This window comes from Erpetoichthys calabaricus, chromosome 8, assembly GCF_900747795.2.
Source record: "Erpetoichthys calabaricus chromosome 8, fErpCal1.3, whole genome shotgun sequence".
NCBI classification, from domain to species: Eukaryota; Metazoa; Chordata; class Cladistia; order Polypteriformes; family Polypteridae; genus Erpetoichthys; species Erpetoichthys calabaricus.
Genome location: NC_041401.2, coordinates 151,401,094 through 151,545,272, shown reverse-complemented (window position 1 = coordinate 151,545,272; position 144,179 = coordinate 151,401,094). Strand labels below are relative to the sequence as shown.

The window sequence follows — 144,179 nt, the reverse complement described above, 5'->3', positions numbered from 1 at the left end:
ACATGTATTTTTAATATTATGAAAAAATCTTTATTGACAGAATGTCTTCAAATATATCATTTCCAGGTCTATACTGAAGCGGTCAGAAACAGAACTAAATGTATTTAATAATAATAGACTGATTTTGAATTTAACTTTTTTTGCTAATAGGTTGCTAATGCTAAGACCAGTTGCTCTTACTTGTCCTGAACACCCTTGAGAGGCTGGTCCTAAAATAGCCACGTTTCAGAACATCTGGATCCTCTGCAGTTTGCTTCTCACAAACAGATAGGTGTGAAGGATGATCTGATCTATATTCTCCATAGTGCCTACTCCCACTTGGACATAGTTGGCACTCCAGTCAGGGTAATGTTCTTTGTTTTTTCCTATTGCCTTTAACACTATTCTGCCTAATCAACTGGGGTAAAAACTCATGGCTTTGAAACTTGATGCCCCCCATCCTCCAGGATTGTGAACTGCCTGACTAAAAGACAGCAGTTTGTGAGGCTGATGGGTTGTGTGTTAGAAATGGCAGTGTGTAATACTGGAGTACCTCAGAGAACTGTCCTGTCGCCTTTGCTATTTACCCTCTACACAGCATACTTCCAGTACAATACCAGCCCTTGCCATCTACAGAAATTTGTGGTTCGAAAACACAGTGGCACTGTACAAGAAGGACCAGAGCAGACTGGACTTCCTGAAGACACTCAGGTCTTCTGATGCATGCAGCAAGCTGCTGTAAATGTTCTATCGGTTCACAGTAGCAAGTGTGTTGTTCTGTTCAGCAGTCTCCTGAGGAAGCAACTTGAGCTCCAAAGATGCACAATGTCTGAACAAACTTATCAGGAAAGCCTGCTCCATCACAGGGTGAACCCTGCACACACTGGAAGCTGTTGTGGAAAAGAGGATGGTGGCAAAACTGGATACCATCATGAAAATTCCCTCCATCCCCTCTAGGAGGTTCTCTCTTGGAGCACTTCCAGCCACAGGCTTATTCCACCATGATGTGCTAAGAAGCACCTCTGGGGATCTTTTCTGCCCACTGCTCTCAGGCAATTTCATGCTTCCCCCTGAAGATACTCTTACATTTATTTTGAAATTTGTGTTTATTTAAAGTATTTATCTATTGATTGATCGATTAATTGGCTGTATTTTTGTCCTGTGAGTCTGTATACTTGTTTTTTTGTGTTTCTACTGTTGTTTGCATCTAATCTAATGACAATGCCATGTTCTCTGAGAAAGGAAATGCTGTAAACACATCACCTTGCTAGATGTAGGTTCAGCTTTTACTGATATCGATTATCTTCTATTCAGACATGAATATTGTCAGCTGGTGTTCTTACATGGTTTAGTTCATGTGTACACGCTGCTGCACTGCATGCACAATATGGAGTACACTTGCCAATTACAGATATATCACTGCTCTTTCTTTTTTTCTATTTCTGTCTCTCCTCCTCCTCCTCAACTCAGCAGTATAAAGGATGGGAGACCATTTTAAAAGTTGTGTTGGGAGCAGAAACATATTTAAGGTTCTTCTTCAGGGTTGGTGCTGTTTGGGCTACACAAAAGGTCAGATATTGGGTATGTATCTGGTTTTAGACTTAACCCACTCAGCTTCTGCGATGACAGTGTGATGATCACGCTCCTCACAATGTCATATAATGTTGGTAATCCCTCACTATGGTCTGATGTTAGGAATAATGATCTTCAAAGATGGACGCCTGGAAAAAAGCACCTCTGTATACGTTGCTTTTAGAAGACCATAATATTAATTTTTCCTTATCAAAACTAATTATATTCCTGTGCTTCTGTTTATTTCTGAGAGTTAAAACATTAATTGAATGTAATGTGCTAAAGGAAATTATACTTTTTCAGTTAAATTGTATTAGTAAAAGTTAAGAAAAGACAGGTAAAATGTTTTACTTTTTATTTACAGAAAAAATATTAAAATTAGGAGATAATTCAATAAAAGTATGGCAACACTGGCAATATTTACTATTTTGACTATACCTTTAGTTGTCACAATTCCGCATCATGTTAGACTGACTTGCACTAGTTTAGTAATGATACAAAATTCAAGTGTTTTCCTAATATAAAGGATGACAAAACATTAATTTGACCCAAGAGGTTTAGCCATTGTAATGTTTTGGTATGATTCTGTGTGATTTAAAAAATTCCTGTGCACTTGTTTCAACTTCTTATTGTTAAAAGCTGTTTTCCTAATTATTTATTTACTTATTTATTGAATAAAATAGCTATTTTGCTTTAAAAAATGATTTTCATATTAGAAAAATCAAAAGCAAACAACTTGTTAAGGTAAAAAATTACTATTTAGTTAATGCTAGTGCAGAATCAATTAAAAAAAATATAACTGACAGCTAAAAATGTGTTTTGTGAAAAATGTTCCATAATTGAGAAAAATGATTTTCATTTTTGAATTCAGCGCCCCAGAATCAAGAGCGGCGTTTGGGCGTGGCAAGTGGGCCGATCGCCCCAGGCCCTGTACCTAAGGGGGCCCTTCTTTTGAGGTCCACGTGTCCCGTTTGAGCAGATTCATCAAGTTATATTCTCCAGTATATATATATTTGAAATGCTTCTAAGAGGAACCCTTTTAAAATCCCTCTTCAAGGTGAAATTCCGTGCATGTATGTCTTTGAAAACATTCCATAGTCCACCTTCATTGCGCGAAAAGGGTTGCCAGTAAAATCCCTTCCTAAAATAGCTATAGGCCACTAGTCATTGGGTTGACTTCTCCTATCTACAGAAAAGGACATTGCATCCAAATTAGACTACGAAGATATCATCAACGACTTTTCCAATCAGAAGGCAAGAAAAGTGGATTTTTGTTTCTGAACCTGGAAACCTGTAAGAGATTTCATGATGATACCTCTACATTAATTTCACACTTCCTGTCAAAACACTGAAACTGACATTTTATTTGTAGGCCATAAACATGTCTGAATACTAATGCACAAAAACATGTATTACTAATGATAATTCGGCTGACATGACATCAACATGAGTGTTGTCTATAACATCCTGCATATCAGACTCAGAGTTTACTTAAAATTTGGGTACTTTTCTAGAAGAGGCCCTGCTAATCTCTGCATGACACTGCATTGTATTTCACACTTTCGTCGTATTGTCATGAATTACGAATTGCACTTTCTTAATAGATTATATTGTTATATTTTGATAAAATCCGTGTCTTATCTTGCAAAAATTTAGCTGAATACTATAATGAGAAAATCTGGTGTATCTTAGCATTATTTTTATTAAATTTGCACGCAAGTTTATACAGTCCACACATACCAGTAATAGCGTTTGACATAACCACCGCCACGTGAGGCTGGGCAGCCCTAGACCCCGCATACCCCTAAGGCTGCCTCTGCCCAAAATATATAAAAATCACATAAAATAATGATAATAATTTTTCAGTATGTTCCTGTATAATAATTGAAAAACAACAAAAATAACAATAAAACAGAAAATAAACATAAGCTGAGGAGGAAACCCTGGCTGTAAAATAAAACTCTGAATGGATATACAATACAATACAATACAATTTATTTTGTATAGCCCAAAATCACACAAGAAGTGCGGCAATGGGCTTTATCAGTATTCTCTAAGAAGACAAGGAAAAACTCCCAAAAAAAACCCTTGTAGGGAAAAAATAGACAAAACCTTGGGAAAGGCAGAGAGACCCCTTTCCAGGTAGGTTGAGTGTGCAGTGGGTGTCAAAAAAAAGGGGGTCAATACAATACAACACACAGAACAGAATACAAATAATCCTCAATAAAATATAATAGTACAATAGAAATATTACAAGTATGGAGCAGAATTCAACAGTAGATGATATCACATAATACGATTTGGATTTGTTCAGAGTCCTGGAGACCTCAGCCATCAAGCTGCATCCCCTTATTGGCCATTCCACTGCTGAGTCAGCACCGGGCCAGCCAATCCAATGAAAGGACCCCTCTACCCGACGATTCTTGCAATCCTCCATCAGAGATGACTTTACCTTAGGCAGGCAAAACAACTTAGCAGGTGGGCCGTGGCACCATGTGCCACATTTGAGTACTGAGAAGACCAACAGAATAGGTGAGGGTAAGTAACAAACTATCATATTACTTCATATTATAACTATCATATTACTTATATGTCATCATACATGATGGAGCCCGTGTTAGACCTATATCCTGTTCTACCTGTATCACTGAAGTATGACTGCACCACTGTGCACTGTAGAATATTAATACATTTAGTGATAAAATGAGACCCTCATGGTAGACCGCCACACCTAGTTTACCTTCAAGCAGGCCCAAAAGGAAATAAAAAAGTTTCTTTATTAGGAAATAATCAGATTGTGCTTTTATGCTGCTATGACTCAGGCACAAGCTGTAAATTAGCATTGTGTCCTTTATCAGACAAAGACCTGCATTAAAAAAAAATTAAATGACAGCAAATTTGTAACAAGAAAAGGAAGTAGAGGTGCGCTAATTCTGTTTACTGTGTGAAATGTACATTTTTATTACATTTCTTAAACCTAAACACTATTGACTGTTTTATTTTTTCTATAGCAGTGAAGTGTTCAAAAAAAGCCAAAAGAAGGAATTCACCATGGACTAAGAAATTCACTGAAAGAAAAAGAAGCAGCGGCAGTAGTTCACAGCACTAGGTTTGAGAAGCATGATGGGTTCCTCCCTTAAACCCTGTATTATGAGGTTATACGCTGGGTCCCTGCAACTTGGGGTTTGATAAGTGGGCTTAGCAAATGGTGAATAGTGTTTTACTGTTTACATCTTGCCTGAAGATGGGGCCTGAGTTGCCTCGAAAGCTTGCATATTGTAATCTTTTTAGTTAGCCAATAAAAGGTGTCATTTTGCTTGGCTTTTCTCTACATTCATATTGGCTAACACGGTCCAACACCCTAGTACTACTGTTTACATTAAAATGTAATCTAGTGGCCATCATTTTTACATTATTATCCATCTATCAGACCACTTTCAATATCATTTAGTGCAATTACAGTGATCTGCAAAGCAAAAAAAAAATTTTGCTTCTTTATAGATATGTTCAATCCAATTCAGTTTTTAAGAGATAAAGGTTTAAAATGAAAAAAGTATAAATTACACATGTGTTTTAATTGTTTTAAATACAGTTATCACTTACAAGAAGTAGTCTGTGGATAGTTTTTTCCTCTTATAATCCTCTCAAAGTGATTCATGTTGGAAAGATCAAAAGATGTCTGCTAACATAAACTTACTCTCCCCATTAGAGTCATCACTCCCATGTTCTCTTTTATCTTTTACCATTTGTTTACCTGTTACCTAGCCAAGGTAATGGATAGACCTTGCATCTTTCAACTACTTTCTCTCTTCTGGAAAATAAAGACATCTTTCTAACCTTCTTTTAAAAGATAAAAGAGAGAAAAAATACTGATTGAGGGCAAAATGTGTAGCAAATACTTGATTTTAATTTTTTTTACATAGTCAGCACTGTGAGGGTTCAGCAGCTTACCTGGGATCTACACTAACTGCACAGGAAGGTAGCAGAATTTGTCTAGAAAAGGATTCAAGAGATGAACTCTGAACAATAAAGTATCTATCTATCTATCTATCTATCTATCTATCTATCTATCTATCTATCTATCTATCTATCTATCTATCTATCTATCTATCTATCTATCTATCTATCTATCTATCTATCTATCAAAGGACCAAGCAGTGAGTCGTAGATGGAAACTCAGTGTTATCAGTATGGAATGGCCCATTCAGTATTTGCATATAAATTTCACTTTTAGCGATACCACATGAAATCACTCAACAGAAAATTTTACAATATAAGCAATTGTACTGTACAAAATATTAATACAAGTACATTAACTTATATATTTATTATATACATAAATAAATGTAGATTAAAATGAACTGCAAGCTGTCAGCTATCTTCACTTAAAAATTTCTTTGAATGTGTGTGTGTTTGTGCAAATATGTGTGCACACTTCTGTGTTCCACTGTGTATGCATACATGTACAGTATATTTAAATAAATTATGTATCTCAAAAAACTACTTGTACAAAAATGTAACAAATCCATAGTCCTAGTCCCATACATAAATGGAGCAGACTGCTAAAATCCCAATTAAATTAATTCTTTTAGCAGTTATTGTTGTCAAGTCAGGTCAGGTTGGGGAGCATGCACTAGCGCAGCACATTGCCAGACCCACCACACATTGAAACATCTCGGGATCCCGGTTGGCAACCCTTCCAGGTAGACAAGAGGTCCAGTCCCACCCCCCGTAATGACCATCTATCTGCCACAACCAGGTGTTATGTGGTTGTCCACTTGGCCTGGTCCAGCCACTCGGGTCCTCAACAGTGAGAATCTTGTGAGCTGGATCACCCTCGGGTAATCATGCCACATGGCCATAGTGCTGTAACTGACGTCCCCTCTCAATACAGGTAATGTGCCTCATTCGGGATTTCATTAGCATCCCCTCGTTCGACACAAAGTCAAAAGAGTCTTTGCCTCAGGTCACTGGATAGCGTCCATGTCTCATAACCATATATCAAAACAGGAAGCACCAGGATTCTAAAGACTTAGTCCTTCATCCTTTTGCAAAGATATTGTGAGCACCACACACCCCATTCCAGTGACACAACACAGCAACACAGCTATTGTTGTACCAGACTAAAAATAAGAAGCTTAGAGCTTGTAATAAAGCAAACATGATGCAACTTGGTTGAAGAAGATATGTCAGTTTTCTTGGAATATCATTGTGTATACTGTAAATACTCTCGTTTAAATTCTCCTGCAGATAAGTCAAGACTTGATTTTACCATATTATTTCTGGTATTTTATAATGTCGGTTGTATAAATTGAATGCAGAAAACTCACACTATTGGACCAAGAAATTATGATATGCTAACGCCCACCTGAGAGAGTAACCACGGAATTGCCTTTTTTTATGTATTGTGCCTACGTGACCACACTGTAATACCCGAACTACTCCGAAGCGATGTTTGCACTGTTTAGTGTTTTTTGTATCTCACACCCTCATATAGCTTTATCGTAAGAGCTGTGGTAAGCAGCCCGGACACAGACAGGCGGACATCGTTAGTTCACCCACAACACTATGTGCTATGTGAAGCATTCCGGGTGTCCCTGGTCGTCTTCCCCCCAGCATTTCCGGGTGTGGCGGAAGTGCTGAGGACCAGGGCTCTCCAGGCATTGGGGCGCTCCCTGGCGGTGACCACAGGTCCCTATAGGGTTGAGCTTCCAAGCTCAGTTCCCATGGTCCCGAAAGCAACCAGGGTAGTCGCCCCCTCGTGGTCTGGAGAAGGCACAAGCCCTCCTTCGGTCCTCCCTGGCGTCCCGGCTGGGTACCACCCCCAGCCGCTTGCCACAGAGCATCCCTTATCTATGATGGAGTGTTCGATCAGAAGAAAATATGAAGCTGGTTTTAAATTGAAAGTCATTGAAGTGGTGAAAGAAATTGATAACTGCACTGCTGCAACAAAATTCGATTTATCTGAGAAACTGATGCGAGATTGGCGGAATCAAGAAGAGAGAGAGAGGTTAGGAGCACGCGTTGATACAGTGCATTGCTGCACCCACCACACGACAAACCAACTCAGGATCCAGGACCTGAGTGAAGCCATGCAATGGGTGACACCTCAGCACCACACTAGTTCAGATGGAGTGGAACAGTGTGAGTTTTTTTTTTTGGTGGCTGGAGTGCCAATTCTGCCACCAACCCTCAAGTTTTTCCCTGCAGGGTGGAGGGCCTACATGCAGGGATGGATGCAGATTAACGTCATACCCAGAATGGAGCAATTGCAGGTTAAGGGCCTTGCTGAAGGGCCCAACAGAGCAGAGTCCCTTTTTGGCATTTACAGGATTCGAACTGAGCAAGTGCAGATCCCTAGCCTCAGAGCCACCACTCAGCCCAAGAGAAGCAAGAAGATGTTAAAAAAATGTGTCGCATTTTTGAATGGGCATATAAGTCAGGGTATGATTTTATGATCGATTTTTCGGGTTTCAAGACCCAACTTATACGCGAGCATATATGGTAGGTCTTGGCATTCATGGCAACTGCCTGTTCTAAAATGTTCTATCTTTGCTGGGAAGTAATCATCCAGGAGCTCTACACTACACAAAAATACACATACTTTTCTGAAGGAAATTGCAATTTTAAGATATGGAAATCAATTTTGATTTTCCACAGACACACACACATACAGGCACCATACTAAAATCAACTTTTCTCAATATTTGAACATCATAGAATCAGAATCTGAACTTAACTCATCAGCAAATTTCTGACCCCGTCACCAAATTTCCATTTAATGGAAGTAAAAACAAATAACTAGTGTTCAACATAAGTGAAAAAGTGAGGGGGCAGAAATTTAAAAACCAATTAACGTACAAAGAACCAGAGTCAAAATGTTATTCTTAAATTGTAGTCAAAGAGTAGGGATGATATTATAATGTTCGTTAATGAGAAATATTTCTAAACAACAAAGCAATTAAAAGCAAATGTTACCTGGGATCACTTCTGGATAAGGCAGGAGTCCTATACAAAAGGGCTCAGCAGTTCCTGCAGCACCTGTTGGCGGCACCCACAGAACCCAACAGAGCTGAACCGACAAATATTACTTCCCAGACAGCCCTGTGGGAATCTGAGGTGCAGTTGCACCCCCAGGGGTCTGCCCAATAGCAGCAATGAATAAGTCCCTTTTAAATTGTGCCATAAAAACAAATGGTGTCTTCAGGTGCCCAATAAATAGAAGAATCCAATAAATATTTTTTAAATTATTCAGGTTGAGAGGTAAACACTTTTCTTCTCTTTCATTCTCTCTGTACTTGTCAGGACATCAAAAATTTCAACCACACAGCTGATGGCATTCCAGTCCACCACACAGACCTGAACTGTCACTTCCATCGGTAACCCACAGTTCCAGGTAAACTTGTTGTTCTCTGGATGCCACCAAACCTTGATCCTCCTGCCTACTGAAAGCTCCTGTGGTGTTCTCTCTAAAACGTCTACTCTGCTGCTCAGCAAATGTTACTGCTGCTGCAATACAGAACCTTCATGCAGCCCTCGGTCCTGCACTCAAGGTCCCTGTCTGTGTCAGAAACACAAGGCCCTTCAATTACATGAATGCTGCCCCTCTGAGTGCATACCTTGCACTTTGTGGAGTGTGCGCCCTTTAACTTTCCTGATTTTTTTTTGGTTTGGGTGCCTTGTGCCACCCCTGGAAAAGTGGTTATGGTTGACTGCCCATGTCGCCCATACCTAAATCCACTGCCTTCGGCACTTTTTCCCCAGCTATAAATATAAGCTCAGATACTCTAAGCAGGGAGCTTGTGGGCATAACACATCTCCAGTTGATAAAGCAAGGAAAAGAATCAACTGAAGGAGAGCAACCTCAAGTTAATGCCTCACTACTCGATTTACTTAAAGAAAAAGGTGTTTTTTCCATTTTTTCCCATCTGGCTTTTATTATAATTCCAGCTAAAAATCACGATCAGTATCAGGACTACAGCAGCAATAAAGGCATAATTCCCAGGGAGCTGGCCTCTCACTGCTCTGAGAACAGGATGTAAAAGGCTCAACATGAGCTGCCCAGAGCTGTAATACTCAGTAGTCATGTTTGAGTGTTTATTTTAAATTATTTTAGCAAGATAAGCTTTTATTTTTGGGGCAATAAAAGAATAGTTAATGCTAAATTCTGAATGATGTTGCATACAAGGTATTTTATATAAATACAGCTCGGATAGCTTGCCAATGTAAATGCCTTGTAATTTTTTCATGGCTTTCACATGCACTACTGAGACATGAAGAATGTGTATGTATTGAAAAGAAGAGGTTTACTGTAGTTATATTTTAACACAGTCTGTTTATTATACAAGTCAAAAATGACGCTAAAACAAAAACACAGAGTGAAAATGAATCTATCCATTCTATTTTAAGAATGAGATGGCAGTTACTTCAGAGACTTCACATATTCAGAGAACATTTATTTTCCAAACACTCTAAAATACGGGGCTGTGCTTATTCAATTTTGTACTTATTATATTCTTGCCCCAAAATGTACTAAATACAAAATGAGTCCTGCACCTCTGAACAGGAGCCTCACACTTCCCTATCTGCAGGCTTCAAACTCAGAAAAATATCCGCTACCTCCCAAATCTTGCCAAAGGATTCATTAAAGCCTAGTTTCCTCAAACCATCAGACAAAAAAATGAAAAGTCCAACGCAATCCTTAATAATTCTTTTGATAAACAGTAGGGTGACTGGAGTTCCAAAGAAAAATTGGGGTGCGACCCCATTTAATGCAACTGTTGGAAAAAACCAAACACAAATAAGTGGTTGGTGGTACATAAGAATTCAGGCTTTGAGAATACCTTCTTAACCAGTCAGGCTCGGTAGAAAAAGGAGCTCAGTCATGGGGAGTTTAGTCAGGCGGAGGCTTCTGCCTGAAGTGAGATGGCCTTTTCTGAGAGCGTCTCAGTTTTATAGCATCTCAGTGTACATAGTCAGGGCCTCTGGGATGTTAGGGGTGGTTTCTCTGTGCTGCAGTGACAAAAAGAGATGACATGGTTAGCTAGCAACTGCACCCCCTCTTCTCCTGGGGTGGTATTACACACCTTAATAGAGTCTGGACAGTGATCCTTAGATGCCCATGAGTGATATTCTTAACTAAAATTCAAAAAGGAAAGAAGGAAACTGCAAAACACCTCTGATCCCAAAATTTTGCAATTTTAATACTAAGAAAGATAAGGAAGGAATACAAAACAAAATGAGCACAATGATGTGCCTAAAAAGGTAGTTCAGAGCAAATAAAATGGTTCTGTTTGCCAAATTTGTAATCCACAAAGCTAGAGCGGAAGATCAAGAAAACCAGAAAAATCCCAAAAAAAAAAAAACTTGTTACAAGCTGTTCACTTTAAAATATTTTTCTCTTAACTCTTTCAAGGCTGATGTCGACTTTTGTCCAAATTCAGGGGTAGAGGACAATAATCAGCTGTAAACTCGCCCCTTACATTTTAGTTCGACTTTCTTTGCTAGAAGGACAGTTACATAGCTTTGTTGATTTGACCTCGATTCCCTATGCGTGTGTGAGTAGTGAAGAGCAAGCAACCTCTACAATGGCATCGACATCTGGCGAGAGACCAAAGCGAATGTGCAAAGCAAAATACTCCACGGATGTTTTATGTAATTTCTTTGAATAGTCTGATGCAAGTGGTCTGGAGAACGAGGTACCAGCATCGTCTGATCGGTCCCCGGCTGATGGTGGTGCTGAACACTTTTGTGTAGCTGATGTGCCTACGGCAGCGTTCGCCTGGGAGGACCACCACTTATGATGACAAGAGGTACAAACCAGATTGCGTCACACTGCCACCATGGCCACCCACCTGCTGTGCGAAGACAGCCAGGCAGCCAGCCCACCGTGCATTCCTGCTGACCATTGAGGCGCTACTGCCGCCAGAGATGCCAAACATGCGCCAACAGCAGCCACAGCACATAGCAACAGACGTTTTATGTTGATCTATGTGGGAAACGATTGCTTTGTGTGCTTTTCAGAAAACTTAGTTCTTTGGAAAAAATATTCAGCCCTCAAAGAGTTAAAATACATTTTTATAAGCAAACATATACAGTTGTGCTTAAAAGTTTGTGAACCCTTTAGAATTTTCTATATTTCTGCATAAATATGACCTAAAACATCATCAGATTTTCACTCAAGTCCTAAAAGTAGATAAAGAGAACCCAGTTAAACATATGAAACAAAAATATTATACTTGGTCATTTATTTATTGAGGAAAATGATCGAATATTACATATTTGTGAGTGGCAAAAGTATGTGAACCTCTAGGATTAGCAGTTAGTTTGAAGGTGAAATTCGAGTCTGGTGTTTTCAATCAATGGGGATGACAATCAGGTGTGAGTGGGCACCCTGTGTTATTTAAAGAACAGGGATCTATCAAAGTCTGCTCTTCACAACACATGTTTGTGGAAGTGTATCATGGCACGAATAAAGGAGATTTCTGAGGACCTCAGAAAAAGAGTTGTTGATGCTCATCAGGCTGGAAAAGGTTACAAAACCATCTCTAAAGAGTGTGAACTCCACCAATCCACAGTCAGACAGATTGTGTACAAATGGAGGAAATTCAAGACCATTGTTACCCTCCCCAAGAGTGGTCGACCAACAAAGATCACTCCAAGAGCAAGGCGTGTAATAGTCGGCGAGGTCACAAAGGACCCCAGGGTAACTTCTAAGCAACTGAAGGCCTCTCTCACATTGGCTAATGTTCATGTTCATGAGTCCACCATCAGGAGAACACTGAACAACAATGGTGTGCATGGCAGGGTTGCAAGGAGAAAGCCACTGCTCTCCAAAAAAAACATTGCTGTTCGTTTGCAGTTTGCTAAAGATCACGTGGACAATCCAGAAGGCTACTGGAAGAATGTTTTGTGGACGGATGAGACCAAAATAGAACTTTTTGGTTTAAATGAAAAGCGTTACGTTTGGAGAAAGGAAAACACTGCATTCCAGCATAAGAACCTTATCCCATCTGTGAAACATGGTGGTGGTAGTATCATGGTTTGGACCTGTTTTGCTGCATCTGGGCCAGGACGGCTTGCCTTCATTGATGGAACGATGAATTTTGAATTATATCAGAGAATTCTAAAGGAAAATGTCAGGGCATCTGTCCATGAGCTGAATCTCAAGAGAAGGTGGGTCGTGCAGCAAGACAACGATCCTAAGCACACAAGTCATTCTACCAAAGAATGGTTAAAGAAGAATAAAGTTAATGTTTTGGAATGGCCAAGTCAAAGTCCTGACCTTAATCTAATCGAAATGTTGTGGAAGAACCTGAAGTGAGCAGTTAATGTGAGGAAACCCACCAACATCCCAGAGTTGAAGCTGTTCTGTACGGAAGAATTGGCGAAAATTCCTCCAAGCTGGTGTGCAGGACTGATCAACAGTTACCGGAAACGTTTAGTTGCAGTTATTGCTGCAAAGGGGGGTCACACCAGATACTGAAAGCAAAGGTTCACATACTTTTGCCAATCAGAAATATGTAATATTCAATCATTTTCCCTAATAAATAAATGACCAAGTACAATATTTTTGTCTCATTTGTTTAACTGGTTTCTCTTTATCTACTTTTAGGACTTGAGTGAAAATCTGATGATGTTTTAGGTCATATTTATGCAGAAATATAGAAAATTCTAAAGGGTTCACAAACTTTCAAGCACTACTGTAAGTGGAAAATAGGTTTCCATTACTCTGGTTACATTTCTAAATGTTTACTTTGAGTATACTAGGGGACTCCGCCTCCTGCTTGCTTTGCTTGCCGGATATACAATTTAAAGAGATTGTTATTTTCATGGGAATTGTTACATGCATTATTTTCACTTTTACCTTAAAACTTTTGTAAAAACAATACTTGTCCTTTTTTTCCTGTCCCGGGCGTGGTTAAATCTCTTACTCGCAGGACGTATAATGCTGCTCGTGTTGTGAAGGGGGGGGGGGGGGGTGGCTGAACACATGCTAAGGAGATGCTGTCGGATCATCTGCAGTCTTTCTGCTGTTGTCGCGCTGCCTGTCGATCATTTAAAAGCCTGTGCAGCAGCTGTCCTTTTGCCACTTCGCGTCTCTGCCACTCACTTTGTGAAGGGGGGGGGGGGGGCGGGGTTTTAGGGTGGCTGAACGCATGCAAGGACAAGTGGTCGGATCATCTGGTGGTTTCTGCTGCTGGTGAGCTGCGTGTTTTGCTTGTTGCTTGTCGTTGTTTTAAGAGCTGGGAACAAGTTAATATGTCTCTCGCGGAACTTCAAATTGACTCCCTCCCAAAGATTTTTTTTATAATAGCGATAATACCAGTTACGACGCAGTGAATACACTTAACTTGAGCATTCCTAGTTTTCAGACTCTTTCTCTGTACATTTAGTATTCGTTTGCTCAGAGGCTGATGCGCTTGCTGCTTCCTGAGCAGCTCTTCTTTTCTCCACCCTAGTGGTCTGCTTTTTCTCTTCGTTCATCTGCATCTTTTCGCGTTAAAACTGATTAAGTCAGTGTTTGTGTTGCAATTACTTAGTACATTTTCCTTAATTTTTCACTTAAGCTGGCACTTAAATCTTCAATCTGCCTCAAGAATGATTTAAGATATGAAGAGGTAGGGGTAGTGATGGCGAAGGTGGTAGAAATGAGAATGGCGCCCGTACACATGCGCCACATGCTGCTGAGAGGTGATTCTACAATGAAATAAAATGAAAATAAAAAGAGGAATAACCTTGTTGGTCAATCATCACCCTGAAAGCCGATAGTAGATGTCACGTAGTATACTGTATGTGTGTCATATTTCAGGTCAATAGGTCAAACAGTTTGCAAGCTACAGGTGATTTAAAATCCTGGACAAACAAACAGACAGCCACGGTAGCGTATTATATAAAAAGATTTCAAAACATAGTTATTATTTATTTGTTACTGAATTCTTGTTTCCAAGACATTATTACAATTTATCGAAGTTTGTGGTTCTTGGTTAGCATTTAGGCTTTGGTGCAAAAGTAGTGTCTTCTTGGTTCTTGTTTCTGGTTTTAGCTTTGTTTAATCTCTTGATCCAATTGCAGCCTTCGAGCACAATACTGCTAAGACGATGAATATGATATCAGACTCAATACTGTTCTGTAGATTCTAAGCACTGTCATAGATGGCCGGGGCCCTTGCCCGGCCGGGACACCTCTGCTATGGAAGCACCGGGGGAGCCAGTGTGGACAGAACACTACCTCCCCTGAAACACTAGATGGCTGCCCCCCTGGATGGCAGCCACACCTCAGACTCCTACAGGGCTTCATGGGATACAGCCCTGTGGGGATCCGGGGGCACCGGCAGGGGTTGCTGCAACGGTTCCTTAGCCTGTGTCGCCGGTTCTTCCGCCACACCCAGAAGTGCCGCCAGAAGTAGGGCAATGAGCACCTGCAGTACTTCTGGGTGCCTTATATAAGGGTCCAGTGGACAGTACTCGGTGAGCCAGAGTCGGGTGGAAGGTGGACGAAGCCTGCCGAGGAGGAGTGGAGGAGTAAAAGAGAAGAAGAATTATTGTGTATTGTGTGATTTTGTGTTTGTGGAACCAAGTTGTGCCTGTGGGAAACAGGGAAGGCATTTACCACCTGGTGAAGAAAATAAAAGCATCTTTTGTTTTATAAGTGTGCCTCTAGTGTCTGTCAGTGATGGGTTGGGTGTCTGACACACCCCTAGAGTTGTTACAGCACTCATCCTGAAACCTTGTCTGGTCCAGCAGATTGACATGGTTTGACCCTCTGCAACGTGTGCCGTACATCATACATGCTCAGTTTGAAGTTGGGAGAGTTGGCATCCTCTGTGGCTATATTCTTTCCAGGTGGAGTGGGGTTGCTAGATTCAAAGTGGGCAAAAAATGTGTTGAGATCATTGATCAATGGGACATAAGTATAGAGACAGTTCTGCCTTTGTGGTCAGTAATAGCCCTAATGCTTTTCCACATGCCCCTGGCATCCATGCTGTAAAAATGATTTCCTGATGATGTCTTTGGCCTGTTTTATACCTTTTTTCAGGTTTGACCTGGCAACACTGTAGGCTATGGGATCCCCAGATTTAAACGTCTGGTTACGTGCTTTTAAAAGATGTTTCACCTTTTTGTTCATCCATGGTTTCATATTTGGAAAAACTTTTATCCTCTTCTTTATAGCGACATGAAAGAATATCACATATGTTTTAGCATAACAGTTCAATAATATAAAATGCAGCATAAGTTTTATTATGAGTATCATTTGGTAAAAAAATAATAATTTTTGGAAAATGAAAATATTTGGGCGGCACGGTGGCGCAGTGGGTAGCGCTGCTGCCTCGCAGTTGGGAGACCTGGGGACCCGGGTTCGCTTCCCGGGCCCTCCCTGCGTGGAGTTTGCATGTTCTCCCCGTGTCTGCGTGGGTTTCCTCCCACAGTCCAAAGACATGCTGGTTAGGTGGATTGGCGATTCTAAATTGGCCCTAGTGTGTGCTTGGTGTGTGGGTGTGTTTGTGTGTGTCCTGCGGTCGGTTGGCACCCTGCCCAGGATTGGTTCCTGCCTTGTGCCCTGTGTTGGCTTGGATTGGCTCCAGCAGACCCCCGTGACCCTGTGTTCGGATTCAGCGGGTTGGAAAATGGATGGATGGATGGATGGATGAAAATATTTGTTTAAAAGCTTACATGGTAAATTATATTAGACACAGCTTAAACTACACACCAGAGGGCAGTAAAGTACAAATAAAAGTAAAGAAGATGAAGCCCCTAAATGTACTGTATTTGTGGAGGTACGCTAACATGTCTAAATACCTCAGCAAGCTGCTCAGCACAGTTTCTAAGCACCCATCCTGAAACTCCGTCCGGTCCAGCAGGTTTACATGCCCAGAGAGAGAAAAAGAGGATGACATATATGTTGAACAGAATGAAGAGTAAATCTCATATAGTTTAAATAAAGTGTTTAAATTATCATATTGTTCAATTATGTAATAGTACTGTTTATGTAATGTAAATAAAGCACAGGACAAATCAAAAAGAGTTGGGGATCCACGCAATATATTGTGCAAAACGATGAGTAGTCTTATTGACTGGTATGGAGTTCCAGAAGCTGGGACTGACTGAAAGGGAAAACAGCAGGCATTTATAGTGGAGGAAGAGGAAGGCCGTGCTTGCAGGAGGGGAGTGGCATGAGGTCATCTGTGGGTGCCGGTAGTGATGTCATCAGCGGGGGCCAGAACTGAAGTCAGGAACAGGCAGAAGTGACTGATTTAGGTGGACTTTTCTTCAGAGGTTCTGTAGGAAAAGGAGAAGAGGCATTAATACTCAGTGCCAAACCCTGGTCTTACATGTCAGTGCCCTGATTTGAACCCTTCGACTGCCTCCCAAGCGCATGTGTGTGACATCAAATAAATGAGAGTACTTGTGTTTCTTGTATCTGATAACTAGTTTGATGGATACACCAGGTACATTAAGTAGCATGAGTTTGAAAATTATTAGTTTAGGATACAGAAAACAAAACATGGGGAAGATGGAATGGACAACCATGTACATTAGATTCTATCTGATGGTCTAGAATGTTCTTCAAGAACTGTGGAATATTTTCTGATGCAGGGTGTATTTAAGTAGTTTCTATCACACCCTCAGGTGTATGTATTAGATAAAAGCCAACTGTTAAGAGTGTGCTAATCATAAAAGAATTAACAAACAATGCAAAATGACATGGAGAATGAAGTCACAATGATTAACACTGAAGATACATTCTGTCGCTTCTGATGTTAAGCTGAAGGTGTTTGACTAGCAAATGTATCACTTAAACAGTCAATTTAATATTTTTAATTAAAATTGTCATAACTGAGTACTTATCCGTGAGTCTATTTTAATAAGTTCAATTTAATAGTGCTTATAATGGCAAAAACTAACTGTGACAACAGTACTCTTTTTAGGTTGTCACACACATGCGTTTAGGACACAGCTAAAGGGCCTGGGGAACTGTAATACTACACCCGACCAGGGGGTGGCAGAGTGTGCTGACTGCCTCTCTCAGTTTCTTGCAGACCATTCCCAGGAAATCTCATCAGGTTCCAGCGCCTCTGATGACATCACTTCCGGCTCCGGCGCCTCTGATGATGTCACTTCCGGCTCCGGCCTAGATGACATCATTTCCTTCCCCAGCCCTTACCTCCAAATAGTCAGTTTTGTTTTGGGCTCTGTCTTGTGAACAAATATTACTAAACTTTTGCATCTGGGAAATAATATACGGGTGGCTACCCCAAACCTTTATGATGTCTGAACTCTCATTACTATCACATTGGTGTAGCCGGCAGGATGGTGGTTCCCGAAAGAAAACAGGACAGGACCAAAGAATTAATCAGGTGAGAAAGTACTGGGGCCGAGTTTCCTGGTGGGGAGTTCGTTCGGGGGTCAGGAGTAACTTGGTGCAGGGCCCGCTTCCTAAATACGAAACCGGGCTAGTATTTTCTCAGAGGAAGAATATGGATGAGATTTACAGACATGCGCTGGTTCCTATGGAGGAAACGAAGGGGGCTCATTATGTTCTCTCAGAGGAGAGAGCTGAGCCGCCCTTTGGGGTTAAGATCCCAGATAAAAATGGGCTTTCCTCAGGCCAGCAGGCAAGAATATTAAAAAACTGGGAGTTGGATCCAGAGCGATCTACCCGGGAGCAGGCAGAAGCTCTCTGAGAGCAAACATCCCATTGGCTAAGGCCGCTTGAACTAACACCTTTTCAAATAGTGCAAATAGTGCAGGTTGCCTGTTTTTTACTGTTTAAAGGACTCCCCAAAAATGTTGCCCAGCCGGCCTGGGGAGAATTCCACAGCATGGAGGAGCTTATAAAGCTCCTGGAAAAATCTAAATCGGCCTCACAATCTGAGGGAACAGAACGATCCTCTAGTGGATTCCGTGGGGATTACGTCACACAAACTAGGTCTCTTTCATATAAACCGGAGCCTGTTCCAAAGTTCCCAGACCTTGGCGTGGATAAACTGCCGGGGGATGAGGAGGGATGCAGGTGGACAGGGAGAGGCGGTTTATGTGCACTTGTCAACCCCCTAATGCTAACACATACGGGAGTAATAATAGTTAATGGATATAAAGTAGAAGCACTCCTTGATACCAGTAGTAACATTTCCATTGTTGCTCGCCGATATGTACTACCGCGACAGTGGATAAAAACAACGACCAGTATTACAAGTGTACATGGGGAAACCCATAAATATAAAACCGCTCAATGTTTCATTAGCTATGGAGGATCGCTGAAAAAAATTACCTTGGGGGTCCTCCGGCATCCACCTTTCACTGTGATTCTTGGGTGGGACTGATCGGATAACAAAAGCGGTGTACCAATTACTACTCCCAAAAAAACCTTGGGCCTAGCTATAGACAGGGATGACTTGACTCCAGCTGTCTCCACGCCGTGTAAACAGCTGGCAGAGAGAGATATGGAAGGCCAAGAGACAGACGGGGAGATTCCTGGGCCGTTTCAGGTAGACACGTCATCAACCCATGCCCCTTGAGGTCAGACCGGACCCTCTGTCTGAAATACACTTTCCGTTCAGAGAAACGCCGGCTTCTTTCATAAGGGAGCAGTGGAATGATAACTCCCTGAAACATGCTAAAAATGCAGCAGTACTTGTCAATGCCCAACACACTCATCAACCCATGCCACAGGGTCCTCACTTTGTGGTAGAAAAAGACCTATTATATCGAATAGCTGAGCATGAGGGGGAGGTGAGAAAGCTGTTGTTAATACCATGAACTTACCGGCGGTAAGTCTGTGAATTAGCACATGCCCACCTCCTAGGAGGCCATATGGGCAAGGAAAATAAATTAGAGCAGATTAAGCTCCGCTTTTTTTGGCCGGGAATTAATGAGGAGGTTCGCCGTTTTTGTGTCTCTTGTCCAGACTGTCAATTACGGCAAATTCCTAGGAGGGACCGTGCTCCTCTCGTTCCCCTTCCCTTAATTGATGTTCCCTTTGAAAGAATTGGGGTTGACATTGTAGGAGAGCCCGAGGACATAAATATATATTAGTCCTCGTTGATTATGCTACTCGATATCCTGAGGCTGTTCCCCTGTGCTCAGCCACGCCGAAAATAATTGCACGGGAACTTGTAGGGGTCTTTGCGTGTGGTGGTATTCCTAAAGAGGTCCTTATGGATCAAGGGACGCCATTCACCTCAGAGACGTTCAGGGAAGTTGCCAAGTTACTTAAAATAAAGCACTTAAAGGCTGCGGTGTATCATTACTATCACAACAACAACATTTATTTATATAGCACATTTTCATACAAATAATGTAGCTCAAAGTGCTTTACATGATGAAGAAAAGAGAAAAAAAAAGACAAAGTAAGAATTAAAATAAGACAACACGATGGCCAGGGAGGACAGAAAAAACAAAAAAAACTCCAGACGGCTGGAGAAAAAAAATAAAATCTGCAGGGGTACCAGACCATGAGACCGCCCAGCCCCCTCTGGGCATTCTACCTAACATAAATGAACAGTCCTCTTTGTATTTAGGGTTCTCATGGAAGGACTTGATGATGATGGTCATGTAGACTTCTGGCTTTTAATCCATCAATGTAGGAACATCATGGTGCTTTGATTAGGTGGTGGTGGCACAGGTTGCCACCACAAAAAAACGGAAAAAGAAACAGAAGAGAGAGTTGGGGTTAGTACGGATTCTAGAGCCACCATGAATAGTTATGATAATTAATTGAATATACAGAGCATCAGGATTAAACTAAAATGAAGTTATGAGAAAGCCATGTTAAAGTAATGTGTTTTCAGCAGTTTTTTAAAGTGCTCCACTGTATTAGCCTCGTGAATTCCTACTGGCAGGCTATTCCAGATTTTAGGTGCATAACAGCAGAAGGCCGCCTCACCACTTTTTTTAAGTTTAGCTCTTGGAATTCTAAGCAGACACTCATTTGAGGATCTAAGGTTATGATTTGGAATATGAGGTGTCAGACATTCCGATATATAAGATGAAGCGAGATTATTTAAGGCTTTGTAAACAATAAGCAGTATTTTAAAGTCAATTCTGAATGACACTGGTAACCAATGTAGTGACATCAAAACTAGAGAAATGTGCTCGGATTTTCTTTTCCTAGTTAGGATTCTAGCAGCTGCATTCTGCACTAGTTGTAAACGATTTATGTCTTTTTTGGGTAGTCCTGAGAGGAGTGCGTTACAGTACTCTAGTCGACTGAAAACAAAAGCGTGAACTAATTTCTCAGCATCTTTCAATGATATAAGAGGTCTAACTTTTGCTATGTTTCTTAAGTGAAAAAATGCTGTCCTAGTGATCTGATTAATATGCGATTTAAAATTCAGGTTACAATCAACAGTTACCCCTAAATTCTTTATCTCCGTCTTGACATTTTTAATCCTAATGCATCAAGTTTATTTCTAATAACCTCATTATATCCATTATTGCCAATCACTAAAATTTCTATTTTCTCTTTATTTAGCTTGAGAAAATTGCTATTCATCCATTTAGAAGCACAAGTAAGACATTGTGTTAGTGAAACAACAGAGTCGGGGTCATCAGGTGTTATTGATAAATACAGCTGTGTGTCATCAGCATAGCTGTGGTAGCTCATGTTATGCCCCGAGATAATCTCACCTAACGGAAGCATGTACAGTAGATTGAGAAGAGCAGCGGACCCAGGATAGAGCCTTGAGGAACACCATATAGAATATCATGTGTCTTTGAGTTGTAATTACCACAACTAAAAAGAATTTTCTCCCTGCCAGGTAGGATTCAAACCAATTTAAGACGCTGCCAGAGAGCCCCACTCATTGACTAAGGCAATTTCTAAGAATATTGTGATCAATGGTGTCAAATGCAGCACTCAGATCTAAGAGGATGAGAACAGATAAATGGCCTCTGTCTGCATTTACCCGCAAGTCATTTACTACTTTAACGAGTGCAGTTACTGTACTGTGATTTGTTCTAAAACCCGACTGAAACTTATCAAGAATAGCATTTTTATTAAGGTGGTCATTTAGCTGCATAATGACTGCCTTCTCTAAAATTTTACTTAAGAAAGGTAGGATAGAGATGGGTCTAAAATTTTCAAAAGCAGAGGGGTCGAGATTATTTTTCTTCAGTAGGGGTTTAACTACAGCAGTCTTAAGACAGTCTGGGAAGATCCCCGTATCTAATGATGAGTTTACTATGTCAAGAATACTATCAATTAGCACGCCCGATACTTCTTTGAAAAAACTTGTTGGTATTGACGCAGGTGGAGGGTCTCAGTTGAGAAATTATTTTATGTAAAAGATTAAAAACTATACCTTCAAATGTCTGGACAAAACAGAAATAGAACAACTGCAAAATTGTTAACTTTTGCCCTGTAAGATTTCACTTTTTCTCCTTTTTCTATCTGTGTTAACCTTGTCATTCTACCTTTTAGCTTGATATTTGAACGTACAGTATTTCTTGCATAAGTTTTGTCATGAAATACTTGTAGTTGGTCATGGCAATGCATATAAGACAATTCAGATGTGCATTACCCAGTCTTTTGGAAAATGTTAATGCACATATATGTGTATTCACTGAAAAGGACACCATTTTCTGCACACACTTCTTCATAGCAGGGTATTCTGTGTCAGAGACCATCTTCCAGAAATGTTGCACCCCTGCATTAAGCTCTTCTTTGACAATCACATGGGTCTGCAGTTCAGTTATTTCACATTCAACTGCAGCAGCAACAGGAAAGAGGCACATGATGACTGGGGTCAGAAATGATACTGACATTATCGTTGGGATCTCAGTGAAGTCAAAAAATGCTTTGTAGACATACACCTCATTGAATCTTCATTCAAACTCCTGCCAGTGTTCTGTAGGAACTTCTATGAAGACACTGTACTGTAGTTGAAATATTGCATTAGTTCTGGATTGTGTCTGGTAACTGTTCTCAGTTGTGGAAAATGAAGGAATTGCTGGTCTGGGGTGAAGAGAGTATAGATTTTATATTGGAAGGTTGTGACAACATGTAGCATGCTCCCTGCAAGCAGGGCCATTGACACCATTAAAGTGAATTAAGCCTAGGGCCCAGATTGTAAGGGTGGGGAAAACTGAGCTACACGGATTAGCTATCGAACAGTCAGTTGGCACACTAATAAGCTTAGCCTAAGACACAAAATAACCTAGAACCGGCACTGCCTGCAAGTATAATGCAGAAAAAACAAAATCAACCAAAAAAACTGCTGCTTATATAACAAGTAAAATAAAATGGAGATTTTAATGTTAAATATATAAAAATACTAGGGGGCTCTGCCCCCTGCTCACTTGGCTCACCAACCCCCGTGCAAGCGCTATGTGCTAACCACTTCGCAGCTCTGCCCCTCACGTATGGGGAAGTGGATGTACAATTTAAAACGGATTGTTATTTTCACGGGAATTGTTACATATGCATAATAGAACTAACTATTTTACATTACAGCAAGTAATTAACCATAGTAAAAAATAGTGAAACGTAATAAATTCAAAGAAAATTATGTTTCATGTTGCGTTAGAAGTAGTCATTGTGTTATACGTTTTCGTTCTGTTTGGCTTTGAAATTAACATGAAAATACTTTTTAAACTTACACTTTTACTGTAAAACTTCAATAAAAATAATTTTTTGAATGAACTTTTCGTCAATATCACATTGAATTTTGATTCCATGTTTGGACTCACATCGTGACAACACAACATATAACATCCTGTGAGTGAATATTGTTTCTCTCTCTAATAAATAAACCAACTTTTTTGAATGTTTGTCCCTGCGATTTGTTAATTGTCATAGCAAAAGCTATTCTAACAGGAAACTGTAAATGTTTTAATACAAATGGAAATCAAGATCTCCTTTGGTGTCTAATGTTATCTGCGGAAGATGTACTACATTACCTTTCTTGTCGCCTGTTAAAATTTTACATGTCAGAATTGTTTGACCATTTTTGAATACAACTAATCTTGTCCTATTGCATAGCCCATCACTCATACATAAATTACACAATAACATTTCGATACATCCTTCTTTCAACAGTAATTTGGCCGGTGGAAGACCGGACAGCATTAATGGTTGTAGATACTGTATTCTTCGGGATATTGTAAGTTGATGTTTTCATCTTCCTCACCATCACCACCAACTGTTTCAGCATAGTCTCTTGAAACACATTTAACCAATTTGCAATGTAACTGATTGCCAATTTTTTTCACTTCATTGTTTCTCGGTGCTAGGATTGCCTGTGTACTCATTTCTTCTGTTGATAACCCTTCGGGATGAAATTCTTCAATAAGATATGGACATAATAAGTCTTCTTTTTTGGGGAACTTAAAGAGAGGAAAACGTAAAAATTTATAAGAGCTGAGAGTGCAGGAACTGTGTTTTACAAAAACATTCACACGAATGAGAGGTTGAGAGGAGGGCGAGACTTGAAACAATCTCTTAGCAAATGTTTTGTCTCATCTCAAGATTTTCTTTTATAATAGAGAGATATGTACATGTATGTAAAAACACAGAAAACATATAGTCTTGGGGAACATCCCTATAGGGATGTGTAGGTTCCACCAGACAGAGCTAAAAGAAAGTCACAGACATGGAAGAAAGTTCTGCCTGACCTGGAAGTGCTTCCAGGCTGTAGTTATTTGACACTGGAAATACTCCCAGGTCTGGCATAAAAGAAGACTCCCAGCCATATCCAGGTGAGCTGAGTCAGAAGAAGGTGGATAAAGCTCGCCTGGATGACAGTTATTGCGGGGAAAAGTCTGTTTAAAGAGGATTTAAAGCTGTATAAGATATTGGATTTAATAAAACATCGCGTTTATTGAAACCTTTGACTATATGTCTGCATTTGTGTTATGGTTTGAAGAGCTGCAGTGCCCTCTAGTGGCCACACCATTTAAGATATTCTCACATCTGGTTTGGCCTTGCATTTGGCAGCAAACATAACATTTCTTCTCAAAAAGAGTCATCTTGGGGGAAGAGGGTCCAGGTGCATAGTTGAGAATGTCACTAATTTCCATTCTGTCATCCACGACTGGGCTGGAATATGGAGCGGCCGACAGATCTCTCATCTACTTAGTGATGTCTTTACCAATTTCTTCAATCCTCCCTATTATAGTGGTGTCCTAAAATTGCAGTGGTTTTATTTGTTTTAGAAAGGCATCTCTGTTACTGAAATCAGCATACATAATTTCAGGAGATTGCAAAAACAACTCACTATATCTGCATCTGTATAAATGCTTTCTTGTGTTGGTCTCATCCATTATGGGAGATGGACGTCTGAAGCAGAACTCTGTTAGCGGCGGCTTTAATTTTTCTTTTATTTTTTTTAATATCCCGAGGTATCCTGTATTTACCCAACTCGAGGAGGTTCTATTACAGTATATGCAGGCATATATAAACATGAGCGGTAAGAAAGGGGATCAGAAAGAAACGGAAAAGAAACCCGGAGATACACCCAAGCCTAGACAGGCATCAAGTCCAAGTTCAACCTCAAGGTATGGCCTTACAGTGACTGACCCGGAGCAGACGAACAAAAGCACGGATATCCTGGGACCACGGTCCACTGCATTGTCTCCAGTTAAGAGTGAAAGTGGGAGTGAATGTGCAACTGATGTAGGTCACGATAGCTCACGGATTCCAGAAGGTCACTTGAAACTGGAAATGGCCTTGCCTTCCGCGTTATCATCTACTCCTCGCGAGCCGGAAGCATCGGCTGAAAAGAGGCTTCACCTGCGGAGCACAAAGGCCGAAACGGTCTGTCTGAACAGAAGGAGATAAAGAAAGATATAAAGAAAGAAATAAATGGTATACTCAAGACAAGCAAGAAGACAAACGAGAAGCTGCGGGTGGAGCTTTAGGAGCTGCGGCAGGATAATAAAGACTCGGAGAAACATGTATATAATCACTTTGAGGCAGTCTTTAAAGGTATGCTGGAAAAAATTGAGGAGCACATTCAGGATAATGCATCAAAGTTAAGGAAAAACTGAGAGCACTTGATGATCAGTTGAAAGACATTAAGCAAACATTTACGACTCGAATTGAAACAGCTGAACATTTGGCATCCACCGCCAATGGAAAAGCAACGGCTGCGAATTCCGAATGCAAAAAACTCAGAGACAGACTTGCGGCTCTGGAAGATGGATGCAGAAGGAATAATATTAGAATTGAAGGTCTCCCTGAGAATCGTGAAAGTCCAAACCCCATGAAATTCGTAGCTGAACTATTTTCAAAAATAATTGGAGACGACTTTAAATCAGACACCGAGATAGCAGCAGCTTACCGCATACAGGGATCAAATACCTCTAAACCTAGGACTTTCTTGTGCTTTGCCAGTTTCACACATGGCCTTGTCACAATAACCAGACATAAGAGTCGTGAAAGGTTTGGGGCAGCCACCCGTGTAATTTGGTTTCCTGACTGCAAAGTTGCGTTCAATAGATATAGCACTGATGTGCACAAAACCAAGTCCAAAACAGAACTGAGGGAACAGGGAAAAGGTGGAGACTTTTAAAGGGGAAGACAGGAAGTGAAGTCAAAGGGGTCGGGCTTATGAAGGTCTTCTGTCATTGGTGCAAGCCCGGATGTGACATCACAGGGGCCGGAACCGGCAAGGTCTCCTTCCATTGGCTTGGTCCCGGAAGTGACGTCAAGAGGACCAGGTGGGATCTCCCATGAATGGTCTGCAGGCAAAGGAGAAAAAGAGTCAGTGCACTCTACCACATCCTGGTATGTCTCGGAACTGCCCTTACTCAAGCCCTTTAGCTGCCTCCCATGCGCACATGTGTGACAAGGCCCCCCCACAGCCCAGACCCGTCGGGTCGGGCGACCCTGACCGAGAGGTTGTGAACCCAAGAAAGGGCATCAGCGTTGGTGTGAAGAGTGCCCCGACGATGAATGAGCGAAAACTTGTACGGCTGGAGGTCAAGAATCCACCTGGTGACCCGCGGATTCGATTCCTTGTGCAGGGCCATCCACTGTAAAGGGGCATGGTCCATGACAAGGGTGAATTCCCGGCCCAGCAGGTAGTACCTCAGCTGAGTAATCGCCCATTTAATCGCCAAAGCCTCTCTCTCGACTGCCGCATACCTGGTCTCCTGGTCCAACAGTTTCCGGCTCAGGAACATAATGGGGTGTTCCATACCATTGACGTTTTGGCTCAGCAGGCCTGTGTCCGAAGCGTCCGTCTGGAGGATGAAAGGTAAGGAAAAGTTAGGAGCTTTCAAAATAGGTGCAGACGTAAGGGCCTGTTTCAAGTCACTAAATGCAGCCCCCGTCTTTTCAGTCCAAACCACAATGTTTGGGGCCCTCTTCTTTGTCAAATCAGTCAAGGGCGCCACTCTCTCTGAGAACCGGGGCACAAACCGGCAGTAGTACCCCGCTAACCCAAGAAAGGCTTGGACCTGCTGCTTGGTTCGCAGACGGGGTCATTTCAAAATGGCATCTACTTTGGAGCACTGTGGCTTCAAGGTACCCCGACCCACCAGGTAGCCAAAATACTTGGCTTCGCTCAATCCAAAGAAACATTTCTTGGGATTAATCTGAAGCCGGGCCTCACCAAGTGTCCACAATACCGCTTTTACCTGCTGTAGGTGTTCCAACCATGTGCTGGAATAGATGACCACGTCATCCAGGTAGGCAGCACTGTATGAGTTATGAGGCCTGAGCACTTTGTCCACCAGACGCTGGGAGGTAGCTGGAGCCCTGTGTAACCCAAATGGAAGGACACGATACTGCCAGTGTCCGCTAGGGGTGCCAAACGCGGTTTTAACCTTCACGGAGTCCATTAAAGGAACATGCCAGTACCCCTTTGTCATGTCCAGTGTGGTCAAATACTGAGCCTGTCCAAGCCTCTTGAGGAGGTCGTCCACTCGTGGCATTGGATAAGCATCAAATTGGGAGACTTGATTAAGCCGATGGAAGTCATTGCAAAACCTCCAACTCCAGTGAGGCTTAGCGACCAACACAATTGGGCTGGACCAGGGACTATGACTCTCCTCAATTACACCTAGTTCCAGCATGTGTTTGATCTCAAGCTCCACTTCAGCCCTTTTTGCCTCGGGAAGACGATACGGGTGTTCTCGGACTATAACCCTGGGATCTGTTATAATGTCATGCTCAACCAGAGAGGTCCGTCTGGGGTTTTTACTCACTACTTCCCGGACAGACAGGATAACTGTTTCCAGCTCCCGCCATTGTCTGGGACTTAAATCCGCACCAAAGTTAAGGCTAGCCGTGTGAGCAAAGAGTGAGCAGGGCTGACCGGAGGAAAGATCGGGATCCCTGTCCTTCCACGGTTTCAACAGGTTTACATGATAAACCCTCTCCCTCGGCCGACGATTGGGTTAACTCACCAAATAGTCGACGAGTCCTTTCCTCTCCTTAACTTCATATGGGCCTTGCCAATGGGCAAGCAACTTAGAGTGGGAAGTAGGTACTAGGACCATGACAAGATCTCCCGGGCGGAACTCCCGGAGAGCGGTGCCATGGTTGTAATAACGGACCTGTGCTGCTTGAGCCTCTTCCATGTGACTTTTAAGGAGGGGCCGAATCTTACAAAATCTATCGTGTAATTGTGCGATATATTCCAATATATTTATAGAGGGAAGAGCCTCTTCTTCCCATCCTTCTTTTAAGATATCTAATATGCCCCGGGATTGTCGCCCATACAGTAATTCAAAAGGGGAGAACCCCGTGGAGGCTTGTGGGACTTCCAGATAGGCTAAAAGGACAAGGGGGAGGAGCTGATCCCAGTTCCTTCCATCTTCGCTAACCACCTTACGCATTTGTTTGAGAGTCTGATTTAACCTCTCCACCAAACCATCGTTTTGAGGGTGATACACCGCAGTCTTTAAATGCTTTATTTTCAGTAACTTGGCAGTCTCCTTGAACGTCTCCGAGGTAAAAGGCGTCCCCTGGTCCGTCAAGACTTCCTTGGGGATGCCCACACGCGCAAAGATCCCTAGTAATTCCTGTAGCATTATACACAAGGATCCAAATGTACTTGTGTCCTCGGGCTGAAGGCTCTAGAGGGCCGACTAAATCAACCCCAATTCTTTGGAAGGGAACATCAATCAGGGGAATAGGAACGAGAGGAACACGGTCCCTCCTAAGAATTTGTCGCAATTGACACTCCGGGCAGGAAGTGCAAAAGCGACGAACCTCCTCATTGATTCCCAGTCAGTAGAAGCGGAGCTTGATCCGCTCCAGTGTTTTCTCGGTGCCCAAATGGCCACCTAGGAGGTGGGTGTGTGCTAACTCACAGACCTGCCGCTGGAAGGTCCGCGGGATTAGCAGTAGCCTTCTCTCCTGCCCGTCATGCTCAGCTACGCAATAGAGAAGATCATTTTCCAACACAAAGTGAGGACTCTGTGGCATCGACTGGCTAGTACGCTGGCCATTGACTAGGACCACTGCATTTTTTACAAACTTCAGGGAATCGTCACTCCACTGCTCCCTTTTAAATGAAGCCAGTGACTCTCTAAATTGAAACCGCAAAAGGGAGAGAGGGTCGGCGTCGACCTCAAGGGGCGTGGTTGCCTCCCGTTCCGCCGCGGCGCTGATGGATGACGTGTTGGCACGCCACGGTCCGGGAGTTGCCACATCACTCAGGACGGCCGCTTCGTCTCTCTCTGCCAGCTGATTACACGGTGTGGAAGCAGCTTGAGACGGCTCATCCCCGTCCATAACTAGGCCCAAGTTAACCCCAGGAGTGGTATGTGTCTCACCGCTTTTAATATTAGACCAGTCCTGCCCTAGTATCACTGGGGTATGGAGGATCTGGGAGGACCGCCACGGTTAATTTCTGAATCGATCCTCTGTAACTGATGACACAAGCGGCGGACCTGTACCAGCGGATTTCTCTGTGGATACAGGTTATACTGGTCTTAAATTTTACCCACTGTTGCGGTAGCACAAATCGGCGGGCAACAATGGAAATGTTGCTGCCGCAATTGAACAAAGCAGTAGTTTTGTGCCCGTTTACGATCACCATGCCTGTGTGTGGGACTGCCAACGGGTTAGTCAGAGCACACCAACCCCTCCTCCCCCTCCACCTGCATATCTCGTTGCTACCAAGCGGTTTCCTCGCCCACGACTCCGGGGACGTCGGCACAAGCTTTGGAATTTATCTGGGGTTTACTCTATTATGTGGGAGGGCTTGTTTTCCTGTGGCCGTAGCCACTGCCCTACTTTTGCCCATAAGGACCAGGCTTGTTGAGGGGTCGGCTGCTCTGGGTCGAACCTCCAGTTTCTCACTCTATTCACCTGCCAGTCTGGGGCACCCCTAGGTGGAAATTGGGGCTCTGGCTTCACAGGGAGGCGGGCACTCTCCTCCGAGAGAGCATAACAAGCCCCTTTTGCCTCCCCCTTCCGGAGCAGCCCAAGTCTGTGAGCCCCTCCTTCACACTCCCTGGCCTGCCTAGGTTGCCTAGTGAAGCATGCCGGGTGCAGAGCTCATACCGGGTCATTCCGAACCACGGGACACCCTCCCCTCCTGAAAACTCGGCTCCGGTACACTCCCACCTGGGTGTATTGCAGGTCCTGTCCCCGTCTCTTCTGGGACTTCTCCATCCTGCCGACTACGCCAATGTCACAATAATCAGACATAAGAGTCGTGAAAAGGTTTGGGGCAGCCACCCGTATAATTTGGTCTCCTGGCTGCAAAGCTGCATTCAATAGATATAGCACTGATGTGCACAAAACCAAGTCCAAAACAGAACTGTGGGAACAGAGAAAAGGTGGAGACTTTTAAAGGGGAAGACAGGAAGTGAAGTCAAAGGGGTCAGGCTCATGAAGGTCTTCTGTCATAGGTGCAAGCCCGGACGTGACATCACAGGGGCCGGAGCCGGCAAGGTCTCCTTCCATTGGCTCGGTCCCGGAAGTGACGTCAAGAGGACCAGGTGGAATCTCCCATGAATGGTCTGCAGGCAAGGGAGAAAATGAGTCAGTGCACTCTGCCACATCCCGGTATGTCTCGGAACTGCCCTTACTCAAGCCCTTTAGCTGCTTCCCATGCGCACGTGTGTGACAGCCTCTATTAATCTTTCAGCGGTGGAGATGGATTGATCCATAAGGTTTTGTTGCTCTTTAATTGGAGCAGTAAGTTGCTCGATTTTATTCCACCTCAGGCTGCTGCTAGGGGGGAATGTATCATTCTGTTCCAAATTATTGCACGCTAAGCATTTGAGCTGTTCTCTATGATTGTCCACCTTTCCTGAAACTTTCTGTTTTTGTTTTTCATGGCAAAAACCTTTCTCTTTTTACAAGATGGTTTTCTCTTACTTGAGTACACATCCTTGTCCTTTCATTCATTCGTCTTGCCTTTGACATGATTCGACTTGTGTTGCTGTAGGTCAGTATTTTTTGGGCTGTTTTTTTATCACAAAACATTCTATCTTAGCTAGTCACACTCACATTGATAATTTGCTGACCCTCTGCAGCAAATAACGGCATACAGTACATAATATCATGCTGCTCCCATTGGTCAGAGCTTTTCTGCACTTGAAGTTGAAGTGTTGTTATATTAAATAGAGATTCAGCTGTTTGATGCTCTACAGCCCATGGACAACGCATTAACTATGTGGGTTTTAGGGTGTATGGAAATTTGGGCTGTGGCATAGGGCTTGATTCCACTATATAGGTTCTGTTACTTTGTGAAAATTATTTTCACACATTTGGGCTTACAATTCATTTTATTCATTCATTTTCCACCGCATATCTGAGACAGGGTTCATTGAGGCAACAGTCTTAGCAGTAAAGCACATAAGTCCCTCTCCAAGCCACACTTGCCAACTCATACCATGGGATCCCAAGGAATTGCAGGCCGTCTGGAAGATATAATTCTCCCAGCCAGCCCTGGATCTTACTTGGGGTCTCCTCCCAGCTGGTTGTCAAGGAAAATCCTCCAAAGGAGGCATCCACATCAGATGCCAGAACCGCCTTAATTGGCTTTTCCCGATACAGAGAGTCATTGACTACTCTGAGCCTGTCCCGGATGTCTGTGCTTCTCACCCTTTTTCTAAGGGAGGCCCCTTGTACCCACAATCTCATTTTTTCGATCATTACTCAAAGCTCATGACCATAGGTGAGGGTAGAAATATAGTTTGACTGGTAAATCGAGAATTGCATCTTCTGGCTCAGCCTAATTCTTCAACACTACGGATTGGTATAGTGACTGCATAACTGTGCTAGCCACCCCTACTTTTTCCCTCAATACTCTTACTTAATCCTTTCCACTTGAGGCAGTAAACCACCGCCCAACTGGAGAGGACAGTCCAAGTTCACCTTTTTCCTACTGAAGACCATGGCCTCAGACGTGGAGGCGTTGATCCTCATCTCTCCCACTTCACACTTATTCGAAATCCATCCTAATGCATGCTGGAGTTCAAAAAATAGTGACACAATTCTAAGGCCACCAAACTGGATACCCTTCCCTCCCTGGCTGTGCCTCAATATTGTATGGCATTGCCCATTCTGCTAGGCTTCAATGGCACACCAGCCCCATTAAGAAAGCAGATGTAACAGGAATGCAGAGATCCAGCTGCACAAACCCCCACTTGCATTGCAGACTACGTAAGTGACTGAACTCCAGCTTGTACCAGGATCTGCTTGGACTTCATCTGATAACAAAGGTGTAAATCAGAGGTGACCTGACATCTCTCCAGAGGCTCCTCTGCAGCCCTTTTGAGCCAGAAGGTGCAAAATGGACTCAAGCATGGACAGAAGAACTCACCTATTAAAAGACATTGATTTCATAACTGGAAGTGATTTTAATCCAATCAGGAGAAGGTCCAACCTTCTTTTAACACCACATGTACCATGCTGAAGAAGCACTTTATCTGGGATATTCGCTGGAGACTCTCGAGGCACCCTCTCTGGGATTCTCTCAGGGATGGTGTAACAGTGCGGTTCCTGCTCCATGCTACCTCTTCTTGTTTTGGGAGCCTCTTGCTTGCTTGCTCACTCCCACACTGGCTTTTTTGCCTTCCCTCTTTTCTCTTCTCTCCACTAACCTCCGTTCTCTGTTCTTTGATCTTTTTTTCTTTTTCTTCCCTCCACACTCCACTTCTCCTTTTTATAATGGGGACATGGTACAAGTGTGACAATTATCAGCTCCAATTATGGACATGGGTGATCCCGCACCTGTGTGCTTCAGTGCAAAAACGCCGTGCCTGGGATCCACCCCCTCCTTAAGCCACAAGTGCTACGATTATTTATTTAAAGACTGGCCATCTGTTTAGAGCTGTGGACCCACTTTACCATAGATGGGGAATATGCAAGGTGAACTTCTGAACTTCTGAAGTTATGAGCCAACTTCTCTACAAGGAGCTGAAAAGATGAAATACTTTTCTCTTTGTACACCTGAAGCTGAGATCCAGTCCGTCAAGCCAAAGCTATGTTCCAGTAGACTGATAAGGTTATGTAGCAGCCATCACTTCAAGAAGGGATCTCCAGCATATAAACTCTTGTGCCAGAAAGAGTAATGCATTTCCCTATGTTGCAGATGGCACAACAAAGAGCCTGATAGCAGAAAGCAAGCTGAGGAAGCAGCAGCACAATATTGACAAGGATCATGCAGCCAAGAGAAAGAGTAGACTTGAATGCATTGTTCTCTTTGAGTTCCAAAACTGAACTGATTAAGCATAGAGAAGATGGTGGGTTTATAAGCCGAAACCGGAAGTAATGCCATCTAGGACCGGAACTGGAAGTGATGTCAGTCTTCGCACTGGAACCAGATGTGGGTCTTTGATGTTGACTCAGGCAGGTTGCACCTCCTGGCCTGGCGGGTAATTACCTCCATTTGGTCCACTCAGCTCCCTCCTAATCACACATGTATGACAGCATGAAGAATCTTTTATGTGAACCTGGAGCAACAACAAAGCAACAATTCCACACAACATCAGACATCATCCATAAAGACTTGGTATCATAAAACTATCTGTGCCAAGATAAAGTAGAACTCTAAATATCAGTAAACAGCTAGCCTATATGTTACATGTTTGCCTTCCTAGTCTGTCTGTGTCTTGTCTTATATGTTAACACATATAAATGCAGGTATTATACTGTATTTTTATAATCCATCTGTTTAACAATAAATTGTATTATTTTGTTTCTTAAAACAAGTGTGCTTCAGCTACATTGATATACAGTAAGTCTACAGACTGGAGAATCATCTCCTACAAAATAGAAAATTAAGGTAAATAAAGTAGGTGCCTTGCCAAATTATTGGATTAATTACCGGTATTGCCGAAGGCAAACCTGATAATTAATTAACCGAATTTCTTTCTTACATCCCACATTATTAAGGCATAACTGTGTGGGTGTTTAATTGATTTTCAATCATCAAATTCCAACAATATCCTGTCCATGAATATCACAAACAGGATAGGAGACAAAGCACAGCCCTGGCGGAATCCCTCACCCACTGGGATTGGTGCTGATATTTAGCCAAGTATGTGGACACAGCTCTCACTGTGATTATACAGGGACAGAATAACACTTACTGAAGGCTGTGGAATCTCATGCTTTCCCAGCACCCTCCACAGAATCCCTCTAGCAACATGGTCATATACCTTCTCCAAGTCCACTGAAAACATGTAGACCAATTGGGTGAACTTAAATGCCATGAGGGTAAAGAGCTGGTCCATTGTTCCATGGAATGAATGAATCTACATTGCTCCTCCTGGATCTAAGGTTCCATGACTGGGTGGATTCTCCTTTCCAGTATTGTGGCATAAGCTTTTCCAGGGAGGCTGAGGGGTGTGATCCCCCCATAGTTGGAGCACATCCTTTGGTCTTACTTTTTTAAAAAGGAGAACACCACTCTGGTTTTCCACTCCAGGGACATGGCTTCTGATGACCATGCAAAATTGGAAAGGCATGTCAGCCATGAAAGCCAAACAATGTCTATGGCCTTCAGCATTTCTGGGTGGATCTCATCCAGAGTTGAAAATCTTCTGGACAGTGCCTCCCCCAGACATATTCAGTACACCCTCACTACTCCAGGTCTTTCCAGTTGCCTCCCCCACCATCTGACCCAACTCTCCACCAGGTGGTTATAGCTGACAGCTATGCCCCTCTCTTCACCCAAGTGTCCAGAACATAAGGCTGCAAATCTGATGATACAATTCTAAAATCAATCATAGATCTTTGGCGTAAGGTGCTCTGGTACCAAGTACATTTATGAGATGCTTTATGTTTGAACATGGTGTTTGTTGTGAACAAACCATGCGTAGCACAGAAGTCAAATAACAAAAACTCATTCAGGTTTAGATCAGGGAGGCCTTTCCTGCAATTTATGCCTCTCCAGGTGTCTCCATTGTTACTCATGTGGGCATTGAAATTACCCAGCAGAACTATGGAGTCACTAACTGAAACCCTTTCCAGGATCCTTCCAGGCATTCCAAGAAGTTCAGGTCCTCCAAACTTCCATTTGGTGCATAAACACATATGGCAGTCAGAGTCCTCTCCTCAGCCACCTTCAGGCCTCTTGTTCTCAGGGACAAACTCCAACATAGCATCGACCAGGCAGGTGCTCAAGAAGAAATCCACTCCCACCCGACACCTTTACCCCTGGGCAACTCAAGAGTAAAGGAGAATCCAGCCTCTTTCAAGATGTTTGGTTCCTAAACCAAGTTAGTCGCTGAACATGAGCCCAACCATATCTAATTGACAGCGCTCTTCATCAACCATCAACTGTGGCTCTTTCCCCCAAAAGCAGGTGACATTCCACATCCGAAGAGTCAATTTATGTGTTGGGTTCCAGTCCGCCAAGACCTCTGCCTTCGACCGCTTCCTTGCTCACCTCGCACCTGGACCTCATTCCTCCTGCAGGTGGCGGACCCAAAGAAAGAATAAGGGCCATTTGTACTATAAAGGAGGTCCCTGGTATTTTAATAAGTCTCATTTTATAGTCATTACTCACATGAAATAAACTATGTACAAATGAGTACACAGCAGTGTAGAATGATTACAGTCTGAAATCTGCAAGCAGCCCTGATTTGGGAGCCATGCCGTCATGACAGTTTTGATCTTTCCATGAAAGTTGAGTCAGACAGGTTAATGGAACCCAGAACAGGCAGACTTAAAGCCATAACAAATTTAAAAACAAAATCAAAAAATATATTTAAAAGAAATTGTCTGAAAAATGTTTTTTCTTTAATTTACGTGACATGTAGATAATTATTACGCATATGGCTGATCCAAAAGATGGCCATCCAAACTACCTGACCATGTACACATGCATGTTGGACACACCCCTAGTGCAAAGTGTCATAGCAACCAGAAATGCAAACTGATTAAGTGATGATGTCATCATTGCACTATGCTAAAAGAGTACAGTACAAAGCAGGAGATCAAAACATTGTAATGTCTCCTACATTTGTGACTGGTACAGTTTATTCAAATATAGATTATCATACATCTTCTATTTCTTGCACAGGGTGACAATAATTTTGAGAGACAGAATGGAATCCGGAGACGACATGGATAGAAGACTGAATTTAAATAAACAATGATATGTACAGGCGGCACGGTGGCGCAGTGGGTAGCACTGCTACCTCGCAGTTGGGAGACCTGGGGACCCGGGTTCGCTTCCCGAGTTGGAGTTTGCATGTTCTCCCCGTGTCTGCGTGGGTTTCCTCCGGGCGCTCCAGTTTCCTCCCACAGCCCAAAGACATGCAGGTTAGGTGGATTGGCGATTCTAAATTGGCCCTAGTGTGTGCTTGGTGTGTGGGTGTGTTTGTGTGTGTCCTGTGGTGGGTTGGCACCCTGCCCGGGATTGGTTCCTGCCTTGTGCCCTGTGTTGGCTGGGATTGGCTCCAGCAGACCCCCGTGACCCTGTGTTCGGATTCAGCGGGTTGGAAAATGGATGGATGGATGATATGTACATGTAGCGAGAATCATGGTCAAAGAACAGAGTGGTAAGCCATAAGCCAAAAAAGGAACAAAAATACACAAGACAAAATTCATAGTCAGAGGGCAAATAAAGTTGTTGTGACCAGTAAGTCAGAAACTAACAATACAAAAGACACTAAAGGTTATTCTCCCATTAATCCAAATCTTGGACAGTAAGGAAGTGTAAGATGTTGACTTTTATGCTGATGTCAGGGGTCTCATAGTTCCAGTCATCTAGCTTAGCAATGGAATAGCAACCAACAACAGAACTATCTTAGAATGACAGTGCCCATAAGAAAAACAAAATAGTGCCACAGGAGAACATGAATCATATTTAACACTTGTAAAAACATAGTGGAACAAAAAAAACAAATATTACCAATAGATTCATTGACCTTCAAAACCTCAGGAAATATCCATCAATGATTTTTAAAAGCCGAGGAACAATTGGGAAAAATAAAAATCATTCTGTTTCTTGATGCAGAGAAAGGTGTTCATGTACACCTTTCTATATATCCAATTGCACATACTGTATTTTAAAACACCAATGAAGTATTATAAAATAGTGATGTTTTTCCCTAACTAACAATGTTCCACTTCTGGATTTTGTTGTTAGGTCATTCTTTTATGGCAAAATGGCTATGGATTGCAAAGCAACCTGATTTCAGGTAAACAGGTATGGTTAACAATGTGGGCTTTCAGATTCAACAATAACATAGTCTTGAAAATATACACAAAGAGTTTAAAAGACAAACTTGTGTGGAGAGAAGTGAAAACAGTTGTGGTGTTAGCACTAAGCCCAGTTTCATAGAAGCACACTAAAGCCCATGAATGAGCTCGCAGAGATCTGAATCTATGATTCTAATGTGAATATTAAGCTCAGAAAGAAATGTGTATCAAAATTTTAGTTCATGAATCTGCTTGCGGGATGGGAATGGGAACGCATCAAGATAATAATTGGTTGGAAAGCCATTTGAAATTCTGTGCATACCTTCAGCCAAGCCCATAGCTTTGAATTGCAAATAATATGCTAGAAAATCAGGTCACTGGACAATGATGTTAGGGGTAACAAAAGTAATGTGCATTACATAGGAAGATGATGTGCAAGAAAATTAAAAGAACTGAACAAAATTCTAAGTAAACATTTAATCCTGCATGTGCTGAGGTGTAAATTTAATCCACCAAGTTTAAGGTCACAAGGAGCCAGCACTGGGGGTAAAGCTAGAAGTAAACATGGTGGATGGCATGGACCTTAACATGGCTTAACTGCACAGCCAAGCAAAAGGAGTTTGCTGTGTGCAGTCCAGCAACAGAACCTACAAATTAAGATTAGTTTAGCTTTAATACAGTTATTTGCTATAGAGATTTTGAAACCCCCGTGACCCTGTAGTTAGGATATAGCGGGTTGGATAATGGATGGATGGATTTTGAAACAGTGTGATCGAGTGATGCAGCAGCCAGTGTTCATAGCATGAACTCAGGCTGGGAGTGGAAAAGGAGGATGGATGTTATTTTATTTCACAGCAGGCAAAGGGCTACATGTACTTATAAAACACTACAAAAAATGAAATCTAGGCAAGTAAAAAGTATTTACCGTATATACTCACATATAAGTTGGGTCTTGAAACCCAAAAAATCGATTATAAAATCAGACCCCAACTCATACACCCGTTCAAAAATGTGACACTTATTTTATTTTTTTTTACATCTTCTTTCCTCCTCCAATCTCACACCAGTTTCTCAGATGCATCAAATTTTGTTGCAGCAGAGCAGGTACCAATTTCTTTCACCACTTCAACAACGTTTAATTTAAAACCAGCTTCATATTTTCTTCTGATCGAACGCTTCATCGTAGATAAGGGATGCTCATACGATAAAGGTGTATGAGGGTGTGAGATACAAAAAACACAAAACAGTGCAGACTTTGCTTCGAAATGGTTCGGGTGTTACCGTGTGGTCACGTAGGCACAGTAGAGAGAGAGTGAGATTAGGAGCACGCAATGATACATCGCATTGCTGCACCCACATAGAAAAAAAAGGCAGAGTGCTCTGTGGTTTCTGTCTCAGGTGGGCGTTAGCATATCATAAGCCCTTGGACCAATAGCGTGAGTTTTCAGCATTCGACTTATACAACCGACATTATGGAATACCGGAAATTATACTGTAAAATCAAGTCCCGACTTATCTGTGGGAGAACTTATCTGCGAGTATATACGGTATATCATGACATTAAATCTAAATTTGTATTTACGATTTTTTAGCTTACTTTAAGAAATCTTGTCAAGTAAATTTAGTTTACCCAATTGACAGACTTGTTTTTGCTAAATAAAAACAAAACAACTTCCATTTAAAGTTTTTTTTTTGCCTAGTTTTTGTATATGTATTTTTTGCAGTGAACGCAGAAAGGTTCATGTCTGGGTTCAGGATTTAATCAGTGCCTGAAACAGAAACAAATAAGTGCTGACAATTTCTGTTTTTATCGGCTTCTAGGACCTTGGATCTCCTTGTGCTTCATTTAATATTTTACATAATTTCTTAATTGAGCAGGGGATTTGCCTCCAGTGGAGTTTTGCAATGACAATCATATATTAGATTGGAGGGTGGATTGTGAAGAGTTTTCCTCTTGAAGTTGTTGATCGGTATGTTATTCATAAATTAGAGAGTGGCACAAGGAGTTTAGATGTTGTTACGTTTGTGTGTTAGAGCAGGATATGCCGGTATGCCCAAGCTAAAAATGGAATAAAGTCGGCATGCTGTATGCATTGTGTTAAAAAGTAAATGTTGTCCAAAAGGAGTAAAAGTAATCCAAAAGTAGCACTCTGTATGTAACGCATTACATTTTATAATAGTAACTATATAACATATTTATTTACTTTTTTGTAAGTAATTTCTTTTAAAACTAACATTTCCCAGCAGTGCTGGATGACAGACTTATTTATAGTCCACCAAAGGCTCTAATCATCTATTGAGTTTGAGGGCCCTACTTCCAAAGGCCTAAATTGAAATTGCACAAGTAAAGAACTAACAGGATGTGGGCCCCGTCAGAGTATGGACGCTCAATGAATGATGGTGTTAACTGCATTACACTGCTGCCCAAAGGCCAGGCTATAATGTTTACAGCTCACTTGAAAAAGGAAAAGGCAGAATATGTATAAATATCTTTTTATTTGTTGTTAAACATTAAAAACAAGCATTTGATTTGTCTGTTATTATACCTCCATTGTTACTACAGTCAATTCAGAAAGAAAAAGGTGATTATAAAATAAAAGGTACACTCCTTGTTCAACATTAGTCAACACGTATTCCTTGAATCAAAATGTCACTGCATTTTTTTATCTCAAAGACTGATCTGTTACTTCACTTATTTTTGAAAATGATATCATCAATCCATGAGAGGTAGTTGGTGACTTTAGTGTACAAACCATATTGGCCAGCTTTGGCGCATTCTAATCCCCAGGAGACAATGCCACCGATAAACCATTTCTTGTCTTCCTCATCATAAAAAACAAAAGGCCCTCCACTATCTCCTGAACAAGAATCCTTCCCTCCTTGTGGCAGCCCTGCACATACCATGTTCTCAGTGATGGTGAGCGGTTCTTTGTCAGCGGACACCTTGCCTTTATAAGCTTCCTTGCATTTTTCAAAATCCACTACTGGTAATTCCACATAGCGGAGAGAAGCAGAACCTCTACCTAATCCTGATTCGCGTGTCACTCCCCAGCCAGACACTATTCCCATTTCTTCAGCCTTGAGAATAAATCTTTCCTGCTTTCCTGGCAAGCAGATAGGCATGGTGCTTTCTGAGATTGGTACACTGCTTTTCAGTCTGATCATAGCAATGTCATGGTCATAATTAACATTATCACCTTTGTATTTTTCATGAATGAATATTTTTTCTGCTCTTCTTACTACTACGTCAGTATCATCAAATCTGTTAATTAAGCCCATTTTCACTTGAACATTGGATACGTCTAAATAATCTTGTAGCACGTGTGCAGCTGTCAGAACCCAGTTATCGTGAAGAAGAGCTGCACCTCCTTTGAAATCAGGCCCCACCATCACTAGCACTTGCCATGGAAGTTCATTCTTTTGTGCCTTAGCGCCTCCTATAATCCGAGCAAGTTTTCCACTCATTGGCTGGCCACAAGCTAGGAAAAGAGTACAAAGACACGAAGAATAAGGTTACAATTAATTTAACACAACAGGGTTGTCTATATAGGTAATGAGAAGAGATTGGTCTGTGCTTAGCAATACAGGAATGTTACGGTGAGACTCATAAAGATGCCTTCTTTCAACAGGCATATTTTCATCAAAGAGACTTCATTAAACAATTTTAATCAAAAGCATAAATAAAAAGAAGGCCCAAACTACTATAAATATGTTGATGAATAAGTGACTCCAACACAAAGACCCCGGGATACATGTAGCCAAAAGAAAAATGAAGAACAGATGGATTGTCCTATTTATGCTCTTCTGTGTGACTTAGCAATATCTGAGAAAGCACATCATCCCTGATGTATGAAACAACCAACGTACCCCGTCTTTCATTATGCAGCAGTCTGTGCTAAAGGTATAGCAAGAACCTAACCATTCTTCCAGCCATTCATTCTCTGCAGTTTTTTTTTTTCATTACAGAGTAATGTGGAGATGGATTAAGGCACAATCCTGGAATCATTCCTGGATGGGTCACCAACCCATCATGCTACTTGAACATATCTCTCTATTATATAAAAAAATCCTGGGACGAGACAAGACTTTTTCAGAGAGATAATTTCAAGTCCCGCAGGACGAGACTTTGTGCCAAGAGATTTAGCCACGCTCGGGGCAGAAATAAAAGACAAAGAGTAGATGACAAAGCAGAATGTCATAAAGAGGTTTAAAAACGTTGGTGTAAACAAACAGAAATTATTACTCGGTGAAATAACGGAACAGCAAAAAGAGATCGAATATATGGACATAGGTGATATGACATATTGTTCGGCTTTAAAGTTTAACTCGGAGACTTGTAGATTGTCTAATTCGTGTTGCCATCAGGGAAAAGTAGTGTTTCTTCCCAATGAAGAGGTGTATCCATGAGAAATAAAATATTTGTTATTTGGTGAAATTGAAATCAACAAACACTACAGGCAAAATATCTGAATCTACAATAATCTGTTTGTTCGCATCAATCAATGCTTAGAGCGTAGATTTACATGATTCAGAACCAAACGCTATGTGAATCTGTGGTCCCACAACAATTAGAGCTACTACAAGTTTAATTTCAAAGAAAACACGATTTGGTCAGGTTAATAATTATGATCACGGAGAAGTAATGCAACAAATAATCGAAAGAGTGAAATGATTGGAAGTATTAGAAATTCTACAGCCAATAATGGATACAAATCAATACGTCCAAAAGTATCGTACTTTACACAAAATTAATCAGAAATACACGGACAAAGAAGTTTTCTTGGATTTCTATATGAGATAATTTCAAGTCATGCGAGACGAGACTTTGTGCCAAGAGATTTGAAGAAGCGTATCCGCGAGAATTAAAAGATTTGTTGTTTGGTGAAAGTAAAATCCACATACGCGAGCGGCAGAGACGTGAAGCAGCTGACGCATAGTGCAGGCCGGGGGATTGGCGAGCAAAGTGAGCAGGGGTCGAAGCCCTCTAGTATTTCAATAGTATAAAGTCAAGAATCTTTGTGATGTGTGAGCAAACCAACATGGTAATGTAAAGGGGGCTCTACAGTTAAACACTAAAAATCTAAAACTCTAAATCTAAAAAAGGTGAGGTGTTATATTTAAGTATTGTGACACCTTGTTACATTCTAATAGACCCTAAAGGCACAAATCCTAATTATCAGTTAGAGAAGCATGAGATTTTCAATTCTGTCTGTGACTGTCATTCTTCATTAGGATATGCATATGCCGTACTCACAAGGGATGCACACTGGAAGTACTTTGCGGCCATTGACATTTTTCCAGTAACCATCGTCATCACAGGTATACTTTCCTGTGAAAAAAGAAGACAGAGAGTTTTGAGTTATTGAGTTTTTGTTATTTTCTTATTGGGTAGAAAGATGAAATTCAGATTACAAGTTTTTGTAGGCTGAGTGTGCTTCCTGTGTGATGCTTGTGAAATAAAGAATATAATAGCAATTTACATTCATCACAACCTGCTCAGGGTTTGGTGGGGACAGGTTCCCATCTCCTCCAATTGGGTTCCTTTCCACCAATCCTTTGATTTCCATTACAGTCAGTACTTGAACTGGAAACAAATAACAGATTTTATGCCCTTTGTTGTTGGCTTCTTGTTCCTTCTCGTGGTACATCCTCCTTAATAAAATCCCTATGTGCGTCCAGGTGTCCGTGTGTGGGTGTCTTTTGGTGAAGTGCGCATGCGCGGGGCACGGTGCGATGCACGATATTACTGTCAGAGAAAGTTAGAGGCGTTTTACGGAAATACAAACCAGTATTACTGCGAGAGGAAATTAAAGGTACACAATACAGTGACGTATATTACAGCCACATACAAGCCAATATTACTGTCAGAGGAGATTAAAGGCATATTACCGACGCGCACGCCTGTATTACCGCCAGAGAAAATTAAAGGTATATTACGGACGTACAAGCCAGCGGAGGTACAAGCCAGCGGACGTACAAGACGGTATCCTTCAATAAGGGCACGCACAAAAAGGCGAGCCTCAATAGGGCGACCTCAATTGGGCGCAGCGAATAAAGGCGCGCGTAAATAAAGATCTGCACCTTTGTTGCTCCTCACATATTCCAGAGCCATTTGAACTAAATTATCTACGAACGCCTTTATTCGCCGCGCTCAATTGAGGTCGCCCTTTTGAAGCTCGCCTTTTTGTGCGTGCCCTTATTGAATAGAGCAAGACAGCATTACTGTCACAGAAAATTAAAGACACACAATACATGGCGGCAGCCCACGAAGAACGTTCAGCTCAGCAAGTAAACATCAACAAAGGAAAGGCTGAAAGAAAGAAAAATACGACCAACAAAAAGAATGAGGTCAAAGTCCCTTGCCATTTAATATAGACTGTTCCTACTAATGTTTATGCACTACTGTTCTAGCGCCCGTTGTTGTAACAGGCTAAATGACTAGTTATAAATAACTCATCATTTTTGCCAGAGAATTTTCCCACCACGGATTTTCGAATATGCTGGTATGTGTACATTGTATTGAAAAATTGGGGGCTTCGACTGAGATAAAATGCATGCAAAATTGTAAAAAGAAGTGGGGGGTACCCTTAGAGGTCAGAGCATGAGGTGATGATATCTAACCATTAACTGTCAGTACTCTGCCATTAAAACAGGAAAATGCGGTTATCTGCACACTTCAAGGCTTCATTAAAGTGTTTATTATATCTTGGTGGACCCTTCTACATACTCCCATGTTAAAAGCTTTAGATAACTGTAGCCGCCGAAGTGTAAGGCAAGATCAAGCACGGGAAAAACGCGTGCCAAAAGAAATCTCTCAGTCCAAAAGTTCGTTTTAAAAATATTTAGTGAAAGTTAAAGGCAAATAATCCACACAAGAATAAAGAAAAAAATAGTTACACATGTAAAATAAAAGGAAAAAAGGGAAAATATATCTTCTCTAAACTTAGCTTTTCTTGAGAAACTTTAGTTATTTCTGAACTTATAGTTCTTTACTTCTTTTCTATGCTTAAAGATTCTTAGCTTCTTCTTCTGTACACTATAAGCGTACGGTTTTGCACTTAAATAAGCACGAGTTACTTCACACACTCAAAAGGTCCATAGGCCCGTAGGCATGGGCACAGTTTAAAACCTTGTGCCCTCTACGCCTTACACATGGCAAGGCTGGTCACTAACTGAAGAATAATGTTTAGTCAAAGCAGATAGAAATAGCTAGAATATACCAATTTTACTCAACTTATGGGGGTTTTAGGAACCTCCCATAGATTATTCATTGTCATCTAGCAAAACATTCATGAATCTAGGAAATGGCTCTTACAATAACAATCATTCTTGCTCTGTAAGTGTTATAGACAATTTTTTTTTATTTAGTTATGTTTAACTGAGTTAAAGGGATGTAGAATCATAGTATGCCATACCACTGTGCTATCCTATTTGAAGATACTGAATATTTCTAAAAAAGGAACTATATTGTAAGATGTCAGAAATGCTTTAGCTCTCCCTCTATATATTAATTTGGTTTGCTGTATTATTATGTCATGCTATACTTTTACTAGACACTGTCCACAAGTGCTCACATGTTTACTGCTCAAGATAAGTTTAGCTTGGAAAATGGAAATGTTCTTACATTCATATTCTCTAAGAACTGGCACTGCACATCAGTTTTAACAGCTTTACCCTTAGTAATGTTAATCACAGTCTCTTACCATCTCCAGGGCCTTCCATCACGTAGAAAGGAGTGTTACAGCTGTACTGCACCACAGACTGGTAAACAGTAGTAGTGAACACTGGCCTGCCGTTGGCAATGTCATCAGGCTGGGTACAGTCGACCACTGAAAGACAACAGGAACACAAGAATACAACAGGACATCTTTCAAGACACAAGGGCGTCTGCTAGGCTTGTGGCTAGTTCTGGGCGGCACGGTGGTGCAGTGGGTGGCACTGCTGCCTCGCAGTTAGGAGACCCGGGTTCGCTTTCCAGGTCCTCCCTGCGTGGAGCCTGCATGTTCTCCCCGTGTCTGCGTGGGTTTCCTCTGGGTGCTCCGGTTTCCTCCCATAGTCTAAAGACATGCAGGTTAGGTGGATTGGCGATCCTAAATTGTCCCTAGTGTGTGCTTGGTGTGTGTGTGTGTGTGTGCGCGCGCACTGTGGTAGGCTGGCACCCTGCCCGGGGTTTGTTTCCTGCCTTGCGCCCTGTGTTGGCTGGGATTGGCTCCAGCAGACCCCCATGACCCTGTAGTTAAGATATAGCGGGTTGGATAATGGATGGATGGATAGAGGGTAGTTGCCTAGTGGATAAGATGGACAACACCCCCCCCCCCCCCCCCCAATGAATAATGTTTTTAGACTACATAAAAGCAAATTTCTTTGCTTGGCTAAAAAAGAAGACATACTGTACATTACATTTTAAAATGTAAAATTATGTGACAGGATCAGAGTCTACCAAAATTATTAGAACATTAGAGCAACCAAACAATTCTGAAAGATCAGATCATTCAGTCCAAAAAACTCCCAATCCCATTCTCTAAATGTCTCCAAAACAACACTGAGTTGAGATTACAGGTTATTAAAGTACAACTCTCTACCAGCCTACTTGGTAATATATTTTATGTGCCTATAATTCGTTTTGTGAAAAAAAAAACAACTTTCTAATGTTTCTGTGAAATTTACTCTTAACAAATTACCAACTGTGTCCTAATTGAAAAATGAATTGTAAAAATTGCTGGACACCACTTTTCTAATTCCCTTCATAATTTTAAACACTTCATTCATGTTCCCTCCTCATCACCATTTGCTTTAACTGAAAAGTTTAAGCTTTTTCATTTTTTTCTCATAGCTCATTACTCTCTGTCCTGGAACCAGTCTAGTCACCCTTCTCTGGACTTCCTCTAGAGCTGCTATGTCTTTCTTCTATTAAGGAAACCAAAACTGTGTGTATAGCGTAATCATAATCTCCCTTGACCTATACCTACACATCATGCCATACAACCTAACAAGCCTGAAGGGAAGGAACCTTACAAAGTGTTATGATTTTTACACCAGTGAATTATTTAACAAGGTGTTTTATCTTGTAAGGTCCTACAGTATGGTGACCTTATTTTCCCATTTATGCTCTTTATTGTGTAGACATTCATAAAATGTTTAACATACCATACATTAAACACACTGTGATCAGGTACTTTACCACTTCCTCCCTCCTTCCCTTCTACTTCTGTAATCTCAAGGAATTCAACAGAGAAAAGAAGTAGGCTGTAGTTAAGTTACACATTTAATAATGTATTATTGATAAAAATGTCCAAAAATTTTAAGAAAGCAGAACAATTGTATACATTTATTTGTATTAATGTTCCTTTTGTTTATTGTGTACATTTTTCTTTGTGTATATTTCTAATTGGAAAATGCCTAGACTATGTTCCATGTGTTTTGTAGGTGGTCCCCCAAGGGGGTGGGGCCACCTGCCAATCACAACCAGGAAATTCCCTCCACTCTGTACATTGGAGGGCCTTCCATAGTTAATGGCAGTTCATTTCGAATGTGCTAGGGAGTGGAGTGCTATTTGTATTTACTGTGCTTTTTGCTTTGTGATTTCCTGGATATTTTCAACCTGTGCTCTGTTTTTGATGTAGATTCTATATTTGGACTTTGGTTGCTATAACTGCCTTGCCATCTCAGGCAATTCCTTTGTGCTGTAAGGAGCTTCTGGTGCTACAGAGCATTTTTTATTAAAAATAAATCTTTTATTTCATAAAGATTATTCAGGACCTTTTTTGTTTCTAGTCTGGGTTTTGATGATATCACACCCCCTACCTCAAGAGAGCAACTTTTGAAAGTATTTTTGGGACTTCCTGAATCACACTGTACACTTTTTTGTGGCAAAGTACAGCCAAAATTATGATTTTTAAAAGAGTCTTTGACAACAGTCGACGGATGTATTTGGAAATATAGGAAAACATTGCACACTGGTATGGCTCCAGCTATGCAGTTTTACCATTTGAGACTTCCTCTTTTCCTTTCCCTCATCTATAATCCAGATGAGGACTACACCTATGATCAAGTACTTGAGTGTGAGGCTGAAGTTATTGATCTTTTGGAGCAGTATGCCATCTACACTGTGGACAGTCACAGAAACGCAGTTGATGCAAGAGATAAACCTGCTGCCATTGCAACTTCAATGGCACATAAACCCGTGGCCTGCAGTCCAGTTAAGCATGTTGCTAGAGCAGTGCAAATCCCACGGGTAAAAACAAAAATCAAGGCCCTTGTTTTTGATGCAGAATGCTTTTAGCCATTTACTACTGATATTTTTGCTGATTTTTTAATCAATTAAGACACAACATGCCACTTTTTCCATTGAACAATTCAATATATTTTCCAGGGCTAAGCCAAGTAATCCTGCCCCTGCAGATATGTCTCCTGTTTTCGCTATGGAATGTTTTGAGCCTGTTATTCCTATTTTTATTGTGGAGTTTTTTGAATCTCCTAAGTCAACGGATGCTATTTCTACGATCAAGCCTCTGATAAATCCGTCTATGGCTATGTCAGGTGATCAGATCACTCTAGTTCAAGACCCAGCACTTGCAACTATATCAGACTTATTGCCTACACCAGTTTTTGTCACCAATCTTTTTGATCCATCCACTCCAAGTTATGCAGAAATTTCAATCCAGTCTTTTGCTATGTTTCGTGCGATTACGAGTGAAGAAATGAAGCTCCCCAGAATTATGATGAAGGATATAAAACTCCTGGAAATTATATATAAAACAGTGTCAGAGAATAAAACTGAAACCATGGACAAGTGTCCGAAATTGTCGAAGAACCTCCGTCTTTTATATTCCTTTCTAACAACGATGTGGAGGCACCTACGTCTGACCTATGGCTGTGCTGGCGTGACTTGGACAATTAAAACAAGGAATGTCAAGGCTGTGTCGAAGCTCACGAGGAATGGCAAGGCCATGTCAGAGAGCATGAAGAATGCCAAGGCCACCAAGCCATGTTCTAAGCAGGTGCCTGCTTCGTAGCTTGAGAGACTCAAATCAACACTGCTGCCAGGACTAGGAAGCTAGGAATAGCTATATAAAGTACTCACCTTTCCCAATGGCTGCTTGGAGATGCCCTGGTGCCATCCGTGTCCCCAGGAGGGAGCACCATGCCCAGGTTGATACCTGCAGTGAACCAAGGAGGGAGCACCATGCCCAAATTGCTGTCAGTGATGACCCCAGGAGGGGGCACCATGCCCAAGTTGCTGCCCGAGTCCCCAGAAGGGTATGTGGTTGAGTCGCTGGCTGAGTCTCCAAGAGGGGACACAGTCACATCACGGCCTGTCTCGTCTGCCTTGCTGAGACCACCAAGAGATGGTGCCCAGCCCCCTATCTCATCTGTCTTGCTGAGACCACCAGGAGGTGGTGCCAAGACACCACTTTCATTTACCCTGTTGAGACCACTTGGAGGTGGTGCCCAGTCACCATTGTCATTTTCCCTACTGAGACCATGAAGAGGTAGTGCTCAGCCACCAATCTCATCTGCCCTGCTGAGACCAGCAGAAAGTGGTCTACCCTACCTGCTTGCTCGAAGGGGATCACAAAGTGGTAACACCCCGCCAATCTCATTTTCCCTTCTGAAACCACCCAGAGGTGGTGCCCAGCCACAAGTCTTGTTTGCCCTTTTGACTGCCAGGAGGTGTTGGACTGTTTCATTCACTCAGCGTGATGGTTCCTGATGTTCTTACTATTTCAAGTCTTCTCTTCATATCCCCATGCGGGGACTGTGTCACTTATGGACATTTTGGACTTTATGAAGGGCGTACTGCCATGTTTCAGCCAGTATTTCTTCCCTGTCAGGGGTTAAAAATTGTGTTTCTTATCTGTTTTGAAAACTTGTGTGCAATTTATTTGTATTAATGTTTCTTTTGCTGATTATGTACATTGTTCTTTGTGTCTATTTCTAATTGGAAAATGCCTACATTATGTCTCTTGTGTTTTGTGAGTGGGCCCTAAGGGGCGGGGCCACCTGCTAATCACTGCCCTCCACCCTATATATTGGAGGGCCTTCCAAATGCGCTAGGGAATGGAGTATTACTTTTGTTTACTGTGCTTTTTGATTTCCTGAATTTTTTGAACCTGTGCTCTGTTTTCAACTTTGCCTTTGGATTTTGTATTTGGACTTTGGTTGCTGTAGATTGCCTTGCCTTCTCAGGCAATTCCTTTGTGCTCAAAGACACTTCTGGTGATATAGAATGTCTTTGTTAAAAATAAATGTTTTATTTTATAAAGATTATTCAAAGCCATTTTTTGTTTGTAGTTGGGGTTGTGACGGTATCCCCGCTCCATGAGGGCAACTTTTGGGACTCACAAGTCAAAACAGTGAGAGAGAGAGGTAAAGGTGGGGTGGCCAATTTTTTAACCATTTTTACAACAAATGGCGGAGTGGTGGCTCTGAAGCTACGGATCTGCACTTGCAATCAGAAGGTTGCCGGTTCGAATCCCGTAAATGCCAAAAGGGACTCTGCTCTGTTGGGCCCTTGAGCAAGGCCTTTAACCAGCCATTACCCCGTCCTGGGTATGACGTTAATCTGCATCTAGCCCTGCATGTAGGCCCTCCAACCTGCAGGGAAAAACTTGGCGGTTGGTGGCAGAATTGGCACTCCAGCCACCATAAAAAACCTCACAGTGTTCCACTCCATCTGAACTAGTGTGATGGCTGCACTCGGGTCCTAATCTGGATCCTGAGTTGGTTTGTCGTGTGGTGGGTGTGGCAATGTGCTGTATCAGCGCATGCTCCTTACCTCTCTGTCTTTTACAACAAAACACATACCAGTGGGGTGTCGTAGTGAAGAATGGCCATACTTTAGAGCAATAGCATCCAGGTACAACTCATCCCCCTTTTGTTTTGTTTAGTCAGCTTATGGCCTTCCTAAAGGAGATGGCTTTTAGGTTCTAAGCCCAAATACAGTCACCCTCACCAAACTGGTCTGATACACACATGCTCCATCCCGCTCACCATAAATTCCCCATCCTCAGTCAGTCCTAAAGACTGGATATGGGTTAGTTGGGTGGCCATCAAAAAACTACTGTTCTCAATAATGAAGTAAACCATGCCTCTTGAAACACTAATATTACATTTACTTTGTCTAGTTTACAAATAAAGACATGCAAAATATTTATCACCTTATAAGCTAGAAATCAGTCCACCACACAAGGGCTTCACATATCTTTTGTAATTTTTTACTTTTGTCAATTTGATTTTAAATTGTTGTGAATATTCTTGGAGTGTTCTTTTCATAGAACATAACCATATGTGTGTTTTGGATTAATTCTTTAGCTAAAGCAAGATATTAATATTTATGTTATTTAATTTTAAGTTGTGTCATAGTGCCACTTTAGAGTCTCTGCATTGTGTTGGTTTCTTTCTAGCAAATATCAATTGCACTGTTGCTAAGGATGGCCTCCCAAGGGGCGCAATGCCTCATATGCCAAAGGCTCTGCAACAAAACGCAGTGCAAAGTTTCGTCTCTTTGTCCAAGATTACAGATTTAAACCTTGAACAGTGTTAGTACTAAACTCATAGTGTTAAGTATATCATTATGCTTTACAGCTCATAGCTTCCCGCTTTTTGCTTCAATTCATAGTCTTTGGTTCTGGTGATATTCTCCCAGTGTTGGTAATGACTCCTGGCAGTTTTTGTGTGAGTCTGCATACGGTTTGGTCCTGTGGATTTTGTTTTAATTCATTATTCTAGAAAACTATTTTTGTTCCAGTTTATTGACAATATGAACATCTCCCGGTCCATTATTAACAACATCTTTGCAATTGTTCACAATGCACAAAGTAGAAAATACAAAGAACTCGGTTTAAGTTTAAATAGGAGGCAAAGCAAATACAGTATCTGTGTTGCACTCCAGCTGAGCCGCCTTGAGTATTAACAACTGGCATAAAACTAATGATGCCATGGGACACACCACATGTAAGAAGTTGTTTATGTCTCATTGGTCCAATTCATGTGCATCTGCACGTCTACTTGTAATGTCAAGGGTGACAATTTTGGTGGTGTATGGAGATTTCCCTGTTGGATCCTTTACTGGGTTTTACATCTTTATGAATTTCTGTAGAATCAATGTAGGCATTACATCTTAACCTTTGCTAACAATTGTTCTTTTTTTTCTGCCATTTGTTTTTTCTGCATTGGCTTTGACACCATAGTGTTATTTTGCTATTCTTGTTACGACTTTGGAGTTTTGACTGGAATATGGTTTCTTCTGGGGCCTAAGTTACTTAACTCCTGACCATGAAAAATAAACAGTCAAGAGCAGTGGTTCTCAAGTTCAGTCATAGGGGTTCACTGTGGCTTCAGGTTCTTGAATCAACAAATTTCTGCTGTTAATTAGACTCCTACTTTAATTAAGCAAGCTATTATTTTCCAGTTTTTATGCTTTGGTGTTAATCCATTTTTTCTTACTTTTTAAAAGTTTCATCATCCTTATCAAAACTTCCAGGTTATTTAAATCATTACTTAGTAATGACCACCACATTAGTGGATCTGAAATGAAGTAGCTGTATCCTTTTCCAATTCAGTGTCATTAGGCTCCACTTGTCATTAACTGTCATTGTTATGATATAATTAAAGGAGCAAATATCACTGAAAAAAGATGAATTTATAGGAAAATGACAAAAGAGACATATGCATTTAAAGCAATGGAAAAAGTACAAACATGTCTACATTTCTTATAAACATAAATTTCACACTACTGAACTTTGGTGAAAGCAGAATAAGAGGCAAAAAAAACCAGCTAGTTAAACAAATTCATCAATTTGCAATAAAATGATTCACTGATTGTGAAACTGAGTGGAACAAAAACCTGCAGCCACAATGGCCCTCTAGGACAGGACAGGACATGACATGACAACCACTGATCTCAATGTCATTAAGAAAAAATGTTACCTTTATTTTTTCAAGTAACCCAATTTGGGAATACAGGTCAGACTGTAGAAGTAGAAACAGGACCTTAAAACTTCCATAATTACTTGCTGCATACATATGTGTGCACTCCTTTCTAGAGGATGAATGCAAAGGTCCTTGTCCCAACACACTGAAGCATTCCCCTAACTTCCTTGCCCCCTTGTAATGCTCTTCTGGAGTTCTGACTATATAATACACTGCAAATGTACAATTCCCTTTTTGTTTAACCTAATTCAGGCCAGTTCTTAGATAATGACCTTCTCTGACGCACAGCAAACCATACTGGAGAGTACTTCCTGGTGAAAGCCCCTGAATCAGTCCAGTTATCTTCAGACTTTTCCCCACTGTGCCCTGGGATCTTCCACCTTATATCCTAGTGGGCTGTTTTCCTCCTTCTGACCCATAACCTGGCTACTATGGGCTCACCAATCGAATGGGTAACCCCTGGCAAATTGTATTTGTTTCACACCCCATCATCCAATGAAAGAAGCATTAAAGAGTTACTCACAGCTACACTTTGGCATTGGTTTGTCCCATGTGCCATTTTTCTGACAAACAGCTTCAAAAGATGGGATCTCTTGGTTTCCCTTTAAAAAAAATGAAAACATTGGCAGAAGAAAATGAATTCATGATAACGAAAGTAGACAAGCAGACAAGTACAGGAGAGACAGAGAACCTTAAAGATTTTTCAGTAAGGTCAAAGTCAGGGGTACAATATTATACATGTCAGGGCCTGGTAAAGATTTGTACTAATGGGTCATTCCTCAGCCTCAGCTACACAACGCATTGACCATTTAACAACACCATTAATAACAGAATGTTATCAACGTGTATCTTATTTAATTAAACCAAACACACATACTGTACACACAAACCAAACACATTTTAGGGCCAATTTAGATATTATAAACATATACAGTACTATGTAATATTTCAACCCAAATACAAAACATTACCAGCATGGATTTTTTTTAATATTTCAAGCCAAATGCAAAAAAATGTTAGCTCATATTATGTAACACTGCACACCAAATGCAATAAAATACTTTTAACATCATGTAAAACACATGTAGTAAATAACAGGTGTGGACGCTAGGGGTCGCTGTTGCCCCGTTGAACCCACCAGACAGACGTCCCAGACACACGTGTAAAACACCAAGAAGATTTTAATAATAATTTCTTCCACAATTCTTAATAAACAATAATAAGCACATTAATCATCAATACAACAATCCTCCAACACCCAGCAGCTCTGTCACACTCCCACCCAACTCCGGCTCGGTCTGCTGGGGTTTCCCATAGTCCTTTTATACTTCGTGACACGGAAGTATTTCTTCTCAAGGTCACCATCACATCTTCCTTTATCAAGCGTCCCGGAAGTACTACGGGCTTCTGTCCTCGTGACCCCGACGCCCTCGTAATATCCCCCTGGTTCTTTGTGAGCTCCCCCTGGCGGCACCCACAGCACCCAACAGGGCTGAGGATACAGACTCCATGTCCCATGCTGCCCTGTGGGAATCTGAGGAGCCATTTCTATCCAGGGGAGCTGCCATCTAGCATTCCGGGGGATGTAGTGTCCTGAAAAGTCTGTTTTCTCCCATGGAGGGACGTCCCGACCAGACTGAAATGCCGGCCATTCACCACACAGGTTATACCTTACTTCTACAGAATCTGACATCTGAGATTTTCCAATTGAGAAATCATGAATGACGCAAAACTCACTTAAACTGCAAGCTCCCTTTCAAAGGACAGGTTTGCAGAACTGTTTGGTCTGTTTTGGTACATCATTGTAAATACTGTAAGAAAGTAATTTCTCATTAATTTCTGACTGGGATCTTTAAAAGGATCACTCAGTCAGCTATTACTAAAATCTGGCTGAGGTTGGAGGCTGCTTTTATCACGCAATCAGGGAGCAGATTTTATGTAGCAGCCTACTCTTTTCAAGTCATTCTTCATTCCTGCCCGCTGTAGCCAATCGCAGTAGTCACCACTGCTCTTGGAGATAGTGTACTACAAAAACAATAAATTCCTCCACAAACTGTTCTAGGTCCCTAACAAGCCCAGGGCCTGAGACAAGTCTTTCAACCTCCACAAACTATGAAAAGCTGAAATCAGAAGTGACCAGTTTGCTCACACTTGTGGCTCATAGTATCTTGAGTACAGGCCATACCTACCCAGAGGAGCTCATAGCCACGATCACAGGTCAGTACAAAGCGATCTTTAAAGATATATTTTGCTTGCTTGGGTGAGAGGCGTCCATGAGCAGGTGCTACTGGATCTGGACAAGGCATAGCTGGTAAGGAAAAAAAAATCAAATTTAGGAGTTGAGAAACTTAAAAGGGAGTGCAAACCCAAATCATTGAATTGAATCCCAACAAACCTCTCATTCCCATGCAGCATTGCTATTTTCCTGATCACAAGGTCAATGAGAACAGGAAGAGTATAGCAGAAATGGGGAACACCTATATATATAATTTTATTATAATTTTACTCACTCACGTCCAAAGACATGCAGGTTAAGTGCCTTGGCGATTCTAAATTGTCCCTAGTGTGTGCTTGGTGTGTGTGTGTGTGCCCTGCGGTGGGCTGGCGTCTTGCCTGGGGTTTGTTTCCTGCCTTGTGCCCTGTGTTGGCTGGGATTGACTCCAGCAGACCCCTGTGACCCTGTAGTTAGGATATAGTGGGTTGGATAATGGATGGATGAATTTTACTCACTCACTTATCACCAAAAACCTATTTCCCATTTTCTTAAACAGCTGACATTTGGCAGGATGTTACAACTAGGAAACTAGATATCTGCTAAGAAAGGACATTTCGAAATACTAATATTTAGCGGTAACCCCAAATCACAATAGGAAAATTAAATACCCCATGATCTCAAAAATGTTGATTGAAATTTGATGAAGTTATAGAAAAAAAATATAGCCAACACATATTATGCTAACTTACACTTTCGGCAGGGCGGCACGGTGGCGCAGTGGGTAGCGCTGCTGCCTCGCAGTTAGGAGACCTGGGTTCGCTTACCGGGTCCTCCCTGCATGGAGTTTGCATGTTCTTCCCCGTGTCTGCGTAGATTTCCTCCGGGTGCTCCGGTTTCCTCCCACAGTCCAAAGACATGCAGGTTAGGTGCATTGGCGATTCTAAATTGTCCCTAGTGTGTGCTTGGTGTGTGTGTGTGCCCTGTGGTGGGCTGGCACCCTGCCCGGGATTTGTTTCTGCTTTCCGCCCTGTGCTCGCTGGGATTGGCTCCAGCAGACCCCCGTGACCCTGTGTTAGGGTTGGAAAGTGACTGACTGACGAAATGAAGGACTCTGAGGAAGTGATTGATAAGCCATGTAAATAGCACCAGTAATCAATTGGGTGGACAGATAACCGAAGGCAGGAAGATGTTCTGGACAGTAAAAAAGAGATGTGATCATGTTGTAAAATGGAAAGAGAAAATTGCAAGAAGCTTAAGGACGTTGCAAAACTCAATAGTTAACAAGCGCTGTTTTGCTGTTTACTACAGTGGCACACTAAGATGCCTGCTGGGTCTCATGGCTGCCTGTTCTGCTCCACTGAGCTCCAGCTCCTGCTCCCAGTACTGAAAAGCAATCCCACATCACTCTTCGATTGTAGTGTTGCAAATATGAGTATGTTATAAAGAAGGGACTGCCTCCGACACACATTTTTAATGTCATTTCAAATTAATTTACAACTAAAGGGATTTCTTTTTCTTTTACTCATAGGAAACAGGTGGTTTAAGAGGCTTAAGAGCCTGCCAGCTTAGCATGAAGAGCTACATAGCAGATTTGTGGGAAAAAAGGATATAGTCCTGCAAAATGCAACTACGCACCCGAATAAACTGCCCTGAGGAGATGAACAGTACAGAAATGTGGTGTCTGTCTCCTTATTTTGTGGTTACGTAAATGCATTTCTCTGTGTTATATACTACTAGAATATAGAGTAAAAAAAGAAATAGTTGAAGGAGCATTAACTGATTTTAGACAGATAACTTAAACAGGGAAAAATGACAAAATTTATGCGGTGAAGTTTAATCGATGAAGCAAATCATTATAACAAAGGATTATTTTAGTTGAGATAAAAACATGTAGCGGATAATCAAAAGGATGTAAAGTGGGTACTAAAAGCTATTACATGGAGAGCATATGAGCAGCATCGGCATGAAAATGCCACTGCGGATTCTCTGAAAGTTTCTCTGTGTGTTTTCTTTTTTTAACAGAGTTTGAGAATGCCCATCATATGCATTAGATGGTTAAAGGTAACTGAAATGCAACTGTGCAAATGTAGTATTGCATTCTAATCTGTTATCAGTTCCTAAAAAGTAATTTATAAAACAGTATGTTTATCTTTTTCACCTAGGATTTTTTGTTTTTCAGAAATGATGAAAGGACGTCAAACAATGGAAAGGTAATATATTAAAGCCGCGCTTAACTGTTTTTCCTTTCTTACTGCATTTGTCAGAGTATTTCAATGGTTTTATTTACAGAATTTTTAATTGATAAGATTTGAAATGAATTGATTTAATTGTTTTTTTTATTAGCTTATGCATATTGTGTTTGTCTATAATTGTGACTTAGATGAAGATCAGATCATATTTTATGACTAATCAGTGTTGAAAACAAGGCAGCTCAGGTTGGACAGTTGGGAGACAAAGTCAGAAAGGCGAGATTGCATTGGTTTGGACATGAGCAGAGAAAAGATGATGGGTATATTGGGAGAAGGGTACTAAGGATAGAGCTGCCAGGAAAGAGGAAAAGAGGACGGCCTAAGCGAAGGTTTATGGATGTGGGGAGAGAGGACATGCAGGTGATGGGTGCAATAGAACAAGATGCTGAGGACAGAAAGATATGGAAGAAGATGATCCGCTGTGGCAACCCCTAACGGAAGTAGCCGAAAGAAGAAGTGTTGAAAACAAGGCCAAAGGGGTCACATATTTCTTTTGACACTCTATATGTTCTTCCTGTGATCATCCCTCACTTGTGTTTTGCTCAAATGAAGCAGATTTTGTCAATATTTGTCAGCCCTTGCCATCATTTAGAAAAATGCCAGGATGGAAGCTCATTTATTATTACATTGTCTTTCAATGAGTGCCAACAAATGTTGCTGGTGTCAACCGAAATGCTATGAAGGTGATCAATTATTTGAAATTCTCTTAATCGTTGATGAGCTCCGTGTGTTATTATAAACACCCCCCAGAAAAGAGGCAATCAACAATGTTTGATGGCTCCTGTTTCAACAAGTTCAGTGCAATAAGTCCCCTATGAAAACCATTACATCAGTACCCTACAGGTCCCAGCTTTAAAATGAATGGAGCTCCTGAAGGATTCCATGGTCCACTTTGGGAGCAGAGGTCAGGCAAATGGAGATTAATACTAGTAAATTTTCATGAGGAAATCATGGGAATGTCCAAGGAGGATACTTTGTGAGTGAAGCCTGACGTCTCTGTGCTGTGTGGATGTGCTTCACTTCTTGTACAGTAGCTCCAGACCAAATGTCTCAGCATGAAATGACCACTTCATGATCAGGCGCTATACTCTTGCTTATAAACCTTCAAACCCTGAGCTTGACTAGCACAGCAAACTTTTTCAAAAAAGAAGAATGGCATACCTGTGGTGGTGTATTTAATTTTCCACCCTGTGTTTGATCCTGACCCATCTGTTTTAAATGTGATGTCCACTTCATAGCTGTTGGTGTTTATTTTGGCTGGCAGGGTTGCCCCACAGAAAGGCCCATGATCCTGTTTTTGTGTTTTAATCTGCAGAAAGAAAGCCATTATTGAGACATATGTATCTCAAATAAAAGTTAATCAATTTAAAGCAGTCATGCCGATATGGCTAATAGAAAAATACACAGACCAATTAAAGTCCCAGTTGTAAAAATAGTTGGTACTATTAACATTGAATTAGCACTTACATCAACACTACAGCCACGACATTAAGCAACTATGCAAATGAAAGTTAGGACTATATTTAATTTTGCTTAAAATCCTTAATGAGAATGAACAGCAGGCTCCATTTCTTTGGCTTTCTCAATCAGGTTGACAGATTCTCAGCAATCGGGGGAACAGGAAGGCAATATGGAAGGCACCGCACTGGGCAATGACTTGGTAAATCAATAATAATTTTCATTTAGCACTTGAAGTTTTTCAATAATTATAAAATATGCAAGTCAGACGAGTCAACTTTTTAGTGGCATGATTGAGTGGTGCACCAGGCACTCAACAACATTTGCCTCCCCACCAAAAAACATTGCCTGTGTTTATTTTTTTCCAGCATTTGACCCTGCCACCCACCATATTTGGAATTGCTAAACAATAATACATGTGACATTTGCACTAACTATGAGAGACAAAAATGTGTTTGCATAAGACCATTAGGAAGCATTACACATGGTATAAAAGAAAATAAATGTTTACATGGCTTTCATCTTCATGTTTTATATCAGTGTGACTTCTCCCATTATAAAAATCCTGATGGTGGGTCAGTTGCAGTGATGCCTCAAGATCTATTTCTTCAAGCTGTTAAGCCTGCTCTGGGTACAGTGAAAGGCTCTCTAGCTCTGCTTATCAAATCCTGCTGCCCTCACAAAACTTGTGCTCCTCAGGTCTTGTCTCTCTTCCTTAGCCAAAGCCAAAAACTTACATTTTCTGCCTCCACTGACTCTTTGTATGATTTGCTGATGTCAATAGAGGCTGAGTTGATGTTCCCACAAAGCTTTGGTAAGCCCCCTGCCATTGCATAGATGGATGCCCTCCTTCCTTCCTTCCTCCCTACATTAAGCCACCATCTCTAAGTATTTCTGGGATTTCCTCTCATGGGGTTCCTCCCTTCCTTCCTTCAATGTGATAATCAGCTCAACTGTAATGAACATTTTGGCTGATGCTGACCATACCATGATGTCTGGCATTAATATGGCTGAAGAAATGTCAGTAGAAAAGCAAAGCTGATGATTCAGGTCTAGTCTCATTACTCAGTCATCTGCAGGAACAATGATTGTTTCTTTCTACCTCCAGGTGTTTCCCTGTGCTTTTACTGCTTGTTTGACAAAGTGGGTTAGCCATTTTTGTGGGTGGAGGACTGTTAATTCTCTCTTTTTTGCCTTACTCCAAAATCACAATAGAACTTGATTGTGTTAACACCTATATCAACCTTGTGATACACTGTCCGGCAACTCAACAAAATATGTCAAAGACTTGCATTTGAGGCACCACAGAGGGAGCTCTTTGCTTCAGAGCCATACCGCTTGGTCAGGAACCTGGAACTTGGAAGAACGTTTCAGCTAGCCCTAACCATACATCTCAGTCTGGTCTGTAGTATCCAGCCCTGGATTAACCGTCAAGAAAAATAAGAACATGCTTATGGCACCAAGGAAATGGGTCATCACAAAGTTTTTATTATTAGCTATCTTGCCCTTAACTCTTTTAATGTCACACTCACCAATTATTTTCTTATTGTCCTGATCTTCAGTGTTCAACTTTAATCTGCATTGTCAAAAACATGTTTGTTTGAAGGTGTCATCATATATCATATTTGTTTCCATCTCATGGAGTAAGAGTTTTGCTTCCATCAAGTGTAAATACAATTGGCTTGGTCTGGCTAGTATTTAATACATCTGCTGTGTGTAGCAGACTCATACGCTCTTTATTTTATTATTTCTTTTACTATTTTTTCACATAAACAAGGCACATGTTAATCTCTAATTTTCCCTGCACCACTTAATATCTTGTCAGGTAAGTAATGGTAGAGTCGACGGGGCACCATTGTTGGCCTTAATCCGGCCCTGGTGGTATCTTCCACGTATCAATGCTTTGTTGATTGCCCAATCCCATGTAGTCCAGCTACTCTTCTAACAATGCCTAATTGCCTTGATTTTGTACAAGTCTTCTTCTATCCTAATAACTGCTCAAGTCATCATCTCTTTCTTCTCCTTTCATGATGGTAGGGACCACAACTTGGTTGTCAACCCAATCCAAGACGGTTCTTCCTGGCTGAAGTCTACTGGCTATCTCCTGATGGTTCAGGCTAGCAATTACGTAGTTGATTGAAGATGTCACTGTCTTTTAAAGCCTTTTAATTTCCTGCTTCTGCAGAACTGATGATTGACAGACATTCCATTTCTGATGTCACTTCCATCTTCCAGCATCCTGAACCTGCCTCTTCCATTGTGTCCACCTGAAAACCTGCTACACCTCCATGATGGCTTCAGTCAACATTCTGACTCGCATCTGAGAACATATATTTGTGTTTCTTTTCATTTAAACAAATTTCTAATTATACAGGCTTCACTTAGGTGCCCCATCTCTTTATGACTTGTTGTCTCCTTCATTTACAATAGTAACTAAGTACAGTAAATGGATTACAATCATAATCTTGTTACTTTTCTGGGGTCATGCTACTCGAGCCTTGTGTCCCCTGTGTGATAGGGTACCTCAACCATTTCCCACCTCAGAAGTATCCATCCATTAATTATCCAACCCGCTGAATCCAAACACAGGGTCACGGGGTCAGAAGTATAACAATGCAATTAATTCCTCAATTCCCATCCCCCTATCTTTAAACTTCAATCCCAGGTTTCTCTTGACTCTAGACTTAATGTGCCTCTAGCCGTGAAATGACTTTAAATCCTGTCCCGAATCAACTCCCATATATGGACTGGTTCAACTTTAGTACCAGAGACCCCCAAGCTAAAACACCCTTTACTGGGCCCTGGTGTCACCCACATGTGAGGTTTCAGTAGCTCCTATAGTACTTAGTCTCACAAACAACCTCTCAGATGTCCTCTCTCTTGCAGAGAGCATAGTCTCATATTTTGCAGTGTGCCCTCCAGCTGGTAGACAAGAGAATATTAGCAACCTACCATTCACTTCTGGATGATCTCAAGTATGTGTACCTTCACCACAGCTTTTCTAGCTGGAGCTCAATGTGCTGACACCAGACGTTATTGCGACCTATTGCGACTCTTGCTGGCATACTGAATTCCCTGTGCACTGCACTTCTTTCTGTTAAAGTGGCACCCTATCTACTGCCCCTCTATGGTATCTACCACATGTAGAGGGAGCAGTACCCTCAAGCAGTCGCAGCACTCCCACAGCAATATACTGTATGCCCGGCCTGTCCTGCTGTCAGTGTGATTCTCTCTGTGTGTCTCTCTTCTTCTTTGCTTGAGGTTTTTTGTTCTGAGCAATCCAGATGATGACTTTGGCACAGGCAACCTTTTGCCCAGAAGGTACCCCTTCACACTTTCCTCATAAATTTTTACTAAATGCATCTTCCATTAAATAATGGCAGTCTCATCTGCAACAGTGGAAAGCTGGTGACGCTAGCCCATCAAAAGGTAAACTGCCACACACATGAATGTACCTGAAAGTTGCTAATTGCCCTACCTAAACTGCATATGTTGAAGATATAAAAGAAAATCAGAGCACATGGGGAAAACTCACAATTTTATGGAGAGAATGTGCAAAATTCACACTGTGAAGTGATGCCCACCTATGCAAGAGTTTGCCATCAGTGAGAGTACTACCAAGATAGCATGACTAACTCTCAGTAAAGAGAGAGGCATGAGAGACAGCCATGCTGTTAGAAAGAGGGCCCCTGCAGATTTCAGTGTGAGAACACAGTAGCTGGGCAGGCGACACAATAGTGGGCAGAGATGAATGGCTTCCTGGACTGGAGAGTAAATGCCAGAGCTAACATCACTTCCTAGCTATCAGAGAACACATAATCTCAGAAGCAAATATATGAGACAATGCTGTCCTCCTAACAAAGCATTAAGCAGAGGAAGCCACATTGGCAGTCGAGCCCTTTAGGGCAAAATAAACATATAGAGGCTCAAGAACACCAGGAACCATTAATGGGATTTGTAGTCCTTGGAGCAAACATAGGCCATTTGTGATGTCAGAAGAGATTCTGGAAGTGATCCAGGAATGCAGTTTAAAGATGGCAGACTGCGTGCAAGCCTTTATACTATTGCCTGTATTTCCTCCTCATCTTGCCTGAAGAAGGGGCCTGAGTTGCCTTGAAAGCTTGCATATTGTAATCTTTTTAGTTAGCCAATAAAAGGTGTCATTTTGCTTGGCTTTTCTCTACACTCCTAGGCTAACTAAAGCTGGTATCTCATTACAGGGGATTTCAAATTTGTCAGCTACAGTTGCTAATCTCATTGCCTGAATATAGTGAATCACACTTTAGAGGACACCAGAGAAATTAAGGGGAAGTGCATTTAAGTCTAAAACCTGGAGTCACATCTTTACAGAAAGAGTTGGAGGAATCTTGAAAAAGCTACCGAGGCATATAGTTGAAGAAGGGTGAGATATGGAGAAAGCTTAACTACTAAGCTAAATAAATAAGCTTGATGGACTGAATGGCTTCATCTTATATGCCAAATTTCTTATGTTCTTATCATGAGAAATTGCAGAGCATTACAAATTACACAACACTATGGTGACTTTCCAGCACATTTCCAAAGTATCGTCATCTTGCCCCATTTTCCTAACAGCCTGACAGAGCAGGTGCTACACAAATGCTTTACAGGTACAGTGAGTACAACCATAATGTCAGTCTTTTTTTGCTTTTTGCCATTCTACTGTTGTACATAAAACAAGAGGCATCAGACAGATGAGGCTCTCTTGTTTGCGAGGTCTAAAACACTTGTGTTCTTTATTCCTTAATGCTGCATTTTTTATGTATTGAACTTCAACATACACACACAAGCCTCCCCCTTCAACTTATGACAAAATCAATTCAGATTGGTTGAACTAAGTTGCTATGATTATGTAAATGAAGTTTGCAACTAAAAACCTTGGAATTGACCACTCTAACCTGTATCCTTGGGGAAACTTGATGGTACTGGTCTGTCACATGTATTATCACTTATCAAGGGCTAACTCATAAGATCAGGGTGGCTGTCATACGCAGCCCCCCTTTCTCCATAATCTTGGTGCAGGACTGCTTTAAAGTAAAAGCAGTAAGACACATACCACCTCTACTAAAACACTGGGCCTCACCATTGATGGCAATAACCCGTCTCAAACTGTCTCCGTACCCCATTATCCGCTGGCTTCCGAGCAGGGTCACATGGCTACTCACAGACATGGCTGACACAATGCCATCACACTCAGACATCTCTACAGAGATGGAGGATGAAATGTTGTGTAGCATTGCTCTGTCCCATAAGGTTGTACCAGATCCCCTCTTGAAGTTACACTTTCAATTTAGGCAAATGGTAGTATCATTTACAAGAGAACACTGGAATAACAATTCCCTTAAGTTTGCCATGAATGTGGTCACTGTGATTGATGCACAACGTAAAAATGTTCCCATGCTACAGAGGCCGCACTTTGTTATTAATAACTATTTGTTATATTGCGTAGATGAACATGAGGAAGAGATAAGGTTGTTGTTGTTAGTTCCGAGGTTTGTGAACTGGCTCATACCTAACCTCTCCTTATTCTCCAAATCACTGACCAGTAGAGAGTGTATAGCACATTCCTTTGTTGAAACAGTGGAATAAGAGAGACCCAGATCCCTACTCCAGACAACCTTGTTTCTTCTTCACTCAGTCTAAAGCCCTTAACCACGGGTCTAATTTAACAACCAAACAGTAACAAGAGCTTCAAAGAGCCATCCTGTCTGTCCTGGAAGTGATGAACGAGCAGTTTGGAAGAACGTCCCTTATTGCCGAAGACATAATTACAGAGCCAGAGGTCATAGTCCAAGAACACCTGCACTGCCTCCAGGAAGCCAAACAACAGAAGTAGATCTTGAGAATAGACGGATGCTGGATCTTGGTATGATAGAAGAGAGTCTAAGTTCTGGTCCAGCCCATTGTACTAGTCCCAAAACCAGACAGAAGTTGGTGCCATTGCAATGACTTCCTCTGGCTAAATCAAGTTTAACAGTTCAATGCCTTCCTGATGCCGCAAGTAGATGAGCTCCCCGAGTGACATGACAAGGCTCAGTTCCTGACCAAGCTTAACATGAAGAAAGGGTACTGGCAAACACCATGCTTAGTAAGTACCCAAACTAGCCATTGGCAGTACTGGGTCCATCCATCTGTGCTGCAGGTATGTGTAGTGCTTTTGACACTAAGGAAAGCATGGCTTAGGATCAACCCTAAAAAGTGTTTTTTGGGCAGACTGAAGCTAAATATTTGGGCTACTTGGTGGGCATAGGTACTGTACGACTACAATGTGCCAAGGTTGATGCCATTAAGGATCTGCCCCATCTGAAAACCAAGTGGCAGATTCAAGCTTTCTGGAGGTTAGTAGGGTATTACCACTGGTCTGTCCATCGCTTCTCTGAGAGGGCAGCACCCATGAGAAATTTATCAAGGAAGTGAGCACCCAACGCGGTGGTGTGGGATGAAAATTCAGAAGCTGCATTCTGTGACATGAAACTGGCCCTCATTTCAGCATCTACATTAATTACACTTGATTTTTCCTTGCCTTTAATCTTACAGATGCTTTATATACAGGTCTGGGATCCGTGCCGAGCCGAAGTGTCCATTATGTGTCTGAGCCAGAAATTACTGAATTTGTGAGACCAGGTGTGAGAGAGGCCCTTATGATTAAATGGGCTATTAACCAGCTGAGGTCATAAATTCACTCTGGTGATGGACCTTGCACATTTGCAGTGGAAGGAGTCGAATCCCCATGTCACCAGGTTGTTCTTGGGCCTACAGCCATATAAGTTCAGAGTCCTACATTGTCAGGGTACTCTCCATGCTAACGCTAATGCCCTTTCTCATGTCCATGACTTCATAGTTCGGATCTCCCAACCTGACGGATCTGGGCTAAGGAAGAGTACTGTCACACATGTGTACATCAAAGGCATTTTAAGGGATAGAAATTCTAAACCAATCCAGGAGCTGGCACTGTGTTCTAATACTCTCTCTTTTCCTCCCTCTGTAGACCAGAAGACTGACAGCTCTCCTCACATGACTTCCGGTGTCTGCCCACTTGGACCCATCTCTCCTGCCTGGCAGCCATAGGACCGGAAGAACCTCCATCTTCAAGATTCAGAATAAGACTCTGGTCTAAGAAGACTCATTTTTGAGTTTTAAATACACTTTTTTTAATTTCAACTTTATAACAGACCCCAATACACTTTCATTTCTCCTATGTTTCTATAACAGGAGTTACATCTAAAGTTCAGAGGATGAGATAGGTGAAGATAGAAGTGGTTCTGTGTGGCACTGGGAGGAGCAACATGGCAAGCCATTTTTCCAGTTATTATATGAACATCTTTCCTATGTTTATCCTTTTTCTTTGTTAATTTGAGTTAATAAATTGACCATTCAAGTTGCTTTGAGTACACTGACATGTCTCATGATTTATTGCATGTATTTTCATTACCAACTTACCCTTTCTGCTTGCAATAATTCCCAAAGACTACACATCTTGTAAAATAGTGAACATTCTAAAAACCTGGACTTGCTCTGTAGTGCCATTAAAGCACACATTGGTCTCTGGGACTTCTAGAGGGCATTGTCATCTAGTTTTCCTGACTTTAAAAACCCAACTTTGGCCCCACAAGTAATTCTGACCTAATCCAGAAGTGACCATGGGATGATAATAACAGCCACTTCAAGCTATAGGCCCATAAAGTGGCCAGAAGAAAGAGAGGCCAGAGACCAAACGAAGGGAGACTTTTATGGAAACCAAGCAACTTGTTGAGAGGTAATCAACAACCAGAATGGCTGCAAGGCTGGTGCTTAACATTTGTATTTTTGTGTTCTCCTGTTATTTGTCCCTTGTTGTTTGTACTAGTTATAACAAAAACATAACTTCTGCTAAATTTGACCTCCTTAGCTGATTTTCTGGTTTCAGAGGGTTGAATCAAGCGGAACCTTTATATCATCACTGAAATACTCTTGTGAAAGAAAAATTAACTGCTTGCAAGCTACTTATGGTTAATAGCTGACACAGCAGCTTTGCTATAACGGCAGGTTATTCATACAGGCATCTGCTATAAGACAGGGTGCAGTAAGCTAACCGGGGACAATTTCCAGTTTCTTTAGAAATGTGTCTGTTTGACACAGGAAAGATGACCTTTCCTTTTTAGGATCTATTTGAAAAGTAAAAAAAATAAGAACAGATGGCCCGTACTAAAATAAAATGCTTAAGTAAAGGATATTATGTTTATTTTTAAGAAATAAGGGGAAGGGAGAGGAAGAAGAGATTATAAAAAGCCAATCGAAAAATGTAACTTTGCTCTTTTGTCTTGCAACGTAGAATCCATGTATCCATCTGTGACTGAATAAAAATCTAATTGTTTGAACTGGTCCTGTCTTCCTCAGGGGGTTTTCTTCCACACTCTTCATTCATAAATTCTGCACCATGCAAAGCTTTGCATCATGCTAATTCACTGATGCTGCTTCACAGCTTCAGGAAACTCGGTTTGAACCAAACCATGGTCACCATCTGTGTAGAAATTTTACATTCTTCTTGTGTCCGCATGGGGTTGTCCTTTGGGTACTCCTGTTTTCGTTACACAGGCTACAAAGGCATGAGTGTTAGTTTTATTAGTAACTTTGTTATATTGGCTCTGTGCGGTTGTGTTTAACGAGGAAGGCTGATTTGTATATTCATGTCCTTTAATGGACTCTTCCCAGTCTAAACTTTATGCCTGTCTTGTGTTTAGTGTTACTTGGAATATCTCCACAACATTTAACTGTATTAAGCTTTTTCTGAAAACAAGTGGGTATTTGTAGGCTAGATGCCAACTAGAGCCAGCAATAAGCAGCACCTCTCCCCTGGCTAATTATTATGGACAGAGATGTGTGCCCATCTTCCAACAAGGAAATGGCCTCACTTCCTTTTAAAAAAAGCCACATATGTACGTGCCAGCAGTTGGCACTCTCCAAAAAAAAAAGAAATAGACATCCATCTGGATTAAAGTGACTCCTCTCCAGGATTAGTATAGCCAGACTGGACTGACAAAGAAAGCTTTGTGCATAAAAGAAAGATTTAAAAATCTAAAAAGCAACAGAGTAAGTAAAAGTCCAGTTGTACTTTTATAAAAATGTCAGAATTAGAGAGACGTTGTTCAAAATGTATGAAATGAAATGGAAGCATAGAACTTCTAAAACATCTTAGCCTTATGAAAGCCAAATTTCAATGATAAATGATAAAAGAGTTATTGATGCAGCACAAAGTAAGAGTAGATTTTTAGGTTTGTTTTTAACTTTGTTTTGCATCACAAACCTTATATCTTCAAATGAGTATCTGCTTATAATTCCAAGAGCTAAACTTAAAAGAAGTGGTGAGGTGGCCTTCTGCTGTTATGCACCTAAAATCTGGAATAGCTTATCAATACAAATTCACCAGGCTAATATGGTGGAGCACTTTAATAAAACTGCTAAAAAACACATTATTTTAACACAGCTTTCTCATAGCTTTATCCTGATATTCTGTATATGCATGTAATTATCATTATCATTCATGGTGACTCCAAAATCTGTACTAACCTCTAATTTCTCTGCTGTTCTTTTTCCCGTTTTCTGTGGTGGCAATCTGCGCCACCACCACCTGATCAAAGCACCGTGCTGTCCCTACATTGATGGATTGAAGGCCAGAGGTCCACATGACCATCATTACCAAGTTCTTTCTTGCGACGCCTGAAAACCATGAGGACTGATTGAGATCATTTATGTTAGGTAGAATGCCTAGAGGGGGCTGGGTGGTCTCATGACCTCGGGACCCCTGCAGATTTTGTTTTTTTTTTCTCCAGCTGTCTGGAGTTTTTTTTTTTCTGTCCTCCCTGGCCATCAGACCTTACTTTTATTCTATGTTAATTAGTATTGCCTAATTTTATTTTTTATATTTTGTCTTTTTTCTTTTTCTTCATCCTGTAAAGCACTTTGAGTTACATAATTTGTATGAAAATGTGCTATAGAAATAAATGTTGTTGTTGTTGTTGTTGTAATGAACGCCTTCAACCAGTTCAGTGAGTACTGTCTCCACTGGTGTATGTTGATGTAGTTCTTGACCACTGATTCAGAAGTTTTTATACTCAAATAAAGTACTTCATAGCATAAAAGAGAACAATATTTAAACACAGATTTTGCTTTATGTGGGGGCAGGAATTTTCCAGCAGGCAGACTGTGTGGTTTGAATAGAACTGTGAGAAACCCAAGCTATCTCACTTAAAACAGGCATATGGAATACATAAAGTGAAAATGTTTAAAGCATGTAGGCACAGAAAAATTTAACACATGCTATTATTTTTTTTTTATCATTTTGTTGTTGCAACCTAAATTTGGACACTTCAATGGTGTGTCTAGTGCCTTCATTAAAATATATATGAATTTGTTTTATTTTTTCAAGAAAATAACCCTTTGTGATGAAATTCTTCAATAAGATTTGGACATAATACGTCTTCTTTAATTGGAAACTGAAAGTGAGGAAAACGTTAAAATGTATAAGAGCTGAGAGCGCAGGAAGTGTGTCTGACAAAAGCATTCACACGAATGAGAGTTGAGGTCTTATTCGAAAATGTCTGAGAGGAGGGCGGGACTTGAAAAAGTCTCAACTTGCGGGACTTGAAAAAATCTCTCTTCCAAAAAGTCTCATCGCGTCAAAGGATTTTTTTTATATAAGAGAAAGATGGGAAAAAAGGAAATAGAAAAAAAATAGGAAAATGTCTGTGAACTTGTAAGTGGCATTACAAAGTTTACAGCAAATTGAAATAACCTTCTGCACCAAAAGAGTTAAAAAATAAAGTAATCTTGAACATAAGAAGTAGTTAAGGAGAAGACCCACAAAGCTGAAGATGTCAAATTTAGGATGCCCTCACCTCCCCCTTTAGTCTCCTTTAGGTTAATGATTTTCATGTACTTACCATGAGAATATCATAGGGACATCTGACCTCTGGATGCGTTTCTACATCAAAAGATTCCACAAACTCCAGGAGAATAGTGAAGCCCTCCTCCACTCGTATACGGTACTCACAAGTTGACAATTTAGGGTATGGTGCTGGGAATTCTGGGCTCATTAGCTCTCCTGAGCGTTCAGTAAACAGCTGAGTACTGCAGTTGACTAACCAGAAAACAAAAAAAAGAAGCTGAGAAAGACTTGAAAAAGGTAAACTGTCATTTTCTCTAAATCTTATTTATAACAGAAAATGTAAACCTTGAAGGGAATGCATTTCAGGGATAGAATATTCACTTAACACTGGCAGAGTACAATGAATAGGGCTGCTGACCACAATACTTAATTTGGCCAGAGTTGTCTATGAAATCTGTTTAAACCCATCTTACTGCTACATGAACGTGCTGTATTCAGATTTTTGTCATGGTGGTATATACTGGGTGTATTATGAGTATCATAACATTTAAAAGGAGAATACTATTACAATATCAATAGCGTAGCTGACAAAAGAGGATGCAAGGAGGTGCCTGTTTATTGCATTATTCACAGAACAGAACTACTAAGTTAGCTAAGTTAGTGTCTCATACAATATATTACACTTAACACAGTGATGAAACATATCATATCACTTGCCCGGAATAAATTATATTACCTTAATACAAATGTCTTTTTGTTATGGAAGGGATCTGGTGCACACAAAGTAAATTCACACAGACAGGAAATAAAATGAATATTATACAGTAACCAAATGAGTATCCAGTCAATCTGAAATACTGAACATGACTCCTTTGACATTACAGAACTCATTGGTAAACACATTTTTTAAACCAAAGTAACTTTGCAGTTGACTGCCTTAAGGTTTAAATCATCCACTTAGAAAAGGGCTGTCCAACTACAAATTTCAACATCTGTTCAATTTAACTTCAAGTTTAATCCTTAATGCTGTTCTCATTAAGTGAATCTATTCTGCTGTCTCACGGTTTTTGCAAGCAAAATTCACATAAAAGGCATGTAAAAGACAATTATGAGGTCAAGACAAACAACACTGAAATATACAGGAAGACTACGGGAAGTTGAGTAAAGTCTGGAATTCCATCTTGGCTGGAAAGGATGAGAAGCTGTGTGTTTTTACTGTTTTTTCTTTGTAGTTACTAGTTTTGAATAACTTTTTTGATTAGTAATTAGATGTGATCTGACATCTGGCTTGTCACTAGCAATTTATAAATGGAATGTTTAATAAAAGATATGCTGATATCATCACAAACCCTAACATCACCTTATCTCAGTTGCATTTTGGACAAGCTTCGGAGTTGGGAGAAGTCATAGGGTGAACAATGAGGACTTGAAGGCTACCTTACACTCACAACACCTGAGACTGTAAGAAACTCTGAGGAATGTAAAGTGGGGTCTGTTAAATATGTCCATAGTCAACTGGTAGCACTGTTATCACTGCTGCCTAAAGAGCTCTGCTACACCTTAAAAGAGGAGCAGTACATTACAATTAAAGCTAAAATATGTAATCCAGACATTAAAATACTGACTGCTCAGAATTCATCCACATTGCTGCCAAAGGAGATAAGGTTCATCACCCTGATTAATGTTTATATACTTCTTTTAAATAGAAACAACTCTCTTATTATTATTCTGTTCTTGTGTACATTTGAGGGTGGTCATTGTTTGTTATAATATTTACATTTTTTTCAACTTCTGTAAGTCTTAATTTCTCCTTGGGGGAAAACAAGTAATATCTATCTATCTATCTATCTATCTATCTATCTATCTATCTATCTATCTATCTATCTATCTATCTATCTATCTATCTATCTATCTATCTATCTATCTATCTATCTATCTATCTATCTATCTATCTATCTATCTATCTATCTATCTATCTATCTATCTATCTATATCCCTACACAACTTTATGTTGTGTTTAGAAAATAACCTTGAGTGAAATTAGCTATCAAAAGACGTGTAACTAGGCAGCTATGATCCCAAAATCCCCACCATATGTTGCATGAATAAAATATAAACTGTGAAGAACTGTGCCTTACAAAAATTTGACTCTACAAACTACAGATCTTCCCAAGACTGTGAGTCATTTATACAACACAAACAGGGATGAAATAATTTCTTAAAAATCACGTAGCTAATAGGTTTTGATCCCACTATTCCGATGATATAAGCAGAAGAGAGATGTGCTTCCTGAAAACTTTGCCCAGGGAGTTTTTATCCTCTCTTCCTAGTACAGGTGGTACAAAACTGAAACTATGGTGATGAAGAGAAATATTACTTCATGAAAAAATAATTATGAAGTTGTTTGAAGGACATAACACACCAAGATTTCAGGAATTTAATTTCTAATGTTGTATTATTGTCCATTAGTAAAGAGATAGTTGGGTTAATGGATACGGTAGGAAAAATGGATAAATTGCAAAAAATGGCAAAATAGAAAGGGGATGTATCACAAATTTGTAGATATGAAGAAGCCATGTGTCTGGGCTCCAGGAGAGGTAGTAAAGTAAATATTGAGGGTCTTGGGCGCTGGATCTTAAAGGCACAAAGTAGGTACCAGGGGATCTTTAGAGACCAAATAATAAAATTAACCTTTTGAAGATGCTATTTTCTTTAGATATATTTTTTAAATTATCATAGCCATCACTCACAGACCCCATTCATAGGTTTTCATTACCACAGTAAAGAGGAAGGATAACTTCGTCCTACTCTTGGAGAAATAAAAACATGAGCAAAACATGAGTGCCTAAGAGTTTCTCTCAGTGATTATTCTCAAAGTCACAAACAGAACCAAAAGAGATGCTTTTAAAATATTGTGACTTTCAAAAAATCTTTTTACAGATTAGAAAAACAGGTGTACTCTCTACTGTGATGGTGATGACTGCAGTCTATTTGGCTTTGTTCATCATAATAGAAGGTGCTACTGATGCAAACAAAACTTATTTTATTCCCGATAATTATCATTACACTCTTTCTTCATTCTTGCTCTGTGTCAGTTCTTACTCAATATCCCCATCCAACCCCATCAGTCAGTCATTCAGGCAAGGGTTCAACATCTCAAAATTCATCCCCATTGATAAGGCACTATCGCAATGTCACTAGCAACTTGTAGCCCAGAATGAATCTGCTCAGCCAAAGTAATCCGCCATCTTGGATTATGTGATTCGAATTTACTCAGCCTTGTGTAATTTGTTGTTCCAAAGTCCTCTTCATGGGTTTTCCCAAAATAAAAAACTTCATGCCAAGTTTTACTGAATGTTGAAGCTCTTGGGCAATCCAAGGTCAGTAAGCAAATAAATTGTCTGCCCCACACATGCCGCAAATTTATTGCATTAGTCTGGAATGTATAGCTATGTGGACAAATGCCCGGGCTTACAGTGCACCAGACACAGGATTGCAGGCTGGAGTGACAATAGATATCATAATTTTATAGTCAGACGGCCTCTCCAAGGGCCAAAAAGTAAAATCAATATATTAAACTTTTTAAAAACCTGCCTAAATGCCTTAGTGATAGACATGAAACCCTCAGACTTTCTATAATTATATCTCAGTGAGACAGAACCACCTTAGTGGGTTTTACTACACAACTCAAATAAATGGAATCACAACTTAAGCTTCCCAGCACCCAGCAGCCCTGTTCCCATAGCTGATCTATAGGGTGGTCCAGATCTAAATATGCAATTTTCGTTACACTATAACTTATTAAATTTATTACATAGAGAATTCACAGCACCTGCCCTGCACATAGATATTTTACTTAATATTCTTTTAGTTGCCGATAGATGGCAGCACCTGCCCTGAATTCCAAAATGGCGGGGAGACGGTTGTCAGTCGACAGTTGCGTAATTAGATCTGGACCACCCTGTACTGCACGTTCACATGGACAGAGGATGTACAGACTCCAGTTTTAGCTTTACATCCTGGACAAACCTTATTTATTAAGCTTTAAATATTTCTCTTGGTCCATTGTTGCTTGCAAAAACAACCATCCATCCATTCATTCATTCATGTACCCATTCACACAATTTTTCTAATCACTATCTGGCATAAAATGATGTAAAGGAAGAAACAGCACTACAGAGAATGGCAGTCAATTGCATTGGTGACTCTTACACTCACATTCACACCAGGGTAGGTTATCATTAAGTGAACAGTATGTTTTTGGGATCTGGAAGCAAAAAAAATGAAGTTCTTCAGTAAGAATAATGTGAATATGAGAAGAACGTGCAAGCTTAGCACAGAAGAAAACCTGTAAATCAAGACACATGGCATCATTATCATTACGCTGCACAAGAAATTTCTATAATAATTTAAAGGTAATCTAAGAAAGTCTACACAAAACAACAGTTTTATGCTCCCCAACCTGACATGACCTGACATACCTCACAAAAACACAATGGACTTTCTGACCTGAGAGTGCTTGGTTGCTGCTGCTGGACCCCATTGTCTTTCAGTCTTTCTTGTATAAGAAAAGCATGCAGACAAGTGTAGGGCTCTGGGGCCTAGCACCTCCTATATAGAGGTACCCTGGCATGCAGGTGTCGCTCTAATTAAAAAATAGTCTTGAAATGTTTCAGTGTGAGTATATGTGTGACTCCAGCCCAGAGTGATATCAAGTTAGACTACTGTATTATCATGGCATTCCCCTCTATTTAAGCTTAACTTATTTCCTCCAGGGATAAGTGTACTCACCAGGTTAGTTACAGGGTTGGTCTACTCTTGCACCTTAAGATTAACACACACATACATAGACATGCACATACACAGAGACCTTAACCACAAAAGTACAGAATGAATGACGTATACAGAGCCCATTACTCTATTGTGCTTTAACCCACACAAATGCCATATGAAACACACATGCACAGTCAATCATTCCCTAGGACATCAAGAGAGTTGCTTATCATAGGCACGAACAATGCAAGATGTCTTAGATATATCTCAGACCAAAATATTACTTTTGTTCTGTTCACTAGTGGATGAGCTCTTTTCCTCAGCACAATAAAACCTCAAAGTTTGGATCATATGGCACTTCTCTACTGCTCCAGGTGCTCTAAAGATTTACCTTACTACTTCAATCACTCTAGATATAAACACAAGGTATAGAAAATTAAAAGAAACTTGGTATGTATTAAAGAACAATAATACCAGTAGAGAATAGCATAGCAAAGTCTGGATATATATAGCCTTTAGTAAAAGCATACAGAAAGTGTCAAAGATGAATGTCCCAGGGCGACACTGATGTAGCAATCGATGTTATTCATGAAAGGCTTTTCACTGATGATTAGATGAAATGGCCATTCGTCTCTTGCCCTCTCCTGATGCCACCCTGTCTTTTCGTCTCTTATACAAGCTATATTTATTTTAAAATTCCAGGTGGGATTCTGAAACATGTTACACACGTTTGATTGGCTAGCAGTCAATATGATGGATGTCCATGTTCAAACTCTTTGATCTGTTTAAGTTTTAAGTATGTCTGTTTACCTTCCTTTCCCAGGCTGTAAACCAATTTGGCAAGTTCTTGTCCCAGGTGCTCAGCCGTTCACAGGTTATAAAGTAATCAATATAGCCAAGGCATCCTAGTCATTTCCTGGGCTTCTGTTTGTTTACACCAATGTTACTGATTACTGGTACAATTCAGGAAAACAAGATACTTTGAATTAACTGTCCTTGTAAAATTAAGTTTGATTTTGTTTGTGGGGGCAAAAAATGAAATAAAATGTTAAATTTTAAATCCACGACACTAGAACTACAGAAGTGTTCTGTAGACACATAGGAGTGGAAAATGTATGGAATTAATGGGGTGCATTAATAATTCATGAGGTGCAAAAAAGTAATGTGATGTTGCTTTGGACACCGACAAGACACAGCATCTTATGAGGAATGCTACTCGAGAAATGCTTAATGGTGATGAATGAACTCAGTAAGCATCTAAGACCAACAATTCTCATATGCAGCTCTCCCCTGCACTATGTTATTTGCTGTGATGTCTGATTCCCCAGTTACCTGAATCAGTTTGTCTCAGCTTGTGATGCACTGCACATAACAGTGGCCACCTTCATTTCAAGTCCCAAAGCAGCAGATAAGCAGATCTAATTCATATTCAACATTACCTTTGTGAGATCAGTGTTTAGGTTTGACATTTCTCTGAACCATTAACACAATAACCCCCCCCCCCCCCCACCAACACAAAAATGATCAAGAATGACATTCTGATTAATCTCCTTGATTGTTCTGATACCTAAGGCAGGGGACAGAGAAGGCTAATGTTTTACAAGAACCGGGAGATTTCAGAGTGGGTGAAGTGAAAGAACAAAGCAAGGAAAAGCTATTAAGATTAAATAAAGCCAATTGCCAATTTCCAAAATCCAATAAGACCCAATACATAAACCTCAAAAAATAAACACACAAAAGGTACTAATTCACAAAAAAGACTTCAAAATCACTAATGCACATGGGATTTTGTAGAATATTCAGAAACTTGACTACTGAAGTGTATAAGCATACACTACCATACTGTATAGTGTACTGTTCCATACTTTCACACTGTAGTGCATAAGTAAGGTGTGCTGATATAGGTGTCTTTGTATAATTGATCAGATAGTTTAAAGGTTTAAAGTCGGGTGTGGTGTGAGACAGACAAGGGTGTATTATCTCTCCTTACCATTTTAATCTACAGTACATGCAGAAATGGTGATGAGACAGACATTAGAAGGAAATAAGAAAAAATTCAAACTTGGAGGATGTCTCATTAACAACCTGAGATATGCAAATGACATACAAGCTTCTTTCCAAGAACTAGTTGAGTAAATCAGTCTTAGGGATAAAGCATGTTTAACAGTCAGTGTCACAAAAACAAACATAATGGTGTCAGTGAGAGAATGTCATTCAGTGAAAATAACTATTGCAGAAAAGGTGGAAAAGCAGTTGGAATATTTTGTTTAGTTGAGCTTGATGATAAAAGAAACTGGTAAGTGTGAAATGGATGTAAAATGGAGATTGGCTATGGCTAGAACTGCAGTGCAGGTGCTTAGAAACAAGCAAGGACATCACAGTGGCAATGAAAGTTGAACTATTACAAAAACTTGTATGGCCAATTGCAAAAAAAGGATGTGAAGAGTGGACGTTAAGGAAGGGTGTCCAATGGTGGGTAGAAATTTTTGAGATGTGTTGCAATCAGAAATTGCAACAATGAAGTATGTCAAAACAAATGAGTATGTTTTGCAGCAAATACAACAAGAAAGACAGTTGCTGCCTAAGATACAGAAATTGAAAGTAGAGTATTATGGTCATAGGAGGAACAGGAAGAGAAAGAGAAGGAGATGATTCAGAGAGAAAGAGAAGTAGGGAGAAACAGAACAAAATGGTGGATAGATGACATCAGAATTTAGAAATGTATGGATATCAACACAACTCCAAGAAGAATGGAAGACAGACAGAAATGGAGGCATGTCCTACTCACCTCCTACCCTCTTGGAGGTTGGCTCTAGATAATGAACAGTTTCAGCATATGTTTACCATAGCTGAAGCAAGGGCAATTTTTTCAAGCAGGGCCCATGGGGGTAACTGGAAAGGGGTGTGTGGCACTCCCAATATCTATGCAAAAGGACGAAGGCCCAAGTCTTTAGAGCCCTGGTGCTTCCTGTCCTGCTATATGGTTGCGAGACATGGACGATTTCCAGTGACCTGAGATGAAGTCTGGACTTCTTTGGTACTGTGTCTCTCCGGAAAATCCTTGGGTACTGATGGTTTGACTTTGTGTTGAATGAGCGGTTGCTCATGGAGTCCTAAATGAGGCACATTACCTGCATTGTGAGGGAGCGTCAGTTACGGCACTACGGCCATGTGGCACGTTTCCCCGTGGGTGACTCAGCTCAAAAGATCCTCATTGTTGGGGACCCGAGTGGTTGGACTAGACCAAGGGGTCGCCCACGTAACACCTGGCTGTGGCAGATAGAGGGTCATTTCCGGAGGGTGGGACTGGACCGCATGTCTGCCTGGGGGGTTGCAAACCAGGATCCCGAATCGTTTCGTTGTGTAGTGGGTGCGGCAATGCACTGAATCAGTGCATGCTCCCCAACTTGACTTGACTTGACTTGCCTATAACTAATCAGAGCAGATGCACTGTTTTCAGACAATAAAAGAATGAGCTATATTGGGATCTGAGACAGTCTAATCCATACACAGCACATGCAGATAGCTAACCGAATGGACTAATTTGATGGTACCCTGTACGTGGTATTGGTTAGTATGACGTTGACTCAGTGCTAAGAATCATGCTGTGTCTCCTACCCAAAGATGGAACTGCAGTTGTCAAAAAACCCACTGAAGAACTACAAGTCTATTGCACTGTTGGAATGGTTTCCCTTCATCTGTATTTGTACATATGATTAAACTGCAGTGTACATTTGGAGCAAAAGTTGCATTTTAAAGCAAGTTTCATATTTCTGTTGTCTTAATTTTTCTGCCATGGAAACTAAAAGAGGGCGGCACGGTGGCACAGTGGGTAGCGCTGCTGCCTCGCAGTTGGGAGACCTGGGGACCCGGGTTCGCTTCCCGGGCCCTCCCTGCGTGGAGTTTGCATGTTCTCCCCGTGTCTGCGTGGGTTTCCTCCGGTTTCCTCCTACAACCCAAAGACATGCTGGTTAGGTGGACTGGTGATTCTAAATTGGCCCTAGTGTGTGCTTGGTGTGTGGGTGTGTTTGTGTGTGTCCTGCGGTGGGTTGGCACCCTGCCCGGGATTGGTTCCTGCCTTGTGCCCTGTGTTGGCTGGGATTGGCTCCAGCAGACCCCCGTGACCTTGTGTTTGGTTTCAGCGGGTTGGAAAATGGATGGATGGATGGAAACTAAAAGAGAACTATATTTATAAGCTGTTTTCCTAAAAGAACACATTGCAAGGGAGCATGTGCCCCCTGCTGGAGACACATGGCTGACAACGGACATAAATGGCTGCAATCAATATGGCTGTGGTTATACCAAAAGATTCAAAATGGCTACAATCCAAAACAATATACAAAACAGAGGGATGGAAATGTTATAATAAACACAATGTTAAAAAAGCTTTACAATACTAAAACAATGAGTGGAAAATACTCAGAAAGGTTAAAAGTTATGAAATCATAACTTCCATTTTTATTACATTTTTTTATATCTCAGAAATTAGTCAATGAACTCTGTCAGGCCTTCTTAAACAGATGATTCCATCTTTCTTGTTATGGACCAAAAAACACAGCTCTGCTGACTTCTTGATGCTTTCCCTGCTGGTCACTGAACCTTCCATTTGGACTCATCTTGTGCCGGAATCTTGCAAATGGCTTTGTAAAGGACTTGGAACAGCACTCACAGCAAAAAGCACTTAATAAAATACAAAATAAATAATTAGGTCTTCTGGTTTGTCTATATATTTTAACATACTGGTAAGAAGAAGATATTTTTTGTTTGTCTATCCATCACAAGTTTTCACCAGCTTTTCTTTGTTTGGGGCGTTAGGGGATTGTGTTTGTTAATACTAATATGTTTTGAGGTACAAAGTCACCCCTTACCCTTTAATTAATAAACCTTTCTTTATATATATATAAATTCAGTGAAGACTATGACAAGAACCTTTAGATAAATTGTATAATTTGCCAGTGAACTGTGTGGAGATAATGTTGCCTATTTAAAGCAGCTGTTTCAGTCATCCATTTTCTGGACCCACTTTATCCATTACAGGATTGTGGACTGCTAGAGCTTATCTTGGCAGCAAAGGGAGAAAGGTTGGCACTTGGGTACTGCACCTTTCTATGCCTGGGTACACACATGAATATGCCCACACACACTCATGTTAGAACAATTTACAGCCACCAAGTAATGGAACCAGACAATCTCAGTAACATTAAAGGAAACCAGAATATTCCAAGAAAATGTTTATTAACATGGACAGAAACTGTGGGTTTTACACAGAGAATAACTGGACCAAGCAGGCTACATGGAGCCCTGAAAGAAGACACTAGCACTAGCCATAGTGCTTTTGTGCTTCCTTCCCAAGCACCTAAAGAATGTATAAACAGGATTGCCTACTAGATAGATTGATAGCATGCTCAAAGTTGTACTGTCATTAATAAAAACCCTCATTGCCTTTGAACTTCTCCAAGTCATGGCCTCAGTCCTTGTCTAATCATCACATCCTCTGAGAACATTTGGGTGCCAATGGGAAGGAGACTCTGTGATCATGATGACTCTCTACTCCACTGACATGTTGTAACCTCACAACAAGCATAACACTTCACTTTTTTAATCTAAGAAATAAAATATCCAATTCATGCAACAAAGCAGATGCCCATTCTTTCAAGGTGCAGCTTTAAATGGCTCAGTGCCACTTACAGCATGCAAAATATTCTTCATGAAACTGAAAAGATGTCCCCACTGTGAGGAGCATAGGCTTTTGAAATGCTTTTACTGAATGCTGCTATACCTTAGGGCAGGGATCCTCAGTCACAGTCCTGGAGGGCCACAGTGGCTGCAGGTTTTTGTTCTAACCCGACTGCTTAATTAGAAAGCAATTCTTGCAAATAATTTAATTTCATGGCTTGTTAGTGCTTTAACTCTGCTATGTCAGATAATTCCCATATCCTAGATTTTCTTCCCCTTTCTAAGGATATCATCCAAATGATTTAAAGACTAAAATGGATAAATAATTCTCAGTCGTTCGCTTGTTTCTCTTCACTTTCCTTCCAAGCATTGGGTGTAAATAGTAACAAGCTAAATGGAGAAATGCTGGTCTCTTTTGTCATTTGCATCTTATTGCTAATAATGAGCAACTAAAAACCAAGAATACAGCTGTTTAAGACTAAAATAAGCAATAAGAGTTCAAAATCTTAACGAGCGAGACAGCTAAAATGAAGTAGAAGTGTTACTTGAGCAGTATGTGCTTCTTATTAAGCAGTTGCGTTGGAGCAAAAACCTGCAGCTACTGCGGCCCTCCAGGACCGCGATTGAGGACTCCTGCCTTAGGGGGACACGATGATACAGTGGTTTGCACTACTGTACTCCACTCTCCCCCCAAATCCACAGAGACATGTGTGTTAGATTAATTGAAGAACCAAAACTGGCTCCATGTACTGTAAATGTATGCATGGATGGGCCCTGTGATGACCTGGCATCCTGTCTGGCATGGATTTTGGTGTTGCACACATTGTTTCTGAGATGAACTAGAGTCATATGTGATCCTAAAAACTTGAATTCTTCTGAACTCTTTTGAGCAAACTGAAGTTAGTCAGAGGATCAATGTAGGAGAAAGTAGAAAAAGAACAAGATAAGTTGTGATTTTAAATATCTAATATTCTGATCACAATTACTGGAAGAATTATAATAGAGAGAGAAATTGAGGCTGCCAGTTATTAAATGATAAATATACATATTTTTATGTATTTTATACAAGACATGAAAAAGTGCTGTGTGAAAAAATATTGAAATAATGTAAAATATTAAGTTGAAAAAATGCATATGAATTTGCTTATGTACTACATATTGTACTTTATTTAATTGTTGTGTTTTCAAATATTTTTAATTTTTTGGTAATTTGGCAATCTTTATTTAAATATAGGGTGGTGCAGTGGTAGCGCTGCTGCCTCACAGTTAGGAGACCCGGGTTCGCTTCCCGGGGCCTCCCTGCATGGAGTTTGCATGTTCTCCCTGTGTCTGCGTGGGTTTCCTCCCACAGTCTAAAGACATGCAAGTTGTCCCTAGTGTGTGTGTGTGTGTGTGTGTGTGTGTGTGTGTGTGTGTGTGTGTGTGCCCTGTGGTGGGCTGGCGCCCTGCCCGGGATTTATTCCTGCCCTGTGTTGGCTGGGATTGGCTCCAGTAGACCCCCATGACTCTGTGTTAGGATATAGCTGGTTGGACAATGACTGACAGACTATTTAAATATACAGCATTATGAATCCTTAAAAAAAACAGACATTAATTTTTCTTCCTTTGTTCCATAAAAACTTATGTCATGGTTATACTGATTCAGCGCCACAGCAATTAAGTTGTTTCTCTCTGTCGACTCTCTCCATGTGTGGTTTAACAACTGACTGCCATAAGAACTACAGTGTGTAGAGCTAATGACACTGCGTGTGATTTTAGCCTAGTTCAAGTGCATGAAATAATATAGTTGTTAGTTGTTGAATTTAACAACATAAAAATAAACATTTTCACTGTAAGCTGTGTGAAGTGAACTGTCTTCATAATTATGAAAATAAGTCTGTAGCAGTGAAGAAAGTAACAAGCTTAATGTGTAATTAAATGTGATTCCTTTACAGGTGAGGAAGAACATCCATCCATTTTTCAACCCGCTGAATCCGAACACAGGGTCACGGGGGTCTGCTGGAGCCAATCCCAGCCAACACAGGGCACAAGGCAGGAACCAATCCCGGGCAGGGTGCCAACCCACCGCAGGACACACACAAACACACACTAGGGCCAATTTAGAATCGCCAATCCACCTAACCTGCACGTCTTTGGATTGTGGGAGGAAACCAGAGCGCCCGGAGGACATGCAGACACGGGGAGAACATGCAAACTCCACGCAGGGAGGACCCGGGAAGCGAACCCAGATCCCCAGGTCTCCCAACTGCGAGGCAGCAGCGCTACCCACTGTGCCACCGTGCCGCCTGGAAGAACAATAATAATCTTTTATTCCTCAAAACCCTACAGTGACAAAACAGAACTCAACTAATAACTGACCAAAACGAAAGTATGATGACAGTTATTTGAAATTTGGATTTATGTGTGTTGGAAATAAAGATGCTGCCAAAGCAAAGTGCATCTTTGGTAATACTGGCAAATAGTTGTAGATTGGTGGAAACCAATCAGGCTGAATAAACGGAAAAGATATGATTTTTTTTTAAAAAAAGGGTGGAGACTCATTGGAAAAATGTAAATTTCCAATACAGTTGTTAAAACTGACAATGAAAATCTAGCAGAGGCATCTTTTCTTAAGTTATCGCATTGAGCTTAATGGTGAAGGTCACAAGTTTGCCTTGTGCAAAAGATATTGTAATTTTCACGTTAAACAAGCAGTCTGCTGAAAAGTATGCAGATGCAGTAGAATCATCAAATAATACTGTTGCACACAGTATTAAAGATCTTTCTGATGACACAGAAAAAGAGCAAATTCGTCAAATAAATCTATGCCATAAATATTCATTGCAAATGGATGAATCCTCTAATGTTTCAGGTCTTATTTTTAGTATTTTTTCAATACAGATTTATTAATTGAAATTTTATGTGAAAACAAAACATCACTGCTGGGGAAGAAATATTCCACTGCACTGATAAATTTATTTCAAAGCATGAAATTATTTGGGAGAAATTTGTTGATGTTTGTACTGATGGTGCTCAAGCAAAAGTTGAAAAGATGAAACACGTACTGTATCTTAAAAGTAGCAACAAAAAGCACTAGCAGTCATTGTACTCTACATAGGCAAGCTCTGATAACAAGACAGTGCCAGAATATTTTAAAATTGTGTTGGACAAAGCTGTAACAATGATTATGCCAAGTCTTAATCCGCTTCAATTGAGATTATTTAAAATTTTATGTGACAGAATGGGTAGTCAACATAAAGCACTTCTTAAATTTTCCGAAGTAAGATAGCAAACTAGAGGAAAAGCAATGGTAAGACTGTTTGAACTCTATAGTGAATTACTGTTCTTCTTCACTTCAGTTAGCACAGAACAGAATTTTGTTAACTTTTTAACAAATTTATGATGGCTAATGAGAATTCCATACAGTGGCAGAGGGGCCATCAGAAACACCAGGATTTTCCAGTGAGCGGGTGACATTTCTGGGCCTGTTAAGCTGCTGTGCACACCCTTTCAAATTATCATAATTTATTAAATCTGTAAAAATGCAGCCACTACCCCAAGTGGTATAAGCCTGCAATTTGTGCAGATATCCAGAGAACAAAACACTGCCTGTGTGTGAAAGTTCTGTTTCAACTAACAGCTTCAGAGAGTCAGTCCAGTGTTGGTAATTAGCGAAGGGGCAGGAGCTAGTAGAGAAAGGACAATAATACAATACAATACAATGCAATTTATTTTTGTATAGCCCAAAATCACACAAGAAGTGCCGTAATGGGCTTTAACAGGCCCTGCCTCTTGACAGCCCCCAGCCTTGACTCTTTAAGAAGACAAGGAAAACCTAACAAAAAAACCCTTGTAGGGAAAAAAATGGAAGAAACCTTGGGAAAGGCAACTGAAAAAGAGAACCCTTTCCAGATAGGTTGGGTGTGCAGTGGGTGTCAAAAAGAAGAGGGTCAATACAATTCAATACTTAGAACAGAACAAATCCTCAATACAGTATAAAAATAAAAATATTACAAGTACGGAGCAGAATTTAAAATTTAATAGGTATGTGTAAAACTGTGGTGCGGGGGTGTGATAATAGGATAGAAGTTTGTGGGTATTTTTCAATATTACATAAAATTATATGATCAGTGTGATATAGTATTATGACTGCAGGATATGAAGAAATTATCCATAAGAGGACATGCAATAATATATCACAACTATACAGACATCATATATTATGTTCAAGTTTCCCTGTACAATGAAATTCTTTCTTTGCTGTCCACACCAAATGACAAAACCAACGAATAAAGATAATCATAAATAATAAGTAGCAGATAGATAATAAGTAACAGAGACGGCATAAAGTATAAAAACAGAATAGAAGTATAAAGTGTAATGTACAGTGGTGTAGCGAGGGGGGGGGGGGGCAAGGGGGAACATCTGTCCCCGGGCACAGCATCCAGGGGGAACCAAATTGATGTTATGAAATTTTAGAATGAAATGTTTTCCATTCTTAAATGCACAGGAGGGGGCGCAAAATCTTCAGTTGTCCCTGGGCGCTGAAAACCCTAGCTACGCCTCTGCTAATGTGCAGGTAGGTGTGTGATGGACAAGTCAAATACAGTTGTGTGAGGTAGATAGAATGAGATGAACCATGATTATAAACTCCAGTCAGTAATATTTAGGAGTCTAATGGCCGTGGGAAAGAAAGAATTATTTAGCCTGGAAGTCCTGCATTTCATACTCCTATACCTCCTGCCTGAGGGTAGAAGTGTGAACAGTTCGTGTTTGGGGTGGGTATGTATTGTAAAGTTATAATAACCTATGGTACACAGTAGCAGCCCTATTATTTACTTGAACTATTTGTTATTTAAGATGAGGCTGACCATGTGAGAAGGAAGGAAGTTAGTTTAACTGCAGGATCCATGCCAGACACAAATGAGGGTTGTTCTTCTGGGTAAAAGACAGTGGTAACAACAGCCAAGGAGGATAAAGAAAGAGATAGTCAGGCAGATGGAAGGGGTGTAGAGAAGGCTTCTTCAAGCTTTGATTATTTTGCACATCGCCAATCCAAAGATCACGAGACAAGAGTGTTTTTACTGATGTCGTAAAAGTGGTTGGAAGCATGGCTTTAATTATCGAAGGTATAAAGCTGAAGCTATAGTACCTATACAATAACCATGACCATGGCAACCTGCTGCTCCAACATCTACATGAGTGCATTAGAAAGGCTGATTTAGGAGTTGTCTCTGGTCTTTTGTGGGCAGTTACCATGGCAACCTAGTAATGATACCCTCCCTCCACTAGTTGGGTTGGACTGGTTTGTATCATGTCACTCCAAGCCTGAAAGACAGTCTCATTCTGCCCTGCTTTTGTACCTAGATATTTTTTCAGAATTAAATTAAATTAACTTGTCTACAATGGAAGAATGTGACAATTGTTAGCACAAAGTACAAAATTTCGCCCTTCAATAAGAGATAGGAATTCTGGATATCTTCAACTGAACAAAATAATTTTCACTTCTTCTCTGTGTTACATTCACTTTTGATAGAAATATGTGCTAAAATCCACAAAGATGTTTCTAGTGAAATTTTACAGCAATCACATGACTTGCAGCCAACTCTCCGACAATTTTTTCCCAAACCCACTTATGATAATTCTTGGATTCAAAATCCATTCATAATTACAGCTAAGCTGGTCAACTGCACAGCAAATGATTATGAAAGCCTGAATTAAATTAGTGGCTCTGATTTGAAACAGAAGTATAAGGAACTTCCATTAAATAATTTCTGGGCTAGCTTAATAGAAGAATTCCCCAAATGTGTCAAAATGAGCAATTTAAGTATTACTTTCTTTTTTCCAGGACTTATTTGTGCAAGAATAGATTTTCGTATTATGCTACAACAAAAAACAGAGTATAGGAATAGACTTGATTCTACACCAGATATGAGTATTCAACTTTCCAGCATTGTACCTGACATTAAAAAGATGTGATTTTAGAACTCAGTATCACTGATATTTTGAAAAACTGTTTTTTGTTTGTATTGTTTTGGTCTAGTTCTCCCCGTGTCTGCGTGGGTTTCCTCCGGGTGCTCCTGTTTCCTCCCACAGTCCAAAGACATGCAGGTTAGGTGCATTGGCGATCCTAAGTTGTCCCTAGTGTGTGCTTGGTGTGTGTGTGTGTGTGTGTGCCCTGCGGTGGGCTGGCACCCTGCCCGGGGTTTGTTTCCTGCCTTGCGCCCTGTGTTGGCTGGGATTGGCTCCAGCAGACCCCCATGACTCTGTAGTTAGGATATAGCGGGTTGGAAAATGGATGGATGAATGGATGTTTTGGTCAATTAGGCATTACACTGTAAGTACTGTATACCTGTCAATTGTTTTGTGAGTATAATATGAATGGTAAAGTCTTCCATAACAAAAAAAGTTTTATAAACACTGAACTAAAGGAACACTCCACCCAAAAATTCTATTTTTTTCATCTGTTACGTTACCCTATGTTGTTTGTAGAGATGCCTGAGAAAACTTTTAATTTCATGCTTTCATAGAGAATGGAGATAACAAAATCACTGATACAATGAGCTTCATTGGGGTCCACATTAAAGAGCAGCAAAAAATATTAAAATATACCTGAAAAATTTTAAATTACTCATGTCATATAATACACCTAGGGTGGCACAGTGGCACAGTGGTAGCGCTGCTGCCTCTCAGTTAGGAGACCTGGGTTCACTTCCCGGGTCCTCCCTGCGTGGAGTTTGCATGTTCTCCCCGTGTCTGCGTGGGTTTCCTCCGGGCGCTCCGGTTTCCTCCCACAGTCCAAAGACATGCAGGTTAGGTGGATTGGTGATTCTAAATTGGCCCTAGTGTGTGCTTGGTGTGTGGGTGTGTTTGTGTGTGTCCTGCGGTGGGTTGGCACCCTGCCCGAGATTGGTTCCCTGCCTGGTGCCCTGTGTTGGCTGGGATTGGCTCCAGCAGACCCCCGTGACCCTGTGTTCGGATTCAGCGGGTTGGAAAATGGATGGATGGATGGATATAATACACCTGTCAAATATCCAGTCGTATGCTCACAACGTTCTAAACATAGTTATTGGTCTGGAGCCCTACTTCCCAACAACATTTTGATTTTCTTTTGCCTTTTTGTTCTGGTTGCTCATTCTCATTTGTTTCCTGGTATTTTGCCTGGTACCCTTGTTATTCCTTTTCGACTTTTTCTCTCTGATCCTCTGCTTGTCGATCATTTTCAGACCATTTTTGATCCTCAGGCATTTTCTGTGTCCTTATCAGCATAGCCACTGTGAGATGTCAGGCACTACAAATTGGCATTCTGTTTGTAAGTACTTTGTGGATTTCCTGGATTTTGATTTCTTTCCTTTGATTTTGTGGCTTTTGAATTGTGTATTTGGACAGGATTTGTTTGTTCTGGGTTGCATTTAAGGCACACTCTTTTTGATCTTTTTCATATTTGTAAAGATTACTTTTTTCTTGGTAATAAATCTTCAGTTTTTAAAAAAATCCAGAGTTTTTACTGTTTCAGCCTCTCTTTCTTTTAATTTTTGGTATTAAAGCTGAAGTCTACTTAACATATGGTGAAAAGCCATTTTGAACACTAGGCCTCAGTAAAGTCTTGGCCTAGATGTTTAAAGCAAGGCCTAATTTTTGGTGTTTTGTGGCAAGACACACAACAATGACTGGATACCTATTATGTGGATAATGCAACACATGTAATTTGAATATGTGCTATTGATCAGTGTGGTTCCCCTTTGAAGCTTACTGTATCAGTAGGTTTGTTATCTACATTTTTCAAAGAAAATGAGATTAAGAATGTTTCTTGACCATCATTACAAATAACATGGATAAGTAACAGATAACAAAATTATAATTTTCATGTCCTGTATTCCTTTAAACCATAGCATTAGTTCATTACATTTAATAGCGTGTGAAGGATGCCACATGTAGACTGGCAACCCAGCCAGGGCAATACTGAGAACCTTACCCAGATGGAACGCCCACGGTGTGGAAGGATAGGGGGAGAAAGTTTGCTCAGGGCACTGTCACCCCCAAAAAGCTAGATGACATCTTGGGAAATGGAGTTCGTTGGGGGTGCTGAAGGGACTGGCAAGCCCTGCTATATCAGGCTCCAATTTCACCCACAAGTGCTTCACAGCCACACTTTCAGGACACTGGGAGTGCTTCTGGGTGTTATATAAAAAGAGCAGATCCACTTCCATCTGGAAACCAGAGTTGGGAGAAGAAGGACAAAGCTTGAGAGAGGAGTGGAGAAGAAGAAGACAAAGTGTTGCTGAGAGCTGAATTGAGGTTGTGGTGTGGGAAACTCTTGCTTGTGAAGAGTTTCACACAGATAAACCCTTTGTACTTGGTGAACTTGTGTCCGAGCCTGTTGTTTGAGGAGTTTGAGGGGCTGCACCATATACTGGTGACCACAAGCGGTAATATTTAAGAATATATATCAGATGTAGACTATTACAGCACTTCACTATTGAGCAGGTAAGATGTTAATATTAATAATAATCACTCGTCCATTTTCTTTACCTGCTTTGTCTGGGCATATTGCTGAGGACCCACATCACAAAGCATCTCAATTCATAGCTTTGCACTGTAGTCATGTTAAATTTAAGATAGCATTCCTCCCTGGGGTTCAACTTCTTGTTTAATGTATTTTCTGTTCACTTTTGAGTCTTTGATTTATGTTAATGCTACATTTGTTTATTATTTTTCTATTCCCTAATGCTTGTGTTACGCTTTATGTGTTTTGAGGGTACACCCCAAGAGACAGGGCCACCTATCCAGCATCACATTGACTGGCCTTAGCTCTATAAAGGCAAGGGCAAGCCACAGTTCCTAGCAGTTAATTCGAATGTGCTTGGAAATAGCAAATTTCTTCAATTTTGATTTTCATGATTTTTTTTTTACCAATGCTCTGTTTTTTGACTGTCTTTGCTATACAGTATTTGCTTTTGGGACTTGTTTGTCCTGGATTACCTTGCCTTTGCAGACACTCCCTGTTGTCCCTCTTGTGCTCATCACTGTGTATCAGAGCCTCTTTTGAAAAAAAAAATTATTTATAAAGATTGTACATTGCCTGATAGATGGGGTTTTTGATGGCACTTCCCACTCTATTTTTGAAACGGTTGGGACTTACATGCTTTGGGACTCTTATGCTTCATAACAAATAATTGTCAAAGGTGAGCCTCGATCCTGCAACATCAGGCACAAAAAGCAGTTTCCTTACAGCCTGAGTCAGTAAAGATCATTTACTGATTTATTGACTCTGTGTAATTTTTTTCACCATGTCTATACAATTAGGAAAACATTTTGAAACTACAGGCCACAAGCTAGAGATTTGAATCCACTGTGTTTGTTTAGTCCAAACATCCCTAGGAATTATGAATGGACTGTTTTGGTAGATAGTGGATTCCATCAATTGTCCAGTCATCTCCAGTACAGGGAGAAGACTATGCAGAGCCTATCCTGGCAGAAAAATATAAAAAGTACAGATTATCCCTGGATGGGAAGCTACCTCTGGGTAAATGTTCCCTAACCCAGTCTACAGGTGTTAACTAGAGTCCCCAAAGGAAACCCACATAAACAAAGGGAGAAAATGAAAACTGTGCTCATGTCTTTGTATTGAGAGGCAGCTATTGCCACCTATTGTATACTTATGTTCTTCCTGCTGGTTCAGGATATCAATTTGTGAAGAAGCAGCATGTTTCAAGTGAACATCCATTTTGAAGATCTCATTTTCAAGCACCAGCTAGCAAAACTTTGACTTTCTTTATGCACTTTATAATTCCCTCAGATTTTCCAACACATTGAACTTGTTTACACTGAAAAGCCTAGAGAAACCCTGGGGGCTAACTAAGTCTGGCCAGTCTATCACAGGATAGACACTCACTGAGGTATTTTACTAGCAAATCAACCTAACAAATTGTCTTTGGACTATGAGAGGAAACCTGGGCTGCTCAGAAATTCTTTTAAGCTACACACAGAGAGCATAGCAGAAATTGTACCAGGGTTCAACAACTGATTCCATTTTTCATTAATTGGAACATACATTGCATTTCTAAGGAAGCTGGAGTAAACGAAGGCCTCCAAAACAACAAAATGTAGCTTTGGTCCTCATAGTCCACCCACCACCCAAACTCTTTCAACTCATTGCCCATCTCCAGTGATATTTATCACATGAAAATTTGCCAGCATGGTTTATTCCAGTTTGCATCAATTTTCTTACTAATGTCAGGCACAGCAAACGACACAATTGCTATAATAAAATAAGAGAATGGAGATTGGTTGGTTGGACTTTCTTACTCATTGATAAAATCTCTATCCATCCTCTGTGGTTAAGTTATACATCTTTAGCTGCAGTCTGAGAGATAAAATCCACCAGCATGGCTGCCTCATTTACACCACAGAGCAAGTGAAGAGCTCCATTTTTAAGCAGAAAAAACAGAGGAGCAAGTCCTCTCGATTTCAAGCATGTATGTGCTTAGCTACCTTCTGGTTAAGTAGATTAACATATTTCAGCTATTTTAGGCATGTGTTAGTTTGAATAAATTAATGCAACTTGGGTAAGAAAAAAAGTGCAGAAGCCTTACCAGTACAAGTTCTTTTGTTAGAATGAAGAAAATATCCCATTTTACAAGAGCAGTAATAACCACCCACGTAATTATGGCAATTGTGATCACATATAGGCTCGCCATCAACCATCATTTGACACTCGTTGATATCTAGGAAATAGGAACAAAGAATTAATTATCTGGAATAAAATGTTAGAAACTTGTTCAAAGATGGGTGAGACAGTAGCTTCCAGTCACAGCCGTGTTAACCCTTCAGCCCTTGATTATAGTGATATAAATATAAAAACAGATAAGAGAAGACTATCTGGCCCATATCCTCCCAAACAAACACACTATGAGTCACGCCAGCTAGTAATGTGCGATCCGAGGACCTAGAGGCATTGGATGATGCAGTCCAAAGTAGTAGTGGAAACTTGACTCTCACCATTAATGAGATCGTAGCTCATGTAATCCTTTCTGATAGCGTTATCACCTCCTGGAATGGGATGGATGCAGATTGCATCTCATTGACATTGCTGATGAAGACAGGTCAATTGCCAAAATCTAATTGCAGAACACTAACTAACAATTTACTGCAAGCAAGTGATTGGGATGAGTGAGGTTATTTATTGTTTTATTTACCTGAACTCTGTAACTCTATGGTGGTATGTTTCTATGCATATTGCCTTTACTTGTTTTCATAATTGTTTTGGACACCTTGTGCAAATAACAGCATTCAAAATATCAGATTGTTGCAAAACTATATGTTGAATATACTCTAGCTATTTTTTTCAATCAAACCTTTATTAAGAAACAAGGGGGCTCCACCCCCTGCTCGCTTCGCTCGCCTGCCCCCGGTGTTTTGAACCTGTGCCCGCTGGGCAGCCACGTGTGAGGATGACACACGTGTAATACGGAGCGTTTGCCCGTGTCACTCTGGGGCCCCCCACTGTTAATACGGAGCTCCGTCCGTACTATTATGCGGTGCATTGTGGACTACTGCGGACCCCGTAGTGTTTCCCGTTTCAGTTTGTATCTCGGTCAGTTGAGCATTTGTTTTTGAAGCTTTTGAATTCCGGTCTTCATTATCTGTAACCTGCTGTGCATGTGTTTGGCCCCCTCGTTTAACCTGTTTATGACGTTTTACTTTACTTTCTACTCTGTCTTTCATTTCTGATCTCACTTTTTTCTGCTTTTGTTTCAATGACACCTGGTCTGTGGTGAATATATTTTCCCTTTATAAAGTTTTACTTTGTTTCCTACTCTGTGTTTTATTTCTGATCTCACTTTATCCTGCTTGCGGCATGTCAGACGGTTCGTAGTCTTTCTCGTTTTACTCTGGGGAGGGGGGCTTTGTTCTGTAACCTGCTCTCCATGTGTTTGTCCCTGTTCTTTAACCTCTTTATGACGTGTTACTTTGTTTCCTACTCTGACGGTTCGTAGTCTCTCACGTTTTGCTCTGGTGTGGGGGGGGAGGGGCTTTGTGTGGCGCCTGCGCATGTGCGTAGTCTCTCCCGTTTCACTCGGGGGGGGGGGGGGAGGCTTTGTGTGGCACTTGCGCACTATGTCTTTTGCGTCCACGGGCAGGTCCCTGCGTCCATATCCAGTTTACCATTCTCGTTTAGTAATATGGACAAGCATGTGAGGCTCAAGAAGTGTGTTTATGATACGAATGTGAGTAGTACTGTCTACTTTTCTCTTCACTATGTACACCTCCATCTATAAATATAACAGCAGATCATGTCACTTGCAGAAATTCTCAGATGATTCTGCAATTAATGAGTTTATTGATAAAGGGAATGAGACAGAATATGGGAGTCAGGTGGAAAACTCTGTTTATGGTGCAAAGAGAATTGCCTGCATCTTAACATCAGCAAAACCAAGGAACTGGTTATTGACTTTCGCCACAACAAAGAGCCTCTATTTACGATCACTATTCAGGGAGTGCACTCCTACAAGTACATGGGGGCCCACATCAATGACAGATTAAATTGGTCTCATAACACAGATAAATTATATAAGAAAGGGCAGAGCAGGCTATTTTATCTTAGGAGACTGAATTCATTTACAGTAATGTGGGTAGTGATATTCTACAAATCATCTACAATTCTTTAATGACCAGTATGATTTTTTTACTCTGTGGTGTGCTGGGCTGGTAACATCATTTCAAGAGAGGCCTATTGAATCAACAAGCTAATTAAAAGAGCAGTCTCAGTTATGGAACATACTCTGGACCCCCTGGAAGTAGTAGCAAAGGAGAGAATTAAAATAAATAATAATAATAATAATAATTCATTACATTTATATAGCGCTTTTCTCAGTACTCAAAGCGCTATCCACACAGGGAGGAACCGGGAAGCGAACCCACAATCTTCCACAGTCTCCTTACTGCAAAAGCAGCAGCACTACCACTGCGCCACCTGTGAGGACAATAAAACTGAATGCCATAATGAATAATGCTGTACATTCTCTATTCTGACACACTAACACTGAGTACTTTCAGCCAACAAATTATTCATCAGAAGTGTGTCAAGAAATGCTGCTTATTATCAACATTATTATCATTATAAACATTATTATTATTAACTATTTAATTATAATAATAATAATTAAAAAAAACTTCTGACTTGGCAGTCATAGTCACAGCTAGGAATTATGCTGGCATATTACTTCTGATAATAATGATAATACTTCTGATAATAATAAGTAATATGCCAGCATAATTCCTAGCTGTGACTATGACTGCCAAGTCAGAAGTTTTTTTTTTTTTCCTTTTAATTTTAATCCTTTTAGTCATTATGTTGTGTGTTCAGAATATAGTGTGTGTGCATATATATTTATCTATTTATTTATTTATTTATAGAGTTTCCGCAAAAAGCCAAATTTCCCTCTGGGGACAAATAAAGTTCTATCTATCTTCTATCTACATCCACATCAGTTTACTCTACCGACTGCATATATAAAGAGCTGCTATACATGCAAAGGGCTGACACACACCAGCTGTTCATTAACTCCAGTAGAGACCCAGCATCCCTTGAACTTCAGTGTTCACCAGTCAAGTAACACATCATATATATAGTAAAATTTTAAAACTGTTTTTTGTTTTGCAAATAAATCCAGGTCACTCACATATGGGTATAGGGCACAATCTGATTGTAAATTCTCTTCCACTGGTTTTTGGAAAAAGAAAAGCAAGTCCCAATTGTTTACAACCTGTTTACAACCATACCCCTAATTCCATCTTCCAAATTTACGTCATCCACCCTCCCTTGATTCTACCAATCGCTGATCACACAATACAATAAAAAACAATGGGAAAAACATTACCTTTAAAAAAATTAACTGTGTTGGCTACAACAGATATAAAGTCACACCCTTTTCCTAATAATCATGAGACCACACTCAGAATTATCATTAAAATATGGAGAACACTGGGAAAGGAGTTTTGCCTTTATTTTTTACCTCATCCTCATAACAAAACCTTTCTTCTATAGTGCTAAAGTCATGTCTCATATGGCACTCAGTTTATTTTCTTTTGTTTCTTTTACTGTCTCCATCAAATCCCATCATTTGAATCATGAAATCTATGAGCTTTGATTTAGGAATAATTATGATAGGTAGAATGTCCAGTGGGGATTGGGTGGACTATTGGCCTTGAGACCCCTGCAGATTGTTTTTCTACAGTCTAACTGCAGTTTTTTTTCTGTCCTCCTGGCCATCTGACCTTACCTTGTTGTGTTGTTATTTATTCTTTAATATTTATATATTGTTTATTTTTGGGCTACATTGCTGTATGAAAATGTGCTGTATAAATAAATTGTTGTTGTTGTTTACGGTGTTCTGCTGTGCCATTTTGCAACGTGGCCATCTGATCCAAGTACTCTGAATCCGCCTGCGACAAAAGCTGGAAATTTTGCTTTCCTGTCTTCCATGGTCATTTGACCATAGCCCTGGAATTATCGCTAGAATCATTAGAGACTTAAAAAAATAGCTTAGCAATTGAATCTATGTAAAAACTGTGCCATTTCGAATTAATTACTTATTTATTTGAATTGTGAAAGTTTGTATTTATTTATCTATAATTTTATATGTTGTTTTTTGCATTCCATTTAATTATTTATCATTCATAAAGCAATTTTTTGTCTTAACGTCTTGTAAAGCACTTTCATCTACATACCTTGTGTGAAAACATGCTACAGATGTAAATGTTGTTATTGTTTGACAACATCAGCCCAGCGGTTTTACAGTCTTTTTACCACCCATGTTAGTAAGCATCCTGAAGTGGATGAGCTACTGCTACAGTTTATTAAGGAGGCTGTAATGGATTGAAAAAAGCAAAGTTCTAATCCTTGCTCCGAGCATGTAAAGATCTCCAGCTTGTTTCAAGATAGGAGTGAGAAGTTAGAGGCTTTCAAGAATGTGAACCAGTGTGCTTTGAATCTGACTATTCAGCATGGAGAATCCTTCACATGCATCTTATTGCTTTGTGTATGAGCCCCTATTCAGTGTCTATATAGCACACATTTAGTGAAATCTCGCTGAGCTTTCTCAGAATGAGATACATGGAGCCAATGGCACATTATGCAGTAAGTAGATTTTATAGATTAATAGGTTTATATGGTCATTACTATCACATAATTAGTGAGTAAAATTACCTTACCTAGAAATTTCTGTCTTCCTTATCTTAAAATCTCAGAGCACATCTACCATTGACAGAATATACTAACATGAGACGATACAGTGAGAGTTTCAATCAAAGAGGATTAGAAGATGAAATGTGGTTCAGAAATCAAGCCTAAGTCATAACCAAACGTCAAGTGTTTAAACACTAACTAAAATTAAAAGACCTAAGTGCCAAAAGTTACTCAACAAGAAAAAAGATTTTACCTCATGGATCATGTACCAACAATATTTTATCCAAATTTCAGATACTCTAGGAACACAAGTGTCAGCATTTACACCATCACTTTAGATGATGTTACACATTGTGTATTCCCAAATGGTTCAGTGATAGATCTCCATAGCAATGGCTGATGCAAATGCTCAGAAGTGGTGTCACCCATAACAAAGCAAATAATGGAATCACACAGTAAAAGAGTAAATGTTTTCCACTTTTTCAAATTGTCAAAAAATAAAAAACATGTTATTTTTGGATTTCTTGATGTGGAAAATTCCTGAATAGATGAATACAATATGTTAATGGAATCACAAAAGAGCACAAAAAATAAAATACCAATTCATAACACAAACAAACATAACAGTGAAATATATATTAGGAATATTAGGATGTATTTCTCTTAAAGCCTGCTCACACACATTTGTACTATATCTACAAATTATTCAAACTTCAAAATAATATGAACATCCCCAAGAAAAAAACATAAAGGGGTCTAATGAGTATGTGACCACTTTGCTCTAAAATCCAGCTGGGGTCAGAGGAGTTATTCAAACACACATTGCCTCAATTTTATATATTTATTATACAGTGAGGGCAAAAGAGAAACCACTGCCAGTACATAATATGATAGTATAGCCTGGCAGGGAAGGAATTAATGAGGACAGCAATAAGACTCAAACTTTTTCAATTTTTTTCATCAATTCTCTTAGTTAACCAGATGATGCCAGCTCACTGTACTATAAAAATATAAAAAAGAAGGTGACAGGATCTGTTATATCCAGTTTCTCACCTTCAGCTGCATAAAATGCTCTAAATCCAGTGAATCGCTTCTCATTGGAGTAGTCAGATCTAAACACAACGGTCATGCTGTTGGCTGCAGAGTAGAGCGGCTCATTTCTGGGGACTTCTTCGATATCGATGCCGCTTTGGCCACAGAACCTGGCAGTCTCATTAGTTCCTGAAAGAATCTTAAAGTGCACTTTAAATGAAAGCAGTGTTCTTAAATAGCAAAAATGAATATGCAGACATGTGTTGCAGTATATGGAGACAATGTCTGCTTGTAAGTGTAAAATCCAGGAGGTCATAATGCATTCTAGAGCAAAAACACTAAGATTCTACACTTGATTTACCAATACTTGGTATATTTCAATTCTTTGTGATTTATTGTACAGATTTAACCTTGTAATTATACAAGTAAATTCAGAATATAATTCAAGAATTACTGTAGCCCCATAATCTTAGGGCAAGTCAGGATAGACTGCAATGTGCTTGGCATAGGAGTAAAAATTTGACAGCTGTTTTTAATCAAGGATTCTGGTTGATGAAGAGCCGTCGTGATGAACTGATGGAAGTGCAGAAAGCCTGGGTATGGAAAGAAAGAGCCTACCAAACTATTGCAGATCTAGGAATGGAGATAAGGATTGATGAAAGAAAGGCAAAAACAAGTGAAAAGAGTCTGTCAGTGTTTATACTAATACAGTGAGCATACTGGATTTACAGACAAATCATATCACCAGGCAGCAGAGGCCATGGAACACTGACAGCATGACAGCTAAAAGGAGTAATGCTAAGAATGTTTGTACTACAGAGGAGTCAACTGGAGAGGGCAAGAAGAAAGGCAGAGGGTGCAGACTAGCAGCCACACAAGCCAGAGATTACCTGCACATAGTCGTATTCACAAAAATGGGAGGGCTCCAGATCAAAATGGGTGAAGTACAGCCGGATCCTATGGCCAGGTGGAACTAAAATATCCCATGTACGTTTGATGTTATTTGGGTATGGGTTTGGAAACCCAGGAGAAGCAAAATCCCCATAGAGTCCTTTCAGGTCAATACAATGGTTCATATGGATGATAGAAAACAGAACCATAAATGCTCTGTTAAAAAGAAAAATAAAAGATTAACACTTCATGGTGGTATATGTGCAGTAATGCTGGTCTATATGTCAAACCCCAAAATTTAAGGTAATTTTGACAATAAATAATTAAAGATTTGATATGAAATCAAGATGTGTAATCTCAGCTAAGGTTCATTATTCAAATTTTCAGTTTCATAGCCTTGGGTGTTTATGTCACACTGTAAAAGAAAATTAGGTTATGCTAAAAACTGGCCTGAAAAGAAAAGGAGTAAGAAGGTAGAGGAGTCAACCAAATGGTGGAGAGGATCCTTGAAAATACAAATGAAAATTAAGTATTGTGCAACTTACTACAACTCAAACTGAATTTGATTGAAATATTAAAAACAGCCAATAAAAGAAGCTGAGGCAGGACTGTTTCTTGACTACATCCATCTATCCTTTTTCTAAACAGATTATTTAGTTCAGGATTGAAGGAAAAAAACATAAAATTTGTAAAATATTACCTGACAAATTAAAAAAGGGGAAGTTTCTGTGGAATCACAAATGAGCATACAAAAATATATACAAGGGTAATATGACAGCTGGCGTGGGTTTCCTCCGGGTACTCCGGTTTTCTCCCACAGTCCAAAGACATGCACGTTAGGTGCATTGCCGATCCTAAATTGTCCCTAGTGTGTGCTTGGTGAGTGTGTGGGTGTGTGTGTGTGTGTCCTGCGGTGGGTTGGCACCCTGCCCAGGATTGTTTCCTGCCTTGTGCCCTGTGTTGGCTGGGATTGGCTCCAGCGGACCCCCGTGACCCTGTGTTCGGATTCAGCGGGTTGGAAAATGGATGGATGGATGGATGATTATGACAGCTGTGCCAAATAAAATACATATATTTTAAAATCAGCAGAATGAATTAATTTTCACAGACCTCCACAAATAAAAATGAGAGAGAAAAAAGAAGAACAAAAGGATGATGAAGAAAATAAGCTAACAAATACAGTATATACAGTATTTGTTCAGTTTCCAAATCCCCTTTTTGAAAAAAGAAATGTGATTCTTGGTTAGCATCAGATTCAAGGTTGATACCAAACATGCATGATGTGACACAATCACTCGTGCGCTCAGCCACACTCAGTCTAATCAGTAAATTTTTAGAATGACCAATAAACCTATCCATTATCTTCAGGAAATGGCAAGAAAAACTTGAGTACCTGAAGACCTCCAGCTCCAGTTACAAATTCTAAACTAGTGACTCTCAAGTTTAGTCCTGTTGGCTCCCTGTGGCTGCTGTTTTTGTTCTAGGCAGATGGACAAGTATCTCAAAGAATTATATATATGGCACCTTTCCTGGCCAGAATAAATAAGAAAGGACAGGGAAGAACTGTTGCTGTTGACTGTTTATTTCCCCTGGATGCTAAATGGCAGCAACCTTGGATATCAGTACCCAGTAAGAAAGGAGTAGGACATGCTGGGAAATGTAGTCCAGAAGAGCAGCCCTGCTGGGGTCTGTGGTGCTGCCAGGGAGTGCTGTAGGGAGTTACACTCCCTACTATTTGTTACTTCCGGATGACCTGGAATTGCTTCCTACAGACAAAGCCCTAATAATAATAATAATAATAATAATAATAATAATAATAATAATAATAATAATAATAATACATTTTATTTATATAGTGCCTTTCCCATGCTTAAGGCACCCTGGCACCAGAAGTGCTCCCAGGTCCTCAATAAAAGGGACTGCACTCCCTTGTCCAAGCGAGTCGGTGCTTGGAGGAAGGTGAGCAACAATGAACTGGAGGAGGGCAGTGCAGTGGAGGGAGAGGAGAGGTGAACTGGAGGAGGGAAAACTTGTGCTTTTGTTACTTTTGAGAGGTAGCCTATCTTATATACAAACGTCTACGAGTGGAAGTGTGTGTGTCTGTCCGGCCCGGAAGTGAGAGGTGGAGTTGTGCTAAGGGCTCCACCTCTGAGGATACGCAAGCGAGGCCAGCACGTCTGCAAAGCAAACAATCCAAAGAGACAGTCACTCGCTTATGCGCAAGTATAGAAGCGTGGCGAGCACATCAGCAAAACAAAACCTCCTAGGAGAGAGATGCCCAGAGTACTTCCTTTCAATCACCTGATATCTCTACATTTCAATTTTTTTTCTGACAATTTCAATAGTTTCTAGGACCGCATACTTTTTACAGCACGGGCATACACAGCTAGTTGTGTATAATAAACATGCTTTGATTTGAACTCAGGACTGTATTGTGTCTTTGTGTTTGGAGTATGGGGCTCACTGGTGCCCCATTCTATCACTATATATATATATATATATATATATATATATTAGGGTGACCAAGCGTCCTCTTTTGCCCGGACATGTCCACTTTTTACGTCCTGTCCGGGGCATCCTGGTGGGTTTTATAAATTCACGAAAATGTCCGGTTTTTCATAGGACCATTACGCGTGTACGTAAATTGACTGGCGTTTTGCACACAATACTAGGGTACTACTTTTTTGCGCGACGTAATTACCGGGAGGCTGCCTTGTGGGCAGGTCTTCGCCGCACGCGCAAACACACAGACACAGACAGGGAGCAGTGCAGACAGGGATCAGAGCAGAGAGCGGAGCAGTATAGCAGGGAAAATGCCGAAGCGTAAGTGCAGCTTCACCGATGAACTGCAAAGAAAATTTCCCACATACCGTCCCGGTCGGGACAAGTGGGAGGCGGAGTGCACCGTGTGCAAAGCCGGTACATATGTTTCGGTATCCAATAAAGGTGCTGGGGATCTGAAAGCCCACATGGACACCGAGAAACATAAAAAAGCTGTGCGAGGTGAGACTAGTTCATCTGCAAAGTTGACAAGAGTTTTTTGTCAGACCAGGAAAAACAGAGGATGATGTAAATGCAGCAGAAGGTGCAATGGCTTTTCATACAGTGAAACATCACAACAGTTACAGGTCCATGGATTGCACCAGTACTTTGCTTAAAAAGGCATTTCCTGACTCTGACATTGCAAAAAAGTTTAGTAGTGCTCGCACCAAGACCGAAGCCATCGTCAATGGTGCTATAGCCCCCCACTCTGTTGAAATCACTCATGAAGCACTCAAAGAAATCCAGTACTGTGGTGAATCCACAGATGGGAGTAACCACGGAGCAGTGAAAATATTCCCAGTCATAATCCAGTATTTTGACTGGAAGAAGGGTGGCGTGCAAACAAAATTGATTGAAGTTAAAGACACACCCAATGAGACAGCAGAAACCATTGCAAAATATCTCACAGAAACCCTGGCAAAAAACAATCTGTCGGAAAAATGCATTGCATTTACTGGAGACAATTGCAACACAAATTTTGGAGGAATCCGACGTGATGAAGCTGGAAAGAATGTGTTTGCAAATTTGAAGAGTTTGCTGCAAAACAAGACTCTGATCGGTGTGGGTTGCCCAGCACACATATTGAATAATTGTGCACACCATGGGGCAGGCACAATAGAAATTGACATTGAGAATATCATATTCAAAATCTACCAGTACTTTCACATTTACACTGTGCGCACTGAAAGCCTGAAGGAGTATTGTGATTTTGTTGAGATTGATTACAGAAGGATGCTCTCTCACAGCAAGACAAGGTGGCTGTCATTGCTCCCAAGCATTGAGAGGATGTTACAGATGTTTCCAGCTTTAAAGGCATATTTTCTGTCTCAGCAAAAGCCACCCATAGCACTCAAGAGTTTTTTTGAAAATGATTTTGCTGAAATCTACCTTTGGCACATGCACACACTCATGTCTGTGTTCCACACCCACATTCAAGAAATGGAACAGGAGAACATGTCCATTATGGAAGTGAAGAAGATATTAAACAATATACATACCATTCTTCTTCAACGCAAGAGCAACAACTTCATGTCCCTTAAAGTTAAGGGACTACTGGCACAGAAGCGCAAAGATGGACTTGACAATGGCTGTGACCAGTTCTGTACAGATGTGCATGGCATGTACAGTGCATGTCTGGAGTATCTGGAGAAGTGGATGACTCCCATGGAAGAGTTCTCAACATTCATGTGGATGGATCTGAGTGAGCCACCAAACTGGAATGATGTGGAGGCATGCATCAATTACCTTGGAGAGAAGGGGGTGGCAGTTGATGATGTTAAGTGTTTTGACTAGGTCACCAATCTGAGGAAATTCACAGAAACGTGCAACCATGATGAGGAGTGCAGTGGCCTGCAGGTACACCAGAAGTGGACCAAATATTTTGAAAAGGCAAAAAGCATTGCATGTTACTCAGAGCTACTGACAATTGCACAGTTTGTCTTTGCACTTCCCTCTCACAATGCAAATGTTGAGAGGTTTTTTTCACTAATGCAAAGCCAGTGGACCAAGGAGAGGAACCAGCTCTTCGTAGAGTCACTAAAGGGGATTCTACTAGTTCAGTACAACTTCAAAGACATGTCTTGCAAAGACTTTCATGCTTATTTGTTAAGCTATCGAAAACTGCTAGGAAAGATCAGCTCTACAGCAAAATATGGATGGGCTGACAAGGAGGATAAAGAAGAGAAGCAGGATGAAGAAGAAAACTAAAGATGAAAAGTCTAGATTCTTTTTGTTTAAGTTTTTTTGTCTTTGTGAGACTTCTGTTATTTATTTTATTACATTTAAGAGATATATTGTTGAAGCTGGAACAGAATAGTTCATATTTAGAACAATATTTAATTATTTATTTCAAGAGTCTAAGAGAGCTATTATTTTGTTATAAGTTTTTACAGATTTCATTTTATTTTATTACAGAGGTTAATTCTGCACCATTGAAGTATAATAAATAATGTTCATCAACCACCAAGAAGCTTGTCTGAATTCGTCTGGAGGCCGTGCCGATCGTCCTCTTTTTTGGAAATCAAAATATGGTCACCCTAATATATATATATATATATATATATATATATATATATATATATATATATATATATATATATATATATATATACATACATACATACTTACACTAGCTATGTAAGCCTGTTCTGTAAAAAGCCCGGGGTCTTAGAAACTAAAAAAAAAAAATTGAAATGTACATGTCAGGTAATTGAAAGGAACTACTCTGGGCGTCTCTCTCCTAGGAGGATTCATTTTGCCAACATGCTCACATTTCTTGTGCATTAGCAGCGGGAGGAAAAGTAAAGGGGATACCGTTTTACTGATGTTAGCGGCTAAGCGACTTTGTCTTTCTTCGGAGGTTTCGTTTTGCTGACGTGCTCGTCTCGCTTGTGTTATTAGTGGCTAAACGAGTTTTCTGTTTCCTTGGAGGCAGAGCCTTTACCCCGACCCCACCTCTCACTTCCGGGCTGGACTGACACACACACTTCCACTGTATATAAGTACTTCATTAATACCAATTAAAATTTCGAAATTCAGTTTTGAAATTTTTGAATTGACACTATAACATAACTGAGAGATAACAGCATAGTTAATTATGTCAGGAGTTCGATTAAAACAAGAATTAGTTTGATCAAAAACCTGCAGCTAACGTGGGCCTCATGACTGAACTTGAGATCCCCTGTTTAAAAACTGACACTTGGATTAGAACTGTGAAACCATGAAACAGCTGTGATGACCAGCAATAAATAAAGTATATTAAAAAAATTAAATCGATCTGCTCATAGTGATATTGTAGACATATCAAAAGGAGGAAAAAAGGTTAGCAGCCAAGCAACAAAAAGATGTGCAAAATAAAAAGGAGACTGATACACAACAACACGTATTCATTTCCTAACCATTTCCTAAACAGGGCACCGGGGACTGGTGATATTTCTGTAAGGTGCAGGACATCGTGGATTACATCCATCCTGAATCATACTGTATTTTTGAATGTTGAAAAAAAAATTCACGTACAAATGGTGATAACATGCAAACTACAGACGTGAAGGTCTCGGGCTGGGATATGAACCCAGGAGCAGTGTATTAGCAGTGTGTGAATGACACTGTAGTGACAACAGCAAAAAAAATGCCTGGAAATGCTTCTGCGCTGTTCCCGTAATACAAATGAGGCAATGATTCAGAATGCAAACAGGACCAAAATTAATAGACCAAAAATTATTTAAGAGTTAGAACACGAAAACCATATTGTCTTTCTGATAAAACCAGAAATACATTCCATATAGCGGCTTTTCATAATAACACATTACATTACTGGTCTTACGAGTAAATACTTTTTTCTTTTATTTTTGAGCACAATAAGATAAAGTATAATTGACTTGCCATTCCACAAATAGGCTAAACCAGTTAAAAATAGTACTTGTCGCTTTATTATTTCTTTCAAACATAATTACAAAGCAATATTATGCAACCTCGATGCTTTGTCAAAAATGACAGGAAAAAAAAAACCAAGTGAAATAATGATGTTCAGTGGAACACACTTCTATAGTCCTGGTATTTTAAAAGTGGTTATTCGATGTGAAGTCTGCCAGCACATCCACCACCTCTTCCTACTCCTTGGACTTTAGGGGTTGTAAGATGACGTATAAGGGGTCACATAATTAGCAGCACGCCATAACGAGGACAACACATATGCGAAAAATAGCGCTATATCGGCGGTGGGGACCTAAAGAGGCAGCAAAAAAAGAAAACACCGACAGCATCTGACACAGCAGGACGAGCGATGTCGAGATTAACGCTAGAAACACATCAAATCACGAAAACGGTTCTAATCTGCCAGTGTAAAACGCCAGAACAACTGGAAAAAAAACTTACTTCATCTTTTCCTTGTTTTCACAAAACGTTCCGGACAACGCAGACTGACGAGATGGGGGCGCAAAGCCAGACTTTCATTCGATTTTTGGTTATTCATTGCAAAGGGAAGGTCACTGAACCCGCTATTGATTTCTTCGGAATATATTTACCTGGCCTAACTACAGCTCATGTGGTTTAAATGGTAAATACTGTATATCTGTAACATTTTTTTTTTATAATCGGATCTATCTATTTACTCGATCTGTCTTATCATACAGTTTTTGAACAGAATTATGTAGTCACCTTCGACTTGCTTGTCCATTTCGAATTCCTCCTGTCTGATGTTTATCCTTTACAATTCGCCGTGAGCGCCAGTAGAATGGATTAAACGTAAAGTTGCGCCGGCGTAGCAGTTGAAAGACTTTTAAACTACGTGCAGTTCAGTTTTTGTCAGGTATTTAATTCTAAAGTATTCTTTAAAGGACAATGGTGAATTATCTAGAAGTTGGCGCCTGGTCTCACGTAATCTACTGGAGCCTCCTTCGTCAGGCTCGGCGGTGGGCATGTCAACATGTTGCATAGGGAATGGCCATTTAACTCCCCAAGGCTAACAGTTTAGTCTTTACTTCTGACGCACTGTCTAACCTCGAGTGAGCAGCATAAAAAACGACTCATAATCTTGTACATTACTTTCGGTGAAGGGTACTGATAAAAATACAAAGCTGGAGTAATAAAGGGCGATGCACATTTTAAATTCTGTTTTAACGTGTGTTACAGTTTAATCTAATAATATAATACGATATATTAGAAACCAGCCTAATCCAGACAGAAATACTTAAAATTATTTAACTGGTAATATTGTATATTAGGAATTATAGACATAAAATAAAAAATAACCAAGAATAAAAGCAAAAAACGAAACTGTGCATCAGGGGAAAAATAAGATGAAAACTGTTAGTTTATAGGCTTTGCAATTCTGGATTCTCTTGATCCCAAATAGGTTATGTACTACAAAAGTGTTGTTTTGCAAAGATATTGCCTGCTGCTTTTGGTATCAACTTAATTTGTGTTCTGTGGTTGTCTGGTGACAGCTTTTGAGGGAGAAACAAATTGCGTAGTTGCAATTAACTGAGAAGATCTGAACAAACGTTGTAGGTATATATTTAATTTTTATCAGGTTTAATTTAGTAAGTTTAGTACAGATGTTTTAACCTATAGGCAGAATGGAAGCTCAGAGTTGGATTTCTGTTTCCCGGGGTCTGCGTGTTCTCCCTTTGTATTTGTGGATTGATTGGTATTGGCGAGTTTCCTTAACTGCGTATGATAACCTACATTCTTAAAAATTAAGGTGCCAGAGTGGTTCTTCAGAATGATGCCATAGGAGAATTATTTTGGGTTGCCAAAAGACGCATCAACGTGAAAATTCTGGAAAAAAACTTTATTAATTTAGATCCGTAACAGGGTTCCTAAACAATCATGAATAGATGATAACATGATATACACCAATAGCTCATGAATTTAAAAGGACTTTCAGTGTATACATTAACACAGACTAAGTCAGAGTTTTCTTAATCTGTTACTGTCCTCCTGGGTTGCCTACCATAAATTAAACATTTTGTTTTATTACTACATATTAGGAAGTTTTTCAAAACACAAAGAACCAACTTCATATGCAAAAAACACTTTCCAGAATGAAATGGTTCTATGAGGAACCACACAACCCAGTAAAGAACCATATAGTGCCATTAGAGTACCATTATTTTTAAGAGTGTATTTTAACACTGAATACTGGAAATATGTCAGCAATAGTTCCCATTTAACAAAAAACGTTTAATCCTTTATGTTTTGTGAATTAAATAATGTGCATTCCCTTTTTCCATCCCAATCTCAGCCCCCTAAAGATTCAACCTACACTCTGTAAATGACTGCAAAATCATTCTGCACGTAGGGGACGTAACGACGTAGAATACCAGAAGTGTGAAGAAATGGTGAGGAAATAACGAAAGATAAACACTATCTCTAAAATGGTAATCTTTAAAATTGTTGCACCCTTGGTAAGTAGAACGAGGTACGCAATTGATTATATGTTGTTTCATTTATTCATTTATTCTTTGTAAAATGTTTAAAAATATATGTTTATATTCTTTGTTTATAGCTTCACGGTGCTTGTGACAGCATAACAACATTAATAAAGAATTAAGGTTTGAGACGTGAATAAAGATAAATGCACCAGTCTGAGACTCTCTGTGTGTCAATTCAATTAAATCAAGGACTGCTACAGTGAAAACATCTGAAATGTTCTTCACGTCTTGTGCTGCGTGATACCTCAAGACGAGCAGATGTCCAGCTGAAAACCTGCACTCAGGCAAGTTCAGGGTCTGACAGCACATCATATATGCGGATGCTACAGATACAGTGATAAATCCTTGTCTATAAGGGAGAGTGAAATTTGAACATCCTTATATATAAAGTACTTAAACCTACATGGGCTATATTATAATGATTTTATTGTAAAATTCTTAAACCCTTTAAATTAAAATTGTTCAGTAAATTGTATGGTTTTCTTTTGAAATATAAGTAAAAGTTTAACAAGTGCTATATTTTAATAATTATAAGTCAATGTTTAAAAGTTATTACTGTATATTGTAAGAATTTAAAAGTTAGGATAAAGAACTATAATTCCTGAGGTAAAAGTTTAACAATCAAAATGTTTAAGGCAAAGTAGAGAGATATAACTGTGAAGGTATGATAAAGTTCAATGCTATGTTATGAAATCATAACTTTGAGCTTGTACCTTTTTTGTTTAAGATTGAAAGCATTATTTAAGTATTCATAGTGTATTTGTCTATGACCTTCATTTTATTCAAATTTAGTAAAAGCCTTGGGGGTCCAAACGTTATAGGTGTCTGCTGTAAGTGGTGTCACTCAGGGCTGAGATTACTTACTGCTGTTTCACAGCCCACTGAAGACACAAAGAACACAATACTCAAGATAATTAAACAGCTGCCCAGGTTATAAAATGTTGTCCACTGCAGAAAATAGTGACAATCCAATAGAGACAGCACAAGTTAGATCCAGCTCTCGTGAAAGAAGCTTCACAGAGCAGGGCCAGGAACTGCATGATCAGGATGCCAAGGAACATGAGAAGGCATTCAATGAGACTTATGACTCCTGGAAGCAAATAGCAAATGAAATTAGGACAAAACTGTTCACAAGAAGATCTTAATAAAATATAAGAAGACGTTCAAACAAGATATGAAAGGGTGTGCCAACATTATGAGACTATTCGACGCAACCACACTTCTACTCCGGAAGTTGTTAAAAAAAATGGATATCTGTGTCAAACTGACTGCTGAAGTCTGTGAGCTTGTGAGTAAAAGACTTCATACTGTTGCAGAAGCCTATAATGACCGACTAGAGAAAGAAACAGTGAGAATGGCTCTGAATAAGAACGAGTATGGGTCTATCTTTGGATTTACAAAAACAGAAATAGTAATCTCAGGGTTATCACAAAGATCAGACAACTGCTCAAAAGCAAGCTCCAAAGTCTCTAGCCAAAGAGCAGATGCAGAAGCTCAATTTGCAGACAAATTAGACCAGGCCAAAGCTATGCAAAAAAACTTGTGCTCAGCAAGCAAGACTTCACAAACTAGAGAGTGAATGGAAGCTCAATGAGACATAAATGTTGGCAGAAATAAAGCAGAAAGAAGCAGAGATGCATCTAAAGCTGGAAGAGGAAAAGGCAAAGCTCCAGCAACTACACACAGACAGAGAAGTGAGAGTAGCCGCAGTCCAGGTAAGAGTTTACAACAATCTTGAAGGTGACCTGGAGAGTTATGAGGAACAAGATGAACACAGAACCTACTATGTGTGCCAAAACAATAAATCTAGAGTTCAGCTAAATCCAGAAGCTATACCTTTTCGACATCAATATTCTTCTCCTGAAATGTCAGCATCCCAAGAATCAGTTAGTTTTGCCCAAGCAATTACAAGTTCAAAGTTTATTGATTGGAAGACATCATTCATGGCATTTATTGATCGAAAGCCCATTCCAACTTGTGAGAATATGCTGTATTTGAACAGGTACCTTGCTAGAGGCTCACAGGGCCAGCAGACAAGAAGTCACCAAGAAGAGTCAGAACACTTGACACAAGTGCTGAAACAATTAATCCCACCCCAAGGAAGGTGGAGACATTAGACTGCAAATCCAAATTACCCTGCTCTGTGTGCAGCGATGAAAACCATGGCATTGCTATGTGCACTGTCTTTGCAGTGAAACCTACTGAAGACAAGAAGGCCATCATTCTTAAAAATCACCTCTGTTTTGGATGTTTAAGGAAAAGCACACCAGCAAGGATCGCAAAAGGCGACACACCTGTCGCAGATGTAGTTGACACCATCCTACCTGTCTGCATAAACAAAAGTTTGAACGGGTTATGGAGGCATCAAAGACAAGTTACACTTGTACAGAAACCAATGCAAGCCAGGAAGTCCACAGGGTAACATCCCATGCGCTCACACAACATGTGTCTGCCACCTCAAGCATTGTCCTAGTCCTCATATCGTCAGTAGAAGAGGCAGAGAGAGAGGTTCTAACCTATGCATTACTTGATACTAAGAGTGATTCCATGTTTATTTTAGAAGATCTGATTTCTGAGTTAAATGTGGATGCTCAGCCAGTACAGTTGAAACTTAGTACAGTGACAGCTGTTGATACTGTTATAACAAGTAAGAGTGTCCGTGGTTTACAAATTCGAGAACTACACTCTGAAAACCACATCCAACTAAAGCTCGCCTATACTCGAGACTTCATTCCAGTTGATAAGTCTTACATACCAACTGTCGAAAACAGCACTGCAATGGCCACACCTCAGACACAAGGCAAATAAATTACCACCTCTCCAAAGCTGCGATGTGGGACTGTTGATCGGGTATGACTGTCCATTGGCTCTAGCTCCCCTTGACGTCATCACAGGAAGTTAAAATGAACCATTCGTACAAAGAACTGAGCTTGGCTGGAGCATAATAGGATCGTCCAACCCACATCTGGATAGACAAGGAAGTCACAGTTTTGTACATTGAATTGCAACAAAGGACATATCAGCTCCATCAGCCACTGACATTCTGAAAATTCTAGAAGCAGATTTCAATGAGAAGAGCTATGAAGATAAGTATGTGTCCCAAAATGGTGTACACTTTGTACAGTTCATTAGTGACATCAGGCAGAAGGAAAATGGACACTTTGAAATGTCTCCTTTCATAAGTAGTATTCCACCCTCACTACCAAAAATAAGAAGCTGGCTACTCTTCATCTGCGGCATTTAAGGAACCATTTAACCTCAAGTCAACCAACAGCACCATCACCGCTACAAGGACTTTATGGAGGAAATGATCAACAAGGGTCAAGGGTGATGCTGAGCCAGCCTCTGCTGTATCTGAGAGAGAGAGAGAGACATTCCCCATCATAGCGTGTATCACCCCAAATAAACAGATAAGCTGTGGGTTGTGTTCGATTGCTCTGCAAAGTTCCAGAGAGTATCTCTAAATGACACTTTGCTGACAGGCACAGACTTGATCAGTTCTCTAGTGTGAGTCCTTTGTCGCTTCAGAATGGAAGCCATAGCTATGACCTGTGACACTGAAAGAATGTTTCACCAGTTCTTTCTCTCTTTTGAATTATGTAATTACCTGAAGTTCCTATGGTGGGAAGACGGAGATTTGGAAAGAGATCCTCAAGAGTATGGGATGGCACTTCAGCTCTTTTGTGCAGCATCATCCCCTGGGTGTGTGAATTTTGATCTGAAGTATCTTGCACGGCAACAGAGATAATTATACATTGGCAGCAGCATTCATTGAGAAGAACTTCTGTGTAGATGATGGGTTGACCAGTGTTTCGTCTGTTAAAGAAGCCAGGAAACTGATTGTTGAAACTCAGGAATTGTACAAAAGAGGGGGTCTGACCAGTTGCCAGTGGGCACCGTGTTGGCTACCTCTGCATCAAACACATGCAGGTGCACATACAGAAAACCAACACCCAGCTCTCAATATACAGCAAAAATATGAAACAAAATAAATTAAAAACAATTCAGCCTACTAATGAGGCTTATAAAATAACACTGGTAATACATTTGTGCATTAATATTTATTATGAAAACAATGTTTCAAATAAATTTACAACCAATACAGGCATCCAGAAAAAAATGTCCAAAATATTTATTTAATTTACTTAACATAAAGATGTGGTCTGCAACAAATAATAAAAAATAATATCAGCTATTACAAATAGTTAAATCTTAGCTGTGTAACATTGTTAGCAATAAAAATCCAAAAAGAATTTTTTTTATGTAAAACCCACTATATAACATAAAACAATCTATAAAAATGATATATATAATTTAGATACATATATAAATCAATGAATGTAAATATATATATATATATATATATATATATATATATATATATATATATATATATATATATATATATATATATATGAATAAACATTAAGTTAATAATATTAAATACACTGAAATTAATCTTAGCACTAAACAACATGCTTGTAATTTCCAAAGTGGTGCCTGTTTGAAAGTACTTTAAATTAAATTGAAAATTTTTTTACAACTTAGAGCATTTTCATTTCCATTTTCATCACTGTCTAAATATTCTCCTTGTGATGCAATACAGTTGTTTCCAGGAATGGAAGAAGCACTGAGACATTTATCTTATTTCATTTTTGTTACTGTGTCCTGTGCTTCCTTTGATTTTTTTATGTATTTCTTCCATGGTGGAAAATTGTCTTCTGTTTAGACTCATTTTTAATTTTAGGAACAAAAAGAAATCACGGTGAGTAAGATCTGATGAATATGTTGGGTGTGAATCAGTTAATTTTAGTGCACCTTTCACATTCATCCATCCATATTCCCTACATATTATATAATGCTTTTTGTTTATCATCTTTTGGGGTCTTATTTATTTCCACCCTGCCAACAGTGAGCACATGTTGGTGCTCAACCTGGCACACGACACCTCCCAACAGGTTCATATAAAATGCTCCTGAAATCCTAGATAGTCTATGCCACCTGTGCCATTCTTTGGATGAGTGGTGAGGGGTTCTTTTTAAATTGCACTGTAGATTCTGCAATGGTGAGTACCAAGTACAGCAATGAGGAGGAGGACAGAGTAAAGCTTACAGTTCAACTGGGTGCATTCCATTATGGTGACTTTCACTCAAAGTGCCTATAATGCAAGAGAAAAAGAAACAGCAGAAAAAATCAGCCACATCAAGGTAAAACTAATGAGAGGTCCAGGACCTGGGGGGGGGGGGGGGGGGGGGGGGTTGTAGGGGGGTAATGGGGGGTCAGGGGGGGGGGGGGGTCGTTATCTGTTGCCAAAAAAAGAATAACAAAAGACTAAAGCAATTGAAAAAGAAATCAAATTGGCAGAATGTGTAACAATTATATAATGCCTTGTATGGTGAAGGGTAAATAGAAGTCATGCACTTAATGTGTCCTACAGAGATGAAAATCTCCAGCATAATGAGTCCAACAGAATAATCAATCTGCCTTTTATATTGGTAACATTAAATAGTGCCTTCCTTTGGAATGCGTGAATGAACATAACTTAACACATCTCAACCCCTGAATCAGCCTAATTCCTCTCTTGACTTTCTCTAGCACTGCTATGTCTTTTTTTTAATGTGAAGACCAAAACTATACACAGTATTCCAGGTGATATGTCACTAGTGTGTTATATGGTTTAAGTGGTTAAGGCTTTGGACATCAAACCCTGAGGGAATGGGTTCAAATTCCGCTACTGACACTGTGTGGCCATGAGCCACACTTGATTTGCCAGTGCTCCAACTGGGGAAAAAAAAACAAAAACAAAAGTAATGTAACCAATAGTATCATTTATGTTGTAAGTTGCTTTGGACACAGGCGTCAGCCAGATAAGTAAATGTAACCTCCATTGACTTGTACTCCATACTTTGTGATATATATCCCAACATTCCATTAACTTTATTAAAAGTGTCATGTGATGAGTCCGCTATGACTCCTAGATCCTTTTCATAAGTAGTACATTCAAGTTTCAAACATCGCATTGTGTATTCAAATTATACACAACATTTCACTTTTTACATCTAATACTTTGCTTTTATTTACATTACATTTCATCTGTCATGAATCTGCTCAACACTGTATTCTGTCCAGGTCTCTCTTTTAATGATTCAGTTATTTACATTATCTGTCATTCCACCTGGCTTGGTATAATCTTTACACTTAGCTTTTTTTATATATTGTTATCCTGATCAATAATGTACAGTATATTCAAAAAAGTAGCGGGCTCAGCACTGAACCCTTGCAGGACACCTCATTTAATTTAGAAAAAAAATTTAACCACCATAATCTTTTGTCTCCTATTTATGAGCTAATTTTGTACCCGCCTAATGTTCTTCTCTCATTTCTTTTGTTTTTCCCTGTTTTGTTTTAAAGGCCGTTCTTAGAAGTAACAGGTTTCTTAATTTTCAGGTGTCAAACAAAGAGATGCTGTGTCATGTGAAGCCTGTGTCATGTGAATCAGTGATTTATAAAAGGGTAAGTCATCATTTTGGTACTCATCCTCCGTCTCATACAAGCACAAAGCACTATGTTTATAAACTTACATTCATAGAGTTGTATTGTAAAGGAAAGGTTTTTAATATATATTTTTATTGCTATGCAATGGACTCTTTCACCTTTGTTTGTCTTTGTCTTGGTTCCATTACTGCCAGAACAGAAACTCCATAAGCTTGAACTGGTTAAGTAGAATAGGATAATACATAAGTATGTATTAATAGATACATTTGTATTATATGATATACAACAGTGTTTTATGTCACAGCAAACATTTTTTTTATTTGAGGTGTGAAGTAAATTTACCTGTGACAAATGTATGCCTTCAAAGTTTAAAAACATGACTTTGAAGGGGAACCATTTTTTGCGTCTTATTTGGTTGACAATAAAAAGACACTGAAAAATAAGTATTGTGACGTCCCGTCGAATAACACACTCAGGAGCCGCTTGTCCGGGGAAGTCTTCCAAAAATGCCGACTGGCTTTTTATTCAATCAGCCGCGATATAAACGGTGCCCTACAGCCGCCCGTTGTCTGGGTCACGGGAACACCTCCAAAATAACAAAGACTAATCACCTTCGTCCTATCTACCTCTCTTACTCTCCAAACAGTTACTTCCCTTCTTTACACCTTATACCAGGGGTAGGCAACGTCGGTCCTGGAGTGCCACAGTATGTGCAGGTTTTTGTTCCAACCCAGTTCCTTAACGAGAACTCAATTATTGCTGATGAAGCACATATTGCTTAAGTGACATTTTAATGCTTCATTTTAGTTGTCTCGCTTGTTAAGGTTCTCCAACCTTAATTGCTTATTTCAATCTTAAACTGCTGCATTCAGTGTTTTAATTGCTCCTTATTAGCAATAAGATGTAAAAGACAAAGCAGCCAGCAGTTCTCCAGCTAGCTTTTTTCCAATTACATCTGTGTGTGTTCATCATGCACGGTTTGATTTAATAAAACACTTAATAGAAAAATGTGACAGACTGAAAATGATCTGTTTTAGGCTTCAAATCATTTGGATGATATCCTTGGAAAGGAAAAAAATCTACGATATAAAAGCCTTACATTGCACAGACTAACAAGCCATAAAATTAAATAAGGTCTGAGATTGGCAATGATTGGTTTCTAATTAAGCAATTGGGTTGAATGAAAACCTGTAGCCACTGCGGCTCACCAGGACCGACATTGCCTACCCCTGTTTTACATCTTATTGCTAATAAGGAGCAATTAAAACACTGAATGCAGCAGTTTAAGATTGAAATAAGCAATTAAGGTTGGAGAACCTTAACAAGCGAGACCACTAAAATGAAGCATTAAAATGTCACTTAAGCAATATGTGCTTCATCAGCAATAATTGAGTTCTCGTTAAGGAACTGGGTTGGAACAAAAACCTGCACATACTGTGGCACTCCAGGACCGACGTTGCCTACCCCTGCCTTATACTGTTCTCCTCACTTTCTCCAGCCTCCAACTCCAACTTCAACTTCCGGTCACACACCACTTTTTATCAAGCCCCATTAATTAACCCAGATCCCTGTCACTCATCTCTCTCTAGGGAGGTGCCCCAAGCCCTTACAAACAGGGTTCCCTCAAGACTCCACCCCAACACTGCTTCCCTTCCCTATAGCCCATGCAATGGCAAGACACGTCACAGTATCTTTAAACCTTAAAAACTTAATCTGTTGAGGCATGTGGTTTCACAATCCTTGATGTGATTCCCCCAAACAATTTCTTAAAAATCCACTTCTGTGCTTTTTGATTGCTAGTCTATTTAACTTTGGAGTTATGATAAAAAGTTATGATAAAAGGTCTCTAAAAAAAAGACCTCTAAATCTTAAAAACCTCATCTATTAAGACTACTTGGGCCCGGTTTTATCTGGGTGGGGGCGTGGTCAACAGAAAATGCCACCAACAAAAGCGTCATCTTAAGGGTTTCAAAGTGTCCGGTCCCTAAATGTGTGTGAGGCGTCAAAGTAGAAGTGTCATGTTTGCAGCATGGATGGTTGTAGAATGCAGCAGAGTTCAGAAGAGCTCTGACACGAAGCTCACAAGACAGACACGAAAGCAAAATGCAGTAAAGAGAAGACATCTACACACGCACGCATTTATTTTTTCTCTTCTGAATTAGTTCTACTAATGTTGTTTGGTACAAAGATTCGGTCCCATTGCTGTGAACTGCTTATAATGTTCCCTCGAATGATAATAAAGCTAATCACTTTTTTAAACGTCGCTTTAACATATGCGGCGTTTTTATTTAATGACAAGACTGTTACTTCAATTAATCTGACACTAGGGCAATTTGTTACGGCTACTTTAGAATTTTTCGTTTTCTGTGCCGAGCACGCTCATAATTTCGAAAGGTCTACGCACAGGGAAATCTGATTGTCACGGGATCTGATTTTTTTCACTACACCTGCTCGGCGCCGTTAGCTTTTCTTTATGTAATATAATGTAGGTTTGCAAAGATTCTTTTGGAAAACTTTTTACTTTTTTAATACTTCAACCAGCAGTGACATTCTTTAACCATTCAATAAGGCGGACTCTGTAAAATGGTCGACCAATAGGATTGAAGCACCGCCTACTTCCGCCGCTGGAACGGAGCGCGTATATTTTGAGCGTCGCAAAAATCGTCATCAATAAGAGCAGCAAGTGCTGTTTTTCATGTTTTACTGTTATCGTTTGTAGGTTTGACGGATTATGGCAGTTTGTCCGGTCCTTTTGATGTGTTCATTAACCAAAACGTTCAGAGAAAACAACACACTTGTGGATGGTAACTAACATAATTTGGAGAATTGGATTAGCAAGAGAAGGTGAGAATTTTGCTGCGCGCCTTGAATGGGGAGAAGGGTTTTTGTACCTCCCCCGACCTTATTGCAGAAACGCCCTGCATTTACCTATCACTTCAGGTTACTTTTTTACAAAAATGTTCTTATGTGCAGTGTTACTGTAAACCCACTATTAAATAGCAGAGTAAACATTTTTATGTGAAATTGTCATAGTCGTTAATATTTTGTCACATGACTTAATCGCTGCTGGCTTAATCTGAAACATTTAAAAAAGTAAAGTGTGTACCGATCAAAATAATATGAAGTAGTGCAGTGCTAATTAAATTCATGTTTTTGACTGGTGACACCAGTACCAAGTACTAAAAATAGTGTAGCGACCTTGTGGTCCGGACTTACGAGGGACATGCTCCTCAGGTGCCCGCGGACTGCCCGAGGAGTTGGGAATGCCGAGTAGGTAAAGGCCGCGCAGAGACAGCACTTCGTACCTGAGGAGCGTGTTCGTCAGAAATACAGTACAGTCCTAACGTTTTTCCAGTGAATCGTTTATTTTAGTAATCTGATGTTTTCCCATTTTCACAGATTTCCATGTGAGAATTTAGATTTTGTGTTAGCGTCTATGTGTAATGTAACGCGGTATAATTTTAAAGAATTTAAGTAATATAATTTCCCTTAAACTGTTGAGTCTTTTAATATCCATAACACATGCATTGCATTTGTATGTTTCTTTTATGAATACAATTACAAGACTAATTTATTTAAATCCTAATATAAATTGCAGTCTTGGCTTAAGAGTTTTATTTTTGTTAAACTGTTTTGCACGTATAATAAGCACATTTTGTGCTTTTTTTTAATTGTTGTGAGATAGTGCTCCATTTAGAGTCGGCCTTTTCCGTTTTCATAATTTTGATACAATACACCCCAGTTGCCCATTAGATTGTAAAGGACATAGACAGTTTGGAAGACAAATGGAATTTACTTTTTACATGATTGTGTGGCAGATGTTGTTTAAAGATCGAGATGCACTTAATGGGTCCCTTTTTTCTTTTGGTAAAATAATTACAAAAGCTCTCTCTTGTAGCCTTAATTTATAATTGTGATGTGTACTTTTCATTCAAGGCTGTATAGTTATGTAACAAAGTGTAACTCCCTTGTGATACTCTCAAAGTCCTATACTGTATGTAAGTGAGCCCAATGACCAATTCAATAATTGCAATCTTTTTGAATTTGACTTAACATTTGAGTCTTGAAAAAGCTGTTTATAGAAGACAGAGTGAAGCAGTCCCCTGTATGTCACACATCTGCTGAGACAGGAGAATTTTGTTAAAGGAATTCATACAGTTTCTGAGTGCATTGAGGGTAGCACTTGCACAATTTGTAGTCTACTAAGAGCACACAGTCTTGGTGATAGTTATCTGATAGTGATACACGTGTATCTAATTGACAGCCAGCTAGGCCTTAAGTATGTTCATAATTTAATTCCTTTAAGGAGAAATGTTTTGTTAATGAATAGTGAGAGAACCTGCCACAGGATTTCCTTTGGGAAGCACTTCACTGGACAACTGCTTTCAGGTTGATTTTTTTATTTATATATACATATACATACATATACATACATACATACATACACACACTTAGGTTAAAATGTAAAAGGAGTATGAATTGCAAATCGTATAAGAGGGTTTCACCATCGTTGTAGATAAGTTTAACATTTTTATTTATTTGAGATAGCCTATTGTGATTTATTCAGTGAAGGCAAATCTCTTGAGGCCATTGGTGCTCAATCAGAGGTTGGTTTCTGAGTTTTTCCCAATATAGCAAAGATTGCTAATGAATGTTGAAATTAAAAATTAAAAATGCTATACCCACAAAGTGCAGCAAGTGATTAAACCTGCTAAGCAGCCCACTAAGGAAAAGGCCTGTCCTCACAGCTGTTGGATCGGGTATACATTGCACTAGTGGGGACAAAGTGTATTATAGCATAATTTCATAACTGGTGTCACTTGGCAGACAATTACTTTGATTGATTTTTTTTTATTTTTTTATTAAAAAGTTAATTTTTTTTCTTGGTATATTACAGTTTGTAAGCAGCATGACTACTCTCACAAGACAGGATCTAAACTTTGGACAAGGTAATATTTTTTTTTTTTCTGTTTTGGTAAAGATCCATTTTTTCATGATTATAAAATGCAACTGTATAATTTTTATATAACCTTGCGTTGTCCATAATATGTTTGGTCACATGCACAAGTAGAATTCTAAAGAAACAAGAAGTGGGTCTTTGTAGTGAATGGGGCATCTGCACTTTACATGACTGTGCTTGGGGTAGTGGAAAGGTGTAGCGTCTTGAGCCAACTGCTTCTTCTATGTGAAATAGGAATGATTTCTTCAGATAAAATTAGAGTGGAGTTTATCAACAAATTGTATAACTAAGAGGCCATATACTTTATATGAGCCAAAGTGAGCTTCATTTTACAGAACATTTGTTTAATTTATTGTTTTGTTGTCTGTTAACAGTTTAAAAAATAATTTCCTCCAAAAAAGTTGAACCGATCCCTCACACAGCAGTTTGTTTTTTTTTTTTAAGAAGAAAAAAAAAACCTTTTTTGTAATTTTCTGTCACAGAAGATTATTCTTCTTAAGTAGTTTTTCCTCTATTTTTAGCCTTTTCAGTTGCAATCAGCTTGCTCACCTCAAAATATATTATAGCAATATGAATCGAGGTTAATCGATATATACAACTAAAAGCTTCATTAAACGGAAAATATTTGGCACATTTTTACAGTTATTTTGAGAATATAAATTGACTTGCATTTGAGTTCAAATGAAAAATGTAACTCTCTTCATAAATGTGTTTGCACTATTATTAAACCCCTAACTTCAGTACCTTGTGAAGCATCCTTTAGCCCAGGGCTATTCAATTACCAATTCAAAACACTTACAGGATGACCCGAAGAAGGCCGCGACAACCGCTTCAGTGGCAAGTGTAAGAGGAGTGCTGAATAAACAAGGACTTCATTATCTCACTCCAAGATGCAATCTGCTCCTGACCACAAAGAACATCAAAGGTTGACTAGAATATACCAATAGAAATTTGGATAGGCCTGCAGTGTTTTGGGAAACAGTTCTATGGACTGATGAAACTAAGTTGGAATTGTTTGGACACCTGGACCAGCAGTATGTCTGGCTTGAGAAAGGCCAGGCTTATGACCAAAAGAATACCATGCCCGCAGTCAAGCAATGGAGGTGAGCCTTTGATGTGGGGATGTTTTTCTGTTGTAGGAACTGTCAGTCTTGACCGTCTACTTAGCATCATGGATTCCCAGAAATACCTGGCCAATTTAAAAAGGAGCATGATGCCTTCTGTTCAGAAATTGAATCTTGGTAATCATTGGACTTTCCAGCAAGACAATGGTCCTAAGTACACCTCCAAGTTAACCAAAACTTGGTTGAGAAAACAGATCCTGGAATGGCATTCTCGGTTCTCAGATTTAAATCCCTTTGAAAATGTTTGGTTGGATTTAAAGAAGGCAGTTACAGCACAGAAGCCATCAAACATCAATGAGCTGGAGGATTTTTCATGTGAAGAATGGGCAAAGATTCCAACAGAGTGATGTAAGAAGCTTGTCGGCATTTACCGATAAAGGTTATTAGTAGTTTTAAAAGCTAAAGCTGTGGCCCAGTAGCAACCTCAGAGTGGTCTAGCCCAGTGGTCCCCAACCTTTTTGACAGCAAGGACCACTTTACTGGAAGCAAATTTTTCCAGGGACCGGTAGGGGGGGTGGGGGTTGGGGGGAGGGATTCTGAGGATTCAGGTGGGTTCGTAGGGCACATTTATACACAATTTACATTTCTTCTATTATTATTATTGTTATTAAGCAGTACGCATACGTTTGCAACCCGAGATTTTTCTTCTTTTTTTGCATATAACAAAGACATATGCATTGCATTTGTCATTCCAACAGATTGCACATCACAAACATTAACACTTACCGTTTTTTCATGTCTGCCATTTCTATAGGAGGGTGACAATGAGTTAAATTCCAATGGATATTTTTCAGATGTTGACAAGCAATAAGCAAAAGGTATCACTGAAAACCACAGAAAACAAAAACGGCAAAAAAAAAAAAAAAGTATGAGGAAAGTTCGAAGAAAGAATTATTTTTTACAATGTTTCTGTTTGGGGATTGTTGTGCAAATGTGCACATCTGAGCTGCGATCACAGATTTAAGTGCTCTGCGGATGATTCATTCAAGCATTTCAAGGTCACTTCGTTGTAATGAAAGTATCTGCCGAATGTACTTTGCAGTAACGAGATTTCTATAGACTCTTGTCATATGAGGAAACTGTCAGGACCATCAAAATACTTTGTTGTAATAATCTCTCACCTCGGTCTCTCTCCTCTTTCTGCGCTGCTGCAAAGCCCCACCCGCCAAGCGGTCTGAAAATCCTGAGAGAGTCTCCGTTGCCAGCAGTCCTCTCGCGGCCCGGCTGTCAGAAGGCTGCGGCCCGGTAGTGGTAGAGGGCCGCAGACTGGGGGTTGGGGACCCCTGGTCTAGCCCATGGTCCCACTGGCTCCAGACAATGACTAAAATGGTCTCAAATGTGACCAAAAATTTTTTTAAATTTTTTTTTTTTTTTTTTTTTTGATTGTTGAGTGGCTATGCCATTAACGTGTGTTGGTACAAGGTTAACCCTTCAATATCCATGAACTGCATAAAGGCTAGTTTATACACTTCACACATCTGAGTAGGATGCAAGGGACGAGCAGTGAAAAAGATGTCAAGACTTGGAGACGCGTGCGCAAAAATATTTCTAAGTACACAGCGCAGCAGCCATGTATTCCAAATGATGAATTTCAAGGAGAGGCTGGTTACGTTTGTGCCAGAAAAATGAACGAAGGGCTGAATATGATACAATCGGTAAGAAAAACAAAAGGAAGGCATGCAAAACATGTGAAATTCATCTGCCCATCATATAGGTCCCTGTTATGAAAATATATGTGCCTGGTGGACTTCTCATTTGGTGCAGGCACACTAAAGGGGTGGTTGACAAAAATCTTCTTGTGTTCACGCATCTTTGCACAAAGTTTCGCTTTTGATTTAACACATGCTTCGTGCAAAATGCCGGCCTGTCTATCGGTAAACATGCATGTGTAGTCACCTGTTCACTGTTTCCTTGCGCACTGCAATGTCATGAAGTCTGCATTTCAAGACTGCATTGACGGCGGACAGTAAACATTCTTAAAATGGTATCAATACATGCCACTTAGTTAGCTGTTACTTCAGCCATTTTGGCATGTGCTCATACATTCTGTTACCAACAAATTCTTCAACAAAAGCTCATCAACAAAGAAACAGAAAACAAGATTTAGTATTAAAAAATGTAAAAAAATTAGTAATTATAATAATTCATTACTTGACATCCAAGAACTCTGTACAAATACATTTTAAGGATAAATCGTTAAAATAAATGTACTGATTCACTTTCATGTTATACATGGTGCCTTGCTCTTAAAGATTTACTCATGTTTTTTTCTGGGGGGTGCCAAGGAGGAAGAGGAGGTTAGGAACATGGAATATTCAGTAGAATACCTGATTGCTTAAGTAATTGATGGCTGCATCTCTACTTTCTTTACCATTAGTTTTTCTAAGTAATTACAGAAGTAGAATTACTCATGTACCATGTATATTCATTATCAAAGCAGTTTAATGGAAATACATTTTTTGAATGTTCTATTGATTCTTTTTTCGAAAAGAAAATGTTCAATGTTCCTGAGCTAAAAGTACTAAGTTTGGATTCAGACTAAATTTTATTAGTGAACATCAATGCTTCTTTCTTAAATTAGTTGTTGCAGATATTCTATGCGAGTTTCTGGAAGTGGCTATACACCTTATTCTTTATGTCCGTGAAGTCTATCCAACTGGAATCTTTCAAAAAAGAAAGAAATACAATGTGCCTGTACAAGTGAGTAACATATTATGTTTGCGAACATTTTGATCATAAGCAAAATATATTAATGTTTCCATTTTTGTTTAACTTGGTATAAGTGAATTTGTGTTTTTTTTTTTTTAATTTTTTTTTTTATTTCATAGATGTCTTGTCACCCAGAACTAAACCAATATATACAAGATACTCTGCATTGTATCAAACCTCTAATTGAAAAGGTAAGAATTAATGTTTTCAGCCTTATTCAGAACTGCATATTTAATAAGGAGGTAAATCATGTAGTAACCTAGTTTGAAAGGATAGGTTGAATGATGTCTTCCCCACTCAACAAGACGGTTGCCTAAAGTAAAAATTCTTTGCACAAGTCTCAGGCTTTGGTGTGTTGGTATATGTGCAAGTGCAATATAAATGGCCTAATTGCAACAACAAAGCAAATGCTGATGGGTAGCTGGTGGGGTTTGAACTGATATGAATGATTGGGTGGTATTAAGGGAATTCAGGTTGGGGTGAATAAAGATTTCCATTGAGTGTTTCCTATTATATTTGTCTCTTCAATCAGATTTTGGTTTATGGGTGTTATTTTGAACTCTGATCCCATTACAGCTTTGGAAGACCTTATTTAATAGGACTTTTCCTGTTGTAATGTTTAGAGTAAATTCATACACAAGGAAGTTCAGTAGTAGTGGCAGTTTTAAAAATTTGATGGGATACTGCACAACATCCTCCTGGTTTTATATGTGTTGCTCACTCATAGTTAGTGGAATTACTAAGCATGAAGTTGATCAAAGAAGACAATATTTGTTGCTGCTGCTTGCTTGTTCATTGGAGTTAGTATAGAGCATTCACACAGTTTATCTTCTGACTTTGTTGCATTATTGTACATATCAGGGTTCCCTTGGTACATGCTTTCATTGTCTACAAAAATAACCTACAGTGCTGTCCATAATGTTTTGGACAAAACATTTTTTTTCTCTTGAAAATGGAAAATTCTTGAATGGTCAAGCCAGTTACTCAATTTAAATCCAATTGAGCATGTCTTCCATGTGCTGAAGAGAAAACTTATAGGTACAAGCTGTATTAGAAGCTTGGCAGAGCATCATTAGAGAAGATACTCGGCACATGGTGATATCTATGAATCGCGGACTTCAAGAGGTCATTGCATGCAAGGGATATGGACCAATTACTAAATATGACTGCTTTAGTATTCCTGCCATTGCTATGTTTCAAACATTATGGTGTCCTAAAATGTAGAAAAAGTGTTGTCATTTCTACATGGCGTGATTGAAATGTATACAAATACCCTAAATAAAAGTCTGCAATGTGCATTTTAAACTGTGGAACAGAGAGGTAAATCAAGGAAAAATGTGTCTTTGTCTCAGTCTTTATGAAGGGCACTGCATGTTCTAAGTTGTAACCTGGGCTGTAATTTCTTATTTCGTATGAATGCCACATAAAATGTTTTAAAAATCCATAAAGCTGCTTTTACATGATGCAGCAATCATGAACACAATTTTATTTATATAACTATTGTGAAAGGAAGAATAGTTAAAACAGTTTGAAGATTTGGGGTTGAAACTTTGGCTCTGTTTTACTAACCATTACAAACAAAACATAAAGCAATAGGTTAGGACAGACGTGGTTCAACTATATAACTGGTCGTAAGGTGCTTCTGATGTACAAAGTTCATCACCATTTGTTGCTGGTTCAGTGGTGAATGCTGACTTCCAGATTCTTCCTTGTTTAAACAGCACATGTGGCAGAAGGGGCAAGAAGTGACATTATGCGTTCTCCCTGGAATCATCCTTTCTGTGAAGGGGGGAAAAAGGGAAAAGTGGTTACGTACTGCCCTTCTCTAATGACAGAGGGCCTGCCAGTCCAGAGTCTTACAGCCATTTTCATAACATACATACAGTATACAATGCATTTTTAGGTTGCTTTTCCTTTTAGTATGGTCTGTCTGCAGAATATGTCAAATGTAAGGCATATTTATAAGCTGAAATAATGAATGCTAAGTAAGTTTATTGTTTTATAATTTCCAGAATGATGCAGAAAAAGTTGTTGTCGTAATTATGGACAAAGAACACCACCCTGTGGAAAGATTTGTATTTGAAATTTCCCAGCCACCTCTGCTTTCTGTAAGGTGAGATTTTGAAATAAACTGATGAGACTGTTTATTTCTAACTAGGGATGCTCCGCCGATACTGATCACTGATTTCATGCTAATTGATTGTCCAGTTCAGATTTTTCTTTTTCTTTTATCCCATTAATCTTTTTACACTCTGCTCCTGCATAACCAGTGTAAGAGCTAGCCTGGCCACAGACAGACTCCATCCATCCATCCATTTTCCAACCCGCTGAAACCGAACACAGGGTCACAGGGGTCTGCTGGAGCCAATCCCAGCCAACACAGGGCACAAGGCAGGAAACAATCCTGGGCAGGGTGCCAACCCACCGCAGGACACAGACTCGACACCACAATGTCCACAACACACACGTTTATTACTCTACTATTTACAAAACTATTTACAGTTTGCTCAGTCCTTGGACCTTTGGCTGCCTCCACTCCTCTTTCGCAAGCTTTGTCCACTTTCACCTGACTCCGGCTCCTCGAATGGAGTGAGGAGGCCCCTTTTATAATGTCCCGGATGTGCTCCAGGTGCCTGATGATGTACTTAGGCGGCACTCCCCAGTGTGGCGGAAGAGCTGCCCTTGCACCCGGAAGCACTCCGGGCATACACCATCCCTGGTCTGTCAGCACTTCCTGGTGTACTGGAAGTGCTATCCCCCAGGGATCAAGGACCATCCAGGTGCCCAGGGAAGGGAAGTGCCGCTTTCCCGTTTCCTCCAGGCGTCCCGGTGGGGCAGGGTTCCTGGCTGTCTACCACACAAGGTGTGTGTATGTATGTATGTATGTATGTTTGTGTGTATATATAATATAACCACAGGTGTTAACTTTGTTAAAAAAGTAAAATCCTGTAGGCGTATTGTTCAGTGACCAAAAAATGCTAAAATAAATTTCTTTACAATACATACCAATAAAATATATACAAAAATATCTATCCATAATACATATAGCATAAAAGAAAATAAAAATCTGTAATATGTTTTTTTTTCTCTAATGTACCTATCTGAAATAAGGCTTATTAAAAATTTAATTTTTACCATTTCTCTAACAAAAAAATGATATACATATAATCACTTAATTGATATTGGCAATTAAACACTGCATGTAAATTTTGAATCATTTTTAATTATTAGTTACACTACAGCTTTTTTACTATTAAAGTATACATTTACTATGCTTATACAGGTGTTTTTTTTTTTTTTTTTTTTTTTTTTTCCCTTCAGTATATCAGGTATACGTTCATAATTATAGAGGTGTAATTATAAATATGGATTACTGTTTTAAAAATACAGTAGTTGTATCAAACCAAAACTTACACTGTATGACACACGGCAACAATAATGAACATAGTACAAATTTAAAAAAAAAAATTTTAAAAAGCCGCACATGTATCAAATGTTCATAAGTTATCAAGAAGACACAAAACTAAAATGCTTAACAAGTTTATAAGGAAGACACTTTTTTCTGTTAAGCTGTCAAGCCTATTATTTACTAAGCAGCAATTTCAAATTTATTTTTCTTTTCTTTTTACATTCAAAAATATAAGTTGCTGCTCTGGTTGGGCGACATGGAAAACGTAGCACACTTTTTTTCATATCAGTCGATATTGATATATATCAATATAGATCTAATCGCTGTTTCTGTCAAGCTTAAAGGTTCCTTTTTACTCCTTATGTTATCTTCACATCTGACTTAGGTTAATTTTGGTTTAAATGTTTATTTTCTGGCAGAAGTTGAACATGACAGATGTACTGTAGAGAATTATACAGTGGTATTTCAAATAAAATAGGTATATATAATTAAATTAAAATCTTAATTCTGATCAGTTTAAAATCATCAAGTGTTACAGGAGAACACAAACAAAATACACAACTGAATTATTTGGTCATTTTTTAAATTAATGTGTAATACAAAATAAAAATATCTCCATTGTGACCAGTCAAAAGCTTTGAAATTTTACAGGAGAACACACTAAATTTGTTGGTCAACTCCAAATAAAATCTTAAATCTATAACTAAAATCTTAAAGGTTTCAAAGTTTTACAGGAGAACATAAAGTGAATTCTTTGGTCAGATCCAAATAAATATAGTAGGCATTAATACAAAATAAAGTCTCAGGGGAAAAAAAAACAACTTTTGTGTAGATTCAAACTGTTTTAAGTCATTGGGGAAACAAAGCCACAAATAAATAGACAAACATTTTGTATATATCCTCTGTACATTGCAATACAAGCAGCTTTCTAATGTAAATGAAGAACATAAACAAAATTGACATATTTGCTCAATTGTGGTCCAGTTATGCTTCCAAGGTAGAAGTCTGCACGGTGGGATTTGTAGGACCCAATCCCAGCCAACACATGGCGCAAGGCAGGAAACAAACCCCGGGCAGGGCACACACTAGGGACAATTTAGGATCGCCAGTGCACCTAACCTGCATGTCTTTGGACTGTGGGAGGAAACCCACACAGACATGAGGAGAACATGCAAACTCCACGCAGGGAGGACCCGGGAAGTGAACCTGGGTCTTTGCGGGAGCTAGAGTCTGGGAATTTGAAATTTAATGTACAGTCCATTTTAAATTCTATATATAATTCATTTGCCTAAGCAGTTAGGACACATGCATATACTTTATCGCTCACAGCCTTCTCAAGATTGTAGAGCCCAGAGACAGCCTTACATCCGCAGTGGACAGCATAATAAAAGGAGAGTACAAGACTGCAAAACTCAGTAAAGGGAAGTCTGACATTTGCAGTCATTTTCAGTTGTTATCGATGGCAACTAAGTGCCGTTTTTTGGCTGTGAAAAATTTTCTAACTTACAGTGGACACAAGTCAGGCACCTCAGTTTTAAAGTGCCACATGTGTGCAGTAGTGAAGGGTCAAACTTAACTGACATTCATGCCAAACCTGTCAAAAGTAACAACTAACACAAATAGCAAAGTAGAGGATAAATGTGTGTATTTTGTTTGCAAGGATATAGGGCTTTTTGACATGGCGGTGAGGGCTGTATTTAACTTGAGCATTACCTGGCTGACACAGCTGCCAAAATTGGAAAGTCTGAAGTTTAAAGAGATACAGTCCAATCTGTATTACAGCATGTGGTAGAAAAAGCCCAAAAACTGAGAAAGGATATTGCACATGACATGCTAGAGACCATCAATATTTATGAGCATGTTGTGACACAACTGATGTTTGAACTGAAACCTTTGAGAAAACCTTGTTGATATCTGCCACTGTCCTTGACACAAGATTGTAGCTCTCATTGATACAAGGATGCTTTTTGTGACCCCGTTTGAAGCAAACATGATTAAAATGGCTGAAAACATTTGTGCTTTACTGTTTGAATAACTTTACAGTTTTCTGAATTGACTGTGACTGACCGATGAGCAAACACAATAGCTGCCTTGCGTGGCTGTGCCAGAATAAACTGTAATGCACCCATTCTTAACACAATTTTCTTAAGTGCTTTTACAAAGAGTAGTGATGTTGAAAGCACCCAAAGTTGCACAGGTTCTGGCTATTGTAATAAAGTTAGTCGGGTATTTTAAACATGCTGGACAACATGGCAAGCTTATGAGGTCACTCAAACAAGTCTGTGGAGACCAGATATAATGCTCTCTTATAAAACAAGCCTTGACATACTTTGTTTACACTACAGGGAGTTTGCTGCAAAAAATAAAACATGCTTGCTAACCGTTGAGCAGCTTTGCATCTTCCTTTAAGCTTCACTGAACTATTTCCATTTCATAACATGATCACATCTCTTTTTTTCCTCTCCAGGACAACATCCCCTCTTCGTTGATCTGTCCACCCTCTCAGTTAGTGGTGTAATTTACATGGCCACCCAACCATCTTAGCATAAAGCATGCTGTTAGCACAGAGCTTGAAGTTTGCATGATATTAACCTGAGGTATTACTGTAAGTGAGCTGGTGCATTTTTTTTTTTTTTTTTTGCAGTGAACTCCATATAGGGCAAACAAAGCCTTTATGCTAATGAAAGTGGAGTAATAAACTGAGAGAAAAAGGAATTATTGAAGTCTTTTGTACAGTTGAACAAATGGCAAGAAAAGCTACTTTAATGAATTTGTACCTTTCTATTCTGTCTTCAATTCTATAAATTAAAATGGACAACATTTGAGTTTCAACAGCACCTTTGTTTTAAGTTCGGCAGTTTACATTTTTAATTGGAAAAAGAAAATTTAAACACAAATTTGAAATTGCTGCTTATTAAACAATATGTGCCTCTGCTTTTATATCATTTACAGGTATATGCTTCCTGTCTGTGACATTATTAAACGGCTACAGTCTACGGTTTCATCGTTATGCTGACAATACACAGATTTATTTACATGCAGGGATTAAACATTACCTCCTCCTGCATTGGTTGCCTGTTTGGCTGACATCAAACACTGCTTGTCTGAAAACTTTCTCAGACTAAATAGTGATAAAACTGAGGCTTTAATTATTGCATTTCCAGGAACTTTATAGAAAATGGACAATTCCTCATTAAAAATGTGTGGCTTTATTACATCCTTGTCTGCACAGGTTAAAAATCTTGTTGCTATTCATGATCCTACACTCTCCTTTGATCTTCATATTAATAATATTACCAAGGTTGCCTTTTTCCACTTTAAGCAAATTACAAGGTTGCATTCATTGCTCTCCGATACTGCAACTGAGACACTTATTCATGCTTTTGTCACCTCGCAACTTGACTATTGCAATGCAGTGTTGTTTAGTATCCCTGCTCAGTCTAAACAAATTACAGTATGTACAAAATTCAGCAGCAAGAGTGGTTATCCACTTAAAACCCTGGGAGCATATTACTCCTTCACTTCTAAAATTGCATTGGCTACCTGTTCCCTTCTGCATTCAATATACACTTCTCCTTTTAGTTTTTAAGGTTCTTCATAGTCTAGCCCCGCTTTACTTTTTTTCTTTAATTTGTCCCTTATACTCTATCATGTACGCTTCGTTCTTCTGACTTTGCTATTAACCATCCCATTACTCACATTATACACTATGGGCAACAGGACTATTAGTGTATCAGGGCCAGGATCTCTGTGCATATACCTCATTTTCTGTTTTTAAATCTAGCCTTAAAATATTTTAGTATTGCCTTTTGTTGTTCTCATTACTTTTGTTTGTATATTGGACTGTTTGATTTTATGTGCATTGTTGTACAGTGGCCTTGGATATCTTGAAAGTTTTAAATAAAATGTATTTTTATTATTATTATGCTTGTTAGCTTAACAGAAAAATGTCTTTTACTTAAAAACTTGTTAAGCATGTTAATTATAAATGTCTATCAGGGGCCGGCACGTTTGGTCCTGGAGGGCCTATGTGGCTGCAGGTTTTTGTTCTAACCCAGTTGCTTAATGAGAAGACAATTACTGCTAATAAAGCAATTCTTGCATAAGTGACATTTTGATGCTTCATTTTAGTGGTGTCGCTTCTTAAGTTTCCCCGCCCTTAATTGCTTATTTCAGTCTTAAACAAATGAATTCACTGTTTTTAATGGGGGCGGAGTGTTGGCTCTGAAGCTAGGGATCTGCACTGGCAATCGGAAGGTTGACGGTTTGAATCCCGTAAAGGCCAAAAGTGACTCTTCTTCATTGGGCCCTTGAGCAAGACCCTTAACCTGCAATTGCTCCGTCCTGGGTATGACATTAATCTGCATCCAGCCCTGCAAGTAGGCCCTCCAACCTGTGGGAAAAACCTGGGGGTTGGTGGCAGAATTGGCACACCAGCCACCATAAAAAAAAAACCTCACACTGTTCCGTGCCATTAGAACTAGTGTGCTGCTGAGGTGTCACCCATTGCATGGCTATATTCCGGTCCTAATCTGGTCTCTTGAGTTGGTTTGTCATATAGTGGATGCGGCAATGCGCTGTATCAGTGCATGCTCTTAACCTCTATCTTATTAGCAATACGATGCGTATGACTAAGGAGAGAGCAGTTCTCCATCTAACTTGTTTCCATTTACACCTGTCTGGATTCATCGTCCAATATTTGATTTACTAAACAGTTAAGAGAAGAATGCGACAGACTGAAAATTGTCAGTTTCAATCATTTGGATGATATCCTTGGAAAGGAAGAAATCTGTGATACAAGAACCTAACATTGCAGACTAACAAGCCATAAAATTAAATAAGGTCTGAGATTGGCAAGGATTGGTTTCTAATTAAGCAATTGGGTTGGAATGAAAACCTGCAGCCACTGTGGCCCTCCAGGACCGACATTGCCCAACCCTAGTCTAGCTGGTACACTGAAGACAAAAAGCGCAACTGTATAAATATAGCAAACTAGCCAACCCGCGGCGTAGCATACGCCGCATAATTATTTATTGATGGGTGAACACTTCCTGAAAGACACAGTTGTCCAAATGGGATGGGTTTAAGTGAGTGAGTGAATGAAAAGATGGAACTCTGGAGAGAGCAACATACAATTATCCGTGACTGAAAACTGGTTTTGGCAGATACAGGCATATCTTTTTGAAAGTTTGGCCCTGTGCAAAGGCCAATCTAACAGGAAATTGTCTGCGTGTAAAAGGCAAATTTGATGGGGTCAGGGATATTCGGGGAATAAAGACAGTTTGTGAGGTAGCAGCTGCGATAGTTTTACACTCCAGTACATTGCAGTGAATGCTGGTAACAGTCAGGCGGGCAAGCCACCAAAAACACTATGCTCTTAGTATGGTATGAATCAGGTTTTTGTAGACAAAGGTTTTCCCTGTTCCTGCAGAACCATCTAAGAAGAAGCATGTTAGTCGCAGATGGGAATCGCTGTATGCAGTGTGCAAAACAGTTTGCGAGGGTGGACGCAGTCGTGCGTATCCCCATGGTCTATGTCTTGCGTGCCATGGTCGGCTGCTTAGTGAATTATATATATAGATGTATATTTTAGCAGTACTAAAAAACTGTAGTGCAATTAATGAGTAAAAATGAGTTAATCTTTGAAGTGGAGGTATATTTACATTTAAGCAGTGTTTAATTGCCAGTATCAATTCATTGTGTGTGTGTGTGTATACTTTATAGAAAATAAAATTCTTCTCATAATTACAAGCTGTAATATTGTTTGATTTTGTTCTGTAATACAGTAATCCCTCCTCCATCGCGGGGGTTGTGTTCCAGACCCCCCCGCGAAAGGTGAAAATCCACGAAGTAGAAACCATATGTTTATATGGTTATTTTTATATTGTCATGCTTGGGTCACAGATTTGCACAGAAACGCAGGAGGTTGTAGAGAGACAGGAACATTATTCAAACACTGCAAACAAACATTTGTCTCTTTTTCAAAAGTTTAAACTGTGCTCCATGACAAGACAGAGATGACAGTTCCGTCTCACAATTAAAAGAATGCAAACATATCTTCCTCTTCAAAGGAGTGCGCGTCAGAGAGAGAGAGAGAGAGAGAGAAAAGCAAACAGTCAAAAATCAACAGGGCTGTTTGGCTTTTAAGTATGCGAAGCACCGCCGGACAAAGTACTGTAGCTGCAAGGAAGGGAGCAAGCATTTTTCAGCATTTTTTAGAGGAGCATCCGTATCCTCTAGGCCAGTGTGCGAACAGCCCCTCTGCTCACACCCCCTCCCGTCAGGAGCAGAGAATGTCAGAGCGAGCGAGAGAGAGAGAGAGCGGAAAGCAAACGATCAAAAATCAATACGTGCTGTTTGATCTTTTAAGTATGTGAAGCACCATGCAGGAAGCATATCGCTTTGCAAAGCAGCCACATGTAAGCCCAGAAAAGAAGGGAGCACTGTGAAGGTAATCTTTCAGTGTTTTTTGAGGAGCGGCCGAGTCCTCAAGGGGTGCAGACAGCCTTCGTGCTCACAATATATTTGAGGAGTTTTATTTAATACATAATACGCGCTGTGGTTGGGTAGCTTCTCAGCCATCTGCCAATAGCGTCCCTTGTATGAAATCAACTGGGCAAACCAACTGAGGAAGCGTGTACCAGAAATTAAAAGACCCATTGTCCGCAGAAATCCGCGAACCAGCAAAAAATCTGTGATATATATTTAAATATGCTTACATATAAAATCCGCGATAGAGTGAAGCCACAAAAGTCGAAGCGCGATATAGCGAGGGATTACTGTATACCTATCTGAAATAAGGCTTATTTAAAAAAAAAAAAAAAAAAAGAATTTTCCTCATTTCTCTGACAAAAAAAAAATGCTTTCAGTCTCCATCTACGATGCTGTATTTTTATTAGTTTACTGTGTGATGAGCATCAACATAAAAACACAGAAGATAATGCATGTAGGTTTCTCAGTGATGATGACTGAGGACAAACTGATGCCCCCAGATATCAGAATCTGTGTTTCCTATAAGCAGAGCCATGTAGAACTTTTAAATTGCACCACTCATTTTGTCTCCTGTGTGGTGTTCACATCCATTCATCAATTGTTTTTTTTTTTTTTTGTTTTTTTTTAATTAGAACATTGGTCATAGATTCACATGGAAAAGTGTGGTCTAGTAGTGGTGTTATGTCTGAGGTGAAAAAGATTAGGCGTACTCAGTATTATTAATAAGATGCCTAGACTATTATATTAATTTATGCTTAAATAAAATTCTATAATATCTCGGTTTGATTGGTCTAAGGATGAAGGGAATATTTGTGGGTCCTTCTCTTTCAGTGTTGCTGCTTTAGGTGTAGAAGAGGTGAAGTTCATTCTCTGTTTAGAAGTTAAATTAAAAGGTTTACTCGCCCAGGCAAACTCACAAATTACGGAGGATGGCTTATTTAAGAGAGGTGACTAAGAACCGGTGTAGAGATAGAAGGGGAAAAAACTTGCAGAAGAACCACCATCAATGCAATAGTCTAAGGATCTGGGCTATATGACAGAGTGGTGACAGAAACCACGTGGAATTTGCAAAGAGGAATCTACAGGACTTTCCGACTGGAAGACAGGGTTATCTGGTCTGATGAAACCAAGATTTGAGCTATTTGGCCTCAGTTATACAGCAAGTTTCATGTCTGGAGGAAACCAGGCACTGCTCATTACCTGTGCAGTACCATTCAGGCAGGGAAACGTGGTGGTTGCATCATGCTGTGGGGTTATTTTTTAGAATCGAGTACTATGAGACTAGCTAGGCTTGAGGAAAAGCAGAATGAAACACAGTAGTGGGATAATCTTAATGAAAATCTGCTCTAGTGTGTTCTGAACTACAGACTGTACCAGAGGTTCACCTTCCAACAAGACAATGGCCCTAAGCACAAAGCATTGACAACACGAAAGTGACTTAGAGTCAATGTGAATTTCCTTGAGTGGCCCAGTGGGGAGACTTGAAAACAGCTGTCAACTATGGTTTCCATTATTGTTGTCGCAGTACCAAACTTTAAATACAATCCTAAGAAAAGTATTGAAATTCAGTACCAATTTTGATTCCAATGTAATTATGTAATGTAATTCAATTAAAAAAAAATTGCAATTCTATATTCATCAATCTTCACATTGATGAAACAAACCATTACACATTTTAGTAGCACAATCTTTTGTAAAAGGTAGGTGAGGTTCTGTAAACAGTTAAAAGTAAAGAAGTTAAAATTAAAAAGTTAAAATCCGGTCAACTTTTTTTTTTTTTTAATATATAAATTACATTGATAAAAACAAATACTTTTACTAACGTAGTACAATTAAATGTTACAACATTAAATGTTAATTGTATAAGTATTGTAATATTTTTTCAGCAGTATTCATGAAAGTGATACATTATTAAACATGCAAAAAAAAATTTACATGAAAAAACTGAAATCTTAGTGATTGACAAACATGAATATAGCAAGGGCATTAGAAATAAACTTGATCCGTTAGGTTTAAAAATCGACGGCGGAGATAAAGAATTTAGTGATGGTCTTTGACCTAAACTTTAACTTGCATATTAACCAGATTATGAGGACTGCATTTTTTTTCATTTAAGGAATATAGTAAAAGTTAGATCACTTATAACATTACACGATGCTGAAAAATTAATTCACGCTTTTGTTTTTAGTCCACTAGATTACTGTAATGCTCTCCTAACAGGACTACCTAAGAGTGCCATAAATCGGTTGCAATTAGTGCAGAATGCAGCAGCCAGAATCTTAACTAGAAAAAGAAAATTTGAGCACATCTCGCCAGTTTTAGCATTTACATTGTTAACCCGTGTCATTCAGAATTGACTTTAAAATACTACTGATGGTTTATAAAGGCTTAAATAATCTTGCTTCTTTCTATATTTTGGAATGCCTGTACCCCTACACTCCAAGTTGTAGCCTTAGATCTTCAAATGGAGTTCTGCTAATAATTCCAAGAGCCAAGCTTAAAATAAGCGTTGAGGTGGCCTTTTGTAACAGAGTATTTGCACACCACAGCAGAATTTGCAATGAGGGTTTACAAATCAAGGGTGCAGTGGACCCCTGTAGTACTAAAGAGTGTTGCTTCTGAGTGAACAGCACAGAATAAAAATGACATGCGGGTAAAAAATAATTGAAGACCCTTCAAATAAGATACTTCTCAATTTTCTGTTTAGAGTTGCTTGCAGTTCTTGCATTCAGGCTTGTGTGTATTTTGTGGTTTTTCATCCCTGTCCACTACAAAGCCGAAGTATTCCCAGGTGTCACTCCAGCTGCCCTGTTTGCTAGTTGAGCATGCTAGTGGTCTGATACTGCTGAAATTGCTATCTTATTAACACTTTTGAGTGGAACAGTGGAACCTTGGGGCACGACCATAATTCGTTCCAAAACTCTGGTTGCAACCTGATTTGGTCGTGACCCGAAGTAATTTCCCCCATAGGATTGTATGTAAATACAATTAATCCGTTCCTGACTGTACAAGCTGTATGTAAATATATATATTTTTTTAAAGATTTTTAAACACAAAAATAGTTAATTATACCATAGAATGCACAGTGTAATAGTAAACTAAATGTTTACTTACTTCTTCTGTAATGTTTACTTCTGCTTGGGCTCTCCCGCTCGCGTTCTCACACTCTCTTGTGCACGCCTGTGTGTGTGTATGTGTGTCTCTCTCTCGTGTGTGTGTGTGGCGCTCTCTCTCGCTTGCAGCACAGGAAATGCGCAGGGAGAGACTGAACACGTCCAAACCGAAAAGGAAACTTGCTTGTTCGTATACAGAGTGTGTGGTCGTGAACAGATGCAAAAGATTGTCAAACTTTTTTGGTCGTAAACCGATTTGTACGTGTTCCGAGACGTTTGTGAACCGAGGTTCCATTGTGTGTGTATGTATGTATGTATGTATAATAATATAGTTAGGTCCATAAATATTTGGACAGAGACAACTTTTTTTTATAATTTTGGTTCTGTACATTACCACAATGAATTTTAAATGAAACAACTCAGATGCAGTTGAAGTGCAGACTTTCAGCTTTAATTCAGTGGGGTGAACAAAATGATTGCATAAAAATGTGAGGCAACTAAAGCATTTTTTTTTTAACACAATCCCTTCATTTCAGGGGCTCAAAAGTAATTGGACAATTGACTCAAAGGCTATTTAATGGGCAAGTGTGGTCAAGTCCGTCGTTTATGTCATTATCAAATAAGCAGATAAAAGGCCTGGAGTTGATTTGAGGTGTGGTGCTTGCATGTGGAAGATGTTGCTGTGAACAGACAACATTCGGTCAAAGGAGCTCTCCATGCAGGTGAAAGAAGCCATCCTTAAGCTGCAAAAACAGAAAAAGCCCATCCAAGAAATTGCTACAATATTATGAGTGGCAAAATCTACAGTTTGGTACACCCTGAGAAAGAAAGCAAGCACTGGTGAACTCAGCAACGCACAAAGACCTGGACGTCCATGGAAGACAACAGTGGTGGATGATTGCAGAATCATTTCCATGGTGAAGAGAAACCCCTTCACAACAGCCAACCAAGTGAACAGCACTCTCCAGGGGGTGGGCGTATCGATATCCAAGCCTCCCTTAAAGAGAAGACTGCATGAAAGTAAATACAGAGGGTGCACTGCAAGGTGCAAGCCACTCATAAGCCTCAAGAATAGAAAGGCTAGATTGGACTTTGCTAAAGAAGATCTAAAAAAGCCAGCACAGTTCTGGAAAAACATTCTTTGGACAGATGAAACCAAGATCAACCTCTACCAGAATGATGGCAAGAAAAAAGTATGGAGAAGGCGTGGAACAGCTTGTTATCCAAAGCATACCACATCTGTAAAACATGGTGGAGGCAGTGTGATGGCGTGGGCGTGCATGGCTGCCAGTGGCACTGGGACACTAGTGTTTATTGCTGATGTGACACAGGACAGAAGCAGCCGAATGAATTCTGAGGTGTTCAGAGACATACTGCCTGCTCAAATCCAGCTAAATGCAGTCAAATTGATTGGGCGGCGTTTCATGATACAGATGGACAATGACCCAGAACGTGCAGCCAAAGCAACCCAGGAGTTTATTAAAGCAAAGAAGTCGAAAATTCTTGAATGGCCAAGTCAGTCACCTGATCTTAACCCAATTGAGCATGCATTTCACTTGTTGAAGACTAAACTTCAGACAGAAAGGTCCACAAACAAACAGCAACTGAAAGCCGCTGCAGTAAAGGCCTGGCAGAGCATTAAAAAGGAGGAAACCCAGCATCTGGTGATATCTATGAGTTCAAGACTTCAGGCTGTCATTGCCAGCAAAGGGTTTTCAACCAAGTATTAGAAATGAACATTTTATTTCCAGTTATTTAATTTGTCCAATTACTTTTGAGCCCCTGAAATGAAGGGATTGTGTTAAAAAAAAAAAAATGCTTTAGTTGCCTCACGTTTTTATGCAATCGTTTTGTTCACCCCACTGGATTAAAGCTGAAAGTCTGCACTTCAACTGCATCTGAGTTGTTGCATTTAAAATTCATTGTGGTAATGTACAGAACCAAAATTAGAAAAAGGTCCATAAATATTTGGACAGAGACAACTTATCTGTGTGTGTGTATATGTGTGTGTATGTATATATATATATATATATATATATATATATATATATATATATATATATATATATATATATATATAAATATAAATATATATATATAGTTTCTATATATATATATATATATATATAAACTGTATATATATATATATATATATATATATATATATATATATATATATATATATATATTAGTGTGTGTATATATATTAGTGTGTGTATATATATTAGTGTATATATAATATGAAGGGACAACATACTTTTTGAATACATTGTATTGCCTGGCTTTCTAATGGGATAACTAAGATTGGCAGTTCATTAGAATAATGTACTGTAAATGTATTCTTTATTCCAAGGGAAACAGGATATTAAACTGTGTGAGAAAAGCTTACTCTATTTTTGAAAAGTTTATATGCAGTATCTTTCCATATTCTGTTTGTGACAACATCTTGTAATATTTTAACATAATTAAATGACTCTGTGCCAGTTAAAGTCTCACAACCAAGTATGCTTAATGGAAATATTACAATTGTAATTATTGGGAAAACAAACTCTTTATTTTAGTACAGTTTTGCATAGTAAATATGGCCAGTAGGTTTTATATTTAAGTAGATGGTAGACTGGCGTCAACCACTTTGTAAATTGTACATATGAAAGTGGAATACGTTTCTCCATTTCTATCTGGTAAGAAATCTGATAAAACTTGGAAAATTCAAAGTAAAGGTTTGTGATATTTTCATAAACTATTTGGTTGAGTGGAAGTCAACCATATGTCAGTATTCGATAATTGCAGTACTCTTTAATGTAACAAAATGCTTTTGTTCATTTCTAGTTCAGATGCATTATTATCCCACGTAGAGCAGCTGCTGCGGGCATTTATTCTGAAAATTAGTGTTTGTGATGCCATTTTGGACAACAATCCTCCTGGTAGGTGTTGAATGCATTCAGTTTCTTGCTAATTAGTTGTCAGGGTTTCATTTACTATCGTCAAGTGAAATGGACATATTTAAAGCACTAATTGAATATACAGTTAATGAATAAGTTCAGTCTTTTACTTAAAACAGTTTAGTACGAGGGGTGTTCAATTATAAACAGGAATTTTCATGCTCTGTTCTTACAAATAGTGCAAGGTAGACCTGATTCATTGGACAAACACACGTATATATGAAGATAGATAGATACTTTATTAATCCCAAGGGGAAATTCACATACTCCAGCAACAGCATACTGAAAAAGACAATATTAAATGAAAGAGTAATAACAATGCAGGTATACAGACAGACAATATCTTTGCATAATGTTAACGTTTACCCCCCTGGGTGGAATTGAAGAGTTGCATAGTGTGGGGGAGGAACGATTTCCTCAGTCTGTCAATGGAGCAGGACAGTGACAGCAGTCTGTTGCTGATTCTGCTCCTCTGTCTGGAGATGATACTGTTTAGTGGATGCAGTGAATTCTCCATGATTGACAGGAGCCTGCTCAGTGCCTGTCGCTGTGCCACAAATGTCAAACTGTCCAGCTCCATGCCTACAATAGAGCCTGCCTTCCTCACCAGTTTGTCCAGGCGTGAGGCGTCTCTTCTTTATGCTGCCTTCCCAGCACACTACCGCGTAGAAGAGGGCACTCGCCACAACCGTCTGATAGAACATCGGCAGCATCTTATTGCAGATGTTGAAGAACGCCAGCCTTCTAAGGAAGTATAGTCGGCTCTATCCTTTCTTACACAGAGCATCAGTATTGGCAGTCCAGTCCAATTTATCATCCAGCTGTAAGTTGTCGTTAGTACTGCTAGCTTCTCTTTCTCCCAACCTCCCCCGCCCCCCCCCCCCCCCACTTCCTGTCAGTTGTAATCAACATGTCGGAGCATTATTATTAAATTTTTGACAAACGAAGGAGTCATTCCATCTTAGATTTATTTGAGACTTAAAAAAACAGTTTGGGGATGAGTGTCTCTCTCTATGATTGGTGCAAGTCATTCAGAAAGAGACTATCATCTCTTCGGTCCAGTTAAGGAATTTTTAGGAGGGAAGAAATTCAAGCCGAATAAGGAGGTTATTGACGCTGTGCAAGAATGGGTCAACATGCAGTCAGAAGACTTCTACTCTTCAAGTCTTAAGAAACTTCCTGAGCACTGGAGCAAGTGTATTGCAGTGGCTGGAGACTACATAGAAAAATAGTGTGTAAGTCGTTTTATTGTATTCAATAAGTACAACATAGCTCATAAATTCCTGTGTATATTTGAATGCCCCTCGTACGTTGTTAAAATTCAGTACTTTGGTTCTGTGTGTATCTCCTGTATAATTTTTTTTCTTGGTTATTATAAGCCTAATGAAATGAAAAACACTTAAGGGTGAAAAAAATGAGTAATGTGGCAATATTTAGTTCAAGAAGAATTGTAACACCTATTGTGCTTCATACTTCTCTTACTTTTGTCTAACTCAACCAATATCTAAATGAGTAATACAGTTGACTTTGACCATGATTAATAGTTCAAGTCCCTTGTGTTGTGCATTATTTAATCTTAGATGATATTTGAAAGATTTCTGTGATCATAATGTTGTACAATCTCTTAGGTTCAATTTCACATTTCATCATCTGATCTAACATGGTGTGAATAAATATTACCTTTTAATGTTGTTTGCATTTTGTAGGTTGTACATTCACCATGCTTGTCCATACACGAGAAGCTGCCACTCGAAACATGGAGAAAATTCAAGTCATTAAGGTTTGAAATTTATTTATTTATTTATTTAAATAAAGAGCAAGGCTAACGAAACTCTATCACAGACATCATTTAAACATTAAACAAGTTCTAACAGAAAATTTGTGCTTTTGTGCTGTATTATCATGTGTGCTAGAACTAAACCAATAATGCACTAACTGCAGTTTAGCAGTTAGTGTGAAAGAAAAAAAAATACATTTAAAAAAAATCTGTTGCACAATATCTATTAAATGAAACAGATTACCAAGCCGTGCACTTAAGGTTCAAGAGAACCTCTTACATTATTATCTTCAGACCAACAGGGTTAGTTAGAGTTTATACAACATTTGTACAGATATTATTTGTATCTATTCTTGGTTGTTCATTCTGAGTTTCACTAATATATATATATATATATATATATATATATATATATATAAACATAATTATTATTATTTAATATGCTTTGAACTTTTTTTTTTACCTTTAACTAGTATGGAATTCTCCACTTACCCCTCTGATATTTTGAAATCCCAAGTTTCCAATCACTGGGTGTTTTTCCTTAAGCAGACCATTGAATATTGCAGAAACTGAAGTGTGTGAAAATCAACCCAAACAATCGCACCTCTTCCATAATTAATAAGTTCATGAGTTAAACCCATTGCAGTGCTTGTTCTGACAACAACTAAACCTCTTAACCAATTCTGCATTATATAATTTTCAGCTACATGACTGTCTGTGTATAGGAGCAGTCTATTTATGTTACTGTACAGTCGTACCTGATGTGAAAGCTTGGGAGGGTTGCCAGAGAACCCCAAACCCCAACATGAACACACCCAAGACAATCCCTGGTTCAAGTAAATGGGTGTTTATTATATAAATACCTCACTCAAAAAAGCACCAAGCACAACTTATTTCTCCTCCAAACACCTCTCCTCTCTGCACTGCACTATCCTTCTCTAGTTGAGTGTAGCTTATCCTCCTCCCAGCTCTGAGTGTGGTCCCTATTATTGAAGGTCCGGGTATACTTTCGGTGCCCGGGCTGCTGCCCACTGGAAGCCCTTCCTATTATGTGGGCCTTCCACGAGACCTGGGACTACCTCTTGCAGCACCCTTGGACCCCAGCAGGGCTCTACTGCAGGACTACAACTCCCAGCATTTCCTGCTGGTTCCTGAATGTGAGCTGATATCAAGGGCCTCTGCCATCTAACAACCTGGGGGAATAAGCACTCCCCAGAGATGGTCATTCCCTATCCTCCTCTTTTATCATGGCCAGGGACGGTGCTAAGCACATGTCCAGTTGGGACGCCTGTCTATTTGTCTGGTGTTTCCCACCCAGGTAAGGAACGATCTTGACATACTAAGATTACTAATATCTAGCTGAGTAATTAAGATACTACTGGACTTGTTAGTGGTAGGAAGTGTTAGAAGGTATAAAGAGTGTCTTAGGTGTGTCTTTGATGGAACTTCCTTTGCAATTTTGAACATAATTACTTATTCTTGGATTTAAAATAAAGTGGCACAGTGAACTTTGCCTTTTTTCAAAATTTGTTAGTTTAATTCAATACCTAAATCTCAAGCCACTGTGCTTCTTTGAATGGCTTTTCTCACCCCTTTTTAAGAGTTTACTTTTTGGTCCTGTTCCTCATGTGATTCAAAACTTGCATATAGTGCCACCCTTTGGTTGGATTGGCTTATTGGTTTCATTATTGGTAAAGCACTTGTTTGTTTGCACATATTTCAGATATATTTGTGTGTCTGATTTGGCTATATTCTGCCATCCTGAGAGTATGAGGTAATTGTACTGTTGCAGACTTTAATCAGCGTTACTACGACTACATCTGCAACTTGAACTTTATTGCCAGGTAACATAGTTGTCAAGAATTTTCATACACATAACAAAGTAAATACAATTAACAGCACAATATACAATGCTTAACCTCATCGCAACATTAAATACAGTCAATAGTGAGTAATAATACATTGCATAAAACACAGATACATAAAACAATTTTACAATGCTGAATTGCACTCATGTCCAGCAATACTGTATGTCAAGTAAGTTTTTATAAAATAAACAATTTGTTGAATTGAGGAGTTTGGATATCAGTAAGAGACAGATTAACTATAGTGTCTATAATAGGAAGGAAATTATTTTGTGTCTTTTTTTTTTTTTTTTAAATGTAAATGTCCGCTTAATGTTTCTTTAATGGTAATAATTAAAAAAAGGTTACCAGTGGGACTATACTTTCTGATTATATTTACAGCAAGTTTGTTTACATGTCTTTAATAGAGTCCAGTTTCAGGCTTAACATCTTATCTGCTGTCTGAATGACATGCTGCAGTTTGTTTTGAGTGAGTAATTGGTTTAAAAAATTGTACCAGCAGTGATTGGGACAACTTTTTAAGCTGATGGAGAAAACAAGCATGCACGGCAGAGCTTTTTTGATAAGAGAAGATTTGAACTCAGATGCTGTACGTATGAGGCCGCAGTGCTAAGCATTGCACCACCATTCTGCTATCACTTACTTTTTTTTTTTTTTTGAGTTACGGATTGATTCTCTGGAAGACAGAGAGCACTATAACCTGACGCACACAGACGCAGGAGGCACCAGTCCAAGCACACATGATTTTTCTTTTTCCTTGTGGACAACGTCTTCCCCGTTCCCACAAGTACACAACACAGTCTCAAAAGAATAATACTCGCTTCTTCTTCTTTCTCTTCCACGGCAAGCTTAGTCTCCCTCCTCCCGACTCTAGTTCCCTGAATAGTGACTGCTGGCTCCTTTTATAAGGTACCTGTAAGTGCTTCAGGTGCTCGTTGACCTAATTCTGGCAGCACTTCCGGGTGTGACGGAAGAGCTGCTCTCCAAGGCTCAGCAGCAGCTGCAGCACCTTGTGGCGGCACCCACAGATCCCAACAGGGCTGCACCAAACTCCAACTCCCATAAAGCCCTGCGGGAGTCCTAAGCACCACTGCAACCCAGGCCGTCCGCCACAATTCCCATAGTGTTCACTTTCAGATTACTTGTTATGAGATGTTGAAATTCATTGTCATCTAATAAGGAGAATTTTCCTTTTTTAATCTTGAAGGATTTTCCTTGGATTGTGGCAGATGAACAAGAAGTGCAAATGAGAGAGCCCAGGCTTATTCCTTTGAAAACCATGACCTCTGACATAGTTAAAGTAAGTGAAATATCTTGAGAAAACAATTTTGAAAATTCTTGAGGTTTTGTTTGATGTTCTTTGATTTTGTTTAGGCCAACTAAAAACAGAGTAAGTACACTTTTTCTTTGTAAAATGTTTTATATGGTGTAATGGAAGTTTTTTTAAAAAACTGCATTTTAAAATGGCATTACAAGAGAAGATTTTGAGTCTTGTTAAAAATCAGTTTTTCTAAATTGTCATTTGTCATTGTATAATGAAATTAAATCAGAAGGAAGAATTAAGATATAAGGTTGAGGTTTTAAAAATTACTTGTCTCCTTGCATCATTGTACGTCATTGAAGGATTAGATTGTTTTTGTTTTTTGTGATAAACATCCATTAGAAACACAGAGGTGATGCTTCTCTGAAATCAAAACATTTGCTGCCTCAAAGTGGAAGTATTCCATAATTTTTAAGGCTTCTGTTTTCATGTTTTGATGGGTGCCCCTTACACGCCAATTCAAACCACAAGAACAGGTGAAGAATTAAAAACAAATTGTTTAGAATGCTTCACTTTAAAATGAAATTTCCCATAGCGCGTTAATGTATGCCATAATTGTGAAAAACAAATTTGACTTACAAAATGTCAAACCTCTGTCCTTTAAGGCTTAAAGTTACTGCTATTTCTCAAGTAGTGATGGTGTTATGAAAAATACTGTGTTCACAGTGATAAAAGTAACCTTAAAAGGTGGAAAACTGTTCGTCTTTATATAGCTAGTCAACTTGTTCCCCAAACGGAATTTATCCACTTTAAATGCTACAGCACACTAAAAGAGCCTTTGTTTCATGTTGAGGAGGCAGTGGAGAAGTTTGTTGTTTTAAAATTAGGTTCATGAAAAAACTTTTAAGTGAGCTCCACAATGGAGATTGTGTTTGGTAATGTGGGGGAGAAGGGGGTCAGCCATAAGAGCGACCACTCATTTTGACTTTTTGTCGTTTTGTTTCAGATGCAGTTGTATGTAGAAGAAAGAGCTCAGAAGATGCCTTAGGCTTCAGCTGTATAATTCATGAATGACTTGCACTCATAGGCTGATGGTTGGGATCTTTATTGTCCTGTCTGTTTGAGATGTTTAACCTGAAGTTGAGAACAAATGAGTACAAACAGTCTGACAAGGATCTTTCATTGACCTTAACCTACCAGTTTGTAAGCTGATATAAGATGGGGAGAGAGAGGGAAACAATAAGAATGCATTACTGTAGCCTTGTTTCCTCTATGAACAATGAATTGACTTTTTATGCTCTTTTATATTAAATATTTGGACAGGAAAAACACGAAAGATTCAAAGCAACATTCGTCTATTTCTACTGAGTTATAATTTGGACATCTCTTTTAGTGTGGTTTCATGCTCTGACTAATTCATGACTTGAATATTGCGCTTTTTGCATTTTGCAACTAGGTTTGTGCCATGCTTTTTTCAGTGCACAGTAATAAACGTTAACATATTAAGTCTTGATATGTTTAAGGGAACAATATGCAGAATGCACTGGAGACCACCAATGCATTTCTAGGCACTACATTAAAAGCTTTTATGCACCATTTTGCCATGAAGTGGCTTCTAACAAGAAAGTAATGAAGGGATGGCTATTGGTAGTTTTATACCATGAGCATTATGTATTTGTGTGATAGACTGGCTACAGTTTATTTAAAGGAGTTGAAATTAATGGGTTGATTTAAGTATTTTTAAATCCATACTATATTATCAAAATAGAAATTTAGAAGGTTGCTGCAGCCATGCTTTGCACTTGGTTCTAGACTCTCTTAATGTGATCCATATTAAGCAAGAGGGTACATTTGTGTGGCACACATGCTATGTAAATGCTAAGGAAACGTGGAGAAATCCCTGTGATTTTATTGTTTTATACTGACACATTGAGTGTGTGGGTGTTTTAACTGCTGACAGATGACATTGTGGGTTTTGAATATCATAATGTGATTCTTTAAATACTTAATAGTAACGCAATACAATGGTAATAAAACTACCTGTACAACTCTGTGTGTAGACTGGCGAATTGTTCTTCCTTTTGTAATACAGTTTACATTTTCTAGGATCTTCAAAATGTAAACTCTCACCTTTCACTGTTAGTACTGTTACAAGTAATACGTATTAAATAATTTTGAAAGCACACACCAAGGATTCATATGTATTGTTGTTAAGCAATAAATAAGTTATACATTCTAATGAAAGGTTCTAATTTTCTTCTCCAATTATATACACGGACAGAAATTAAATCTTCTCTTGACATACTGTTATTTACTACCTTCTTTAATTTCAGTGACAGTGGAAACCTTTGACTCATTACAGTCAAATATCTTTATCCATAAACACTTCTATTTAGTGTGTGTGTCAAAGCCTGTATGCAGGTGATGGTTTGATCTGTAATGACGCAATAGATTGTTTTTGACCTCACGGTGTTTAATTCTTAGTTCCTTTATAGTAAAGGGGGGAGGAGTTTGTGCTTTGCTTTCTTATTAAAACTTCCATCCATCCATTAGCCAGCGTGCTATATCCTAACTACAGGGTCACGGGGGGGTCTGCTGGAGCCAATTCCAGCCATCACAGGGCACAAGGCAGGAAACAAACCCCGGGCAGGGCACCAGCCCACTA

The 144,179-nt window shown here is 39.6% G+C and overlaps 2 protein-coding genes and 1 long non-coding RNA gene across 4 annotated transcripts; 2 read left to right on the top strand and 1 right to left on the bottom strand.

The window, feature by feature from the left end:
- Positions 1-39,590: 39,590 nt before the first annotated feature.
- Positions 39,591-103,427, bottom strand: masp2 (MBL associated serine protease 2). The gene is made up of 11 exons (XM_028807612.2): positions 103,308-103,427; positions 96,392-96,608; positions 95,523-95,700; positions 89,875-90,006; positions 68,907-69,103; positions 57,673-57,820; positions 54,237-54,355; positions 52,571-52,649; positions 44,817-44,942; positions 42,368-42,442; positions 39,591-40,592 (listed from the first exon to the last, which is right to left on the bottom strand). The coding sequence occupies exons 1-11, from the start codon at positions 103,310-103,312 to the stop codon at positions 39,802-39,804; spliced, it is 2,067 nt and encodes a 688-aa protein (XP_028663445.1). The 5' UTR covers positions 103,313-103,427; the 3' UTR covers positions 39,591-39,801.
- Positions 103,359-105,780, top strand: LOC127528900 (uncharacterized). 2 transcript variants are annotated; one of them, XR_007935515.1, is made up of 3 exons: positions 103,359-103,488; positions 105,178-105,340; positions 105,442-105,780. It is a non-coding gene; the product is annotated as an uncharacterized LOC127528900 (long non-coding RNA). The 2 variants fall into 2 exon arrangements; XR_007935514.1 differs by lacking the exon at positions 103,359-103,488 and adding an exon at positions 103,499-103,740.
- Positions 105,781-114,520: 8,740 nt separating this feature from the next.
- Positions 114,521-143,569, top strand: mad2l2 (mitotic arrest deficient 2 like 2). Its single transcript, XM_028807615.2, has 9 exons — positions 114,521-114,706; positions 116,760-116,811; positions 120,528-120,646; positions 120,775-120,846; positions 122,668-122,768; positions 136,499-136,593; positions 138,318-138,391; positions 141,461-141,553; positions 142,521-143,569. The coding sequence occupies exons 2-9, from the start codon at positions 116,772-116,774 to the stop codon at positions 142,560-142,562; spliced, it is 636 nt and encodes a 211-aa protein (XP_028663448.1). The 5' UTR covers positions 114,521-114,706; positions 116,760-116,771; the 3' UTR covers positions 142,563-143,569.
- Positions 143,570-144,179: the final 610 nt, after the last annotated feature.

Bases quoted from the DNA above. Each gene is read 5' to 3' on its own strand.
- masp2 (XM_028807612.2), bottom strand. The intron at 42,443-44,816 runs GTAAGAGACTGT...CTTTTTTCACAG, and splicing joins GATGGAAGGCCCTGGAGATG to GAAAGTATACCTGTGATGAC. The intron at 40,593-42,367 runs GTGAGTACGGCA...CTCTTTTCCTAG, and splicing joins ACTTCCAGTGTGCATCCCTT to CTTGTGGCCAGCCAATGAGT.
- mad2l2 (XM_028807615.2), top strand. From the start codon at position 116,772: ATGACTACTCTCACAAGACAGGATCTAAACTTTGGACAAG. The intron at 120,847-122,667 runs GTAAGAATTAAT...TATAATTTCCAG, and splicing joins TCAAACCTCTAATTGAAAAG to AATGATGCAGAAAAAGTTGT. The intron at 136,594-138,317 runs GTAGGTGTTGAA...TGCATTTTGTAG, and splicing joins TTTGGACAACAATCCTCCTG to GTTGTACATTCACCATGCTT.